The sequence below is a fragment of the Dermacentor andersoni genome, chromosome 1 (assembly GCF_023375885.2).
Source record: "Dermacentor andersoni chromosome 1, qqDerAnde1_hic_scaffold, whole genome shotgun sequence".
In the NCBI taxonomy this organism is placed as follows: domain Eukaryota; kingdom Metazoa; phylum Arthropoda; class Arachnida; order Ixodida; family Ixodidae; genus Dermacentor; species Dermacentor andersoni.
Genome location: NC_092814.1, coordinates 337,170,912 through 337,315,090, shown reverse-complemented (window position 1 = coordinate 337,315,090; position 144,179 = coordinate 337,170,912). Strand labels below are relative to the sequence as shown.

The window sequence follows — 144,179 nt, the reverse complement described above, 5'->3', positions numbered from 1 at the left end:
GTGTTGTGTTTAGTGGCGCAAGGGCCAGGTTTGGCCAAAGAGCGCCATGACAAGTGTTAATGTTGATTTATTATGGAAGATGTGACTTGGCTGTAAAGTGGCCTAAAAATAGTCGCTGTAAACTGCGTAAAATCTACGTGCTATAAAATTATGGCGATGATTTATGAAGAAAACTATGACCATTAAAATCCATCGTAGGAGAATGATGCAAAATGGAAAATGTATAAGATAGTAAAATTACTTGGAGCACTGCTGCCTCGCCAGAGCCCTTGAAACACAAGGGCCTAGAGGCGCGTGCTACACGAAAGAGCTATCACAGCGGTATCCTCTGAAGAGAGGACCCGCTACGAACATGTGGGGCTAAGAACATGCAAGACAACATCTTTCAGGAAGCCCAGGACTGCACTGGAGTCAAACAGCGGTTCTGGGCCGAGTAACATTACTGGATGAAGGGGGATGTGCTGGCGGTATGCTAATGGAAAATGTTTCTTTCTTTCAGATTCGGCTGCCCGACACTCCAGAAGGACGTGGAGGACGGTCAGCCTCTCCCCGCATCTACCACAGGTTGGAGGCTCGTTTCCGGTGAGTAAAAAGTTATGTGTGCCAAATGTGTGTCCTATTCTTAGACGACAGAATAGGACATCTGTCCGGCGTGATTTTGTTACGGAAGGCCAGAGTCCTAACTGTGGCTTTATTAGGTGGAGCTTATTATCTTTTTTCGCGTCCCACATGCGTTGCCAGTGGGCACGCAGCCGCCTTCGCAAGAAAGGCCTCAGATCTGTGACAGGCACCTCAGCGGTAGGGTTAACGGCTTGCGATGCTATAGACGTAGCCATCTCGTCCGCCAGAACGTTGCCCTCGATGCTCCTATGGCCAGGCACCCAGCATATAATGATATGCTGGTTAGATATGTACGCTCTACACAAGACGGAATATAGTTTATTAAGTACTGGATTTTTGTGTCTATAGGGTGACATCAAGGCCTTCACGACGCTTAGGGAGTCCGTATATATAATTGATTTCTGGAGTTGTGATTTATTTATATGCTTTACGGCCGACAGCAGTGCGTAGGCCTCAGCCGTAAAGATACTAGTTTCCGGGTGCAGTGCATCGGATTCCGAGAAGGATGGACCGACGGCTGCATAGGATACCCCGTCGTGTGACTTTGATGCGTCTGTGTAGAACTCCGTGCAGGAGTATTTGTGCTGGAGTTCCCGGAAATGCATCTTTATTTCAATCTCTGGGGCATGCTTTGTGACTTCCACGAACGATATATCACATTGTATGAGCTGCCACTCCCAAGGAGGTATCAGCTTGGCTGGATGCATTAGGCGAGGCTCGAGGAGTGGAACGTGCATTTCTTCGCTAAGCTCCCTCACACGCAGCGAGAAAGGCTGTCTTACGGACGGACGATTGCGAAAGAGTGTAGCACATGTCATGTCATTAATGGTACTAAAACAGGGATGTTGGGGGTTTGAGTGGACTTTCAGAAAATATGTATGGCTAATGTATGTTCTCTGCAGATGAAGTGACCACTCATTTGATTCTACATATAAACTTTGTATGGGACTCGTTCTGAAAGCGCCAGTGGCCAGTCGGATTCCTAGATGGTGGACTGGGTCTAGCATCCTTAGTGCGCTCGGGGCGGCAGAGTGGTAAATCACGGCGCCATAGTCTAGTCGTGATCGAATGAGGCTTTTATAGAGATTCATTAAGCATTTCCTGTCACTACCCCACGTAGTCTGGGATAGAATTTTGATTATGTTCATTGTTTTTAGACACTTTTCTTTAAGATGTTTAATGTGGGGGACGAAAGTGAGTTTGTAGTCAAGTATGACACCTAGAAATTTGTGCTCTTTGTTTACTGGTATCTCTTGTCCACACATTTGTAAGCAAGGATCCGGAACTAGGCCTCTCTTCCTTGTGAACAGCACACAAGAACTCTTTTGAGGATTGATTTTAAATCCGTTTTTCTCTGCCCACTGTGACACCTTGTTCAAACCATGCTGTACCTGTCTCTCGCAGACAGTGAGATTGCAGGATTTGAATCCTATCTGTATATCGTCTACGTAGACGGAGTAGAAAATAGCTGGTGGTAGAGATGCACGAAGCGTGTTCATTTTGACGACAAAGAGCGTGCAGCTGAGTACGCCACCCTGGGGTACCCCAGTTTCCTGTATGAATGTACGCGACAGTGCAGGACCTATTTTCACTCGAAATGTACGGTTCTCTAGGTAGCTCTCTATAATATTTAACATATTGCCGCGGATACCTAGCGCGGAAAGATCGCGCAGGATTCCGTACCGCCAGGTTGTGTCGTACGCTTTTTCCATATCCAGAAATACAGATAAGAAAGATTGCTTGTGCACGAATGCATCGCGAATGCTCGCTTCGATGCGCACAAGATGATCGGTTGTAGATCGCCCTTCCCGAAAACCACACTGAAATGGGTCAAGCATTTTCCTGGACTCTAGGAGATGCACGAGACGGCGATTGATCATTTTTTCAAATACCTTACAAAGGCAGCTTGTCAGGGCTATCGGGCGGTAACTTGCCACTGAGGAAGGATCTTTGCCTTGTTTCAAAACCGGGATCACTATAGCTTCTTTCCATGCAGTCGGGAGGTATCCCGCAGCCCAAATGGTGTTGAAAAGTGTGACTAGTGTAACTTGGGTGTCTTTATGTAAGTTTTTGATCATTTCATACATGATCCTGTCAGATCCCGGTGCAGAGCTCTTGCATGCACTCAAGGCAGCTCTCAACTCGGCAATGCTAAAAGGATAGTTGTATGGTTCATTTTGTTGACATTTTCTCATGAGTGGCTTACATTCTTCTATTTGTTTATATATGAGAAAGGATTGCGAGTAATGGTTGGCACTTGACACGCTCTCAAAGTGCTCCCCAAGTGAGTCCGCCTGATCTTGTAGGGTATCGCCTTCTGTGTTTACCAAAGGGAGTGCATGTGCTTGTCGCCCTCTTATCCTATTGACCCTGTTCCAGGCTTTCGCCTCATCTCTGAAAGAGTTAATACTCGATAGAAACTTCTGCCAACTTTCTCGTCTGGCCTGTCGGCGGGTTCGCCTGCCTTCGGATTTTACTTTTTTAAAGTTGACTAGATTCTCTGCAGTGGGAGAAGCGCGTAGCAACCCCCACGCCCTGTTCTGTTTTTTACGAGCGATCCTACAATCGTCGTTCCACCATGGGACACGTCGTTTGCAGGCCAAGCCTTTTACTTCTGATATGCATTTAAATGCGACATCTATTATGAATGCTGTAAAAAACTCAACTGCAGCGTCAATTCCTAACGAAGACAGGTCGGCCCATGAGATACTAGTTAGAGATCGAAATTTCTCCCAATCAGCTGTCTCAATCTTCCACCTAGGAGCGTATGGTGGATATTGGTTTTCTTTATATGATCTTAGCAGTATAGGGAAGTGGTCGCTACCGTAAGGGTTGTCGGTAACTTCCCATTCAAGTTCAGGCAGTACCGACGGGGAGACTATACTAAGATCTATTGACGAAAAGGATCGGTTTGCAAGAGAGTAATATGTAGGTTCTTTCTTATTGATAAGGCACGCTCCAGAAGAAAAAAAGGAACTGTTCAACAAGGCGACCTCGCGCATCTATACGAGAGTCGCCCCACAGGGAGCTGTGCGCATTGAAATCGCCAAGAAGAGCATAAGGTTCTGGCAATTGATCGATCAAGGAGTGAAATTCATGTTTGTTCAGTTGGTAGTGCGGGGGTATGTAAAGGGAGCAAATGGTGATGAGTTTGTTTAGTAGGACAACTCGAACCGCCACTGCTTCAAGGGGCGTTTGTAGCTGTAGAGGTTGACACGCAATACTTCTATGAGAAAGAATCGCAACACCACCCGATGATGCGACGGCATCATCGCGATCTTTGCGAAACGTAACATACGTACGGAGAAAGTTTGTGTGTTTAGATTTTAAGTGTGTTTCCTGTAAACACAGCACTTTTGGATTATGTTTGTGGATGAGTTCTTGCAAATCATCAAGGTTTCTAAGGAGACCTCTGACGTTCCATTGTATGATTTGTGTATCCATATTTAATGTAAATTAGTGCTGTGTGTACGGAAACGGAAAGATGCCTTAGATTACAGAGCCCTTTCGAGGCCCTGTAATTGGTGTTTTGTTCTTTTTGAAGCGTTCGAGTGATTCTCGACGCTCCTTAGGCGCCTGGTGCGCCTTGAGGATAGGTGTGGTGTCCATTGCCTCTTGTGAGGCGCCGGACACGTGCTCTTGCGAGCGGGAAGTTTTCAGAGGGAGTCCCGCCTTGGAGGGCAAGACCCCTGCGCCCACCAGCCCGGAGGTCGATGGGACTCCCTGAGGGATTTGGCTGCGCTGGCCGTTGCCAGCGCTGGAAGGGGCCTCGGAGGTTGGGGCAGCCTCGGCTGCACCCACCTTCGGGGTGGATGGTCCCTTCTCCTCGGTTGACGGAGCAGCGCTAGCTGCAACCGCCGCGGGGGCAGATGGCGTGACTGCCGACTCACTGCTTGTGGGTCGGACAGCCGCCGGAGGCCGTTGTGACGCTGCCCCCTGACGCGCCACTTCGGCAAAGCTGGCCTTAGGAAGGTATGCAACCCGCCTGCGTGCCTCTTTGAATGATATGTTTTCTTTTACTTTTATGGTCACAATCTCTTTTTCTCTTTTCCAGGACGGGCAGGCGCGCGAGTATGCGGCGTGCTCGCCATCACAGTTGACACAATGTGGAGTCTTCTGACATGTTTCGGAGGAATGTTCAGTGTCACTACACTTGGCGCATGTCAGCCGGCCTCGACAGTTCTGTGAACTGTGGCCGAACCTTTGGCACTTAAAGCATCTCAGAGGATTGGGAACGTATGGCCTAACACGAAGTTTGATATAACCGGCCTCGATGGACTCGGGAAGGACACTTGAGCCGAAGGTGAGTATCAGGTGTTTCGTTTTGATCTCTTTTCCATCTCGCCTCATCTTAATTCGCTTAACATTGATAACATTCTGGTCACTGAAGCCCTCCAAGAGTTCAGCCTCAGTGAGCTCCATCATGTCATCGTCAGAGACAACACCACGGGTGGTGTTCATCGTGCGGTGCGGGGTTATAATTATTTGGGTTTCCCCAAATGAAACAAGTGTTGACAATTTTTCATACTGTTTTTGATTGCGGAGCTCCAAGAGGAGATCTCCGCTTGCCATCCTCGACGCCTTATATCCAGGACCAAAGACTTCAGTCAATGACTTGGAAACAAGGAAGGGTGAGATTGTTCGTACTGGTTTATCTGGTTTTGCAGAATGTATCACGTGGAAACGTGGGAAGGATTCTTTTTGCCGTCCAAAAAACTGGAATACTTCATCGGTGCGCCCTCTTTTCTGAGGGCGATCAGGAAGTGCAGGGAAGGAACTAGCCATAGAATAATGTAATTTTCGGCAATAACGCCAACCACCCACCATGGAGCCCTACAAGGGGACGCTACAGGGACTGTAAAAAACAGGTCCTGTAAGCGCCAGCTGTACGTTATCACTATAACCAAATATGAGATAACCTAGGTTGGCTATTCACACAAGGTTAACCCTTGCTGCCTGGAAAAATTGGAAGTGAGCGGAAGTTAGGAGAAGACAGGAAAGATGGAAAGTGAGGGAAAGACGAAGGTTGGAGGGAGAGCGAGAGACAGGAAAAGGCAACTACCGATTTCCCCCGGGTGGGTCAGTCCGGGGGTGCCGTCTACGTGAAGCAGAGGCCAAAGAGGTGTGTTGCCTCCGCCGGGGGGCCTTAAAGGTCCGAACACCCGGCATCGGCTCAACCTCCAGGATCCCCCTTTCCTCGGACACGGCTAAGCCGCGCACGGCTACACGCGGGAGGGTCCAACCCTCATGTGCTCGGGTACGTGGTGGCGCAACACACCAAACGCCTGCTTACGCAGACGCCCCTGCGGGGATAGATAGATAGATAGATAGATAGATAGATAGAGATAGATAGATAGATAGATAGATAGATAGATAGATAGATAGATAGATAGATAGATAGATAGATAGATAGATAGATAGATAGATAGATAGATAGATAGATAGATAGATAGATAGAATTACTACCAGTAAATGAAATTATTTGTTCTAGCACACTTTGCTAAATATGCGTCATTGGCGGGAATTCCATCGTTTCCTTATGTCGTTCCTTTCTTCTATATAAACGGGGAACTCAAGCAAAAGGACATGGTACGAGCACATTATCCACTCTGGGGGCGTCACGCATCGCGTTTCGTATGTACTCTGATGCATCAGTGCAAGACGGACACAGTGACGCATAGCTGCATATTAGGACACACTTGGAGGGTGCAATAGCTGCAAAGTTCCCAGTGGACGAACCGGCCACAATAATCCACATGGCCTAAAGCAACTACTTTAGAATAAATTATCCTATTTTGTGAGTGCACCCCTTAAAAAATCAACATATATCGCTGAGTCATGTTGCTTACAAATGAAGTCATAGATTTCCACATTGTCTGGGTACCCATGCACAATAGTATTCCGGGAAATGAACAAGCACGACGGCCTGGTCAGAACGCCACAAAGTAGAGAAGAAACACGGAATAGGCGTGCTACCGACCACAGAGTGAGTGGAACTGACGGTTCAAACAGAACAAAACGAAATTGAGGCACAGGTACATTTGTGTAATGCCTGTCAAGCCTGCAGGCATCGATTACACGGCGAGCCACCGTCTCACTCACAATAAATGGAGCAGCAAGAACCCCACGTCTAACTCATCAATGGACACCAGTGCAGGGCGGTCCTGCAGCTGATCTTTACCGCCAACCAACACCCTAACAACGGCCCAATTGTTCTTCTATACGTTGCCTTCAAGCCGCACCCACATGTAAAGGATATTTTGTTTAATTTTATTTAATTCCAGGGGTTCACCTGCCAAAACTGCGATTTCATTAAGAGGCACGTCTCAGTGGGGAACCCGAGATTAAGTTTCACTCACATGAGATCTTTAATGTGCCCCCAATGCACTGGAAACGCGCGTTTTTGCACTCCACGCCCATCGAAAAGCTGCCGCCGCAGGCGGGATTTCATCCTGCGACCTCCTGTTTAGCAGCGGAAAACCATAGTCGGTAAGCCACCACGGTAGCTCAGGACATTTTGTCATAATGCCAAGTATTGAACGGCTTCTATTATCTCTCTCCGTGACCCAGAGGACGATGCCTGTAAAGAATGCTGCGCGTTGAAAAGCATGCCCGTCGACTCGAACCTGCTTGGTTTTACAAAGGGCGACTTTATTTGTATATAGACATTAACCGGCTACGGGTGTGAGGCAATCCACAAATTTATTTTCTCAATCTTCCCCTCTGCTGTTGCGTTTATAGTTTTTAGTTCGGATGTCTAGTTAGTATACCTTCAGAAAATATTGCTGGCTGACTGGCCACCTTAAACGTTTGCAGCCTACAATATTCCCTGAAGTTAGATATGAGACGTCCTAACTGTAAACTAAACAGGAGACATAGGTATAAGCTACTAAGTCGCAGGTTATACCTGGCAGGCAAAGAGAAATTGATTTGACTGGTGCGGCGATTTCAACTAATTGGTACATTAATTTCATGTACGTAGTGGACGATAAACAAGGACGAAAAAAGAGAGCGAAGCGGGGACAACGATCACAGTGCTTCATGTGTCCCCCCTTCCCCTTTTATTGGCTTTGTTCATTGTAAGCTAGGTATATGGGAAGTCAAGATGTGTCATCTCATGCCCGTTATAACAAGGAGGTATGCGTAAATTCCGAAAATGCAAAAAGGATGTCCCTCTAAAAATGAAATATTCAGGGAAACTACGAATATCGCACACGTGACAATATATTTTTTTAAAAACACAAAAAATGTAACACCTCGCTGATCTTAGAGTGAAGCGGCATACAAGTTCCGGCAGGACTCTACGAAAAAAGAAACAACGCAGAAATGTTTCCGTCTACTGTGAGCCGCGTCATCCGCGGAATTCTCGAGATACGCCATTTCGGGAAAGCTTCGCGCGCGCAGTCAGGCTTCCGGATCGAGGATTGCAGAGCCGATTTTATGGAAGCCTATAACGTCCGAAGGAAGAGCCAGGACGTTCTTGTACTGCTTGAAAAATGCGAGAATCTTTGTGAAAATTACTCCGCCAAAGTCACAAGAGCGGCGCAGTGCTCAGCCTCGTGGAACTGGAACTCCCCGCACGTGTGCTGAAGTTCTCGTGGTGCTCGCCGTGGGACAGGGCAGGGCGTCGAAGGCGACGACGGCGGGCTCCTCGACTCCACGCGCGGAGCCGTCCACGCAGAAACTGTTGGTGCACTCGCAGAGAGACACGCCGCCCTTGCGCCAAGCACCGCCACTGGAACTGTGGCCAGTACTGCGCAGTGCTTCTGCTATGTTCAGGCGGTGGGCGGAGTTTTTCAGAACGCGGGGCTGGCGGCTCCTGGGTTGACACACTGTACCAGCTGCGAACTCGTTCCGCCTCCTGTGAACCATCGTCTTGGTTGGTGAAGCTGGAGCGAGAAGCCACGCCGAGGTTGCACCAGCAGATCCGCGACCACAATGTCTTTGGCTGACTCCTTGGTGGGGCTTTCCGCTACAATATAAAAATTTCGCAGAAAATCAGACTCTTTGCATCACGGTTGATAAAAGTTACTTGATAGTTTATTTGTTCTCCTGTATCATATTTTTCGTTCACATAATGAATTTCAATGCTAAACACTTCAACAGCACGTAAGTAATAAAATATCAAATTATTTACATTTCTTTATTATTATTTTATTAAGAGCCTAATCGTACAGCCATGCATTAGGCTTCTGGGCGCTTATGCAAGAAATCGTCATTCCTCTAGAAGTGTTGTCAAAAGCAGATGGCACCTAACCATGCCTTTCTACGTTTTATTACCGAAAACAATCTGCCAGGGGCAAACACCCATTTACAAGCAAAGTACTTCTCCTTCCTCAGCTTTTGGTTACTTGAAATCCTCACAGGCAATCCAATAAGGCTTACACTAAAACAACACACCCTCACGAAGCAAACGCAGTGTAGCGTGTGTTATCTTTGTGTTCGGCTTTCTCTGGTGCATGAAACATATTTAGGCAAGCTTCAACATGCCCGCTGAACAGGTTGAATGCGCCTGCGCACTCAATGTACAAAGAAATGCCTCTAAGTTATAAGAAGTATCCGAAATAACCCTAAAATTGCTTCGCGCGATCATTAACACGGACCTTGTGTGTACAGTGCCACCAAGATGAGGGTGACCTCTCGCCAGAGCACTGCATGGAGGCAAGTTTTAAACTATCTCTCTCAGAAATGATATGGTCAGGCTAATAGAACATGTAAAAATATTCACCTGTCGACTGTTCCGTTGACCAAGACGCTCCGGCAAACATCTCCAGACCAATGGATTGCCGACACGTGGCAGCCGCCAGAAGGAAAGACCCCGAGATCCCTGCCGCGTTTCGTCCACCCTCGAGAACGTTGAGATCGAGGGTCGCCTTGTGCGGACACAGTTGCTGACCCCTGAACGCGGCCGCAGCCGTCGTCTTGTTGAGCAGCATGGCGAAATCCGTGGCCAGTCGTCTTTGTATCCTTGTGCGAAGTCGTGGCATCGGATTGACGCCGTTGCATCATGATTGACACGAGGCGTCGCAAGAGTTGTGCTCGGCGGAAAAGAAGGAGTTCCCGCTGGTCGCGTCCTGGAAAGCTCGCCGGATTGTTTATATGAAGCACTGCGGGACGAAAGCGCCTAGTTGCTCCCACAGAATGGAGGCGGCTGCGCGATGCACGAGACAGCTCCCTGCTGTGCTCTTCATTTTCTTCTACTCACGCGCCTAGAACACTTTCGAGGAAATATAGCTCGTACATACATATCGCGTGTTTCTTTTGGGCGATGCGCGCGGGCGCCCCGACGAAGAAGAGGAAGTGCTCCTGATTCTCGACCTGTCGGCTGAACTGACCAGTGCTGCAATTGTTTTTGTACATAAACTTTGTAAATAGTCTTTAGTGTTCAATCCATCGTTCACCTAACATCTTTGACTAAGGTTGGCGATTCCCAACGCCAACGGAGACAAGCTCGTGCCATCGCCTACGCTAGCCACCTCCTCAGGAGCGCAAGCAACTATTCGATTACAGAGCGCCAATGCCTGGCTCTCATCTGGGCGGTTTCTAAATTCCGGCCGTATTAGTCTGGGACGCACTTCTCGTTAATCACGGACCATCACACACTCTGCTCGCTTTCGTCACTCAAGGGTCCTACCGGTCGCCTTGGTCACTGAGCACTGCGGTTACAAGAATATTCATACACAGTAATGTACGAATCGGACCCTTTACTTCAAGACGCAGACACTTTATCACGTTATTCAGTGGACGAATCACCCGTCATTACTGACACCGATACCACGCTTGCGTTTTATCCGTTTCTCAACTGCTCCACGTCACCAACGAGCAACGCCATGATGCCACCTTGTGCGCCAACCTTGATCGCTTGGACCCTTCGCCTTCCGAATCTTCCTTTCACTAGTTTGTCCTGCGGCATGGTGTATTATACCACCACAACGTTCGCCCCGATGGTCTTGCCCTACTCCTCGTCGTTCCTAAGCACATACTGTCAGCGCTTCTTCATGAACTTCACGACTTACCAACAGCCGGTAACATTAGCGTCTCCCGCACTTACGACAGGATTTGCCGGCGCTTCTTTCCGCCACGCCTTTCCCGCTCCGTCCGGAAATATGTTGCGACGTGTGAGAAAGGCCAGCGCCGGAAAACACCGTGGACGCTCCCTGCCGGGTGCCTTCAACCGCTCGACGTCCTGTCGGAGCCGTTCCTTCGCGTGGGCTTGGACTTACTTAGCCTTGCCCCTCTATCAACATCTGGCAACAAGTGGGTCGCTTTGGCGACAGATTACGCCACGTGCTACGCAATCACCAGAGCGCTGCCAACAAGCTGCGCGATAGGTGTCACCGATTTCCTTTTACTATCCGTGATTTTGCAACATGGAGCTCGGCGCCAATCGCTCACTGTCATCGCTGACATCCTGCAGTCCTGCTCAACCAGGCACAAGCTGACTATATCTTACCATCCGCAAACTAATGGTCTCACGGAATGTCTGAATAGAACCCCGATATACATGCTTGAAAGCATGTCCCCTGCGACCATAGTCATTGGGACCTTGCTTTACCGTACGTCACATTCGCATATAATTCTTCACCCCACGACACTGCCGGTTATTCCCCGTTTTATCTGCTGTTCGGCCGAGAACCAACATTGCCACTGGGCACATTCCCCCCATCAGCTAATATGCACTTGATGCCATCACAAGGGCAGCGCAAGCACGCGATATTGCCCACGTTCACCTCCTGGCTTCCCAACAGAACCAACGGCGCATGTACGGTCTACAACCCAGAGATCGACAACCCATGATCGACTTTTCACCGTACCAGAAGTCTACCTCTAGTACGGTTGCAGTCCTCAACCCATCACGTTGGGCTGCCACAGAAACTCCTGTCTCGGTACACAGGCCCATACTGAGTGCTGCGTGCCGTGACTCCAGTTACATATGAAATTGCCCTAGTCAATGCAAGTACCTCATGCGCCCCGTATCCCACTGACGTTGTACATGTCGCACGCCTCAAGCTTTATTGCGCCCCTGTTGACGCCGATATTTAGACGCACCGGGACGGTGCTTCTGCCGCAGGGGATAATGCTTCATGCATATTGCGAGTTTCTTTTGGGCGAAATGCGCGCACGTCAAGACGATGACAGCGAACTGCTCCCAAGTCTCGAGCTGTCAGCTTAAGTGGCCAGTACGGCAGTTGTTTTTGTAAATATCCATAGTAAGTTGTCTTTAGTGTTCAATTCATCGTTCGCGAGACAACATCTTCGCAAGTTACCTCTTCATGAAGGATTACTATTGTCATCATCATTATTATTATTGTTACTATTATTGTTAGATTATGTTAACATTATTATTCCATTTCAAAACACATATACAATGCACAGCGATGGAAATATTGGCAGGAGCAGGCGGACCACAGCCACCGAGAGGCGCACAACACCTGCCTATTATTTAGGAACAAGGGAATACAAGAAGAATTTTAAGATGGGAAGAGAAGTTGAGGTGGAAATTATGGTTGTTTCAGGGATATTCCTTAAGTTCTTCACACATTATGTTTTATTCATTTCTCGCGAAAAGTTTTTGTATCTTTAGGAGTAACTGCAATTTCCGAATACCATCCCAACATCGCGGCCATGCACAAATGATCCAAAGTGGAGAGAGACAAGGTTGAAAAGCTCCTGCGTAAGGTCGCCAAGAGAGCCATGAGTCTACCCATGCACACGAGCACGGAGGCACTAGAAGCATTAGGCTTGTACAACACGCTGAGCGAGATTGCGGAGGCACGGGAACGGGCACAGGATCCCGCACACCTGCGGGCACATGGATCCTACGCGAAACTGGCGTTGCGCCTCGGGAAATCGAGTGTAACAGCCACGGGCTAACACCCGACCAGATGAAAAAGATCAGGGCAGCCTCCCCTGCCCAGTAATATGAACCCCGAGCACAACATCGACAGAAGACTCGCTCGAGCCAAAGCACTTCTTCGACAGGCAGCGGCCTCCGGGAAAGCATGCTGCTTTACGGACGCAGCCAAATATCCTGGCAGACGAGCCTATGTAGCAGCGGTGGACAACAAAGATGGCACGGTCATCAATGCGTGCATGGTCCGCCCTGATAGTCCTGAGGTGGCCGAGCAGGCGGCCATCAACCTTGCACTCCTAGAAGACAATAAAAGCTTGGTATACTTCGACTCCAAGAGGGCAGTTCTGTCCTTCGGAACAGGGAGCATATCCCCGACCGTCGGCAGAATACTTGGTACTCGGCACTTCACCCCACACTACATCATTTGGTTCCCGGCACAAATGGGACCATTGGAGGAGCCGCTCCCTAACCTCAACGAGACGGCACACGAGGCCGCACGAGACCTAACTCACCGTGCGAGTCCGGACTCCCTCTAGGCGGGATGGGTGAGCGAGCGTGACCCCCTCGTCACTAACAGCGATCTCACCCAGCACTAAAGTTGGTCAAGACAACCTCGCCGCTACCGCGCAAAGCACTCATTAAAGCACAAGAAGTCCCGGACAGGCGGCTTCAGATGGGCACCTACCCAAGCCCGGCCTTCCTCCACAACATCTTTCCGGACGCGCACCCTGGTTGCGCCCTGGCGCCGGGGGCCAGGATCACCAAGGAAGAGTGGGACCGAACTCTACGCAGCTCGGATGGTATGATGGTATGATGACGTTATGCGCCATCATAGAAGCAAAATGAACTGAAACGAAAAAAATAGAGAGATGACAAACCTCGTGGACTAAAGTAAAAGGACGACACAGTATAGAGTGACCAACTACGAACAGTACAGTCACGCAGAAACAGAGAAAGAAAAAAGAAACGCAGGTCGCACGGATTACAGTATGTGAAACATCCAAAACAAAACGAGCACGACTTCGTACCTCACTAAATAATATGTTCTACAAACGAGAAGGGATGCCAATTACTCATAGGAAAGTAAGGAGTCGTCATGGAGTCCTGTCGCGTCGAGAAGCACAACCACTCTGGAAGGTCGTACTTGGCCCACAATGTACCACTCTGGAGAGGATAAGACGTAGGCAAAAAGTCACCGGTATCAGCGTGCATTGAACGTTGTTCTATATTACAACTGAATTGCGTTCGCTTTGTTTAAAAAATACTTTAAAATTCTAGCAATCATGTTCGGAGCTAAAGTTCAGTGATCCTCACCTTTTTTCTGAAGGTACCCTGCAGTTTAGATGAAGAATGGATAAAACCAGTTTTTGAGCCGCTGCTTCTGGGCCAATAAAAGAAAAATATTCGTAGAAAAGCAACTAGTATGTTGCGTTTGCGGGGTATTGCCAACATCCCTACAACATATTGACACGTGTACTTATCTTTATCGGGCGACCACGTTTCGCCACCTAACAAATGTAATCGGACAGCGCGGGACGCGCCTGCATGTATCTGAAGTTTCTGGAAAGTTATCGGTGCTTCTACCCGGCTGTCTGTTGTCGCCGAACGTTGTGTTATCTGATTTCATCGCGTGACGCGAATGGTGTAGAACTTTGTGGAAGGTACGCGGGTCCGAACAATTAGTCTGGAACATTCGACGACTGCTGTATAAAAGCCGACGCGCTTGACTCGCTGATCAGATTTCCGACGATCGCCGACCGTGTTCGCCGCTATCGTTGTGCTATAAGTGTAGCCTGTTTTTGTGGGCACAGGTTCGCCCAATAAAAGCTAGTTTTGTATTCCACCGTATTCCTGCTTTCTTCACCGTCACTACCACGTGACATCTGGTGGAGGTGCTTGTGCGTTCATGTACCGAACGCCCCCGCAAAGCCGCGATCCAAGCCCGAAGCCCGAGGACAAAACCAACGTCGCCCAAGACCAGCGTGCTAGCCGCCGACTGCAAGGACTGCCCCCAGAGCATGGACTTCTACCTGAGACGAGCAGGGAGATTGCCACCAAGTCCACCCCAACTATCTCACCCGCTCTGCTGAAACTAAAGCTCTACCAAAAGGCAGCGCAGCCGAAGTGGCGAAATTTTTCGTCTAGAACATCCTGCTGCGACATGGTGCTCCAGAAGTCCTCATCACCGACAGAGCAACGGCTTTTACAGCAGAGCTCACCGAGGCCATTCTGCAGTACAGCCAGACAAGCCACAGGAGGACAACTGCCTACCATCCGCACACGAATGGTCTCACGGAGCGCCTGAACAAGACCCTCGCCGACATGCTAGCAATGTACGTCGACATCGAGCACAAGACGTGGGACGCGGTCCTGCCGTATGTAACCTTCGCTTACAACGCGGCGGTGCAAGAAACAACACAGATCACGCCGTTTAAGCTGGTTTACGGCAGGAACCAGACGACGACGCTCGACGCCATGCTGCCCCACGTCACTGACGAAGAGAATGTTGACGTTACACGTGACAATATAATGACTCGATCCCACCCACCAAAGGGGATTGGTCTAGAATGAGGCACATAATGCAAGAAGAGAACAGAAATGATGTCACAATAAGAACTTTCTAGCACTTTTCTTAGGGAGCTGCCTTTGCTACGACGTTTACTTTTCCGTTATACGTCTTCAGAATAATGAACGGAACGCCACCTTTTAATATTACTTATTTTTTTTGCCAAACCATGCGAATTATGTTTGTTCATTGTATACGATTTTTATTTTGATAGTAATTATAAAGACACTCCAGGCGCATTTCCTCCGTTGGCGTAAGCGTTGCCGTGATATTCCGTATAAAGTACGAGTGCTAAACAACGTGACCACGGGCCATATGCTCAAGGTGCGGGTGAAAGCTTGCGAGGGTGAACCGAGCATGGTGGCTTGGCCTCGCCCACGCGTGGGAGGAAGGCGGGAAGGAAGTGCGCGCAAGGAAGCAAGCGGCGGAGGCGTTCGTCTCCGACGGCGGCTGTGTATGGCGCAGCTGAGTGCAACCGCGCGGGCCCTACCTTGAAAGCGACCTGCGATGAGTAGGGAGTCGGCCGCGCGGAGGGCTGATAGCTTCGTGTTCACGGCTTTCTCGCCCCTTATTTCGCGTTGAAGTGAGAGGCAGCACGAAGGACAATTCGCTCGATGCTGCCGCCGCTCTTCCTCACGCCGGTGTTTACAGCGAGTGCCCGCGCTCATGGGGTGACAAGTGTTCATGTTTGCTTGTGCGCGCGTGACACCATGGTTGTTAATATATTTAGTAAGGGAATGTTCATGAATTATACGGCTTATAAGAATACAATCCTTACTTCGTAGCGTAATCAGCAGCAGCTTATTTTATCGTCACTGCAGGGCGAAGACCCCTACCTGCGATCTCCAATTACCCCTGTCCTGCGCCAACCGATTCCTACTAGCGCCTGCGAATTTCCTAATTTCATCGCCTCACCTAGTGTTCGGCCATCCTCGACAGCGCTTCCCTTCTCTTGCCACCTATTCTGCAACCCTAATGGTCCTCCGGTTATCTAGCCTACGCATTACATGACCTGCCCAGCTACGCCTTTTTCTCTTAATGTCAATTAGAATATCGGCTATCCCCGTTTGCTCTCTGATCCACATCGCTCTCTTCCTGTCTCTTAACGTTACGCGAATCATTCTTCCTTCCATCGCTATATGTGCGGTCCTTAACTTGTTTTCGAACTTCTTGTCACTCTCCAAGTTTCTGTCCCATATGTTAGCACCGGTAGAATGCACTGATTGTACACCTTTATTTTCAATATAATGGTACGCTTCCAGTCAGGATCTGACAATGCACGCCGTATTTTTATTTTTATTCTTCTGGAAGTTTCCTTCTCATGACCAGGGTTCCCTGTGAGTGATTGGGCTAGGTAAACGCACTCCTTCACAGACTCTAGAGGCTGACTGGCGATCCTGAACTCTTGTTCCCTTGCCTGGCTATTGATCATTACCTTTATCTTCTGCATATTAATCTTCAACCCCACTCTTATACTCTCTCTGTTAAAGTCATCAATCAGTGGCTGTAACTCGTGCCCGGTGTTGCTGTCATCTGCAAATCGAGGCTTGCTGAGATATTCGCCGTTGACCGTTGCTCCTCAGCCTTCCCAGTTTAATAGCTTGAATACTTCTTCCAAGCACACAGTAAATAGCATTGGAGAGATTGTCTCCTTGTCTGACCTCTTTCTTTAAAAGCATCTTTCTACTTTTCTTGTGGAGAATTAAGTTAGCTGTGGAATCTCTCTAGATATTTTCCAAGATATTTACGTGAGCCTCTTGTGCTCCTTGCTTACGTAATGCCTCTATGACTGCTGACATCTCTACTAAATCAAATGAATCAAATGCCTTTTCGTAATATATGACAGCCATATAGCGCGGCCGATTGTACTCTGCGGATTTCTCGATTACTTGATTGATGACATGGATGTGATCTATCGTAGAGTATCCGTTCCTGAAGTCAGCCTCTTTCCTTGGTTGTCTAAAGCCTAGTGTTGTCCTTGTTCTATTGTAAACGATCTTGGTGAATATTTATATGATACTGGAAGTAAGCTAATGGACCTGTTATTGCTTGTTAATTTAGTTAGTAAGCGAATATTTACGAATTATAGGTCATACAAGACTACTATAGCTTAAAAGATTTCGCATAGATGTCTACTAATTTGCTATTGCCATCGAAGCTTCGCCTGTCGGGCGAAGCAGCGACTTTTTTAAAATTGACTTTTGGCAGCTTTTATTGCTATATTTTACAATCTCGCATTCTAGCTCATCCCCCAGTAGAGTAAAGCACAACGACAGGAATTTCAAGCGCGTGATTGCCGCGATCGAAGCTTGACAGCTTACACCTTCTTTTCTCAATTGAGCTGCTGGGAAGCGGTACGGATACGACCACGCCTGGCGAAGTTGACACTCCGTGAAAACGGAGGCGACCAGCTCGGGCACCCGTACAAAAGATGCAGGCTGTCAGGGGTCGCGTTGCAGACCAACATAACCTGCCACGCTCAAAGCCCCGACTGGCGCCACGGAGCAGTATACCTTAATCAAGGGCCCGCTGTGCTCAAGGACATTGTCAACTTGCCACCGCCTGTCGTCTATGCTCACATGCCGGGCGCGATTGTCACCGCAAAACCAGAGAATACCGTCTGCTAAGACACAGTGTCCCAGTATACCGAAACTGGCTGCCGCGGTTTTCGTCTCTCTGGCCAGCAGGCCTCTCTGTGCACGTGCGCAGACGAGCATCGCGTAGGCAAGCATTGCCGAGAAGCCCTCGTTCAGTGAAAGGAACGAGGAAGGGAAGCACGAAGGAAGGCTTCTGGGCTGCCTTACGGTAAGGGAGAGTCAAGGGTGTCACAGCAAGGAAGTTTTCCGAACTGATGTAAGGCGGCCTTACCGCAATAAAAGCTTCCTTGCTGGTAAGGAATGTTTCATAATTTGTGCCCGAGGCTGGCGAAGCTAGCTACATTTAGGGAAGACAAAAGGCCCAAAACGTCTTCTAGTGTAAGTGCTTGATGTACCATATTCTAAACAGTTGGGTTATAGTAACAACAACACGCAGAAAGAAGGCATGCGATAAAGGCTGCCGATAAACCAAAGTCCAAACTCAATTGAAGACACTAATATTTAGTAAAACCACAACATTTTATTTGGTAGGGGTGAAGAATTCGCGACGATACCGACAGAGATTTTCGCCATGCACTCCACTAAGCTGATGTGGATAAGTCAGCGTGAATCCTTTCACCTACGGTGTCCCTCGTAAGTCCTAACCCGCTGTGCAGTTTGTGGAGATTAAACTAATGTATTTAGTCTTTTAAACATATGGCAAAGCTGTATTAAGCGTGGTTATGGTACACTGTAAAAGGAAGATACATGTACGCATGTTTAGTTGAGGCTGAGATTACTTGTCAGGAGACGACAGCGCAGGCGCTGAAGGCAGCGCACACCGACAGTGTATTCACATATATCGAAGGAAGTCGCCTTGACTGAGTGCGCAACTTCTCCCCATGCACGGATTCCATTAAAGTGGGCGACACGCAGTGCTAGACCTCTTACTGCCGGTGCTTCGATATGGGGAGACACTATGTTATAAAATAGTCAAAAGATTTACTCATTCGTGTTGGGAACACTTAGCTCATTTTTACGGCAGGACTACATATATGTGGCGCCACATCTCCCATTTTGTTTCACTGCGAACCCGCGAACGAATTCGAAAGTAAAGCCGTCACTCGCAGCGAAACTCATCTCCCAGGCCTGACTCATACCGGCTGCCTGGATTTGGGTCTTCGCGTCACGATGCTCCATTCCGAGAGTGAAATTTTTACAGAAATAAAAACCAAATGAGTACCCCCCCATACCAACCTAACATAATGTAAGTTGAGATCACTGGACGTCCTCTTTTGTGCTGTCATGTGGCATGTCTAGGCTTAGACAGCCTCTGATCTGGACCTTAAGAAAGAATCCCCGGCGCGTAAATGACGTGGTCGCGTGCTGAGTAGAATATTACGCCAATGAACTCCGCGAAAACAGCGTTTCAAATATCAAACTAAACGCCTGTTCGAGCTTCTTCGCATTGTAGCCGATCTCCGCGTCAATCCGCTGACGTCGATTATTTATTCTGCTCGCCAGTGAGCAGACGGTGTCACATTGGTTGATAGACACATTGCAAAAGCCCCAAGTGAATGTAAACCTCGCTGCAAGAGGAACGCTTCTTCCTGGATGGTCAAGAAAAATCCCAAGTCCGACACTGTGACTTCGTCTACAGCGCGAGGCTGTAGTAGTGGCCCTTTGGTGCTCTCGCGTATCCCTGCGCAATGGATTGCCAGCTGCAGCGCGTTAATCTCTTCGTACATTGGTCCAAGACCGCTCACAAGTCTGTGCCCTTATGCGGCTGGAATCTGCGCATTTTCAATGTACACGTTCGCCTAAAGATGTGAAGCTTTTGTGCGTGGATGATGTGGCTATAGATTACCTTGAACAAGGTTTCGCGAGTTTGAATAACGACGTTCTTAGCTCTGCCATGATCTGAAAGGCATGTGCATTTATTTTATTGACAATTTTGTGCCCCCAAGCATCGAGCCAGAACCTTGAGTGAATATGGAGACAATATATTAATCGAAAACGGAAAGCGAAGCGTCTGATGAAAGAAAGGGCCACCATCCCTGAACTTCAATGAAGTTTTTACCGCGCTTTCAGTGTCAGTTCTTCGTGCGATATGTTACTATTTGGCCACATCGTTACTAACGATATCGCAGATCATCTTCCGAGATTTTAGAGAACGCAAAGAAACCTTAAATTAAATATTGCGTCATGGTAGGTCGATGGTTTGTCCCAGAGCATTTCCATAGCTGTATAATAATCACCTATTCAAAGTGTTTTCTCACCATATAAAAAGTTCCAGGAAAATAAAAGTTGGGTCATTACTTTTTAATATTCACATTATATTTCATCAGGACGTGCTGCATAGTTTCGGTTGAAATTGAAGTCGTTGCGGAGACCCGGTAGTTTCTCGTGAAGAATTTCGGAATTACAGAGAGCGACAATGGCCCCAGGCCTTCAGTAGCGCACATCAAAATACAATTAGACCTCGATATTGGTAAAATCGCTAGTTTGCTTCGTTATAACAAAATTTCCTTGTATTGAAACTAGACCTTTTTTGCAATTAAGGATAGTCGCTGACGGTTTTTTTTTTTTTTTTCGCGCAACGGGCAGAAATATTTTCAAGAAAATTGCGCAATCAAAAAAAGCAACTTTCAAGTAGAAAAAGTTCAATTTTCTTAATTTGAGAGCGGGTGACGAAATATACGGTTTCATGCCGCGTCGACTATGCAAAGCAAAGCGAGGCGCACTTTCGCATCCACTCTGCCCACCCGGCTGATAGTGTCGTCCACAGTGGGTAGATGCTATCACGAAAAGCAGCGGGAGCGGTGAGCGAATGCTTCGTCTCGTCTGCCTCTGGCTGCAACGCGTCTCCCGAGATTCGAGATTACGCAATCTCTACTGCTAAACGCGCGGCAAGACAGCACACACGATACCACGCCATCTCGGCAAGCCCAACTTTTGCGCACGCGGCAGATTACCTCTCAAACATGGCACGCTGGTTACGTATGCTCTCAGCTGCAGTGACAGCCATGCACAGCTACGGTCGCGCTCGAAAAGGAGACCGATGCTTACACTAACAGGATTCTGGCAGACGTTATCTCAGCTTTCTATTTTGTCGCTCTTGATGCTCATATTAGCAGAGCAGTACTTTCCAATACACCAGCATTAAAGACTTTTATGAATACCCATTCTACTGCCTAGCTGTCACGCTTGTCTCGTGATTGAGAAAATCACAACAATCTAAAGACTGGTACTGCGTTGCGCACCGACTGCGCAAACTAAATGAAGCTAAGAATTAAAATAACAACACAACGGAGAGCTTTACGCACAAGGCACTCGCTGTGTGACGATGGGACTGGTCATGCTAGTCATGATTATTCTTTTTTTTTTATTTCCACATGAGGAATTATCTTTTTAGGCTTATTTAGCTAACTTTTGATTGCTTACCTAGAATACAAAGGGTCAACGCAAAAGTTGTCGATTCTTTCATGAAATTACCAATAGGAGCATTTAAAACAACGTAGGTCCTTTGTGGTCCTTTTTTTTTTCCGACAAGAAGAAGAAACCCCGCAAAACTAAAGAAGGTTCCAAGACACAATAGATGCGCAAGCCGGGAATCGCAGCGCTCTCAAACATAAGCCTTCTCTAATAATTGCATAGCTTATCGCAGACATGGCTAATGAACGCAACTTCTGCGATGCAAGACGCAGGATGCTATCCGATGCAATATTTTTTTTTATTAAACGAAGCATTTTAATGATGGGAAAATTATTTTTTCCTTATGTATGACAAGTAGCTAGACTATCAAATCACATTACAGGGTAGTTTTGCCTGTCCGTACATTTATTACTTAGCAGGAGCGGTGTCGTACTGAAGTTATCGGTATGCATTACTACTGCGGCCATGAAATTATGAATCGCAATTTTATGCATCCGGCCATCTCCTTTTTCTGGTCACTTGTGGCCAACTTGCGTATTATCGAGAGCTTCGCTGGGCTCGGGCCGCGCGAAAGTTGGAAGAAAAGGTCACGCAAGTTTCAGCACTGAATATGTGTGCAGGTGCCAACATCGGAAGAGCTGCAACGCGTATCCTATGCGCGGTGGTGGACAGAGTGTCCTGCTTTTCACGCGAAATTCCTTGATTCCCAGTCCAACTCCATGCATTTCCTCGGCGACCTATCTGCGGATATGTTTGTCCCCACGTAGTAAGGTGCAATAATATAGCGGAAAGTACGACGCACTCGGGTTGTTTAAATCGAATAGCTTTCTTTGGTTCTTTAGTTCGCTGTCGTGGTGTTCACACTTTCACCGCTGATGCGAAAGCGTCGAAGCAGGGGGCGTGTGCCCTCGCGCCACCGAGTTGCGGTGAACGTCCGTAGCCGAACGTCAACTATTACAACTGTCAGAGACAGTTGTAGGCTCAGATGCTGTGGTGGAGCGCGCGGGGAACGAGAGCCATCTCCTTCTCCCTCTCCCCCGGCATGGCGGCGCAAGCGGAAGAGATTGGCAGTCGAATTTTACGCCGACTTTCGCACCGCCTAGAGACTACACGCATATCAAGAATAGATTCTGGGGCTCCGTGAGCCAAAAGCGCGATATGAGCCATGATCACGAGTGCCGTGAAAAATGTTCCGTGTTGCAAATGGGTCGCAAGCCCCAAGGGTAGCGTTGGCCTGGCGGCCTGGGGCACAACTGGAAGCATCCGAAGGTCCTGGCAAAGCATGAGTCGACTGCTAACAGAACAACTTGTTTATTCTAGCATCGCAAAAGAGCGGCCGGTCATGTCGACCGAAGTGGAGAGACGGGAGAGCACGTTACTCGACGGAAGAAATCGGAGCCTCTCTCGGCGTCCGGGAGCAGCTGCTTTTATACACTCGGAGTTGAGGGCAAGGAGGAACGGCTCTAGATGGGGTGCACGTGACGCGGGGCACGGACACGCTGAGAGGCACGTTGAGACGAGTAGGTGACGCATCCGCCGGGCCGGCGCCGGTCAGACCTCCTCTCTTCACAGTTGGGGGAGCTCCTCTCCCCGGCTGCCGCGCTTTGACAAGCGTGGGCACAAACATGCACACACACACACACGCACACACGAAGACACGTGGCATTGAAACATGCCTGGACGCGCATGGCAGCAGGCGTTACGGCAGCGCTGGACGGGCCAAAATGTCCGCCGCTTTGAATGAAGCCCCGGCGTCCGTTGCATCCGCGCCGGCTATACCGCGCGTCGTAGGCGAAACGTAACATCCGCAACAGCCGAGAGCTAGTGGCGGAAAAGACGTAGAATTGGAAATAAGATTTTTTTTTTTTTCGTTCAGCCAGTCCTGCAAAATCAGTGTGCAAGCGTCCTATGATATGGCGAGTTTTCTCACTTTTCTGGACTTTCCCTGACAAACACGCAAAAAAAGAGATTTTATCAATCATCAATGGCTAATGGCAGAAATGGAATAGCTTTTACCTTTTAGCGCCTTATAGCTTCGCAGAAGGGCAAAGCAATTTACTTGCATTGACAATCATTGTCGCCGGTTATTGCGCAATGCTTCTGTTATGAATACCTTTTATTAGTTTGCTCCCACTTCAAACAAACACGCTTCCATAAGGGCCTTCATCGCAATGACCGTTTTCTAGAGTATGGACATCCCATCATAAGCTTCAACGTTTTAAATAAAGGGCAAGCCACAGGCACCTCTAAATCTTTTTTTACTTTAAAGTAGTTGCGCCTGCGTAAACAACGTAAACCAATGTTGGGGCAAAAAAAAAAATAGAAAACGCAGTCTCAGGAATTTGTAGAGTGTCTATAGAAAGGAAAAATTACGAAAGAAAGCATGGAGATGGCACAAACACCGCCAAAGCGCTTTAATCAAAATGCACTAACATTTTTGGCCAATAGTGCACGCTGTAATAAGAGAGTGCGCATAGATAAAGAATTTCCAACGCGAATGCGCATCGGGCTGTTTTTCTCGTTCTTGTACTTTTTTTCTTAAAGAAAATAAAGAAAACACAAACCTCGAGGCTCTGCGATCATCATGCAGTATGTAGACACAAGACACTAAACAATGCAAACCACATCGATACATAAAATTTGTCTTAAGACGAAGCTTTAGTTCGGGCCCCACTTTTACGCGGCCTATTCAAATACATGTAAAATGCAAAATCGTTTTTCTCAGATAACCCCTAGAGCGATTGCAACGAAATTTGTTGCATTTGATAGAGAAAGTTAAATTCTAGTGACTGCTGGAAGCGGAGTTGCGATTTAGGGCCTGAATAGTATTAAAGGGATTTTTTAACATTCTAAAGCTTGAAAAAATAGAAGCACGAATTTTATAATTAATAGCTCTGCATGAAGAAAAGATATCGCAGTTCTCTAAACGGCATCCACAAGATCATTGAAAGCGGACAAATTTTATATGTCATTTTATATCTTACCTGAATTTACTACGTTGTTTACAAGGGTCCCGCAAAAGCTATATTTGCATATTACTCAATTTCTGAGGTTCATGTGTATCATGTCAATTTTGTCCACTTTAGATGTACCATTAGACGACATTCACATAATTGTGATATCATTTTTCATTGCTGAGATACAGCGTTGTAAACTTCATAGTTTCGTTTTCTGAATTTTTTTTTATTCTTGCCACTTTGCTATAAAAAATTGCCGACCTAAATCAAAAATTCGATATCAACAGCCACTAGATTCTAACTTTTCTTTTAAATGCAACAAACCTCGCCAAATTTGGTGCATTGGTTACCGCGAAAAACGAATTTGTATTTAGATAGGAGCACCCGAGCTAAAGCTTGCTCTTAAGTGTAGTGAGAAATTGTTCTTGTGCATTCTATTTCTGTCACTTTCTTTTTATAGAAACAAATTAACTAACATTCCCACTATTACGAACATCATTTGGTCGCCATAATGGTGGAAAAATTATCGATGACGCACACTGGGCCGCCAATCGGATAGCTCGCCCACATATTGTCAATTGGGGGATTTACGTCATATGGGTAGGGGCGGCTGAAAATTCCGCGGAGCAGTGTGCTGCGATCGGCAGCGATGTACATTTTTAAAACCTGATAATAAATTACACGCCTTACGCATACTAATATCTCAGCCGTAGAACCTATTTGCTTCCTCATCCGCGGCTCAATAGAGCTCAAGCATTAACGCTCCGTCTACTACAAACGAATACCTATCCCAATCCGTCGCTCTTACATAAAATCTAGCCGGATACTCACACCAATGCTACCTGCCGCGATTGTGGAGAAATAGCCACGTTAGACCACATGCTCTGGCGGTGTGCCCGGTCACGCTCTATCATCGATAACAGCTCGGCCAGATGGGGGGGGGGGGGGGTTCTCCGCAGCCCTCTTCTGGCTGACTAACTCTGGGTTGTCCAGCAAGCCCACGATGCGGCCGAGAGGCTCGGCCTTCCGGCTTCCACGTGGGAGTGGCCCGCTTCGTGAAGACTCACGATCAGCAGGACTTCATTAAAGTTTTACCATACCATACCATACGCGGAGCACTTAGATGCGTCAATTAATGATCAGAAGGACCTACTCTAACGACTCAGTACGTTTGTACAAAATCGTCAAAATTGTTTCAGGGTCACTTTAAGAGTCGCGGTGCCCGCAACGTGCGCTGCCGCACGTTCTTATATGCGCTCAATAGTCGTTGCACGTACTCTCGGCAATTTTCAATCGTTCGCGCTGCAAACCATTGAGTGTGACTCAATGTTCCTTGTGCCATAGCTATACATATCGACGCATGTAAATATTCATTCCTGCCTCGAACTATCAGAGACTGGAACGCCCTGCCATCATCGGTTATGCATTGTACCTTGGCTGAAACCTTGGAAAAATTCACAATGACGTCATTACAAACCGGAATATTTATGTTTACTTCCATTCTCTTACGTATATATATATATATATATATATATATATATATATATATATATATATATATATATATATATTAGTTTATTATCAACTAGTACATATACCATGTATCGTCTGTTTTATGAATTCGAATGTTTTTCATGACTTAGAAGAGTCATTGCCGAATTGTTATATTGCTGTCAAATTAGTTTATCTGTTTTCTATCAATATCACGTTATTGATGTAATTTGAAAATTAATGGCCGGAGTGTTATACTACGGTACAAATTCTGTCGGTTCTTTTTTTATGACTGACACTTTTATCGTGTAATTTACCGTGGTAACACACAGTTTGTATGTTCGACAACGTATTATTGCTGTAACACCCAGTTTTGTATTTGTGATATGCCTTAAATCTCACTCTGTAACGGCCCTTATGGCCAACAGTACCGTAAACAAATAAAGGAAGATAAATAAAAATGACCAACAATATGCGCCAGGAAGTAAATGCAAGCGCAGGAAGAGCAACTTTACATTGCGCTCGCTAAATAGGCGCCTCGCGGCTGTAGTGCTTGCTAATACATCGGCCTTATTACTGACCATAGCGCAAGTGCATGCACCGGGTGTCCACGTCTTCAGATTGAATGGAAACCTTTTAAAATTTTTCAGTATTTGTGCATGCCAGCAGGGGAGTTTTCGTGGGCCATACCCTGGGTCAGGATAACGAGAGTCTTTAAGCGCACCGAGTACCTGAAACTTCATAGCTGTTCTTTCCACAAATTCCAAAAGAGGAACGGAACTGTGGGGATTCTATAGAACCATTTAGATTTGTGTAAAAATAAAAGTGATATGATAAAATTGTGAGTAAAGAATGCTCCGAGAGGATCCAAAAGAACGTGCAAAACAGTATCGAGCAAGATGTTGTACACATAACCGAAACGGTTCTCAACGAATTTTCGCTCCCATTGCCATCCTGCATGGACAGCCTGAATACCCTTAACGAGCTCGTATTCATTAGTCGAGCTAACAAATACCCTGCTGCGTTGGCGTCAATCCATGCGACGTACGCCTGAGGTTTCGAGTCTAGTCTTCAGTTTAGAGTGATTATAAGTTCCATTTGCTGCCTCTTTCTTTTTTTTTATGTGCATGTAATAATGAAACGCATGCGCTAACGAAGTTGCTCCAATGAAATAACTTAACTATAGAAAACAAAATAAATTAAAGCCTCTGAAGCCTAGGAATGGTTCAGAAAGTCCTCAGGTAATTTTCATCTTTTTTTAATCATCATTACGTATGCACGAATAGCGCGAGCGTCACGAAGACAGCGAGCGTGCCCTCGCGTCATTGACAAGTGCACTGCTGCCTGTGTTCCACGTTCGTCGGTGCCTGCAACGCAACGCCTTTCGGTGAGAAACAAGATCTTCCATTCGGAATTCTTTGGCGTTGGACCGATACATTTTATGCCAGCAGCCTCAGCTGAATTGTCGCGTGCCGGACTCCCTTTCTACAAGTACCGCTGCTGAGAAAGCTTAAGACTATAGTGAGCTATTAAACTCTTTATAAGGGAACGCAATGGGATTACGGCTGGGTATCGACTAAAAAACATTTGCGCAACATACAATCTTTCATCCATTAAATTATCGATTAATTGTATTGCAGGAGTTATGTTCGCGAGCAAATCAAATAAGCCAAACTGGAAATTTATGTCCATAAACATGACAGGAAAAGTAAACCATGCTATTTGACTATTTTCCTGTCAGCCGGACTTTGCGTGTTTGGACATGTATGGCCAAAAGTGGGCTTGTCCAGTATTATCAACAGCAACCTTCCAGTACATTTTGCAAGCGATCGTCCCTGCTGTGCTACGTCAGGCTATAAGGTGGCTGGCTATGTGGCAATAGATGCCCATTCATCGAAGACAATTTTTGGCGTATATATAAAAAATTATTCGTATTGTAAACCAAACTTAAAATACTTCCAAATTACCGTTGCCATGACTGCTCCGTTGTCAGGCAAGTTCTTCAGGAGTTTGCAGTGATCGCCTGAAACCGAGCGTATTCGCGCCTGTCTCGTCCGCCTGCAAGCCCGAGGTCATAAACGCAACGAACGGTGGAAGGCCCAAGGCGCCTCCTGGCCTTGCACTGAAGCCGCGGCCGAAATCCCGCGAGTGCCAGTACGTGCGGGGCCGTCCGGAAGGAACCCCAGCGAGTGCTGTCCAGCGAGGCGTCGAGCGTCCTCCTCACGACTGTCGCGTCTGGAGTCGCCGCGGACTCCAGCTGTACAAGGGCTCGCAGGAGCACAATCCACTCAAGTGTGCTTTACATACATCAAGCACTGCCGACACCGCAACCCAGGTACGCCATATATAGCTCGTAGTTCTTGCCCTTCCACGTGAGTCAAAATGATGCCTCATCCACGCCGCTATAGTAAGAATTGTACGGCTATAGATGTTATGGGGCTTTAACGACTTTTCATTGGAGGCATTACAGGATGCGGTGGAGAAATTTCACTCACCATGCAGGCTCGGTTGCCTTAAGCGCGCGACCGCAGGGAACGGAGATGCAGCAAAAGCAATAAGAGCGAAATTAAAAGCCATTCGCGCGGCAAACCTAGGCACCAATCTCGAAAAACCTCAAGAGAAAGATAAAGAAGGCGAATGAGACAAACGAGCTTCAACTTCAAACAGAGGAAAATTATGTCGACTTACTGTTACAGACAGCTTCCGAACAAGTGACCAAATATATCGAAAGTAACAGCGCATTGTCCAGTCCTTTCAAAGCCTACTGCGAATACAGAACCCTAGCCACGAAGTAATGGGAAGCTAGCGGTGCAGGTGGTTGCACGAGGGTCAGGCGTGCACAACAAAGGTGTTGCTGAGGTGCATGCGTCAAGTCAAGCGTGTCGCAGGCGAGAGATAATTCAGGGGTCGCCAGGCGAAGGATAACTGGACACTGTAAGGCATCAAATCGGCTGCGCCGAAAAGACAAGAATGTAGAAATCAAAATGTTTAGAAATTGACGATTGACCGTTTGGAAGCTTTGTGGATTTCATTAGAAACCCGTAGGGCTTCTAGAATTCCTTAATTAAGGAACAAGCGGCACTCTCTAACGAAAACGATCTCTAAAGACACAGGTTACCACTTGGTGAGCGACTGCAATGAACGATGGGAATACTTTGCGTTTACTTTGAAATGAGTAGCAGCTTTTACATAAATATATGCTAATCACGTTTTTTGGATAGATGCTCCTGGTAAAGCACGTGATAAGTAATGAGAAAGCATTTAGGAATATTTGCTACAGAATAAGAAAAAATATTAGAATTTCGAGCACTGATTGGTCCAAGTGTGCCATTTACACAGTCCTTGAAATATTTCTGATCCTCAATCCTCTATAAGACGCAACATTCCTCATAATGAAAATCATCATGGAAGCTTCGAATGGGGGGATATTTCATCCTTTTCCACCACCACGTGTCTTGAAAGTGTATATGACGCATTATTTGCCGTCACGTCTGACTAGAGTGCATTTTTACTATCAAAAGGAATTATGCGATCTCTTCAATGACTCAGATGTCGGGACAGCTTCCATGACTTACTGTCTTACCGAAAGGTAGGCTGATACTTTTCTTTAAAAATAAATGCAGGAAATTAAGGGGCTGTCTTAGATTCGAAGATGCGGTTTGGCCGCAACCGCCAGACAGGTCGCACCTCAGAAAGACCAATACCACAAGGAGAAAGAGCATGTACCTGATTTCATAAGCACACAAAGAGAAGCGGGAACTTCCATAACGCCGTCATTATACAGGTGAAGGTGAAGGAGATCGCAAACTTTCGAAGCGTCTCTCAGAACAAGTTGAAACGTTCGAATCTTTGTTAACTTTTAGCATGCCTACACCGCTTAGTGAGGTAGTGAACTGGGTCACGATGGCATGGCAGCAAGTTCAGGCTGATGTGGTCATACGAGCACTGCAGAGATGCAACTGCTCGAACATGTAGAATTTTTTTCCCTTCGGTGTAGAATTAAGAATTTTTGCTTAGTTCCTAAGCTTTCGAATGTCGAAGTTCGACCTAGAATATACTCTAGTCTAGAGTCAAATAAATAAGGTAATTATTCAACAGCAAAACTTCTACACCTTACTCTTTCTGCGGGCGTCTTTATATGTGGCCGTCACTGCACGAGAAAAATACTTTCCTTTTCTATGGCAAGGTGGCATTTCGGTCAGCGCTCGAGGTGTTATCTCGCTTATTTGTTGCAAAATGCTTGCTTGAACGATCTGTCCTTTTTGTTTTTATGCAGAGGTCAACATTACCTTTCCTTCTGTTACATTTCCGTGGGAAGCTCCCTGTCCATTAATGATTCTAGCATCGTGTGGGACTACAAGAGGTAGTAACCATCAATGCTTTTATGGCGTCTTCTGTATTAAGAAAAAACATGTCACTTCTCCTCTACAGTTTTTCAGTAATACGGTCTCGATAGATGACCGCCTCAGTTTATGATGCCGAAAAATTGTTCAGAGGTGTATAAACATAGATAAGTACCACTGAATTTTCTAGTGGTCACATGTGGAGACTATGCATGTTTTTTCTAAACTGAGCAACAACTATCAAGCTATACTTTTTAATTATTTTCCGGCACGGCTACTTCTGATCTTCTCAGTCGGTATGTTTTATTATTAAAGCACGTAGAACCCTTTAAAATTTTTTTTTTCAATTCCTGTCTCTAAAATATTAACATGCGATCATACCCGGACCCGAAGCGACAGCCTAGCCTGATCGAACGGGCACGGGAAATGGCCATGGCCCGCGGCTACCTGGAATAAGGAGGACAACCACCTAGGGCGCAAACTGCGCTTGCTCATTATAAAAGTTTATTTTCTCTTTCTCTCTCTTCCTCTGCGATGAAATCGCTTCGATGTTCAATCTCCCTTGAAATATTTGGCTTGTTCTTCCGTCATTTCGATTTTTTTGAATCCTGCTCTTTACTTCCTTCTGAAATGATTGTTTATATTGAAGTTTACATATTTGAACATGCCGTCTAATTTCATCAATCGCTCTATGACCGTCAAGAAATTGCATACTTCAAGCAAAAAATCAACCCCCAAAATGAACAGCAGGCTGAAAATAATGACTGCAATCATTTCCTGAATATGACTTTTTATCGCACCACTCGGTTCAGCGATGATCACTATACAATAACATACGCTGCATTTCGCAGCAGCTCGCAGGCGTTGGAGCAATACGGTACCACTCTTTCGAGCCGGTGCCGAGGACCGCCCATGGGTTCAGCTCAGATACTGCGAGAAAGAGGGTCTGGCCAAGGTTTGGAGCGCGTGTTTCGAGGTTCTACTCCGCTCCCAGCATCCAATGGCTGGCACAAGGACGGCGAGGGTTTCCCGATCCATGGACCTCGCCCTCGACGCCCGCCTCAGCGCAGCCCCCGACGATGCTTCAGGTACCGACAGCTTATTGATAAAGCAACTTGGGATGAGTGCTATTGCTATAAGCAGGCAATGTGGCTTGATTAGACATGAGCAGAAACATGACACGTGGAAACATACCGTTGGTGTATTGCTTACCACATTGTAAAGAACAGTAAGAGGTATATTCTTTTTATTTCACGATCATAGGTTTCGTAGATATACGTATACGGAGCCTTACATCGTAGTATATATAATGACAGCCCAATTTACTGATGGGCCACAAAGACATGAATGAACTAGATGTTACAATAACGCCAGTACTCCCTCCGTGCGAACAGTACCAGCAACAGCTCATAAAATATACTTCCTGGTGACTAGTCAGTTCATTTTTTTTTTTTAAATTTCAACTAGGCGCAAACAAGATACACGTGCATAATAATGATGAAGGCGAATGCCCGGTCCCGTCCATCTACCTTATGCATGGCTGCGATATCAACTAGCAAACAGATAAATACCACAATAGCAAGTGGGACATATTAAGCAGAAAGGTAACCACACTTTCCATCAGCATATTCTTGCATCATGGATGCAAGCAGAACAGCAGAACAAAAGCAAGTGATGGCACAGCTAAGAACCTGTTCGAGACAACAGCTGCTGTATAGGTTTTGATCATGCTGTGGCAGAGACAGACGTTCGCCTTGCAGAAGCCACGCCCACTTCTGTATACCGATATCTGTAGGAACGGCAGGAGGGTTTAATAACCAGAAAGGCTACAACAAAGACATTCAGGCAAAAACCGAGGCGCGCATACGCCAACGGCCCCGTTACCTCTGCAAAGACGCTGAATTGTGGGATGCCATGACAACGCAAGGCAAAAGTTTAGTTGCTCTGCGAAGCTACTAGAACCTTACTGCGCATAACAAATCGTCAATTGCCGCCATTACGTCCTCGCTGATTGGATGAAACTGCAATTGGGGAAAAAACGAGAAACTAAAATAGTCGCTTGCTTCCTAACGGTAGTGAAACGTCACCGTATTTTAGTATCTAATAGTACGTGCGTCAAGCTTTTTCGTTTTAACCGACACACAGCTATTACAATGTCGCCGTTTTTCCCGAAAGGCGGGGCATATCTATTGCGATAGCAAATTAGTGGACAGCTATACGAAGTAAGGATAGTAGTTTATAGGCCGTATAAACTTGTCAACACCGGCATGCTAATTACATTAAAAAGCACGGTGTCACGCGCGCACAAGCGAACATGAACACATCTCGCTCGATGACAGCGGAAACTAGCTGTCAAAACGCTGGAGTAAGGAAGCGCGGCAGCAGCAGTGAGCTAATTCAACTTCGAGCTGCCTCTCGCATCAACGCGAACTAAGCCGCGGAAATAAAGCGCGCGGTAGACTCGTTCCCCGTCGCAGCAGGCTTCCAAGATTCAGTGGCCCGGGTGGGCGCGCGCGCCCGCCCGGGTGCGTATTTACTGGTAGCTACAGCGGGACGTGGCACTTGCGCAGACGCCGGGCGTTTGCGCGCATGCTCGGGTGAGACTGGGTGCGAGAGAGGAAATGTGGGGACTTTTGCTCCTTCAATATATGACTCTGCCTAGGCCACGCCTAGGCACTACGGAGGAGTTTCTTAGCGGGTGTTCTATGCGTTTTTCCCTAGGCGTGCCGGCAGAAGTCGCGGGGCACCGTAGTGCTTAACTTAGCGTCGCAAGTTAACGGCTGGGCGTGATTATATTTATTCAGTCGTGTTTTCTCACTAATTGAAACAATGTGTCATTATTTCGCATTATTGGCGGCGCCTCCAGGACACCATAGCCGCCACGGGGACACCAAAGCTAGAACCCGGACTGGTCCATGGGTTGGGGCTCGCAGAAGCTTGCGCGTGCCAGGGGTGTATAAGATCGGCGGTCCGCTATCAGAGGTTGCCCTGATTTTTTATGCGAACACACCCTGGCACACTTCGGCCTCCCCAGCCCCGACCCACGGGGCGCCCTGCTTGCAGCTTTGTTTCTTCCGCTGCACTTTTGGTGCCCCGGAGATCCTGCGCCGCCTGGTTTATTATAACCTCAGGTGCTCTCCTGAGGCCTCCGTTTGCCGGCTACATGTGCCCTCCTGGAGCAGTGCTTGTAAAAAATCCAATCTATCGTCGCGACGAGAGAAGTGACCCGCTACATATACAACACCAGTCAGAACCTTGCCCCTTCAGACAAACGCATATAACACGCACTAAGGAACTTCCTCCGTAGTACCTAGGCAGAGTCACATATTCACGGAGCAAAGGCCCGCAGATTTTCTCTCTCGTACCCGCTCATACTCGGGCATGCGCAGAAACGTAGAGCGCCGTGAGAAACGCCCCGCCCCGCTGTACCTACTAGCAATTGTAAATATTCCGCCCGGGTCTCGCCCGGAGTAAAGGGGCTTTAGCCCTGACTAGAACGCGCCCCCCTCCCTCTCCTCTCTCCGGAGCTTTGCGCGCGACATAAAACGGCGCGCTTCGTCCCCGCTTCCCTCCCGTGCGTGAGTGAGGTTAAGCTAGTTGTTAGGCGGCGATCGCCGGATCACCGTCTCAAGATTTCGCTCGCACATACTGCATACGGCGCGCGGCGACGATTTTATCGCCCTTGGACTTTATACGAAAGCTAACGGCGATGCCGACGGTGACGGCAGAAATGCGCCTATAGTGTCCATATACTTCCTATCGCATTACAAAAAGGTGATATTGGTGAGAACTGAAAGCCGCATATTTTTTCGTACGCGGCCAACGAGCAAACAACCTGCAACTAAATGCGACATGCGTCCGGAAATAAAGATGTCACACCACAATCTCTAGAACAAACTCATTTAACCATTTTTTTCGCTGTATTAGCACTTGCGATGCGTTAGCAAAACTCACATACCTCACCTACTTATCATCCCAAGATATTTGGTGAAATTGGAAGAGAAGGCCCACTTGTCACCACAGTGGAAGGGAGCTCACTTTCGGTCAAACAATAAAAAAACTAATTAGGTAACACAATGAGAGTCGAACTAGATCAAATGCTAAAGAAAGAACAGAAATGCTCGCCACAATCCGTACCAGCCAGCAACACAAGCTTCTTCTCAAAAACAACTTCGTGATGCACGCAATGTTGCCCTCATGCGATAAAGTATCCACTAATTTGGAGTGGCTATGAAGTGCGGGGGGGGGGGGGGGGGAGGGGGCGTGGCTAAAACGAGTACACAAGAAGAAACGAAACGCCGACACAAGTGTTTGTCTTTCATGTCTTCATGCGGTCCTTGTTCTTGCTGCGCTACACTCCATGCCATTGCATGCTGATCAACCAACAATCTCAACAACCATCCTCATTGAGTGTTTGTAGTTGTTATATAGATGCACTGAATCAACCATTTGCAAAGTTCGTGAGCGTGGTGTAAAACCGCCTATAAATTACTAAGCACCGTGTTGCAAACGATGGCGCAGTGGTTTGAGCAAGCAGCACCCAGTGGCACATTGCCGTTAGGATCACGAGTTGAAATGCCGATGGCTGTGCGCTGGTGGACAAAATTCGTCTTCCCTCGTACGACGGTGAAGCATACTTGAAGGATTTGGCCATCATTGTCGGTGTAAGGGTGCGTCGACCCTAACGGAAAAAGTGCGCGCCGCGAAAACAGGCTAGCGGCAGCATTGTCCTGCCGCAGAGCGAATGGGTGTCAGCAACTTGTTGCGGGATTCCGCTCACCACCGATCGGGGAGACCGATGATGACCAGCCGATTGATTCGTATGGCCAAACGCAGCGAGGAACTACATCCCCCTGTATCGGCATCGCTGATCTCGGCCGCAGTGATTGCAGTTGATAGCGAATCGCTTCCTTACCACGGCCGCAAATGCGCCCGCAAGTATGGCCATGCCAGCGCTGGCGCGTGCTGCCGCCTGCGGCATGTCGCACGCGTTTTCCCCGCAAGTGAGGACATACTACGTTCCTCCTGTTGAGCGCAAACGCCTAAGCGCGTCGCTTTCAGCATAGAGTTTCATAGAATATTTACCTGATGTAACTCTGGCGCTTGTGACTATGAGGGCTGCTGGGGCGCTTCAGTGAGCATGGGGAATTATGGGAAGTACATCAATTTGCCTAAAGCTTTGTCGTCCTGCCTTCAAAAGGCTTCGGGGGTTTTGTAAACTCATAATTTTCAACAAAGTCCTGTAATAAGTAATTAAAGAAACATTATTAAAATTGCCCGACGGCAGGATTCGGACACCGGACCTCTAGCACAGAAGACCAATATTGAAACATTTACGTCACTGACACATGCGCCGACAAGAGCCGTATACCGCCTTTACAAATTTCTCGCGGGCAAGTCAGCGCGTTGAGACCCTTGGTGTGTTTCCATTTGGCCACCTCGACAGGCTCAACAGCTGCAATTATTAGTGACTGCGTGTGTTTGCGGAGTCTTGTGCGCTTAGAAAAGTACTGATTGCTGTGAAATTTACAATGAAGGCCGATAAAGCGTAATAAGCGAAGTCGCAAAGACGTCCCAAGTCACAAGCACGAAGATCAGACAAATCTATGCACGTCCCATCTTTCCCATGGCACCTGAACGATCGCAGCGCCACTTTTGCGCATGCTGAATGCACCGACTGAGCATGCGCAAAGCTTTTCGTCGCCACCGTTAGAGTGCGCTGATAGTACCGAATACTAAAAATTAAAATTATATTATGGGGTTTTACGTGCCAAAACCACTTTCTGATTATGAGGCACGCCGTAGTGGAGGACTCCAGAAATTTCGACCACCTGAGGTTCTTCACCGTGCACCTAAATGTAAGTACACGGGTGTTTTCGCATTTCGCCCCCATCGAAATGCGGCCGCCGTGGCCGGGATTCGATCCCGCGACCTCGTGCTCAGCAGCCCAAAACCATAGCCACTGAGCAACCACGGCGGGTAACCGAATACTACGGGCTCCCGTGTTGGCGCTCAATAAAGTCCGAGGACACCTAAGCTCTTTAATGATCGAGTAGTGAATGCGAAAGCATTAATGTCCGATTGAACGCCGCTGAACAGCTTTTCGAGTTATTACCTCTTCGGCAAGCGAGCGCGTTGAGACGCTTGGCCTAGATAGCACAAGGCCGGTACACTTCGATCCGTCACGGCATGCCACCTTGCCCGACTGCCATAAAATCTTAATGAGTAAGACGCGGAGATTTTGACGTCACTGCTTTCGTCATGCTGGGCTTGGAAATTTCGATCCAAGTAGAAACGATGTCAAAAAGCAGAGTGTACAGGCCTGCTATCTAAGCCGTAGGTTCGAAACTTCCTATCGCCAATATTTTTTTTCTTTCTAATGCATTCTGATTTGTAATACTATAATCGCTTTATAGCGATTACCGAGGCGAAGTGAGAACACAGGCGAGAGTTTGCAGGTACAAAGAACGCGCGGATAATACGGGTGCGGATAATCCAGGGTGACGTGGCGTCGCTGCGATTCCCTCTCCTCTCACGCGACACCTGGTGCGCCAGCGCCACAGGACGTGTACCCTTTCTCCCCCTTTGCTCTGTCGAGGCGCACACATGACGTGGCGTCGCAGCCAATGGGAATTTAGGTGCAGTTTAGCGAACACCTGATTTTTCACTCAATGAGCCATTGCATGCTTTGTCATCAAAATGTCAAGATAAAACCTGAATGTATCCGCTGGGCAGACACGACAAAATCAATTTTCAGCTATCAACTACTGTCGAGTGCAGTGAAACGTTGGTCGTTGCATCAGGCGTACGGTACGTCCACACAAGAGAGAAAAATGCACGCACATTGCCGAAGGCGGCGGCAGAGCGCGGCAGCATTGACGTGGACACACTTGCGGGCGTCTTTGCCGCCGCGGCAAGGAAGTGATTGGCTATCGTATCGAATCAGTGCTGCTGTGATCAGCGATGCTGTGAAGGGGGAGCATATTTCCTTGCAGCGTTCATTCACGTGGATGATAGGGCATCTCCTCATTGGTCTCCCCCAAACTGCAGCGAGCGGCATGTCGCGAAAAAATAGCTCCGTCTCCCATTTGCTCCGCGCTAGGGAAATGTTGCTGCTCGCTTAAGATAAAGCGCCGCCTCTACCACTAATTATTATGGGGCCTGTTTCAGGGCGACAGATATACAAACCGAACAAATGTACAAACTGAAAACCGAATGCTTTTTAACAAACCTCAATTTGTACGGACTAAAAGCAACAGACGGCTTGCTATTGCGTTTGATTCCCTTCGCTTTCAATATACAGGGTGTTTCGCGTAACAGTAACCAAGGCTTTAATGGAACTAATAGAAAACCTTTCATCCGTTAAATTACCGATTCATTGTATTGCATGACTTATGCTCGCGAGCGCTGGAAATTTATGTATGTAAACATGACAGGAAAAGTAAACAATGCCATTTGAATATTTGCTGTCAGCGGCATTGCGAGATTGCATGTCAAGCAGATCTAGCTCATTGCGATGAATTCGAAGGTCCAGCTGCGGAAGCGTCAGGAGTTTGTTAGCTTTATGTAGCAGTTCGATTTACCAGTTCCTTTCCTCACTAACAGTATAGTATAGTATAGTATAGTATAGTATAGTATAGTATAGTATATTATAGTATAGTGTATGGTATCTATAGTGTATAGTCGGCTGTGCTAAACATGTACTCGCATTGATCCGCTCGCAAATGCAGTAATGTCACGGTTTTGGAGAGTTAGTAGACTGCCTTTCGGCAGCACAGCATATTGGAGAAGCAAGCTCAGACGGACGACGTTGATTCGTAAATTTCAAATACATCCTGGGGTTGTACGAGCCAAAGCCACGATAAGATTACGAGGCACGAAATGCTATTGATTTACATCACCTGTGCTTCTCTAACATGCATGTAGTGCACGATACACTAGTGTTCTTGCATTAGGCTCTCATTAGGCTCTTAGCAGCGCAACGCCATAGTCACTACGCCACCAGAGCGGGTGAAAATTGATCCTTCTCCCTTATTCCTGTTTTGACATACAAGGTGTCCAAACTAGCCTTAGCCGAGCTGTTAAACAAAGAACTGTCCCAATATGCATACGTTTGAGACATAACGGTTTCATATAGGCAAATATGAAAAGAGCCACGTGGTCAAGTGCCCGCAAGCCACCGACACCAGATTCGAAGGAACTAACTCCGCTCCCTGTTTCACTCGGCAACCACTTGGTCAACGCGTAGACAGCTCGCGATCAGCGGAAACAAACACCGACAGCTCGACGCCTACAGACACGGTTGCCGTATTGAACCATGAGTGGAGATTTTCCTGCGGCGAGCGTCGGCGTAGGCGGTGGCGTAACCGAGCGAACGAGCACAACGAAAGATGAAAGAGCGACCGCGGAGCGGGATATGAAAGAAGCGAGCCATGAACGGCGGACACCAATAAGAGCGGCCCCTTCAGTGTCGTGCGCGCGGGATACTGCTGTAATACGGAACAGCCCAACCGATCGATGCGTGCTCGTAACTGGTCTCAGCCGCATCGCTCGTTTCGTACTATCCTCTGTTCGCGTCAGCTCTCGTTCACGCTCGTTTGGTTAGCTTGGTTTCGTCTCGTTCGCGCTTGTTTCGATTGTCATGGTTTGCGATTGTTTTCTGATATGATTGTATGGGCGACGCTCATTTTCAGCGGAAGCGTCTTAGGTGTCTTAGCTTTCTCCTCAAGTTCTCAGGATTTCTTTGAGTCGCAGTGGAGTTTTCTTGGACTATACCATGGTTTTTTTTTTCAACATGGTGAGCGAGTCTAAACGTATCGAGCAGTTCCATGTTACATCAAGAACACAGAATTTCCATTCCTCTTTCTAAGACAGATACTGCAAAGCAGCTTCGTCACCTGGCACGCACGCTTTCTTTAGCAGAGTGGAACACCCCAAATATAAGACGCCCCAGGTCACATGAACTGAACACTTCCCTCCAACTCGGACTTCCACCCGGGCTTAGTCGACGTGAGGCGTCGCTTCTGTGCCAGCTGTGGTTCGCAGTGGCCTTCACGAATGCTTACACGGTGCATTTTCAATGGCCGACGTATGGTGCCTCGATGCCAGTGCATTGACGCACCCTAGACCAACCGTGCTGTGTGCGACGTCGCTGGCAGCGAACAGAATATCCGAGCATTTATTTTGCCACTGTCCTTGATTTCACTCGCAAAGACAAAGCTCCAACGCATTGCGACAATTAAGGTACGTCCACACTAGCGACAAAAATGCGCGCGGGCAAGTCCACAGTCGCGGTTTGCGGAACGCGGCAACGGTGATGGAGTCCCGCGTTGTCTCGTTCCATTCGATACTTCTCGTGACAACGCGCTCTCCGTTCTGCCTATTTCGTGTTCCATCGGAAGTGTCTGTGTTTCCTTGCGCCGCTGCCGGCCACCCTCAGGCATGTCGGATACGGACGAGGAGCTACTGGTGACTGTGAACACTATAATACTTATTTGTTCTTTACTTGTGCGACGTCGACGTGCCAGAAAGCGAACGAGAAAGTTTTGGGTGCGCCCTATATGGCGGTACAGGGACACTGAGGGCCAGGCGCACACTCTACTTCCCCGCCTTCACCATTTACTCACCTGTCATGCCAAACTGCTTCCCAACGATGCGCCAGCAGATGGCGCGCAGCTCCTTGTCCTTAAAATCGACGTTCGATTTGTCATGGAGGCACGCATATCCGCGAACGGTTTTCAAAAACGCCTCCATTGCGAGGCGACTTCTTCGTCGACGTCTCGGTGGCGGTGTAGAAGGCTTAACAAAAACAGCCCCCTTGACTGGAAATGGCCTCTGAGATTTTACGACGTGCGCGTCACTGCTAAATCTCGGAGCCCATAGATTATGGTTCTTTGCTTACGCGACAGGTGGCGCCACAACAGCGCGGCTCACTTCTTATTGGTGCTCGCTTTGCGGCTGCCGCGAAAAAATGGGTCTCGCACCCATTCGCTCGTTTGCCGCGCGTTGCTGCCGCTTTTCGTGAATCTTGCCGCGGACGACAGCACCGCTCGCCGCGCGCGGCGTGTCGCGCGCGTTTTTGAGGCTAGTGTGGACGTACCTTTAGACCGTGGGCTGCCGTCCGTGTAGGCCTTACATCAACACCCTCCCCATGTCTCGTTGGCCCGCAAGGCTGGGAAGGCGCTTTTGTGGTTGTTGAGGGCGACTGGCCTGTGTGAACGCCTTTGGCTTAGTGGTGCCCCTCGCGCGCGCGCACACATTCACCGCGTCTTTCCTTCCTCCCTGTCTCATCTTTCTATTCGCCCCCTTTTTCCGTGACCAGTGTAAGGGAGCTAACCATACGCTTCCCTAATTAACGCCCCTGCCTTCTCTCCTTTTATTTCCTCCTCCTCCTCATCCAACGTTAATACCTGCTGTTTTCGGAAAACTGTTAAGGAATCAAATCGTCACTGGATCCTCAAGGTTGTTTAGCATCATATGACCTTCTGAGAAATGAATGCGACATTACAAAAATTCAAGCAAGGTTATTATTCTGCGAGAGGTTCAGAACTAAACACAAAACAATGTCGGTCGCATATTTTACACACGTAATTTTAGCAGTCGTAAATACGTGTGCAATTATATGGCCCACCCGCTGTGGCACGGTGTCTGACAATGGTTGACGAGCTGGTCTTGATCTCTGTCTGTCAAATACCACGCGCACTCGAACGGAAGCGGGCGCACAACCGAGAGTGGTGGTCATGTGAGCAATTCTCAAAGTTTGCATTTGCCGCCTGATTTGCTTAATGTGCGTATGTTTGCTGCCATCCCTACAGAGACGAACACGCGAATAAACCTCAAAGATCCAATATTTATTGTTCTAACCAATCACGAAAACACCTTTTGGGAGGACTGGTAAAGCCATCACAAGGCAAAGAACCCTTGAAGCAATGTGATGATGATAATGATCCGCATTTATTGCGAGTTCGCACTAAGGAGGTCGGCCACAAAGCGTACGGCGGGAGGCAGCCTAAATGAAATGTGCGCTAAGAATAGAAACAAAACAAAAAAAGGTCATTTCATCGTTTTGTACTTTCCCCAGTCTGACGCCATTCGCATTCAGTACTCGTGCTCGATATTATTCCTGCGCAAGCTTCTTCACGCAAGTGGCCGCAGAACTTTCCTTGGCACAACTGAACGGTTAATTCGAAGTAGATATATATTTTATTTCCCGACACTCAGCACTCGCTGTCCTGACGCGGCGACAAGTGCCGGCTGCAGAGAGGCGGCATTCCGGTCCCGATGCGAACGTTCTGTCTGCCGCTCGCTTCACAATTTCAACAGAATCGCACCTACAAAATCTCAGATCACGTGACCACCATTTGTTCGAATTTTCACGAAACTTGCAGGGCTGTGCATGGGTGCCCTTGTGCTAATGGCACGTGCACTGTAAAGACTACGACATTCAAATCACGTGACTAACTTTTTTTTTATTATTCCCAATGTTCCTGGCACGTACAGGTCGGTGCGCGGGCGCCCTCGATCAATTGAGGCGTGCATCGCTGCCGGCCCTTCGTGTTCGTCGGTGACTGCGAGACGACGCAGTTTGGTAAGAGGCCCTTTGCGTTGAACATTATTTGCCTTTAGTCGGAGATATTGTTTGTCAACCAGGGTCGGCTCGGGTGTCATGCGCCGGAAGCTATCATTTACGTCTGACCATTGCGAAAGTATACATCAGCTTAGCAGCCTCAAGACCAGGAAGAGCTATAAAACCTTTAGCTATGGCCGCATGGGGTACTAGAACTAAGTGAGCCGACCCGCCGTGGTGGCGTAGTGGCTTTGGCGTCGTCGTGCACTGAATGCGCGGTATAAGCAAGTTCAGGTGGTCAAAATTAATCCGCAATCCCCCACTACGGCGTGCCTCATAATCAGATCGTGTTTTTGGTACGCTAAACGCCATTATTTAAGTAAATGAGCATGGTAAGCTTTTTTTACCACTTTCTTTTTCTTTCGGAGACAGTAGAACTACTTGTGCGAAAGAGTGGGGGGAAATGTGTCTCGCATCTTTCTTGAGCCGTCACTCCAATTAACGGACTACCGAGTTGTTTCGCTGCTGCCGAGATGCCCGGATGTTTTCTCTTGCGTGCTACCTGGCTGGAGCGCGCGCTGAGGATGCGGAGGCTCGCACATCGTCGTCGTCGTCGATCTGATATTGACGGCTCGCTGTAAACGCGTCACTCCACATTTATGAGGTTGACGTCGAGGTTTGTTGCAATGACAATTGTAAGCAATTGCATCTTCTGAGAAAAATGCATCCCTGTAGCCTAGTGCAGAACTTACCGCCGAACTTTGGCAGCGCAGGAAACGTACAATAACCCGATCAATTTTGCAAAATGCTTGAACACAATTGTCTGAAGGAAGCACACATGCCACTTTTCCTTCACCCAAACCACAGTGGCATGGCGGCTGTGGTGCTGCGCTGCTAAGCACGAGGTCGCTGGTTTCATACTTCAGGATCAGGCGGCCACATTTCAATGTGGATTAAAAGCAAAGATATTCCCGCGTACAGTGCATTGGGTGCATGTTAAGGAACCACGGGTGGTGGTAATTGTTCTACAGTACCTTGTATTTGTCATCCCGTTAAGTTATTATGTACGCTACATCTTTTAGTCAATTTCACAGCCCTTTTTATACCGCTGTCCCCTACTACGGCGTGCCTCATAATCATATCGCGGCTTTTGTCATGTAAAACTGCAAAATTTAATTTAAATTAATTTTCTTCTTATCCGTCGTAGTGACAAGCAAATTTTACGTTTCTAGAATGCACTTTTCTTAACCGTGTCGCAGCCGCCACCGCGTCAAGAACACTTGCACAATTCGCATCTGTCTGCTTTTCGGAGCATGCGAATTAAAATATCATTTTTGTGGCCAGGGTGTATGGAATTTAGAACAGCACACCATGCCGTGTTCTTATACCTTGGCCACTTCGCCAAATTCAGGTAAGTATTAGTGGCCTAAGGACAATAGTTACTCCAAAGGCCTGCTCGGATTCAAACAATTTATCCACATGCCTTATAGCATACATAAGAAGCGGTGCCATACTGTAAGCTTTGATTGAACAATTGGCAACCCGGAAAACTAAAGCTTTTATTCTGTATTTGCTACCATTCATAATTTCTACAACAGACACGCATAGCCACTTTATCGATCACGTTAAAATTTATGGCATGCTTATAACGAATTGTCTGTAGTGGCTTATCTCAAGACTGACTCTTTTGGATAGCAGAGGGGGAAAGTATCGCGTTTGCTTGTTCCCAGAACTGCTGCTCTGCTCAGTCAGTCACTTATACAGCATGTCTGAACTCTAGTCGCTAGGTCCACGCGACCATCTAGACGAAATGAGTACCTCCTGCATGAGTTTCAGAAGCAGTCACGATAAAATATGACTTCTAATTTACCGTACTATGATTACCGTACTATCAGTGCAGCGGTGGCGTAGAAGTAGAACACCCGCCTCGCGTGCAAGAGGTCCGTGGTTCGAATCCCGGTGCCGCGCAATTTTCCACCGGATTAAAAAAAATCCGCGTGTTGATAAAATTGCATAAAACAGGCCTGGAGTGTGGCCAGATCCCGGTGACCAGAACCGGTAAAGCACTCCCTCACCAGAGCAGGATTGGCCACCCTGGTGCAGTACTCGGCCACAACCTCCTATATGAACACAACAATCAAACCCCGGCCCCTCAGTCCCCAGCCGCTGCAGAGGGTGCTAAGAATCCCTGGCTCCGGACAGGCCACCATTGGAATACGAAACTGGCAACGTTTAACGCTAGAACGTTATCTAGTGAGGCGAGTCTAGCAGTGCTATTGGAGGAATGAGAGGGCAGTAAATGGGATATAATAGGGCTCAGTGAAGTTAGGAGGCCAAAAGAAGCATATACAGTGCTAAAAAGCGGGCACGTCCTGTGCTACCAGGGCTTAGCGGAGAGACGAGAACTAGGAGTCGGATCATACAAGATGTGGACGTGCTCAGCAAGGTGCGCTGCAGTGACCATAGGATGGTAAGAACTCGAATTAGCCTAGACTTGAGGAGGGAACGGAAGTAACTGGTGCATAAGAAGTCGATCAATGAGTTAGCGGTATAAGGGAAAATAGAGGAATTCCAGATCAAGCTACAGAACAGGTATTCGGCTTTAACTCAGGAAGAGGACCTTAGTGTTGAAGCAATGAACGACAATCTTGTGGGCATCATTAAGGAGTGTGCAATAGAAGTCCGTGGTAACTCCGTTAGACAGGCTACCAGTAAGCTATCGCAGGAGACGAAAGATCTGATCAAGAAACACCAATGTATGAAAGCCTCTAACCCTACAGCTAGAATAGAACTGGCAGAACTTTCGAAGTTATTCAACAAGCGTAAGACAGCTGACATAAGGAAGTATAATATGGATAGAATTGAACATGCTCTCAGGAATGGAGGAAGCCTAAAAGCAGCGAAGAAGAAACTAGGACTTGGCAAGAATCAGATGTATGCGTTAAGAGACAAAGCCGGCGATAACATTACTACTATGAATGAGATAGTTCAAGTGGCTGAGGAGTTCTATAGCGACTTATACAGTACAAGTGGCACCCACGACGATCATGGAAGAGAGAATAGTCTAAGGAATTCGAAATCCCACAGGCCACACCGGAAGGAGTAAAGAAAGCCTTGGGAGCTATGCAAAGGGGGAAGGCAGCTTGGGAGGATCAGGTAACAGCAGATTTGTTGAAGGATGGTGGTCAGATTGTTCTAGGAAAACTGGCCACCCTGTATACACAATGCCTCATGACCTCGAGCGTACCGGAATCTTGGAAAAACCCTAACATGATCCTAATCCATAAGAAAGGGGACGCCAAAGACATGAAAAATTATAGACCGATCAGTTTACTGTCCGTTGCCTACAAAGTATTTACTAAGGTAATTGCAAATAGAATCAGGAACACCTTAGACTTCCGTCAACCAAAGGACCAGGCAGGATTCCGTAAAGGCTACTCAACAATAGACCATATTCACACTATTAATCAGGTGATAGAAAAATGTGCGGAATATAACCAACCTTTATATATAGCTTTCGTTGATTACGAGAAAGCGTTTGATTTTGTCGAAACCTCAGCAGCCATGGAGGCATTGCGGAATCAGGGTGTAGACGAGCCGTATGTAAAAATACTGAAAGATATATATAGCGGCTCCACAGCCACCGCAGTTCTCCATAAAGAAACCCACAAAATCCCAATAAAGAAAGGCGTCAGGCAGGGAGATACGATCTCTCCGATGCTATTCACAGCGTGTTTACAGGAGGTATTCAGAGACCTAGGTTGGGAATAATTGGGGATAAGAGTTAATGGAGAATACCTTAGTAACTTGCTATTCGCTGATGAAATTGCCTTGCTTAGTAACTCAGGGGACCAACTGCAATGCATGCTCACTGACCTGGAGAGGCAAAGCCGAAGGGTGGCTCTAAAAATTAATCTGCAGAAAACTAAAGTAATGTTTAACAGTATCGGAAGGGAACAACAGTTTACGATAGGTAGTCAGGCACTGGAAGTGGTAAGGGAATACATCTACTTAGGACAGGTAGTGACTGCGGATCCTGATCATGAGACTGAAATAATCAGAACAATAAGAATGAGCCGGGGTGCGTTTGACAGGCATTCTCAGATCATGAACAGCAGCTTGCCATTATCCCTCAAGAGAAAAGTTTATAGCAGCTGTGTCTTACCAGTACTCACGTACGGGGCAGAAACCTGGAGGCTAACGAAAAGGGTTCTACTTAAATTGAGGACGACGCCACGAGCTATGGAAAGAAAAATGATAGGTGTAACGTTAAGGAATAAGAAAAGAGCAGATTGGGTGAGGGAACAAACGCGAGTTAATGATATCTTAGTTGAAATCAAGAAAAAGAAATATGCATGGGCAGGACACGTAATGAGGAGGAAAGATAACCGATGGTCATTAAGGGTTACGGACTGGATTCCAAGGGAAGGAAAGCGTAGTAGGGGGCGGCAGAAAGTTAGGTGGGCGGATGACATTAAGACGTTTGCAGGGACAACATGGCCACAATTAGTACATGACCGGGGTAGTTGGAGAAGTATGGGAGAGGCTTTTGCCGTGCAGTGGGCATAACCAGGCTGATGATGATTGCTCCATTCTCTCACAGTTTCTTCCAGTGTGTCTGCTATATTCAACTGTAGCGCAGTGATCACGTGCCCGCCCGGTCCACCGTCAACACAGAGATGACGAACGGAGCCACAGGCAGACGGCCAGACGTAGGGCGCGGCCGCAGACTGAAGCTCACGTGGACACCCCTCAAGCGCAAGTATGTCCGCGTCCATCTGGAAGGAACCGCATCGAGTGCTCTCAATCGAGGTGCTGAACTTCGTCCTTCCCATCGTTGCATCTCGAGTCGCCGCACCTACGAGATGAGCTGGCACTCAAGTCCTCCTGCTGGCCGCCAAGCACTACCGACTCTGCTACGCAGGTACGCTAATAGAGAGTTTCAGCAGTACCGTGTTACCGTACGGTAAGCACGATATACTGTACGGTATTGCAGTTCCGTACTAACCTACGATGACCGAACACATTTTAGCTGCGTGTTTGGCTCGATGCCAACGATAACGTGATAATGATGATAGTGGCTAATATTCAAGCCTTTCGGAATACAAGACTTATGTGAGGAGTGTGAAATATTCATTTTGGTAAACTTGTTCATGCACGTATTAATCTTTACGGAAGTGCCGGGTTACGGCAAACGTAGACGCCAGTCACAAAGCCGATAGCGACATCATGTGACACTTGGTCCAACAACAACGTATTACCGAACTTACCATTCGGTAACTTGGCGCCGTTAAAACTCTTTAACACCGTGCCGGCCGCTCAAGGCACATGCGCGCCTTTTTGCGGTACGGAAAGACTTTTCGAACGGCATACTAGACGGTGAGGAGTGTATACCACATGTATACGGTAACGTGCGCACTTTGTATTGCGAGCCGAGGCGGACCAAGCCAAACATAGCGAGAAACTGGCGTCGGCCACAAAGTCCACGCCGTGCATGCGCGTCTCGCGTGCGTTTTTCACCGTGGTAGGAGCAAGGAACGCGCTAACCTTAATTCAACTTCTGCGACGCGATGAAATGGCAGCAAGTATGACAGCCCTTATAACCAGAAGCGTAAATTTGAGCTGCACTGAACTAATTGTCGTACCCTTCGTAAAAGGCGAGTAATTTACTGAGGCCGAATGAGGAAAGACGATTTAAAGCAAAACGAAAATCAACTAAGAGAATAATAAATAAAACTTGGCCAAAAATAAAGATAGGTGTACAGGAGTGCGAAAGTGTTATTGTCGCTTTGGTGAAATGTTTTTCCATTGATCTTTTCGACATGCATTAAAGTTATTTCTGTTTCACAGCTGCCGTTGACGTAGACGCTTCAGAGTCCGTCGCAGTAGAGACAGCACCGATGAAATCCGAAGAGCAAGTGACGCGCGGGAAGCAGCGCGCTCATTTTATACACTCATGACGTGGCGCCACATTCCCTCTATTGGCTGCGCCGTCACGTGCCCAATGACGCACGCACTAGGCCACACCTTTAGTAAGCCAGGTAGCTGCGACGTGACGTGTGCAAGGATGCTTGCACTAGGCACACCTTTAGCCAGTCGCAACCGTGGAGTCGCCGTGGCGTTGGGGAATCGTTCTCGTTTTGCAACCTGGAGGCACGGTTTCGATTTCCACTCAGACTGTAATGCACCAAATTTTAATTTTCAATGCCAATAATTTCCTTTGTTTACAGGAACCTACCTGACAAAGTTGACGTCAGTCCGAGCATTTTTTGACATGTTTTTATTCTTTACACCGTCGGTCATTTTTGGTATCATCGCTTGGTCACACCGCCAACGGATTTTCGCGTAATAGGGCAATTAATGTTTTCGCGTTAAAGCACTGCGGGTTGGTGGCGCCATCTAGTGACACAATTTACCTAGAGGTGACGGAGTGATTTTATTGCAGTAACTATGTTATTACCTGCTGGCGTAAAGTATCGGCAGCGGTGCAATTTTATATATATCCCTTTTTATACATTGTTTCGCGAAAAACATCTGTGTAACAACAAAAAAGTTTGCACTGTTGGACAGAATGTCACAAGATTTGGCTACCGGCTTATCTGGACTAACTGAGCCCCCTTGAGGTTTGCGCCGTGTCGGTTTCGACCGGTGGCGGCATGGTGGTCGTTTCTATTCGGCGGCGTCATCGGCACGGCGCCGGTTTATTAATCACAGGCGGCGCACGGCCATTTTGCGTTGACGGTGGCGGCGTCCGCGGCGTGGAAATCGAAACCACAAGTTTAAAAAAGTCGTTTCGCTATATCCTTCTTTGGTAAACTGGTTGAAATTCTGGCCTAAGGGCTGACAGGACCCAATACGTAGGTGCTGAAAGTGAGAGAAATACAAAACATTTTGGGCCCTGATGTCACTCTTTGTGATACTAAAGTGACGCCGGAAGTCGGTGTTACTCCGACATCGTGTCGGGCCCGATTTCCCTCTCTTGTTTACATTACTCGCCTTCGGCGCGCTACCATAGGCGCAACCACTACGGGCTGCATGCCGTAGCGATCTGACGAACGGTCTAATCGCGTTGGATTCCATCGCGATACCACCTAGGGCAAGCTCATCTGCAGTTTATGATAACAAACACGCATGCTGGTCGTGGCTTCATCGGAATCATTTTGCTTTGTTGGACACGTTTCGGACGGCCACTCACAGTGGAAGTGTGACGAGCCACATCCCACCGGCGAACAGACCGGCAGAGGAGAACGTCGTTACGCGTTTAAATATACCGACCGCGGCGTGAGGTATATTGTTCTCGCGGTAAGTGAAACTTCAGCGAAACAAAGTTCTGCAATGCCCAACAGTAAGCGCGTATGCGTGCGGCTAGCGCGTTCACCGTGCCTACGTACGTACAAGCGTGCGTTCTTCTGTCGAGCCTTGTTCACTATTGCGCCACATCCGCCAACCTTCACTACCCTGCGCCCCTCGAGCACACACATAAGATTGCTGCAGTAAAGGAGGTTGATCGCTCTTTTACTCATAGCAGCCGCTTCTTTCCCATCCTTTCACATGGCTGTTTTACGTGCCACAAATGCAACATCCGCTGTCAAAAGCAGGAACACTGCACAGCTGTCACTAACGTGCAACGTGTTTATCGTACATAAACTGAAGTACAGCGGTTTCGGTCTGTGATGACAGTTAGCATGACAGCACGTACCGAAGACGAGAAAAATATCCTCACGTCGTCCTTCGTCCGTGGCGTGGGGTATGGCATTGCATGCGCGTTCGTCTTACGCTTTTTACTTCTTCCATTCCTATCTGGCCACAACAACAGCTGGGAGAGCACAATCTAGATAACACAGCAGAACAAAACACGCAGACTAAAGCAATCCTGCACACACGACGCCTTTCCCACGGTCTTCAACCCACGGTGTAACAAGTGTGAGCGAATTATAAAGCAAAATATAAGCAAAAATATAGCAAAAAAGATAAAATTCCACGCTTTCCCACACTTTTCTCCTAGCGCGCGGATGGGGTAGGTCTTCTCCTCATTTTCTCTTTCCTCCATGACTCCTCATCATTCCCATGGGGGGGGGGGTCAACTAAGGGTCAATGACTGCGGCGCCAGAGATATAGTATACTGTAGGAAGCTTTATGGCTGCCGCGTCGCGTTCTCCTTTGTGACAAATGCAGCATGCGATTCTTGCTCGTTTCTGGAGCTGTGCCAGAAAGGATTATGTTTGTCTATTTCAACGCGTCCGATGTAGAGACGCACGAAATATCTTGAAGACCATGTACAACCGGGAATGATCGCTCGATAATATTGCCCTTAAGTACAACTTACGTTTAAACGGTACCTTTGGTTTTCGTGCTCCATAGTCAACCCGAGAAAGCGTTTGCCAGCAGAGCTTCATGAGTAAGCGACTGTGTTGAAATGCACCTGGTGCAGCTTCGTCAACTCTACTTACATGCAGAAGCTTGATGTGGGCGAGTTGGTTTTGCATACTTGATGAAAAGAGCGCTATGAAGACGCGGACTAAAAGAACAACATGTACGACGGACAAGGCGACGGACAAGCGCCTTGTCCGTCGTACATGTTTTTCTTTTAGTCCGCGTCTTCGTAGCGCTCTTTTCATCAAGTCTACTTACATGCTTCGTGCGCGTTGGCTAGTCCGCGTGGCACTTGCCTGCTGCGCCGCGGTCCACGCTTTCGCTCTGAAAGCTGGGACAGGAAAGATGTGCTTGGCTTTCCGAGCACATCCAACACGGCTCAGCCATTGCTCGTGTTAAAGTACGTATTCGAGCACCCGACGGCCACAATGCATCGTTATTCTTGCAACAGCTCAAACATGAGTGAAACAGGGAGAACGTACTCCGAGAGAGACGCCTGTCAACACGCAAATTATGAGCGAGCAATGCGCCTGGCTGCCTAGGCGCAACTAAGGGATCAATACTTGCGTACGGTTCATCAATATTCGCCATATCCGGATCGCTACCGCTTTGCCGCCAGGTGCACGCGTCGTCTGCATAGGCGCTATTTAACAGCTATTAATAACAAAATTAGGCAATTACCGGCCCTGCGGCTTTGCCAAGATTACTCTGAGAGTATACGCTCAGCATTTAGTCAGTTTAGCCCAAGTTAAATTTCGTTGCAGTTGGCCTTTATAGGGACCCTGAAACGATTTTTACAATTTTGTACAAACGTACTTTCTCATTAGATCCTTCTGATCGTTCGTTAATGCATCAAAGTGCTCCGCGTAAAGCGTGTAATTTATTATAAAGTTTTAAAAACGTACATCGCTGCAGATTGCAGCACACTGATCGGCGGAAGTTTCAGCCGCCCCTACCCATATGACGTCAGTAGGGCGAGCTATCCGACTGGCTGCGCAGGGCGCGTCATAATTTTTCCACCTTTATGGTGAACAAATGATGTTAGTAATAGTTGGAATGTTAGTTCATTTGTTTCTATGAAAAGAAGGTAACTGAAAGAGAATGCACAAGAATTTCTCACTACACTTAAGAACTTCCGGCACACAGCAAGCGTCGTCTGCATGTGGTACAATGTGCTCCATTTTCACAAGAGCTCCGCGGTCAGAGTCGGTCTCAGTCTTTTCGCGAGCACTATGATTCGACTTTGTTGCGTTGTGGACTGCAAACGTACCGACTGGCAATATGTCAAGCTGCGACATCGTGTCCCTCTGCAAGGCAGCAGACGAGTGGACTGGCTACAGCGCATCGGATTGCCGCTATCCGATCGGCGCCAGGATTTGCGCGTTTGCGGCCGTCACTTTACACCGGAAGATTATTAACGCAATAGCGTTTCGCGAATCCAGTATCAGGGTATACGCAAGCGCAAGGGGACAGGGCCTGGCCGTTTGATCGTGTCGTTTCGCGGGATGAGCAGAAGCGCAAATGTGAATGGTCTGCATGGCGCAGCCACCTGGTGGCACAGAGCTCAACCACACACAGTAGCAGTAACGAAATGTATTCTTCTTTGCTGCTGGTCTAAACTTTTCGCAGGAGTGTAATCGTTAACTCGTTGGTTTTGTAAATGTTTAAAACGTTTTACACTTGGATAGAGCAATACTAGCTTGTTTGGCTGATTAAGCTCTGCGCCAACGGGCGGCTGGACCATGGAGACCGATCAGGCAGCTCATGTACGTCTACGCTAAAGTTCCTTCCTCAGTTTGAGTTTATGCCTCCACCGTTCCGTCGAAATTCCCAGCTCGCCTGTGGTTACTGGAATACCAGACACGTTCGGCGCTGCGACAGAATGCTTGCAACGCACGCTGCTTCAATAGCTCTCGCTTGGGGTCGACTGCCAAGCAGCTGGAAGAGAGTCTGGAGAGGCTTCGCGCGCTCACTCCTAGAGAACCGGAAGTCGACGACACGACGTGCCATCACGACGCAGAGCCAGTGAAGGCGAAGCTTAGCCCCGATCACTCGGTGAACGAGTTGAAGAAAAAATGCATGACCATGGAGGAGGGTACCTTGTAATCGTCCGTAGCTCTCTTAATATGAGACGTTTCACACAAAATGTGGTGCAAATGATTAACTTTAGCTGTATCCTACGCGACTACAAAATTTGTCCGAACCGTTTCAGGGACCCTTTAAAGAAATGTAGCGACACACTGTATTGCTGAAGACACATTTATCTACAATCTGTTGAGATAATTCTCAGATTTACATAGCTTCGCGTTGTGGGGTCTCACCCGTGATCTTGGGGACAAAGGAACAACACACTAGTGCAAAAATCACAAGCACATTTATTGCGCCTTTCATACACTAATGCCTGCTAGCCGAATTGCTATCCACATAACATGCCGATGGGCGCGCGACAAATCTAGGAAGTTCAACTCCACCGCGACTGGATATCGAGCGAATATGTTCGCCTATGCTGGACACCAATGCCTGGTCGTCTGCGCGTAGAGTCAGGCGAAAGGTGGCGCGCACGTTCGAACGATCGTGTTTGTCCAGTCTGGTGTCCTCCTCCTAGGCCTCGCGAGACGGTCTCGCAGAAGCATAAATCGGCGCACGCGCAGAATGACCGCGCCGCTCCACCGAGACCGAGCCAAAGGGGAGCCTACCAGCTTACTGCCTGGCGCGTCCGACTAACTCCGCCGTTAGGCAGCGTTAGCAGCACAGCACTAACGCCATCTCTCGTAATATGTTGCAACCACACCGACTGCCGCCAGCGCTTAGCTACGGGGAGAAGCCGGATTACAGGAGGTGCGAGAACCATGCGGGAGAAACGACATCAGGGGACGCGCGAGTCGAGTTTCCCCACAGCGGTAGTCACCAAATGCACGAGAGTTCTGTGGATGGTTAAGTATACGCATTTAAGTGCTTTGATGTCAGTAAGCCCTAACAAACGCATGATCGATGACCCCTTATGTTTCCACCTTGAGTAGGAAGTCTTTGAAGGCCCTTTTAACACCAAATGCTTCTCCCAATTTTTGGGAAACCAGGCATGTGCGGATCTACATACATTGACATTAAAGTCCCCGGTTATAATCTTTAGCATCTTCTTATCGGCAACCCGCCGTGGTTGCTCAATGGCTATGGTGTTGGGCTGCTGAGCACGAGGTCGCGGGATCGAATCCCGGCCACGGCGGCCGCATTTCGATGGGGGTGAAATGCGAAAGTACCCGTGTACTTAGATTTAGGTGCACGTTAAAGAACCCCAGGTGGTCGAAATTTCCGGAGTCTTCCACTACGGCTTGCCTCATAATCAGAAAGTGGTTTTGGTACGTAAAACCCCATAACTTAACTTTATTATCGGTAGTGTTATCATATGAGGGCAAGAGAGATAAAAGTGTACCAAGTTAAACTTCAGGAAATGAGTTCCTGATTTGGTGCTTGAGAGGCACGTGGGGTGATGTACAAGACTGCCAGTACATTTTCTTGCCCATTGAACGTAATTTCTGCTAGTCATATATCACCAATCTGATCTGTAAAGGCACTGGGTTTCTCTACATTGGGGGGTATTTTAGCCTGATTGCTCTCACAGCAAAGGGGTTCATTTTGAGGTTCATGTAAGGGGCATTAGCACACCTCTGAATGGGCATCATAGTGGGGGAAGTGAGCAGCTGTGGTTTCGCATTGGGTGACCCTGCACATGTGGTGTTGTTTCGCCAGCAAGAGCGACATTTCAAGGGCCCAATAGCAGACAGCAGCAGCACATCAAAGAGGGGAACATAAGATTAAGAGTGCTATTTGCATTAGAAGAAACAGAGTATACACAGTATGAATCCTACAATTTAACATGAATATGCTTCATGGTTGGCTACAACAAAAATCTGGCGCCTACATGCATCACGAAGATTGTTCAGCGACACAAAAGAATACATCGTGGCAGCTGGCGATCAAACCAAAGATCCCTGTATTTGCAAGGCTGAAATTGTGACGCAACACCATGTCTGCGGCATGACAGCTGTAGTGGGTTCTTGCTTCAAGTTGAGACATGGACAAAGGCTCCTGAACAAGAATGAGACGTAATTCGGCTATGTTACCGTTTCAAGCATAGAGCTTCTGTGATGACTGAGTACCTGGTCCGGAGCATGCCTATACACATTTTACCGCTATGTCACCAGCAGCATCACAGGTGTAATGATGATCATTGTGGCATTTCCCTTTTTATTGCATGATCTGCAGGAGGATCTAGTCTGCCTCCCACACCCATGGTGAATGCTCTACTAAAAGGCTGGATGGTTGGAGAAGGGTTGCCAGATGACCCGCCAAATAATCTGTAAAAGACCATTTTTTAATTGAGAACCACTACAAGCAGCCAAGCAAAACGCCAGGGACACTTCTACCCATGAGAAAAGCCAGTGTGTTTTCGGTGGTTCCAGTATTCGAAGGGATTAGAAAAGAAGATTGGGTGAGGGAACAAACGCGAGTGAATGACATCTTAGTTGAAATCAAGAAAAAGAAGTGGGTATGGGCAGGACATGTAATGAGGCGGGAAAGTAACCGATGGTCATTAAGGGTTACGGACTGAATTCCAAGGGAAGGGAAGGGAAGCGTAGCAGGGGGCGGCAGAAAGTGGGTGGGCGGATGAGATTAAGAAGTTTGCAGGGACGACATGGCCACAATTGGTACATGACCGGGGTAGTTGGAGAAGTATGGGAGAGGCCTTTGCCCTGCAGTGGGCGCAACCAGGCTGATGATGATGATGAGTATTCGAACCCAGTGCCTACCCGGCAAGAGGCCGATGCTCTGCCATAAGGCCACAACTTCACGCACGGCCAAGTTGTGATACACCGCCCTAGCAAGCTATGATAGCTAAGAAACTTTAAAGAAGCTAATGATAGCACTATGGGCGACGGAACAGAATGTGATTAACATGAATATACGAAACGATGGCAGCATGGTTGAGAGAGCAAACATGGGTGAAAAATGTTGTAGTTGGAATTCAGAGGAAGTGGATCATTGATATGAAGTTGGAATGCACAGTTCTAACAGGACACGCATGAAAAAACGAAATCTCTCACACGCAATGGTTACGTTTCCTTCGTGTTCTGTTAGATCAAGGCAGTCCAATTAACTTCACATTTATGATCCTTAACCAACTACCCCACATGCAACTGTTTATTGAAGGAGGGTTAGGCAGGTCATGTGCATGGAACAGGTCACCAGCATCTATTACAGTAGCAGAATGGGTGCCAATGGTTGGAGAACACAGTTGAGCGTAATAAATGGTTAGACGATGTGATGCAATATTCGAAAATTTCGAGGCACAGTGTGGAGTCAGATGGCAGAGGACTGGGTCATGATGATTCCATTTCTGAATAAGTGAAGAGCAGGTCATAATGGGGATATGAAAAATGCATTGCTTCACAAGGGTTGAGTTTTCATGCAGCAGCTACCACAAGGATTCCCAGCTGTGCTGGATAGTACGTTGACAAAGCAAGTGTCTGTCAACATATTGAACCCTCCGCTGTTCCTTTAGTCAGTGGATCATGTGCATCACCTCATTCCATAAGGCAACCTCTCACGAGCTGTGCTTTCTGTTCATTCCTTTTTCTTTTGCTCCACTACAACATGTATTGTTCTTAATTTGACCCTTGGAAGCAGCTTTTTTCCCGGGCACATGACAAGCAGTGTTTCAGTGGGCTTCAGTGGAATTTAGTGGTCATTTGCTCTGAGCTAGATGCTGCATTATGGACTGTCATTCGCTGAAGTAAGACCAGTATACACAAATTTATAGATGCACGTTTATGAATAACTTGACATTAATGGGTCATATAAATGCCCATAAGCTATTACAGGAGCAAATAATTTGTAACAAACTACTCTGGACAAAAGTATAATAAAAAACTATTTCCACTGCACATTTTCTACAAATAATTTTTATTTAAAAAAAAGTACAACTTGTCAAGCAACACGCATATTTAGCTAAGAGAGAGAGAGAGAGAGAAAAGGGGAGGAAAGACAGGGAGGTTAGCCAGGGTAAGTACCGGCTGGCTACCCTGTACTGTGGAAATGGGTAACGGGAATAAAAGGTGAAAGAAGAAAAAAAATAATTTGAGAAAAATTCAGACAATAACGCAAAAGCTACATTTTACAACATTTAGAATGGTCACACAATTCACAAGCTGTTATAAACTTGAGCAGAGCCCTGAAGGCTTTGAATGCCGATACCTGTCTGGGCCAGTGTCGAACTTCTGTGAAGGGGCGATTGTCCAGTTTTTCTATAGCAGTGTCGAGCACTTTTCTTAACCTGATATTTAGCGAAAATGTTCAAAATGACTCTGCAGGTCAACTCGAAAGGTGTTGTATGAACCCATAAAAACACTGAAATGCAGCTTCTTTCACTAGACAATGTTTTGTTTACTCTAGATGTGGCAGTGAATGGGCAGGGGATTTAAATGAAAATAATTACCTGTACAGTTTCTCAAAGAGGCATTTTACATGAGTGCCTTTACATTTGTGCAGAAAGGCCTGCAACATTTTCTATTTCAAGCACATAATCTGTAAAAGATGTATAAAGAGGTATCACACTAACTGCTGCAATCTATAATCATGTAATTACGGGATGATGCCCGGCTACACAACCGTTTGGCTACTTCATTCTTTAGGAATGAAGAATGATTCATCGCTCAATATCATGAAACATGAATCCATAAAAGCTTACAATTTGTTAGCTCTGCATGGGTAGTATGTTGTGGCAAAACAATGATAATAGATGCGATGCACAATAGGCAGCAAATTACATGAAAAATGGAAGATATCAAGGTAATACTGGGCTATAGATAACACGAGCATCTCAGAAACTAGGCGTTCATTTGGAGCAGCATAAACACAGGTGGTCCCGAACGCCGCCTCATCTCGCATCACAATCGCGATGTATACGTAAACAATTGACACCTGCACGACTAACAAGAGATGTCGCTAAGCTGCAAAACTTAAGATTAGAGTCTCTAGCACGTCGTCTGTAAACCGGTCGCATCGGTAGATGACAGATGACGTTCTTTTTTATCGCTTTCCGCGCAGTCGCGTCGTCTGACGAGGTACTTTAACTCTTCGGGGGTTTCTTTTTGTACTTGCGAGGTGCAGGCGCCTTGGCCTCCGGCAGTCTCAACTTTGGATACTCCATAGGGGCTTCGCGTTTGATTTTCCTCGGGTCGCAAGCGGCAGAGTAGGCCGGTATCGCGTTTCCCAGGCGCTTCATCAGTTTTTCCATGACGTAGTCGACGTAGGCGCGCAGAATCAAGTCGGCCGACTTGTCGATCTTCGTGGGCTGCACGTTGCAGATAACGACCTTGCCTCCAGTCTTCTTGGCCAGAAGGGGCAGCGCGCCGCACGGCATGATCTGGAGCGTCGAGCATAGGCACAGGATAAGGTCGGCGGCTCTGCAGTGCAGGTCGGCTGCTTCGATCCCGTCCTCGGGCAGCTCGTGCTCCCTGTCCAGGATAGAATCGTGCAGGTGACTGCGACACATCCGACCGTTCTTCTTGGGCACGGCACACGACGCACCGGTGGGCTTCTGGCCGACTGACTTGGTCGCCGTAGTCCTCACGAACTTCCAACCGCACTGGTTGCATCGGTCTAGAAACATGTTTCCGTGCAGGTCCGTGAGGATGTCCGGCGGGAAGCCCGACTTCAGGTGCAGGCCGTCGACGTTCTGGCTGACGAGGAACTTGAGCTGCCAGCTGCGCGCCAGCTCAACCAGGGCCATGTGCGTGGAAGTCGGTAGCGCGTCGTCGAACGAAATGTTGACCTGCGGCTTCTCACCCTGCTGCTCCAGAGTCCAGACTCCACGGGGACCGCGGAAGTTGGGGATCCCGGCCGAAGTGCTAATGCCGGCGCCTGTGATCACTACGATGTGCTTGGAGGCCTGCATCCAGTCAGCGAATCGCGCGATCTTGTTTTCGAGCAGTGACGGCTCATCGAAATGCTCGGGCTGGCCGCAGATGCCTTTATTGTCGTATTCGGACAGCCCGCTTGCATAATCGCAAGACATGGCGAACTTTCTGCGGCCACTTGTGGTTTTCGCTCACACTTCCATCGGCGCCGCCGCTGCTTGCTTTAGATACGATGAAGCGGCTTGCAGAAGCAGGCCGAGCTATTATGAAAGCCTCAAGATGTTAAAAAACAAAATAAACGTGCATAGCTTTAAATTACAACAGAGCGTGAGGTAAGGAAACAGCAGTCACAGAGAGCACTAGGATGCAACAAAAACAATCTAGCAACGTCTTAAGTTTTGGTCCTGATTTCGTGGCAGCTGCAAGGAAATCGTATAGCCGCAGTTATTAGATGATGCACTAACTCGGCAGCACATTTTAGGGAAATCATGAAATTTGTTTTTGCCCTCGGATACTTTAAGGGAAAAAAGCATAAAAAATTGCATCATCGTCTTTCGTTCGTGAGGCGCCTGTACTCCTTTCTCTTCGTTTAATTTCCTGCGTACGTTGTTTAAGCATCAGGGTACTTTTAAAAGATTGTAAACATGTCTTTGCATCTTTTCTCATGCGACTTGCGTTTCGAACGTACGCGCCAACGCGCGCTCTCTTCAGGAGTGGCCCATCTACTATTCCCACGTAGAACGGCGAGCAACGCACACTTTCACTGATAGTGCACACGCGGGCTCCAAATGACGGTTACCTTCCACATAAAAAGCACCTCAGAATGTTTCCTGCCCTTTTATGTCCCTTCCTGCCCCTTTATGACCTTTGTTTATTTCATATCTGCTGCTATCCTTAGGTACATAGTGCACATAACTTTGCACGAGGCCAGCAAGTTCAGCTATGTCATGGATTGCTTGAAGCTTTCCATTAAAGAATTTTATTTTGCTAACTATTTCGAGAGTGGGACTCATGTCCAACTGGGCAGGTTATTGACAAAACATGATACTCTTGAAAACTGACCGGGGAATAAATTTGTGAAGTTTTGTAACAAATCGCTTCATTGTGGAGGGAATAAAGCAAAATACACAACATGAATGGTGTAGAAAAAGCGTTGTGTACGAATCTAGAAATGTGCTTCTCTAAAGTAGCAAAGTGAGAGCAAAGTAAAAAAAGCAAATCGTCCAAAAAGCCTGAGCGAAATTCTCGTTGATTTTGACAAGAGTTTTGTTCAATAAATAATTCTATCACAGCTTTTTCATCTACCAGATGACCGTCGATCCAATGGGTCGTAAAAGACAGTTCAACATCAGTGTACCTCCCTCCGTCTTTTGATGCGAAAGCATCAACTGGCCCATTGAGTGAAAAAGCTGGCGTCTGTCGTGTGGACAAGCGAAGAATGGCACCCAAGTTCCCATTGGCTGCAATGCCATGTCACGAGCGCGCCTCGACGAAGCAGAGCGAGCGAATGGGAACACCTGCTGCTGCACTAGCGTGCCAGGTGCTGTGTAAGGGGAGAGGGCATGGCCCTCAAGTCTCGGAAGCCTGTTATCCACGCAAGCTCTCGCCTGCGTTCTAACTGCGCCTTGGTACTCTTTATAAAGAAAATGCATTTCTAAACAGAATTTGAAAGGAAAAACGGCGGTAGTGAGCTTCGAGCCTACTACACCTCTCAGAGGCCGAGTGTCTTACCCAGAGGGCTAAACAAGCATGTCCTAGATAGCAGGCCTGGGCACTCTGCTTTATGATGTCCTGCTACTTGGACCAATATTTCAATTCCCAAGCCCCGTGTGAAGAAAGCGGTGACATCAAAATCGCCGCAGCTTACCAAAGCCTCTTAGATCTATCTAGGAGGCCTTGGGATCACTCAGGAGCGTCCCCATTGATTTATGTGGTAGTCAGGCAAGGTAGCATGATGTCACAGATCGAAGTGCACCGACCTTGTGCTCTCTAGCAGATTTTGGCCAACTGCCTCAACACACTCGTTCATTGGCGTTCACTTGGACGTTAATGCTTTCGCATTCATAACTCATAAGAAGTGCTTATGTGTTGCTGGATTTTTTTTTCCTTTCTTCTTTGCCTTGCTGCCTGTATGGCTCAACCACTCAAAATGGCTAGGACTACTGTTACGTCTTCCGAATCCAGCAGTACTTGTGAAAAGCTGTAACCTTCTTTCTGAGCAATGGGTGTATTTGCTAAACAGTGACATAAATATGCTCAAAAGTTACCCACACTTTTGAGGAGCGTTGGATAATGCAGCTGTTCTGATCAAAATTCAACAAGCAGACCCTTTTCCTCTGAATAAGGCATCAGGGTTAGTGCACTTGCTATTTTTGCACAAGGTTCTAGCAAACCAAACATAGGCAAGTTTCATAAAAAGGTAATTATTTAATTTCCAATTTCCAATGTACAGTTATAACGAGCACTGAACACTGCTTCCAACACATGAAGAGCAGCACAATGTTTTTTATTTCGTGGGCATTTTTTAACTTCTGTCTGATGAAATACAAGCAACAGCATAAAGATGGTAAAAGACACAAAACAGCGACATAAGACGATGATAGCAAAAAATAGCAGTCCAGTACGAATTACGTTTCTTTTTAGATTGAGACGAGCGTTGCAAGCTTAGACGTCATATCGGGGGATCTAACATACTGCCAAGCGTTGCATGGGCTCATAGCTGGCACAAAGCATAAAAGAGAAGGTGGGGTTGCTTCTGCATGTCCTGCAAGTCTGGCGTCTCGAGCAGCTCATCCAGAGAACGCAGGAACTCGGCCACGTTTGCTGTGCGACATTTGTCCCACAGCAAAGGAACGTAGCATGATGTTAGGACACAAAGTGGTGCAAGTGAGAACAGCATAGGTGCACACATAGATAACTACTTATCATTAACAATCTGAAAGGTCATTCTCATCATACCATTTAAAGTAATACAGGGCAAAGCCTTGGAAAACACGTGGAAGGCAGGAGATGGAAATTCAAATGATCAGCAAAACGAGAACAAGGTAAAAGCTGGAACCAACTTTTCAACAAGTGGAATTGTCTTTTTCAAGGTGACACATGCTCTCTTCTGCACAGTATTGACACAGTATTTCCTAGGCACAGTGTCACGACGAAGCTTCGTTACAGGGATCTGCAATTACCCCTGTCCTCCCTCAACAGAAGTAAAGATGTGCCAACAGACTTCACAATCTCATCATTCCTCCACACCCTTGACTAGTATTCAACTCTTCTTGTGACTTACTGCCCATCAAGATATAAAAGTGCGAAAGAGGCTTGCCCTTAGAAAAGTGAAGTTCTGCAACTCTGAAGAAAAGCAGATCTAGCATTATGCCAACGTGATCGTCAGTGTTGAAGTCTTCCCAACTATAAATGCGAGATGTGCAAGTAAATATCAGAGGTAAAAGAGGGCACTGGTGTGCTTAATGTTTAGTACACAAGAACATCTGAGCATGATCGCTTACATAAAGCGCTCACTGCTACTTTTGTGCGACATATGCCTGCCACATGAGTTCGAAACGTTAGTACAAATAAAAGCTGGTAAAATGCAAATACTAGGCAAGACCAAAGTACCCTTCACAGAAAGAGATGGGAAGTCTCTATGAAGCCAACTGTGAAAGTGCTTGACAGTGTTCAAATGATTTGGGAGCACAAGGTGTCATCACAATTTTATGACTTGTAATTTAATTTTAAACAATTCTAATTGGCTTTGCCTAACATTTGCCACTTATCTCTTAAGTCCGCGCACTTGTAGTCTACAGCAACGTGAAGTTAACAAACACGAATAAATTTAGGTCGTAGCTTTCTTGTTTTGCTTATTACAAGCAAACCAAACTGGTCAGCCTGCTCCGGGACTTTCCATTGAATCAGAAGGCGCAGAAAAAATGTTTAGCGACTTGGCTCATAGCATGGCAACACTGTTTTGAATATAGCAGTAAACATGAAGTTAGCATCAACATTTTTCAATCTAACTGCTGTCCAACCAGTCAAATGTGCAAGCTCTTCTCGGAAAAAAAACATTACTTGTACACACAAAAATACAACGGCTCTAAATGAGTAACCACAAGAGCTGGACAAGAAAACAACAGGCTTGTGGAATGACTTCAAAGCAGAATGTTGCACACAGTACTAACTGGAAGTCTAACACAGAATGTGAACTCCTATCTTGATTATGGCATACCCAGAGACCAGCAAGATGAACAGTTGTGCTAGTTGGTGCATATTCAGTGTTACTGATAAACATTACAACACTAGAACAAGTATGCAGAGAACAGCAAGGACAAGACACATGCTTCTCCCATCACGCTTGTTCGAAGCGTTGTGATGTGTTCCAATAATCATAAATTGGGAGACTAGCAGAGAAGTCTGCAGCTCAATGCTCAGTGTAGCTGATGGTACATGTAAGGACAGCAGCAGCTCCAATGTATGTGTGCACATTCTTAGTGCCTATATCTATGTTAATAAGAGGGGCACTAAGTGCCATGGCAGTGCACCTGTCCTCCAGTTACCTTATCCGTTCACTTTTATACCCATAGTGTCTATATGTGAGGTTGCCAGGCATCACCTACAGATAATTTTTCTTTAAAATACTCACCAGAACTTAGTAGCAGGGGACTTGCACTCACCACTGAGCACTTCACTGATACATCCAGCATCGTTCAAGATTACTTCTCCATCAACGCCACTTGTGCACTTTAAGGGGAGATTCAACACGAGCTAAATTTCAATCTTGCTTCCCAACAAGCAGGCTGGGTGAGGCTATTCCCTCGCATGTGAAGTAGCCATCATTTTTTTTTTTTGCATGTTGGATAGCTTCACTCTATGCTCGGTGCTAGTAGTACTCATGCAGCGGTGCAAGGGGTGCCTGGACTGTGCTCTGCTTCCTGGTTCCCGAGGATGGCTGCACACCAGATGTGCATGCGCAGCATTTGGGCTCTCTTCTGGTGCGTGACGAAACTCAGCAGCTCTAGGGCCTTGGCAAAGTCATACTCGTCGGCGTTCACATTGTCTCAGCTGATTTACGTCTGCACGCATGAAAAGTGAGCTCACACCACGCACAGTAGAAATTGCAGGCGTGGTTCGTAAAATGCTCCTACCTTGGAACGACAGATAGAACGTTATAGATGCACAGCAGATGAAAGTCAACATTTATTGTGGAGTGAGGTAGCTCTCATTCTCGTCCACGGTTGATCCTCCAATACAACAGCTGTGCCAAAGGCACTGCATGAAAGACAACCAAATGATAACGCAGGCGCCGGTCAATAAGTGACTAAGCTGAACTCGCTGGCATATACTGCAATGTCGCACATGTCATCCGCTTTTTTGTATAACTCATGACCGATGAACCAGCCTTAGGAAAGAAACACACAAATAACTGCATAAAACAATGTTATACTTTCGTAAGAGTGACCTGGGGCGCAATCGGAGATCTTTGTTCGATACGTGTTCTGTTCGGTTGCTGCAACGTCACAAAGTGGCAGTATGCAAAATATCTGAGAATGGGGCGGAGAGAGCAGCCAATCGGCAAGCGGTGAACTCCCTGGAAGTTTACTTCCCTCGTTTGTCGTCTGCTTGCAGACAGTATATTACGAAACGAAATGTTTCGCGTCTTTCAACTGGATGAAATCTTTAACTAAAAATAGATTTTTTTTTTACTTCTCAAGCCCAAACACGTTTTCAAATAGCAGTACGTGTGACTACTGCAATTTACAACCATTAGTTTCTCTGTGTTGTCGCTATAGGTGGTGTGGCGCACAGCGAGAAGAAAAAAGAAAAAAAGAAACGACGGGAACAGTGGCGCACTTTTCAAGAGGCAGCAACAACATTCCAGTGGCTCGCTGGCACCGATGATGGGTTCGATTTCGCTGTACAACAAACGCACTATCTGTTTCGAGAAACGAAAGCGACGCCGGAATTCGCTTTCTTCCATTTCTTCAAACGCGATTCGCCCCCCCCCCCCCCCCCCCCCGCTTTCCTTCCTCCTCGAGCAATGCCAGCGAACAAGTTCCCCACGCAAACGCAATTTAACGCAATTTTCTCGAATTAAACTATGGATTGGATCCGAACGTGCCATTGCGCAGCCGCCAGTTAGATCCAATCGAATCCACCATACGCGCCATGCAAAGCCGGTCTCGTAACGAGCGTGTGATCACTCCAAACTTCCCAACACCCGTCGGGTTTGGCGCCTGGCAGACGACGAACTCGGTTGTACGATGATTGACAGGAGCGTATCGTCATTTTGATGTCACCAAAAACGTGGCTGTGCCCCGCGGAGTAGGCCAATCGTGCGCGCCGGTAACCGACTGAACGCACCGAACCACGATCTCTGATCCCAACCTTGGCACAGCTGTTGATACAAAGCAAGGCTGCAGAAAAAATTTTTTTTCCTCTTTCTGATCTGTTAGCATGACTTTATACAGCTGCTTGCTTTTGAAGTGCTGTGGGACTTCACGGCAAACTGGAGTGCATCCATAGGTGAACTTTGAGATGAGATGCAGCTTCATGGTAATGTGGTACAGGTAGTGTCACATTATGACCTTTTTAAGTCATTCACACATACCAACTTATACAAACTTGTCATTTTGCTGGTACTTCATAAACTAAGAGCGAGCTTCTAAACACAGAAATAATAAAAAACTTCAGAAGCTACTCACTCCCTTTCTTGATGCTGACTTCTGGTAACAGTGTACCACGTGGTAAAAACCTAGGTTGCAAATGGCCCACACATGATTCAGCATGCACTGAACAACAACAAAAAATGTCCCCGAAACCCACCTCTATCAGCTTTTCTGGTCCTAGCGCACTCACATTCTTCGGGTCTAAGCAGTATGCCTGCAAGTATTAGGACTGCATTTACGGCGATAGCAAAAGAAAGCCGAATGAACACACGAAGCTCCAAAGGTATTCAATTGCACACATCTTCATTCCACCTGGACTCCAATCCTTAAACCTTTGTATTATTATAATGCCTCAATGTTGCGTTCTTTATTAACCATCTTTGCAGGCATCTGCAACTTCCTTTTGGATCGTCCTCCTCATGAAAGACAGCATTTAAATTTACTATTTCCATTAGTACTATTACTGTTAACTTTGGGCTTGTGACCTGTATTCACTGTTTTTACTTGGCACTTGAAATATTTAATTTACTTATTGGGCTTCAGTTCATCTGTGGTAGATTACATCAAAGGTGATAAGCTATCAGTGTATGCTAACTATGGGTGTGCAAATATTCGAAGCTTTCGAATAACGAATCAAATAGCGTCCTATTTGACTCTGTGTTTTAATCAAACAAATCAATATTCGTAAATGCAAATAGTTTTCTAATACTCTTCGAATATTTCGAAAGATCAACTGCACCCAATTAAACATACAATTTCGAGCAAAAATGCGGTAAATTTCTGCCCCAACGAGCATAGTATATGCATAAAACATGAGAACTTGCATAGTGGAGCAGGCTACATCACTTAGGTAGCCATACTTCACAGGCTATACAGTGATGATTCGCCCTCTCTAAAGAGCTTGTGCATGCGAATAAGCTACTGGATTGCTCCTAATGCTCATTTGTGCTTTTAATAAACCACACTTCATAACACACTATGTAGTGACAGAAATTTGCTAACCTTAAGAATATTAGGTGGTGAACATCCGTATACAATAGTGATAATGGCTGTTCATTATTCGAAAACTATTCGTTATTCAATTTGTTCCCAAAAGTCACTATTCCCACACCCCTAATGATAAGAATGAGAGCAAGCAAACAAACAAATCAATCATTGAAACGAAATGTCAGACTTTGGCTCCTGGTTATTGTAAAAGTGCAGACAAGAACAAGAAATGCAAGATAGGAAAATAGCTTTTTCAAGGACCCAAACAGGCGCTAGCATATAAACAGTAAAGTATGTGCAGATAATGACTTTACGCACTTAAATATAACGCCTAATGTGCATGTGCTGTTTGAAGGGGCCCAAGAAGTGGAATTTAGCAACTGCATAAACCCGCGAGGGTTTATGCACAGATGAACATTCATGAAAGAGAACAAACATTAATGAAATGGAAAATTTTGTCGTCCAGCATCGTGTTACACTCAAGTGAATGACAATTCTTCCCCTTCCATGAACCTTCTTTCACCTTGCAAGATTCAGCAGAACTGATTGGCCATAAGTTGATCAGCAATTACTATGGCCTACTGCTGATGTAGAATAATCTGCTAAGAGTGTTTTCACACACACACACACACACACACACACACACACACACACACACACACACACGCACACAAAAAGCCTGCTAGGCTCAGCAATACTGGCAGAAAACAGCTGGAACACAGTTCAAGCTAAGCTGCGTTACAAGCAAGGATGTATATGGATGGAAATGTAGTAACGTGTCATGCATATTGCAATAGTAGCTTAATAAATTCAACAGCTGGATTCGAGCATCTCTGCTGGTTGAGATGTATCGTAATTAGGGCTCAAGTGCTTAATTTTACTGGTACGCAGTCTGTACAAGAGACTTTCATAACATTTTAGAACACATGCAATCTTTTACAATTTTTTAAAACAGAGCTGTTTCACATGCTCTCAAATGTAAGAGCTGCGAGTGAACTTCACATTGTTGCTTCAACTTCATCTGCTTGATACTTTCATTTCTTTTAATTAAGAAGTTTTTCCTACAATTTCAAGGGATTAGCATAGGCTCAAATGCCACCCAACTCTAAGTCCTTCTGACCTTTGACTGGCATAATGCTACAAGGTGCGCTAGTTAGTAGACCTCTTGGAAGCAAACAGCGCTAAAAACGAATGTGTTGTGTCTTCTTGTTCTGTCCCATTTTTAGTGCTGGTTGCTTCCCCCTCCCCCAAAAAAGAACTTTGACTGCACTGCACGGTTTCAATGCAATAGAGAACAGAATATAAGCATTGCCTTCTTAAAGAAAGAATTATGGGGTTTTACGTGCCAAAACCACTTTCTGATTATGAGGCACGCCGTAGTGGGGGACCCCGGAAATTTCGACCACCTGGGGTTCTTTAACTTGCACCTAAATCTAAGCACACGGGTATTTTCGCATTTCGCCCCCATCAAAATGCGGCCGCCGCGGCCGGGATACGATCCCGCGACCTCGTGCTCAGCAGCCCAAGACCATAGCACTGAGCAACCACGGCGGGTCGTTGCCTTCTTGAGAAGCAACTTTACGAAATACATGCGACGACCCAGCAAGCTCACATTCTTTCAATTTAATTCATTTTTATTTCACCATACACATGGTCGGAGCTTTTGGGCAAAAAGCTGTGTGCAACACTTTGACTGGGCCCAAGAGACCACGTCAAGGTAGAGCAGCGTGACGATGTAACCATCAGTAAAAAACTTAATTAAGCAACAAAATTGAGGTCTGCAAAAAATAATAAGGACATGTACCTAATACAGAGCACATAGGTAAATACGGTATCAGTAGCCAACATGTTATTAGGTGTTCAGAGCCAAGTATTTGTCCTCACGCAGACCCAGATTGTGCAGCGTGTTTGCAGCCTGGCCCAGCTTTCCAAGCTGGATGGCATGCAGCCAGCTGAGGGAGTTGTGGCCCCTCCAGGAAATGCTCAATGTTGCGGTGCTGTGACGCGGACTGAACCAGGTGGGCAGGTATTCTGTAGGAGTCCACCTAGTGGACTGTCCATTTCGGCCGCTGCTGATTGGATATAGCTCTACGAGCGAGGAGCAGACGAGCGGTCCCAGCCAATCAGCAGTGGCCGAAATGGACAGTCCACTTGGTGGACTCCTACAGAATACCTCCCCAGCTCTCCACGTCGTCCTGTACAAGTCATCAAGAGTGAGAGAAAACATACTCACCAAAGCACGAGCCACTGAGGTCACTTGGCATTCAAGAACAGTAACACTAATCGATGGGGTTCGACATCGCAAACCAATGCCTAGGTCATGACAGACGCCACAAATTATTCCTGCAGATTAATTCCGACCACATCAGATTTTATAAAATGAATTTAAGTAGTACACAAGTATTCTTGCATTCTATCCCCATTCAAATGTGACTGCCCCGGTGAGCAGTCAAACCCTCAACCTTGCACCCAGCAGGAGAGCAGCACATTTCTGAGTCACTATGGCAGGTCGTACTGTACAACAGTGCAGATGCTAGTGGTAGGACATCCCATTTCCTTTAGGACACATTTAGGACATCCCATTTCCTTAAGCCTGTGCAACCTTAACCTATGTTTTACACATGGCTGTCCAAGACATATGCTCAAACTATAGCATGTGAATTCCAGCTACTAGCACTCTTTCACCCCTATTTAAAGAACAAATGGGGCAGAGAAAGAGAGAGAGCTTATCCAAACAAGGGTGCTGCAATGGAGAAAGATGGCTAATATTTTATTACTCATCTGAGTCATGTTGCCACTTGAACACAAACTTTGAAAATCCCTACAAAGGAAATAAGGCGGAAATGGGACACTGATCACAATACAGCAGTAAATGACAACTCAACCAAATTCTTCCAATAGTGCACCTTATTCAGTGCCTTAGTGAAAGCAGCATGAAAAGGTAATTCAGTATACAGCTTGTGAAGCCAGTGAAAACCACTGCCCATTCATGCTCCGGACACTAGTGTCCATGTAAGAAATGCCAGAACAAGGCTAAGAAATACGCACTGTGAAAATATCCACACTATGTGTGGACAACAAACTCCGTCAACTTGCTATTGGTCTTTGCAAAACCGGCCAGGCTCCACTCTTATGTAATGTTCCACACAATATAGCACCGGCTGTTACGTGTTTTGCTTGTTCAAGCTCTGCTTTTGTGACCATCCATGTGACGGAGCAAACACAACAGATGACAAGGTGCAAAGTGTAACATCATGAAGCGGCACTCCTTCGTGACCTTGTGCAGGGAAGAAAATAATAGGAAAGCTCTACTGTTGTGAATTTTCTCGGGCATGATTAATGGATGCAGCCAAATTTTCCAAAGCTACTAAGCATGCACTGTTGCTCAAAGCGGAAAACAGAGCAGGAGAGATGTGTCAGCTCTTTTCGCTGGCACTACACTTGCTAGTTTACAAACATGCAGTTGTCCATAATATTCTTGTATGTAGTACTATGGCAGTGACAACACTGTGCTCCTGTGAGGTGCTAACAGGACAATTTCATCAGCATACTTAATTTCATAGATAGCAAGAAATGCTGCAATTGCTAAACCTTTCTCACTGGTTGCATTCGTGACCAAAAACTAACGTGCCACATATGGAAGAAAGATATGGGTATGCATCATGTAATTCAATGTAACACTGTCTTATACTATCATGTCGCAAAATATGACGTACTACAGTTGACTTCCATTGAGCCAACCCTGATGGGATCAAGAAAATTGATCGAATTAGTCGGCCTGTAGAATTAAGCACAATGCAGTACAAACGCCGCTACACACTGCCGAGTCATTGTTAGTTAGTCAAATCGGGTTTAGTGGCGCAAAAGCGGCTAAGGCTATGCTGCGCCCAACGCGAGGTGTTTTAAAATCCAGTTTATGAAGTAAAAGGCTGTGTTAATAATCTATACTTTATGTAAACATCCAGTGTCGTCTAGAAATTTACGGACGTCACATAATGGGACTAGCGGACCATCACCTAAAATTAGAGCAGGGTGTAAAGGTATGTGTAGTTGATATAATTTGTGCAAAAGTGTTCGTCGGTGTGTTTGAATCTGCATGCATGTGAGTGATATGTGCATAATTGTTAGTGGCTATTGACATTTCTCGCATGCTGGTGTGTCTTCTTTCATAAGTAATTGTGTGTGAGGTGCACGTGCCCAATGCGTAGTCGACAGAAAACTACTTCGAAGAACCGTTCCTGATGGTAACATGTCTTCCACTCGCCAACTATGGGTTTCGTGAGATGTAGCTTGTTGTCGGCCCAATGGTCCCATTCGTCTTGCCATTTTAACGCTAAGGCTTTTCTAATCTTTATATGAAAGTGTTGTGTTTGTTATGTCTTTGTACGCTGCCATCGATGCACATCAATCAGCTGCTTCGTTGCCCGGTATCCCAACATGGCTTGGAACCCAGCAGAAACGAATTGACATCCTGTATTTGTTAAGCGCTACCATGTTTAAAATGTCTCCTATCAGGGGTTCACACTCAGATTTCAGATGTAGAGCCTTCAGTGTGCTTAAAGAATCTGTGTATATGACTGCATTTTTGTGTTTATCAGCAATAATCTCTTTAACAGCCCATATAGCAAAAACTTCGGCCATGAAAACAGAGGCGTCTTGTGGCAATCGAATTCTTTTTTCCTAATTTTCCGTTACGGCCCCCACACCCACGTGTTCTTTCGTTTTAGAGCCATCAGTGTAGAATTCCACGTGATATTGATATTTGTTCTGAAGAGCACGGAATTCTTGTATAATGTGTTCGCGTGGGGTGTCTTTCTTCTTTAAATGTGTCAATGTCCAGTCACATAACGGTTCAAAATCGTGCCACGGGGGCAAACGCTGTGGCTTTCTGACAACCTGGAGGACTTCGCGAGTAGTTTCATAATACCGAACATATTCCTCATATCGCAGGACAAGCGGCTTAATCATGTTCGGTTTACTTGTACAGTGTAGGTAGGCGTGAGCTGCGTTGTGTGAGGATGTTGTACCAAATGTGTTGCGGTGAGACTGAATTCTCAGTACCTAAGAGAAAGTGAGTAATGCTTTGCGTTGCTGTAATGAGGGTTCATTACACTCAACGTATAAACTTTGAATAGGTGACGTTCTGTAGGCACCACTGGGCAGTCGCAGTCCAAGGTTATTGTTGTGGATAGGGGGCGCTGTCAATTATATCAGTTGTATATAAGCGATTGCCATCAGAATAAAGTTCAGTTCCGTGGTTTCCCGTCAATGCATAGTCTTGTCTTATCATTCGGTGCTTCGCGTCACTACTATCTGGTGCAGTCGGCGAAGCTAGCGAGCTAGAGACGAACTGCTTTCCCTTGCTGTTCCCTTGCTGTTCCAAGCGGCGTCACCTACGAGATGGCAGCGTACGGACTACCGCCATTACCGCCTTTCCTGGAGACTCCTGGAGATGCGAAAATTCCATGGGAGCAGTGGCGCGATGATTTCACAAGTTTCCTTGAAGCGACGGGGATGGAGGCGCAACCGCCACTACGGAAAAAGGCCATTCTGCTGCAATGTCTTGGGGTCGAGGGACGCCGTCTTTTTCGCACATTGGGCCCAGAGCCGGCACGAACGTCAGACACGACAAAAGCCGGGCCGGAGGCAAGCACACCAGCAGGAACAGAAAAGACGGAGGCAAGTGCAGGGGATAGTTACACGGAGGCGTTGGGCCTATGGGAGCGGCAGTTCTCAAGCACCGTCAACGTACTCGTCGAGCGACGCCGATTCAAGTTACGTCGGCAACTGCCGAATGTGCCGATACGAGAGTACGTCAGTGCTCCCCGACAGTTAACAAAGACGTGCGAATGCGGGCAATTCTTAGAAGCGGCTCTACGAGACAGGGTTGTTGACGGAGTACGGAGCACTGAGTTGCCAGAGAAATTGCTCGTGAAGGGGTCACAACTTACGCTCGCAGAGGCAGTGGAAATGCTGCAGACGTACGAGCAGGCAGCGGAGGGTGCTGCGGTCTATGGCCAAGGGTCGCCACAAACGGACATAGTGCAGCACGTATCTCAAGGCAGAAACCCAGACAGCGCCGCGGCAATGACGCCGGTGCGCAAGGGTTACCGGTGTGGCTCTACAAGGCACCTAGCTAATTCACAGGAATGCAAAGTACGGGGGAAACGTTGCTCCCAGTGCCACAGGATGGCACATTTTCGTGCGGTCTGTGGCAGGTCGGCGGAGCGGGACGTGCGGACGGTCCGAAACGATGGCGCTAGCGAGCAGGACGTGCTCACTGTGCTGGGGGTCAGACAAGTGGTACGAAGAACTTTGGTCGTTGGCGTCGTTATTGAGAACGAGCCACTTCAGTTGCTGGTAGATACTGGGTCGTCGGTGTCTATTTTGCCAGACCACGTTTATCGAGCCAAGTTCGCCAACACCTTTCCTTTGACTGCGGCTTCAGCGACGCTGCGGGATTTTTCACAGAAGAAAATTCCAGTCTTGGGATGGTTCACAGGCAGAGTTGTACGCGGGAACAACTCGGCTTGCCTTCGATATTACGTTGTTCCCCAAGGCATGTCATTACTAGGACTGGATGGGGTCCACCAGCTACAGTTGCACATCATCGGTTCTACTCTGGAGTGTCTGCAAGTCACAGTCAGCCCTCAGTCGCTTCCTCCTAAATTATGTGAGTTTTCTTTTCTTGTCGCTGATAAGTTGGGATTAGCGAAAAACTGTACATTCTGTGAAGCGGTGCGCAGATGTAAAACCAGTAGCAGCGAAGGTTCGACGTTTGCCCCTGACGCTGCGAGAGAAAGTAGCGGCTGAGCTGGGAAGATTACTGGATGCAGGCATTAAGAAAAGGTCCGTGCTGTGGAATGGGTGTCTCCTATAGTGCTTGTGCAGAAGAAGGATGGAACTATTCGTCTATGCGTTGATTTGCGTGAGCCGAACAAAGCAGTAGTCATTGATGGATTCCCTTTGCCGCACACGGAGGAACTGTTGCGTGCGCTGAGCGGAGCAGCATGGTTCTCGAAACTGGATCTTGTTGCAGCCTACCATCAAGTGGAATTAGCCGAAGAGAGTCACGAATTAACGACGTTTATTACGCACAAAGGCTTATTTAGGTTCCGCAGAGTGTGTTTCGGTCTCGCATCGGCACCAGCCGCGTTTCAGCGAATGATGCAAGAAATCTTGAAAGGCTGCAAGGGCGTGTTGTTCTATATCGACGACATCATAGTCTTTGGAAAGACTAAGAACGAGCACAACCGTAACCTTCGCGAGGTATTGCATCGGATCTCTGAGGCGGGGCTGCAGCTAAATAAAAAATGCTTGTTCGCTGTCAAGGAACTCTCCTTTTTGGGTCATCGTGTGAGTCCAAGTGGTCTTCCCCACTCAAGTCAAAGGCGGATGCTGTGATTAAAGCACAAACGCCTGCCGATGTAGTCTCGCTGCGGTCTTTCCTTGGGCTCGTAGGCTATTACTCCCATTTTCTTCCCAATTATGCAGAGGTGGTGGAGCCGCTGCGACGCTTCTTCGTAATGGACAGAAGTTCGTGTGGGATCAGAGCACCGAGGAGTGTTTTTGCAGGATCAAGGAGATGCTGTCATTATGCGGGGTGGTGGCTATGTTCAATGAGTATTTGCCTGTACAAGTGACCACTGACACCTCGGCATATGAACTGGCAGCTGTGCTACAGCAGGTAGTTGACGGAGAAGTACGTACAGTGGCATTCGCTTCGAGGACACTAACTCCAACAGAACGCAAGTACTCTACCGGGGAACGAGAGGCGCTGGCATGTTTATGGGCGTGCGAACATTGGCACGTTTATCTGTGGGGCCGCAAGTTTGTCTTACGAACTGGTCATCAGGCTTTGGTGACACTGCTGCCCACAAATGGGGTTGGAAGACGCCCACTGCGGATTGAACGCTGGTGTGCTAGACTTTTGAGATACAACTTCACTGTGTCGTACACAAAGGGGAACACCAATGTCGTTGCGGATGCGCTTTCTAGGTTACCTTTGACCTCTGCATAGGACGAACCGGTGGAGGAAGTAGTTGCTGTGGTTTCCAGCATGATCACTAAGAGTGAGTTGCAAGCAGCAACAGCTGAGGATTCATTACTAAATGAGGTGGCGCAGCATGTTATGCCCAGATGGCCGGAAAAGGGCTGTTTAGCTGGAAAATTAAGGTTGTTTTTTCGTATAAAAGAAGAGGTGTCGGTGATAGTCGGGCTACTGTTTCGCGCTGAACGGGTCGTTCCCCCATCGACACTCACTTCCAGGCTGGTCATGATGGCACATGAATCGCATCCAGGCATTGTAAGGACCAAACAACCGTTGAGGGAACATTACTGGTGGCCCGGAATGGACAGTGATGTTGAATCGCTGGTTAGGAATTGTGCTATCTGCAAAGCATCAGATAAATCTGCAAAAACCGTAATGGCCCCATTGGAGCCAGTAAAGTGGCTCGAGAAGCCGTGGGAAAAGCTTGGAATCGACATCGTTGGGCCGATGGAGCGAGCCCCTCCGGAGTGCAGGTTTGCAATCACTATTATTGATTACCACAGCAAGTGGCCCGAGGTGGCATTTGCGTCCACAATCACTGCACAGGCAGTAGTGAAAGTGCTTTTGGAACTTTTTGCGAGAGAAGGGTACCCGAAAAGCATTGTGACTGACAATGGGCGTCAGTTTATGTCGACATGTTTTGAGCAGTTTTTACGAGATCGGGGAATCCAGCATTGCGTTACAACATTGTATTACCCGCAATGCAATGGTCAGATTGAGAGGTTCAACCGCGTTCTTAAGGAATATATTCATGTGGCGGTATTGGAACGAAGACCTCTGAAGGAGACAATCTGGGACTACCTGTGTGTTTACAGGGCCACCCCACATGCAATTACAGGAGCGTCGCCGGCTTACCTACTGCATGGAAGAAGACCCAGAACAAGATTGGATGTTGTTGGCCTCCCAGAAAGGGAACTTTTTGAGGAGCCGCGTGTCGCCATGGAAAAGTTGAAACAGGGCGTTAAGGAGCAGCAACAACGAACAAAAAAGTACACCAATGAAAAACGAGGTGCCAGAGCGTCTACCAGATTTCGTAAAAATAAAGCAAGGTGGACCAAAGACGAAACACAAGTTTTCTTTGACGATCCAGGTGAAGAGACGAGTGGGCACGAATTCGTTTTTGCTGGCAAACGGTACGAAATCGAACGCATCAAAATTAACAGTAATTGGTAAAGTAGGGACAGGACAGGCACAAGCACTAACTGATGCGGTTACAGCGTAACGCAGTGCAGCCTCAGGGTTTTCCTGCGACCTGGATCTTCACATAGGGAAGATGGCGGAGCAAAATACCCCTACTGCCGTCGAGAATCAATCTGAAATGGTGCCATCAGAAGACATCCAGGGAAGCGCCAACCATTCTGACCGGGCACAGCCCACAGTAACGGAGTCTATACTAGAGATTCCCGATCAGCAGGACAATTCTCGGTCGCAGTTGGCCACAACCACAGCACCACCTCGCACCAGGCCGGAACGAACAAGAAGAGTACCAGCGCGATATCAAGACTACGAGCTTACCTGACTGTAAGAACGTCGTTCGTGTCATGTGATGTGAAGTGAGTGCGCGAAAGTGGATTGATTTTATTTCGTTTCTTTTTTTTTTATGAGGGGGGAATGTGTTGTGTATAGGGGGCGCTTTCAATTATATCAGTTGTATATAAGTGATTGCCATCAGAATAAAGTTCAGTTCCATGGTTCCCCGTCATTGCATAGTCTTGTCTTATCATTCGGCGCTTCGCGTCACTACAGTTATGTACTGGATCGTGTCGTTGGATGTAGGACTGTCTGGCTGAGCCGTAAACAATGGAGCCGTAGTCTGAAAGGCTACGAACAAGAGAGCGGTCAATACGTAAAAGGCACGTTCGGTTGGAACCCCAGTGCTTATGAGATAAAAGTTTGAGGATATTCAATGCCTTATTTGCCTTAATCTTTAGTGTTTTGATGTGGGCTAGGAAGTTTAGTTTTTTTCAGATTACTCCCAAGAATTTATATTCTTGTTTTGCCGGCTGCGCGACATCATCCAATATTAAATCCGGGTGTAAGTACAATCTTCGTTTTTGCGAGAATAGCACTGTAACAGTTTTCTGAGTAGAGAAGCGAAAGCCATTTTTCTCAGCCCACTCTATTAGTTTACTTATTGTTATCTGGAGCTGGCCTTTCACATGTTGGTAAGTTTGAGGCGCGGCACGCTATTTGCAGATCATCGACGTATATGCAGTGCATAAGAGAGGTGGGAATGACTTTGTTAATAGAGTACATTTTTACTATAAAGAGTGTTGTGCTAAGTACGCAACCTTGTGGCACGCCGTTTTTCTGAATAAATATGCGCGAGAGCACAGTGCCTGGACGGATTTGGAAAGTTCTGTTGGACATAAAATCAGCGAGACAGTTTAGCATTTTGCCACGGATTACTAACGCGGCGAGGTCACGTAAGATTCCAAATCTCCACGTCTTGTCATACGCTTTTTCTAGATCGAAGAACACTGCCAGTCAGTGCTGTTTGTGTAAGAATGCTTCACGTATTTCGTGTTCCAGTCAGACGAGATGGTCTGTCGTGGAACACCCTTTTTTATAGCCGCACTGATGAAAATCAATGGAGTTCCGTATATCTATCTAGCATTTACGACACTTTCATATGATTTCGCCAAACAGCTTGTCAGGGCAATGGGTCGAAAGCTGCTTAGGGATGTGGGGGATTTACCTATTTTTAAAAAAGGCACGACTATTGCCTTTTTCCAACCTTTTGGCATGATTCGTGATTGAAATACTTTGTTAAAAATTTAAGGAGAGCATCTACAGATGCTGGGGACAGATGTGCAAGCATGGAATAATGGATCCGGTCAGGATCGACTGTAGTTTTTTTGCCAGCACAGAGAACCATGTTAAGCTCTTGTAACGTAAATGGACAGTTGTATTCGTCCCTTGACATACAAGAAGTTGGTAGTTTCTCCTTTTCTGCCGACAGTTTGTATTTTAAGAAGGTGTTTGAATAATTAGCCGAGCTAGAGACGTTATAGAAATGTTCCCCAAGTATATTTGCTTGTTCTGGTAGTGTTTTCTGAGTGCCTGAAGGTGTAAGTATGGGTATCGTGTATGATGTGTAGTCCCCCTTAAACTTCCTAACCTGTTCCCACATCCTTTCGGATGTGACAGTGCTATAATTTGTAGATATATATTTCTGCCAAGACAGTTTTTCCGCCTGTCTCCGAATATAGCGAGCTTTCGCTTTGGCTCGTTTGGAATTCAGAAAGTTGTTATATGTTGGGTATCTGCGTAAGATTCCGCAGGCCTTATTTTGATGCTTTTTTGCTACGGTGCATTCATTTGTCCAACAAGGATTCAGCTTTTTCCGAACAACGCCAGAAGATTGCGGAATAGCCTTTTCAGCTGCAGAAATAACGCAGTTAGTAAACTTTTCATTAATTTCCTGAATGCTTAGGTCTATTAAAATAAGGTCGTCCAGCCTGGCACTTTCTGTAAAAACAACCCAGCCTGCAATTTGTAACGTCCAGTGGCGTGGTTTGTTGGATATAATGGGCAGTGTTGATAGTGGATTAAAGCAGGTAGATGATCACTGCCATATGGAGTCTCCAGTACGTCCCATTTAAAATCGGTAAGAATATCCGGAGAGCAAAATGCTAAATCAAGGCAGCTAAAATTACGTGAACTCAGTGAAAAATGTGTTGGCGCACCTGAATTCAAAAGACAGATGTTGTTTGTCAAAATAATATCTTCGATAAGTTGTCCTCTTTGGTCATTCTTATCACTGCCCCAAAGAGTGCAATGAGCATTAAGATCCTGAAGTAAAACACAAGGCTCCGGCAGCTGGCAAATTAAATTTTCCATGTCTCGAGTTGTGAAATGGGTATGGGGAGGGATGTACAACGAACAGATGGTGACAGTGTTAAAAGATAAAACGGGTGACAGCTACTGCCTCGAACGCAGTATTTAACGAAACGTTCCGTGTGGGGATGCCACCTTGGACGATAATAGAGACAACTCCTGATAGACGACTGGAGTGCTCGCGGTCCTTTCTTATGACAGTAAAACCTTTGAGAAAATGTGTATGTTTGGGTCCTCGGTTCGTTTCTTGAAGGCAGAATGCTACTGGTGATAACTTATTTATGTCTTTGATGTCACCTAGATTATGCATTAGGCAGTCAGATTATAAATTTGTGGGCAGTCAGCATGCTGGCATGGGTGAGCGCTCCAAGCTGTATGCCAGGTCATTTTTGGTTGTTGTTTTTGCGCTCGCGCGGTCCATTTAGTATGACGTGGCGTCTTGTGTGTGGGAAACGCTGCTTCGACACGTACTGAAGTGGTTTAAGCCGGCGTGGCCACAGTCTCAACTGGCGTTGAGGCGAACGCTGCACCTGGCGCGATGTCTGCGCGCGTGTTTGCGCCTACAGTCAGCCTCGGAGATAAGTTGGGTATTTCTGAAAATTTGTTTCATGAATGTGACCGTACTGCAGCATTGTCACTGCCATTCTATGCTGTGGTACAGCAGCAGTGAGTAGTTATGAAACAAGACCATCCTAACAGCGTGGGTACCCTTCTGCTACAGAATAAGTTGAGCTCTTGGAGTAAAATTGTTATCTGCATATACGCAACACGATTACCGCATTTGTTGCACGAGGTCTCCGCCCACGTATAACGAGAGGTTTGGTTGCTAACAACAGCATACCGTACACTGCGAATTATCGAGTTGTCGAGTGACCAGCTGCGGTCTGCGCGAGCCTCCGAAGCAGTGGCACATGCTTGGTTATAAATACTTTTGTGCATGTTAACCCATCGTCCAAGCATGCGGCATGACCATGCGAGGTCTCACTGCGGGGTTCGCCAGTGTAGTTTTTTTTCTTTATTGCTTTACAAAAGAAGAGGATGAAAACCTATCTTTTCTTAGTCTTGTTCATCTCGTTCTCTACGACGCACTCACCTGCTTTACAGTATTTGTGTCCTGACGAATGGCCGTCGGATTCTTTCTATGTGCTCCATTTCGCGTATTACTGCTTTACGGATCAAAAAGACGATGCCCAAGCACAAAACTTGTATGTGTCTCTCTGGTGCACCAACGGCAGTGATCACTGTGTTGGGCAACGCCATCGGCGTCATACACGACGCTAATGTACATATATGTTTTCGTGATTTAAGGTCTACGATATCTGAAGTGAGTCAGAACGATGCCGGTGGTCGACGCAAGTATTTCATGCCGATTGGCGCTTAGATCTTTCACGGTTGCATTAGGTTGGCCGTACACGAGCACTTTTATGTTTTAGTTATTATGCCCAGCGTCCACATAGCGAAAATATTTTCTATTTCAGGCAAGCAATTGAGAAATGTAGCGCCTCGTTGGATAAAAGCCAATTGCCAAAATAGCTCACAACATGCCCACACTCGGTAGCTGATGATGCGCATTGCCTGCTTGCGCAGCCAAGATAAACAATTTTTTTTTATTTATTTACGCTCAAAAAGCGGGAAAAGCTTTGTAGCTCGGAGTGGAGTAACAAAATAAAAGAAAATAAAAAATAATAAGAAATAAAAATATAAAGAACACCTGCAGGCACATATGAGGATGCAATCTGGGAATGCACGTATGACTATGCCAAGCCCGGCCTATTTTTAAAAAGTTTTTATAGGACTATTTATTAATATTACTGATAATTACACACCATCGTTTAATGCTGCTCACCCCGTTTTTTTTATTAGTTTCAGTCAAGCATCAGTTCTGTTCGAACATAATAGTTACACATTTGAGGCACCAAGGTTGGCAAACCGCCAGTCGTTGTATAATAGCTGTCACCAGAGTAACATTTAGGCGGCAAAATACTCCACCATAAAAATAGTCCTTCCACTGTATAGTTAAACATGATGCATTAATAATGGCTACTTCTGGAACTGAGACCACATCCTTGTGTTAAGGCATCGAGAATACGCAGTATGAGCTTTGTATATATAACGCAATGTAAGTATTGTGGGCCATTTCACAAACGTATATTTAAATACGTGATATTTAGGAGTCACTGGGGTAATTAATAGGAGCTGGTTACTGTTTTTAAGATATAATAAATAAAGATACAACAAGAATAAATGAATAGGTGCCGCTAGACAAAAAAAAAAGAAGTCGCAAGATCGCTGTAAGTCAGCCCGAGTTGTGCCGATATTCAAGAAAGGCCCCCGTCAATTGCTACAAAATTATCGCCCGATCTCCTTAATATCTTCGTGTAGGAAAATCATCGAACACGTAGTAGCTCAGAAATTAAATGAATTCTTAGAAGAACACCCACTTTTAACAGATTATCAACATGTATTTCGAAAAGGATTTTCTCCTACAACACCATTGGTTACTAAAGTTCGCACCTACGCAGCTTGTCTAGATACTAACAGTCAAATTGATGTAATATTTCTACATTACAGAAAAACATTCCATGCAGTTAACCGCGATAAACTAATTGCAAAACTTCGGTTGATTGGCATACACCAGAATTAATTTTTTTCTGGATTTCAGCCTATCTAAACAGTCGCAACCAATAGGTTCAGGTGCAAAAACAACACTCTGGCTGCCTTCCGGTAAAGTCTGGCGTCCCGCGAGGTGCTTAGCTCCCTACTTTTTTTCTTTTTGGCTATATACTGTCACGTGGTAGTGACGGTCGAGGACACAGCAACAAAACTGTCAATGGCGAAACCAACTTTGTTGGGCCAACCTGGGCCCACAAGAGCAGGCTACACTCAAAGCTCAACGAAAGCGACGAACACCGTCGGCGATTGTCGAAAATTTGATTAGCGGGTCAAGCACATCGGCTTTTATACATCAGTCGTCGAATGTTCCAGAGTAATCGATGGGATCCGCGTGTCCCACAAAGTTTCACACCATTCGTGTCGCGCATACATGCAATCAGGTTACACAAGGTTCGGTGACAGACAGCGGATGGAACCATCGATGACATTCCAGAAACTTCCGATACATGCAGGCCCGTCCTGCGCTGGGCGATAACATTTGTTAGGTGGTGACAAGCTGTCACACGGAAGGATAAAGAAGTACACGTTCCAATACCCCCCTCTTAAAAAGCATCGACCTGATGCTGCTAAGAAACAAAGGTAATAAACAAAAACACGCGCAGCAAAGAAACAACAAAATAAGGAAGTTGGTCAGCGTGTGTAAAGGGCTTAAGACGCACCGCGTGGACCACTTCAGATCGTGCCCGGCGCCGCTGTGAATGCGAAATGCCGTCTGGCTGGACCTCACACTCTAGTTCGCCAATACGTCGGATGATTTTGTAGTGTCCGAAATAGCGTCGCAATGGTCTCTCACTCAGTCCTCGTCGGCGTATCGGGGTCTAAACCCAAACACGGTCGCCGGGCTGTTACTGTGTCGGCTGTCGGTACGCTATTGGTTCTTTATCCGTAGGCTGAAGATAGGCGGCGACGTCAAGATTCTCTTCGTCAGTGCCGTGCGGCTGCATGGCGTCGAGAGTCGTCGTCGGGTGTAAAGGCTCATATTTTGTCTTCTCTCCGAACTCACGCTAACCAAACGATACAAACGCTCTGTTGCACACGATGCAGTGCTACTATTGTTCCAAAAGAACAACCGTGTTCACGAATGTCTCGGTCACCAGAAGGCGGCAGGCTTGCAGATTTGCACACCTACTTTTGGAAATCCGACATCTGAAATGCTTTCTTGTAATAGAATTCTCTCTCTCTCTCGCTTTCTTAAAAGCGTGCTAAGCGGCCTTGGTTTGCGCTAATAGCGGATGCTCAATTCTTCTTCGCCTTATGGAAGCTACCACTTCTCTGACACAGACGTTCTTTTCCATTAAACGAACAAATTTCTAATAATATACACGTGACTGAAATACACATATTTTTCCGATTAAACAGAGGACCAATACAGTTAAGGCTCAATATGTGCAGGTGTGCTTGCGCGTGCGTGCGTGACGTCAAAGTTTTCCACTGTTGTCTGTTACAATTAGTTTGCCAAAATGGATAACGAGTGAAGGATGCCGGTAGTAGGTGAACCATATTTTGGCGGACAAATTCGAACAGCGCTTCTATAGTTCGACAGCGAATCGCCACATCAGAAGTTGATGCCAGAGAATCGCCCATGGATGACTGCGTTATCGGGAGAGCCTATAGTCAAAGGAACCATGAAGAGCTGCGCTTCATAGAGAACCCCGACTCGAGCAGCGCCTCATTGAATGACCGCAATCATGCAAGCAAGCTGTTTTCACGCTAAAATACAGCCTTTCTCTCCCACGACCACTTCGAGCGAGTTTTCAGTGTGGTTGCAGGTGTCTTCTCAAATAAACGATGGAAAGTTAGCGAATAAATTTTTCAGAAAAAATTATTAGGGACGATTTAACGTGTCAAATACAGCAGTAAATAAATTATAGCGTTGTACGTGCCAAAACCACTTTCTAATTATCAAGCACGCCGTAGTGGAGGACCCTGGAAATTTCGATCACCTGGGGTTCTTCAACGTGCACTTAAATCTAAGTACACCGGTGTTTTCGCATTTCGCCCCCATTGAAATGCGGCCGCCGTGGCCGGGATTCGATCCCGCGACCTCCTGCTCAACAGCCCAACACCCTAGCCACTGAGTAACAACGGCGGGTGGCGAGGGTGCAGAACTGAGAATAAAGCAGTACTGTGCACAAAGTCAGTCTTATTTACTGTATTTGCGCAATGTTAATAAAAGTCGGGTGAAAGTAATGTTAAAGCAATCGAGTACTTATTAGTGATGCTAATGTAAAGTGAAGTGTAAAGTAATTGGTAATTGGAATAAATTATATATTTTTAAGAAGTTGTAATTGTAACTTTATTTTTTTTATGTAACGTGTTCAAGTCTTTTCACAATAAATGGGAAAGAGTAATTCGGCCGGGACATAATCAATCCTTCGTTATAGAGGTCATTTCACTGTAGGGGAGTTCGTTGAAGAGGAGTTTGACTGTTTAATTAGTTAGTCCTGCTTGTGGTAAACATAAATTTGAAACCATAAAGAAAAACAAGGACGCGCCACGAGCGGGATCTCAAGGCGCTAAAGCAATATTTTTCCATACTTAAAAAAAAGTTGATATTCTTCGGGGCGTCGTTATGATTCGGCCTGTTTCCCTTTATGTATGTCGCTTGTCCCAAGGAAATGTTGTCGAGAACTAAAAAAATCGTTCTAATCAATGCATGTTGATTGGCGTTCTTCGCGCTAAAGTGAGGAGTATGTTTTCTTAGCTTTTTAGGAGCAGATATTTTATGAGTTTTAATGATTTAATGAAATTTAATGATCGAGTCGAGCGCATAGTGCACGTCTATATTATTTTAAACACGAGTGGCGGTTTGGGCTCTGTGTCGCAGTACAACAGCTCCTTTAGGCTACAGCAAACGCGTCTGCTATCGGTCCGACGTGGTTTGTACACTTCCCCCGGCGAAGAAGCAAAATCGGTTGGAGCGCATACGGCAGACATTACCAGGTGCTGACTGGAGCTTACCATTATCCCTAAAACAAAGGCGTACAATCAGTGCATTCTACCGGAGTTAACATATGGAGCAGACACTTGGATATTGACAAAGAAGCTTGGGACCAAGTTAAAGACCGCGCAAAGAGCGATGAAACGAAGAATGCTAGTCCTAACGTTAAGAGACAGAAAGAGAGCGATTTGGGTCAGAGAGTAAACGGGTATGGCCGATATTCTAATTGACATTAACAGAAAAAAATAGAGCAGGGCAGGTCATGTAATGGGCAGGTTATATAACCGTTGGACCATTAGTGGTACAGAACGGGTACCAAGAGAAGGGAGAAGCAGTGGAGGACGGCAGGAGCCTATGACGAGCGATGAAATTAGGAAATTCGCGGGCGCTAGTTGAAATCGGTTGGCGCAGGACAGATATAATTCGAGATCGTAGGCAGAGGCCTTCGTCCTGCAGTGTACATAAAATAGGCTGATGATCACCATGATGATGATGACTAAATGAGTTTTAATTTTTGAAAATTGAATTGTTTAACCTAATAGATAAGGCTCAATGCAAAAATTGTGGACCATGTCGACAAAAAAAAAAAAAAAAGCCCGACTAACTTAAAGGAGCCCTGCGACGATTTTATACCAGTAAAGGTCTGGATCGCAACGCGTGTTTTCTAGATGTGAACGATCAATGAAGTTGCCCACTGCTCCTTGGAAAACAAGTTTCACTTTCGTGCTATTACAAATTTGTTTAAACAAGGATCAATCATTTTTTTTTACTTGTTGATGACTTGTGCCAACGAGAGATTTGCTGTGGAGGAGAAAGAGAAAGTTCACGTGTTGTTCTTCCGCGGCCTGTTCTGCCCACGAGCAGCGCCACCAGGTCGAGAATGCCGAGGGATCAGAAGACAGCCCCGGTGCCTTCGGCCGCCTCGGTACCCAGCAATGGCCCATCGGGTCCTCGTGATACCGGAGCCACCGGTGTCATGACTCGTGGACGCTTGGCCAGGCTAAGGAAGGCCGGCATACTTCCGGAGCACTTGGCGTTCCTTCCAAAGCCAGCGATACCGAGGAAACGATGCGGTGTGGCCACGGCGAGGACGACGGAGAAGAAGAAAACTGAGGGCCCACCGACGGCTGCAGAAAGTGAGCCTCAGCACACGCCTCCGAGGCGATATCCAATTTTTGTGCCTCGCGTTCCAAGAACGCCCAGGCTTCGTACTGTGGACACCTTGGGGACCTGCCGGTCCAGGCGGAAGGACGGCCAGGAATTCAAGAGCGACCGCGACAGAATGAGGCGTCGCTTATTCCTGTCGGACTAAGCGTAACGCTGCAGCACCGAGCTAACGCACCAGTAAAATTTTGTCGAGTGCTTTCTGTGTTCTTTTTTTCTTTAGTTAACGTCACCCGGACATTTTAACTCGTGTTTCTGCGAGATTGTGCAGTCACGAGCTGCATGCGTCAACGCCTGCTCCATGGTGCTAGGGGCGCAGCGGACGTCATGTACTGAAAAATAAAACAAATCTAGTTCAGGCACCACACGCGATGGAGCCGCCTTCATGATGGATCTCTCAATTATGAAAGGGCCTTTCTCACAGTGCTATTGAGCAATGGCGAGCTGCTCATTCCCGCCTGCAAGAAGGCTAGCTAATCTGTGCTTGGACAGCGGACGGTCGCGTAATAAGCACATGGCTCAGTAATACTGTATGAACGCAGAGTTTCGCTACAGAAGACCATTTCTAACGCTGGTCGGCTTGGCGACATTCCCGATTGAAACCAAGCAAGGCATGTACGAAGAGTGTATCGTGGTGGCTACGTTAGGGTTTAATGACTTCAACATAAAATTCCGTATTACACTAATCTTAGCTTTAAAAATAATAAGCACCACCAATAGCATTTCAGTCGTATATAAAAGCGGTCATGGATACATAAGGCATTTTGCAATAAAGCAATACAAGGCGTGTACTTGCGAATTGTGTCCATGAAGAATTGTTGCCCCATCGGTAATATTGTAAAATTCGTACCCCATCGAGTGACGCGACTCTTCGACATCCTTCACCGACAGATGGCGCTGGCACTTTATGCCTAAATATGTTGCCCCCATGCCATATTTGCATTGTACAGGGTGGAGACAACCCCGCTGGTGCAGCCATATTCACTCACACGAGCTAAGTGACTCAGCTGCGCTGGTGTTCGCAAACACTGCTACTCACGACGCTCTTGTAAGTGTTTTGACTTGAGTATTTTTTCAGCGCAGCTCATTGGCGCCCGTTCCTGCGGAGAGCGTCGGCGTTGTCCCTCGTAACCGAGCTAACGGACACCGCGAAGGATGAAAGCGAAGGCGGAGCGCATCGGGAGTCTAAATACTGCGAGAGCGGAGAGAGAGCGAGGAGGAAAGTGGAGGAGGAAGGTATGGCGAATGCGCGAGAATAAAAGTGCAGTGCCCCGCAAAACTGGCTCTGCGACGAGATGGCGCAAGAGTAGGGCGCGTCGTCTGTATCGGAGGCAAGCGTTGCATGAGCGGAGGTCTGCCTGCGGGGCTGCTATGGATCGCGCCCACGCTGGAGTGACCTCTACCACGTGTCACCCACGCGCCGCCTCTCGCGATTTCCAGATTATAGGCAGTCTCGCCACACATAGCTCAGTTTGCAACGTGCCTCACGAAAGAGATTGCCCGCGCCGGCTAGTATACATATGGCGAATAGAAAACACGTATGTAGCGGCGCTCAAATTTTGTGTTAGGGAGGATCGTAATCTTGGGTAAATTCTTTTTTTATTGCTATCGTGTCTGGACATCTCTTTACACAATAGCCGTTAACTCTTCGATGGTCGAAGACGTGACTGGACGGAGCCGCGAGCAAGTCCTGAGTGGCCTATGTCAAACAATTAACTATCTCGTCTCCATGTGTTGAAAACATCACCATTTTTTAGCGCTTTTTTGCTAGGCAAATGCTGCCACCACATGTATATGGAATTATTTTTTTTGCCACTGTCTTTTGTTTAATACTTCACGCCTTCTTTGTTGCATTCAGCCGCTCGCGCAGTCCGGTAGTTTCAGTTCGCGTGCTCTTTCCGTTTGTTGCGCTCGGAAACAGCGACTTCTATAGGTGGTGCACAGTCTATGAGAGGGTAACTAGAAGACGCTGGGCTGCTTATTTATCACAGGGTTGCAAATAAATGTTTTTGGAGGTCGGCGCTGGTATATAAAAACGATGGCGCCGCATACCAACGAAGCCACAGTCCCTGCGTTTCCTTTTCTATCCCCGTGAAAATTGATTACCCCCTCCTTGGCGATATGACATAGAGTTAGTGCAAGTTTCTCACTCGTTTGATTTTTTCTGACGGGCACACAACCACCGTTTTTTTTTTTTTTTGCGTGCGCTCACACGCACACTTCACTTCCGCTACGGACGTGGGCGCCAGTTGCTCTGCTACAAAATAGTCGAGCAGCGATTCCTCCGTCTGCGAACAATATTCATTCCTGTTTATTTACTGTTTATGGTTATAGTTCTTTTACCCATCGCATTCATAAATAAACCATGCATGTATACCTACAAAAAACTTATTTTTTTGAAATTTAATTTCGTGTAAACAATTATAGTAATCTCTTTTACTGCGATAGCGATTATATGGACACTGCAGGCGCATTTCCGCCGTTGGCATCGTCGTTATGTCCCGTATGAAGTGCAAGTGCCATAACATCGTTACCCCGGGCCGTGTGCTGTGGGTGCGAGTGATAGCATGGAAGAGTGAGTCGAGCATGTTGGCTCGATCTCGCGCGAGAGAGAGATAGAGGCGGGCAGGAAGCGCACCGGTCTTCTATTGCGCGCCAAGTGCACCGGGAGCGTAGAGGGTGCGTCATACTGCGGCGCTTGCTGCTCCTGCCGCTCTTCCTCCCGCCAGTGTTTTGACAGCGAGTGTGCGCGGTCATCGACTGAAATGTGCTTGTTTGTATCTGCGCATGCTTGCCAATGTAGTTAATAAGCGAACCTTTACATTTTTGTACGGCTGATAAAACTACTATGGTTACTTCGTATAGCTGTGTAACATTTGATATCGCAGTCAACGGTTCGCCTTTCGGACGAAACTGCGGCTTTTTTTTTTTTTTACATGTACCACACTGAATGTTTTTAAATCTGCAATAGCAAAGTTGACTGGGGGTCGCGCTTTCATTAAATAAGGCTAAATCGTTGAAAATACTGAAATTTTTTTAGGATATCTATGTGCACGTTTCTTAGCTTAACTACAAAATTGTGTTGTGCCAGGGTTTGGCTGATGGCAAAATAACTGCGATGTGAAAATGGCGCTTTATTACTGCTGCAAACAAATGTGTAACGTAATTTGCCTCTGTAAACACAGTTTCGTACAGTCAACAAACCTAATGAAGTATAAAACAGATTTATTTCTTATTGTGTAGTGAATTCGATAACGAAAAAGAAGATATGCATAACGCAAAATAAGTAATCATGACAGAAGGGTATGCTTAGCCACGTTTCTTTAGCACAATATCCCTAAGCTGACGCACTTTACAGCAGTGGACGTTGTCACCCCAGCCTGGCGTGGCTTCCACAAAATTCGTTGCCAATGCCTAAGCTCTCAGTGACTTGACAGCGAGTTTCAGCGTTGATATGGCGCCTTCGTATTTAATTTTATTTGGCAAACTCAGAGCAACAACAGGTGTCACGCTGTCCTGATTGTGTACCACTTCAGAAATTCAGTTCGAAATATCAGGCTGCTGTTCCAGGCTCGGTCGGCAGCTTCTCCTTAATGTACCTGATAGATGCAGGTGCTTCACGGAACAACTGAACAGCCACCCATAGTTTCATCTTTGTTGAGGAACCATTCGAACGTGGAGGGTGCTTAGATTAGGAACCACGTAAAGCTTTAAATTTAGCAATGTTTCAACGTACTCAATCGGAACATCACTGCTTGCTATTTCTTCACTGAAGAGCATCGAATCTTTCCGCACGAGCTGCCCTTAGACATTTTTTTTTTTATCGGAACGTGTGGAGGATCGGGAATAAAAAACAGTGACATAGCATTGTCACATGGGTTGTGAATTGCGCAGGTATTGACAGAGTAGCGGGAAGTTGCCAAGCTATAGCTTCACAACATCCACACAAGTATCCGCGGAAACCTTGATTGCATGAAAAACAAAGTGTCTCAACTTCTATCCCTTCACAAAAGCATCCGTGCAGTGATAATCAATAACCTGCTTCCAGCGCGTGTTTACGCCACCAACCATGACGACCAGTACTTAGTTTGTGGTTTGGTCAGTTTTTGGGAGTGTTGTCTTGCCAAGGAGCCGTCACCGCTTCCGTCTTGCTGGGCACTCTTACAAATTTGAATTTTTGTTCCGTCCAGGAATATGACGCAATCTTTGCCAATTACAGGCATCGCAGCCACTTTTCCATTCATTATGCTTATGACCTCACTCAAGACACCGGTCTTAAATGACCGGTGCTGTAATCGTCTGTAAAGCGTTCTTCGTGGCGGAAGAAGGTTATCTTGTTTTGGATAGCAAGTCATATGCAGCAGAGCCACAGGCAAATTTGATTAGCAACACTTTCTTCATACGGTTTCTACACGCCATTCATTACATTTTTGCCTCTGTCTTTTCAAGGCAGCCTTGTGGTGCCGATTGAAAAAGTGTAGATTTTTCATCAGCGCAGAAATATTTTTTTCTCAGCCCCTGTGTTTTTCTGGTAGGGATCTTCAACTTCTTTTTTACTAACGTGTAGCTTTGATGCAATTCAGTGTTTTCTCTTTTTATACTTTGCAGAGCCTTTCGTATTTCACATGCAGAGATTGAGGTGTTTTCATTGCACTCACGCTAGATTGTAGTTTCTTCCAAACAGGACATGCGATGTCGGATGACGTCTGCATGTTATGGTGAACTTCAGCAGCGATACTTGAGGAGGAGTTGGGGCTTTTCATGCCCGCGAGTCCACAGACGACAGGCCGTTTCATAGGGCTTTTTCTTCGCTTAGGCTGAGCTGAAATAAAGAAAGGAAAAGAAAAACACACGTGGTTAATTGGCCCCCACTGGAGATTACATAAATAACACGCCACAGTACAGACATTACTCACACCAAAACTCAAGCAGCTTGGGCAGGGCTGTGGCGGCGTCCATCTTAGTTGTCTCGTAGTGGTCCTCTTCGATGTGCCGCTAAGCATAGGTAAAACAGCAAACGTGATTATTGGCCTTTAGATTGATACAATCAAATTCTTGTAAATAAATACAGCCTTTTAGTCCCAATGCCTAAAGGTAAGCTTTCGTAAAACTAATGCTAGGTCGCCTAGCCTTACACGTTTCCAAGCAATGCACGGGCAACAACGGACGCCATGACAGAAAGGACATGAAACAATTTGGCCCTTTAATGCTCCGGAACTCTACATATATCTAGAAACACCGTGCTTTGTCCTTCAGCGACCGTCACAGTAGCCACCACAACATGTGTATGTATATATATATATATATATATATATATATATATATATATATATATATATATATATATATATATATATATATATATATATATATATATATATATATATATATATATAAACGAGATGAAAGGGGGTTAGCAGGGGGCCCAATATTAATTAGTCATATCTTAAGAAACCAACAAACACTGACACCAAGGACAACATAGGGGAAATTACTTGTGCTTAATAAATGAAATAAAGAAACGATGAATTATTTGAAATAAAAGTGGATGAAAAAACAACTTCCCGCAGATGGGAACCGAACCCACACTTTTTTTTCCTCCACTTTATTTTCCATTAATTTATCGTTTCTTTATTTCACTTATTAAGCACAAGTAATTTCCCCTATGTTGTCCTTGGTGGCAGTGTTTGTGGGCTTCTTATGATATGACAGCAAAGTGACGAGATAACAGTAGCCGATGTAAGCGGACGATGTAACCTGTGTAAGCCGATGTAACCTGTGTAAGCGGACCTATCCACCGGTGTATTTTTTTAAAGACAGCGCGGTTCCTTGCGAATTACCACCGCTTTTCCGTATTGGGTATGTTTCTACCATCTTATCATGGACCGATCCCGGAGATTGTGCATCACCAAAATGTGGGGTGGTATGCGCTACTACTTATTTGGTTCTCAAAATATGACGCGTACCCACTACGGGAGATTGACAAGGCAGCCGGTGCTTAAACGGGCAGTAGGAGAGAAAACTTGAAATAACAAGTATAGGTCGGAGTAAAGTTAAAATTGTAAAATAATTACTACAAACTAGCGTTGCAGACATTTTCTTGCTTGGAGGAAATCGTGTGCTTTATAGAAAAATACTTCTAACGAAGCTGTTTTGCATCGCTATTTATTTCTCTTCGCGACTTTACCTAGCAGAATTTTTTTCTTTGCAAAGTCGGCAGGCATTTTTGATAACAGGAAGACATTCGTCACTTTAGCCAAGAAACTTATGTAAATTCGAGTTTCGAGTCACTTACCGGAATTCTTTCCAGTGGCCAACTTAGACAAATCCACATCAGCGGATGTACGTGACACTCTGACTGAGGAGAGACGACGACGTTTCCTCCGCGTGCCTCGCGTTCATCGCGTCAGCAGTTCATCTACCGGACGCTGACACGAGTCACTCCGAAAGGACACGTTGCTTTCGAACTAGAGCGCACTCAAGGACCCACGGGAGTCAGCGTGCCCTTCACGTAGCTGCTGTCCCGAAGACGAGGTGCGAAGATCCGTCCCGCCTCTGCCGGGCCATTGATCGGTTGCCCACGCATCAGGAGTGCCAAGCAATGCCACATCAACGAATATGCGAGCGTCGCCGCCGACGTGTCCCTGTTAAAGCTGTTTCCTGTCGCCTTGCCACTCTTCCACCGTCGACTGGGCGTCTACGGAGGCAACCCGTCCCACAGCAATGTGCCGGAGCCGTGGTAGTTTTCCAACTTCGCTGCAGATGCTGGGGCACCTTCCGTTCTACTGATCATCGCCACCGTCGCTACGCCCTGAGGCGTCGCCGACATGACACGTTTTCCAAGAGACAAGCACTTGGCGACCACGCCGCAGCGGAATACCTTGTTCACTGGCTTCACTGCGGTCATAGGGGACGCGACGCTTCACCTCTAGAATTGGCAGGCAACGCCGTGGCAAAGGCGAAGCTCAGATCCTGCTGCGACTCTGCCATTAGCACGGCTACGAAGTCCTTGCCTCCGGAGTTGGCACAGACCACGACGAGAAGGCGCTACGTGCGATGCTTCATGTCTGGCCCAGTTCGGTACTGTTGGAAGGTTGTCAGCGAAAACGGACGGCATCGCTTTCAGGACAGCATGGGAACATTCCAACGACAAAGCACGCGCAGCACATATCACGGCTGTCTAGTTTGGAGCTGCGAACGTGATTTACCACCGCACTTACGCCAGTTTGATAAGGCGATAAGGCGTGCCCATCACGCAGGTGGGCAAGCGAATTCAAGGCGTGGAGTACGGTACGCATTGCTGTTGAAGTTTCGTCCCGTTGGCAACAGTCGGGCTGCTCATGACGCCCACCTCCCGCAGTCAAGTGCACGAGGGTGCTTTTCGGGACACCCAGTGGGAAAGGCGACGATTCTACTTTGCGGTAAGCCGCCTGGTGCTGGAAAGGAAGGCGAAGACTCCGGCTGGAAGGCTACTCCACAAGGCGTCAACTACAAGCGCCAGATGAACGCGAGTGCTGCTTCGAGTCTGATGAACTCGCCATCCAACGCCACTCGCAACGCAGCAGACGGCACTGGTCCTCGCCCAATTCGAAGCGTTTACGAGATCTCATCTACTGTGATGCCCGTCGTCGGGGAGAAGCAGGCTCGGCGTGCCGGGACTCGCGCGCTGCACGAGGCGGAAAAGCAAGAGCAGCACGAGCAGGCCAGCCAGGTCGAAAGTTTCCTTGGAATCCGAGAAGTTCAAACTTGAAGGAATATATAACAACGACGTATTTCTTCTTGGCTCCCTCTCCTCACTGCTGTGCGCTGTTTCGTGGCAGCAAACTTTTCAAGTCCTGCTTTGCAGCTCTTACTCCCCAGTTTGGCGTGGCACTGGCCATCCTCTCTATAGCGCCTGAACAGCGCAGCCTTTATTCACGGTGAGACGGCGTTGTCAAAACCGGCACAGGCGGCAAGCGCGCTACACAGAACTTAACGTCTTGTGCCATCACCAGAAAAGGAAGGAACATTTTTGTGAATTGTGAAGTAACTACGTAGGTGGGTGACTTCGCTATCGTCTAAGGGGTATTAAATGTCGGGGTCATCATGTACGCGTTAAACGCATTTTTTATATAATGCCATTCAATAAAATGTTTAGGATAATGATGAGTACAGCTTTACTAATAGAAGGTTTACACCTAAAACAATCGCTGAATGTAGCTTCGACTACTAGTAATGTTTGCGTACAGTCCGTAACCCTTAATGACCACCGGTTATCTTCCCTCCTCATTACATGTCCTGCCCATGCCAATTTGTTTTTCTTGATTTCAACTAAGATGTCATTAACTCGCGTTTGTTCCCTCACCCAATCTGCTCTTTCTTATCTCTTAACGTTACACCCATCATTCTTCTTTCCATAGCTCGTTGCGTCGTCCTCAATTTAAGTAGAACCTTTTTCATAAGCCTCCAGGTTTCTGCCCCGTAGGTGAGTACTGGTAAGACAGAGCTGTTATACACTTTTCGCTTAAGGGATAATGGCAACCTGCTGTTCATGATCTGAGAATGTCTGAATATTATTATATCGACAACCAAGAACTTCCCTCGTTTTGAGACTACCTATATAAATATCCAGGAGGGCTGCCACGTGGTGTTTTTATTGAGCGTCGTGAGCGAAACCTATGAGGAGCTCGCCGCGTGATCCCTCATACTGCGCAAGGCAGGCGCTTCCGACAGATCCTCCATAACTCCTCGCCCCCAATAGTGACATGCGCCTCGGCCCTGCGTTACCATGTTGAGCTTCTATAACCCGGTACTTGGGAGGCTAATTAGAGGTTTCTGCTACTCTGCGAAGAAACACGGGAGAAAAAGACGATGCAACAAAATGGCTTTTAGCAGCGTAGCTGTCTGAGTTGAGCCTTCGCCGTCTGGTGTCACGCAGCGGGGCAGGTTCCGGAGCTCACGGCCAGAGGGCGCGCCGAGGGTAGGAGCGAAACGCATCAATAAAGCAAGATATAGGAAGGAAGAAGCAGCATGTGCTTGCTGCCGTATAGCTAGGGAAACTATGGAGCATGTTTTATTAGAATGTGAAGACGTCTACCCAGCGGTCGATTTAGGCACCACTGGCCTCCGTGAAGCCCTTGGGTTCAGCGAGAGCAGTGGAAAAGGAAGCATGCCCGCAGTAGGGATTAGTAAGAGGCGATTGGAAGATTGGTGGAAGAAAAGTAGGGAAACGACAAAAAACAGAGACGTACAAAAACACAGTTCGCAATAGGGGATCAGAAAATTTAGTTGTGGGAGTTTATAAGCTTTTTTTTCTTTTTTATTGTTTAACCTAGGTAGGACATTAGGCAATATAATAGCAAGAGCTTGGTGGCGCAACCGACCGCCCTGTTCCAAAGGGGACGCTCATAACATCTATCCATCCGACATAGAGTTAATATAAACAACTCTAGACGAAAAGCTGGCCCGAAAAAGTGGGAACCGCTAGGGCGCCGCCCTGTTTCTACTGGTTAATGTGGCCAGCGCAGTTACTACTGAAAGAGCTGAAAACAAGTACAAGTCACCTTATGTTTTGTCATTTAAGAACGCATACCTGATGTCTTTATGAAGGTTAATAAAGGGAAAATCAGACATCCGCCCGTTCGTAGCAATTGCTACAAAGAAAACCCATACGGGTTCCTAGAAAGAAAAGCCTCGCAGTTGAAGAAAAATTCGTCCTGGTCCGGGACTCGAACCGCCTTTCCGGCGCAGCCGCTCTACCATCTGAGCTAACCGGGCGGCTAGCAGAAGGCAGGGCGCAGTCGAATTTGTCGACAACTCGAAGCAATGGCAAGAGTTTGAGGGGATCTGACCACAGCTTGGAGCTCCTAACTCGTAACCTCGTCGAGTGGCACTGCTGCAACAGGCGTGACCGCTGAAAGCCGCTTACCGCCGGAAACTTCAACAGGATCATCCTTCGGCTGCATAACTGCCGCCTGCACGGCCAACATGGACCACACCCACACCATCCCGCAACTTATAAAGCCCAAACCACACGGCTGCACGCGCACCACATCGCACTAAAAGCGAGACGCCATGCTGCTACGCGGCTACGGTTGCCAGATTAAAACTCACTACTGTCCCCAAGTCTAGCAAGCGTCTCAGGAACTGGCAACCTCGGCGTCTAGCAACATGGCGGCGCTCTTGCGGTTCCCGATTTCAATGCATGGGCCCTATGGGTAGCTTGTCGTGTAGAGTCAGTATAGTAACTATATGAGGAGCGATAAAACCCCTAAATGATCTAAAAGTAACGACATCTTCTCTCCCCTCCTCCTACGCCGGCGCTTCTTCTCTCGGCTCCTACCGCGCCCCGACGGTGCCGGCACCTCGGCCGGGTGCAGCTAGCAGACGCTCCCTACGTTCACTCCTTTGGCGCGCAGTCCACTGCGCGCCTGAATGGTTTGGTTGTTGCATTTATGACAGGAGAGGTTCATAAATGAGTTACTCCAATAACTGCTGGGATCCATGTTGCACTGCTTTATCGAAGCTCCTTCCACTGCGATCACTTCGGTTGTAGTGTCAACGGTGGAGGTAGTGTACGAAAGCGAGCTAACGGAATGTTTTTTTTTCTCGAACGGCACTTATCTTCTTCATTTGAACTTCAACGCCGCCAGAGGAATCGGAGCAACATACGCTTTGTATGTGGATATTTACCTTTTACTTTTTTAAGAGACAGACGTGTGGTCTAGGCTTTATGTGAACAGACGGTGGTGTACTACTTCCATAATATGTTCTGTCAAAGGCGCGTTTGCTCGTACTACAAAAAAGCTTGGTAATGCATCTGGCCTTAATTTCTTGATGCCGTACTTACCAGAGATTCGGCTTTAAAATTAATCTTCGGTGAAGTGGTCCTAAGGTGAATAGGCTAAGATTTAGCACAACTTTTTGAGAAATGATACAAGGCACGTAAGAAAAATATACGCCGTAACATTTCACAAGTAATTTCGAAAATAAGAACTTTTGATATGTCAGCCCGCCGTATGCGTGGCCACAACAATATTATCAACGTCGAACGTTGAAAATGGTCTGGGTCATTGCGCGCCTCTTCGTTAGAGGTTTCTTTTACCCGACCTATCCGCGTTAAATATGTTTCAACCAGCTTAGATTTGCATGACATCTTTGAACCCAATATATTTTCGATTGTATTTAGCGGAAGTCTGCATGCTGATTTATTATGTGCGCAGATATGGCGTACTCAAGATATAGCTGCCACTTAGACACAGTAACTGCCGACTTTGGTAGCAACTCCGCAAATACAAATACGTGCAGCAATGCGCGCTACAGAAAAGCTAGTCCTGCACAGCGAATAGCATGAACAGTGGGGTCTCAAACAACGAGAACCGCCGTTTTAGTCTCAAGTGCGGCAGCGCAGTGTCCAAGTCAGAAAAAAAAAATACGTCTAGCAATACGCGACACTTCAGTACTCAATACGCGTCACTCAACGGCGGGGCCAAACTGACATAATGAAGCGCAACTTCCGTGTCTGAGCCCAGCAACGGTTTCAGCTACAACGAAACGAATGCACCAAGCAATGTGCGCATCATAATGTAGCCTGCGGAACCAGAAGCGTGACGGGCGAGACTCAGACAACATGAAGCACGGCTTTCGCAGTAGCGAGAGAACGGCTCCAACTACAACCATGCCGAACGTTATTTAGTGCGAAGAAAGACTGCAGACGCTCGCGCTTCTCACCAAATCGTCCGAAAAATTACGAGTGCCTTCCGATGAACGGCCACTTTCCTTACAAAGGCGCGGGTTCCGCACATTCTCAAAGTTTGCCCGGCCGATCCTGCGCAGCCAAATCTTTCGGCGAGCCGCTTTTCTTTTTCCGCATGGAATAACAAAAGTCTTTGCCCCTAGCCGCATCGGTTGTTGCACTCATAAGGACAACGAAGGCTAGGCAATGCCGCAATACGTAAACGGCGCCAGCGCTAGCGAAACGCTTCCCGCGAACACTCCGCCGCCAGAAACCAGCTAAGTGCGATTCCCATACCCGGGAATGGCGCCGGCGTTTGCTACGGACCAAAAAAGCGCGTGACCACGGCGCTTCGACCAACAGGAGGGTCGACTCTCCGGAGGCGCGGCAGGTGAGAAAGAAAGAGGCAAAGTTCAGAGGAAGTCGGTACTTTTTTATTGAGTGGTTCTAAAGAGCGACGAAGAACCTCGATAGTTTGAAAGTACCGCCACTCTTTGAACTCTGCCGCCGCCGCGCTACATCCTCGCCCCTTGCCCGCCTGCTCCGCGCGAACCCGTTTTGCGCCCGTTTTCATGCACGGCTATTGGTGTCCCTGCCGTTGCCCTTGACAACGCGCGGATCTTGAGCTTTACTTATGTTTTTCTTTTTCGGTGCATAGTACCATTTTTCTCCAGCGGTATTGTGTGGCGCTGTGACGGCTTGCGCATGACGGCTTGCGCGAGAAGCAGTGGCTGACTAACAATGGCCGAAATAATTTTCTTCTGACAAAGAACAGCCTTCTTTGCGAGGTACGGCGCCTTTGTTATTGTTCGCACCAAAGCATCGCCTAAGGTTGCATTATTTTAAAACTCTTCCGCCTTATTCATCATCGTTTTTGCTTGATAATTTGTGTGTTGCATAAAAATGGGGTTGTCCCCAGTATGCTGAATATTCTGCTTGGACTCCATCACCTCGGACGTAAACAGTTATGCAGTTGGAAATGCAGCAGCATTGGTTCTGCTTTCCCCTGTGATCGATTATGCGCCAAGGCACAGCCTCTCTATCGCACTTTTCGTGATTGTTAGGATCCTTTGCCTGTTTGACTGAAAATCGAAAAAGCGGCTTGTAAAGGAGCTTTCTTTCAAGCTTACTTCAATGTGTGCTTCAGTCACTTAGTTACAATGAATGCAAGCCCTGAAAAAAATTATGGCAAGAATACCCATGGTATTGTGGATGATGGGCGCCAGCTAGTCCACATTCCGTTTTTTTAGTTGTTGAATTTGCTTTGAATTGGGTTGTCATGCATGAATGAGTGGGACACGATTATTATTTGGGTTTCTGGCGGATACAGGCAATCTGCAGGGGGTGTTCCCATGATCATGCAAGCTTGCTCGCACTAAAATTACGCAATTAAACCGTATTATTCAGTTTAGAGACCGCAGCGCAAAAGCTACTTGCACACTCAGGAGACTATCACATGGAAGGACGATGCACTCGTGACTAATTCCTTTTAAGGCATGCTGAAATAATACCTGTGGTGCACATGCGCGCACATCTAAGAAAAGAATTCAAGGGGCGTTTAGTTATCCCTACGTGGATGAACGCGAAAGCATTACACGACCATCGAGCGAACCTTATGAGCTTCCAGTTGTCTTCAGTTGATTGCGCCTTAACACGAAAGGTTATGGGCTCGAGTGTCTTAATTAACTATACTTTATTTAGATGTGCCTTAACTAACACGGTCTTCATTACCACCAAAAGTCTAGGATTCGACTCCCAACAAAGGTCGTGTATTTTAATGCTTTAAGTCTGGCTTAACTAATTTTGCCATAATTAACAACAAACTGGTTAGGTTAGACTCCCACCAATGGTCGTGGGTTCGAGTGCATAATTACCTATATCTTAATTAGACCTGATTTAATTAGCATCACCTTAATTTACTCTACCATGATTAATATTACCTTAATTTACTTTGCCCTAATAGACGTCATCAACTGCCTCGATTGGCTCACTTGACTTTTTGGACCATCGCGGTCACGCCAGCGGCGACAACAGCGGATTTTCCGCCTCATGAGCAAAATAATGCTTTCGCATTAAAGCCAAACACAGAGTGATGTGCCACAGTCAATACAAGATCAGATCCACAAGGTAATGCTTCTTAGCACGTGGCACAAAAATGTCTTCAGTGTAGAACTAGCCTCAGAGCTCATTTCACGTCAGTATGCCCCACCTATACGGATTTAAGAAGAAACAAGCCTCCTCGTAAACATCACCTTCGGCATTTTAATGGCTGTTATCACCATTCTTCCAAATTTTCTACACCATTGAGGCGCGCAACTGGCCCAAAATCATTCGCCTGCATGGAATGCTGCGGCCCGTCCGCGGGCGCCAAGGAGAAAAAGCGTGGCGTGCGCAAAGCGCGCAGCCGGCGCGCGATGAGATCGAGGACGAAAGCGCCGTGGGCAGGCGAGTATAGCTACTTTCAAATTATTAAGGGGATTTAAGGAGTGGAGCCCCTCTAGGATGAGAGCGGACCAATCAGAGGGCGCGCCGTGGGAGGGGGAGGATAGGGGTATAGAAGCAGGTGTTTCGCCGGCGCGCACCCTTTTGGCCCATGAATTGCGCTCGGCACGAGCGGCAGTGGAAGCTCGTATACGATAATGGCAGCGCCGATGTCGTGCAAATCCCGAGCTTCAAGAGCGAGAAGCGCAATCCAAGCGCCGGTGGAGGCAAGCCAACCCCCACTTTCAAGAGAATGCAACTCAAGCCAAGCACCAGCAGAGGCAAGCTAACCCCCATCTTTCGGAGTAGGGAACCGAGCAGAGACGTCGACGCAGAGAGATTACTCCCTCGGAGGGTGCCGATGGACGGATAAAGAGGGAATTCCTCGACCGTGAGTGTGGCCACAGCTGCTGGGTGTGCGAGAGAATGTGCTTTGATCACAACCTCACGCCACTGAAGAGTGTGCGCAATCCGGAACCGAAGCTCGAATCTAGCAAAACGACGACAACGAGACAAAGGACTTCCATGAAAATCGCTCTCAACAAGAGTTCGAACTTGAGAAAACGACCACCAGCTTCGCTGTTTTGACAGCTTTCACTGCGTGGAACTGGAAAAACTTTTTTTCAAGTTCTTCAGGTATTACCATATTGATGCTGTGTCTTACAATAGCCCCAGACAAAAATTCCTGCAGAACCCATCTCACGATTACTGTCGACAGCGGGGACTCTTCTGCGCGCTCGCAGGCTACACTTGCCGTTACGCGCGTTTTGCCACTTGAATCAACAACCGTAACCGCAAATCGCGAGCGTTCTGCGTATTCCCCCACGTCAACGAACCATGTTCCCGTTTCGTCTCCGTGGGTGTGTAGGAGAGCTCTGGCCCTAGCCACTCTTCTTCCCTGGTTGTGTTCCGTGTGGACGTCCGTGGAATTTGGTCGACTGTTAGCGTTTGTCTGATCGCGTCCGGAACGCCGACTTTCTGGCCTTGTTGTGCGTGGTAACGGATGCCAAGACTTTCCATGATCTGACGTCCCGCTCTCGTGCCCGCTTATCTTTCTAGTTGTGAAGTGCGCTGCGCCTCGGCGATTTCGCTAAGCGTGTTGTGAAGCCCGAGCTGGAGCAAGGGGTGCGTGCTGGACGACTCGGGTAGACCCAGTGCTATCTTGTACACCCTGCAGATGAGAACATTGATCTTGGTTTCTTCTCTCTTGCACCAATTGTGGAATGCCGCGACGTACGCAATATGGCGCATGACGAAAGAGTGTATGAGTTGTGTGAGGCTCGCCTCCCTCATTCTGTTTCTTCTGCTGGTGACCCCCTCGATTATCATGCCGAGGACCCTAATTCTCTGCACTATTGGGATGATTGCTCCGTTTCTCGGGCGTAGTTTGATCTCTTCGTATTCTCGCCTGGTCGTCGCCGCATTCCGACCACACCCAGGTGGTCTGCCCCTCTGCGTGGGGCGGCCGAGTAGGAGCTCCGACTTTTTCGGGATAATGAGTCATTGCATTTTTTGCTTGTTTGCGGGGTATGAGCCATTGTTCACGTGGGTATGAGCCTTTTATGATGACATTTTTCGACATGCTGTTCTTTATGTTGTATGCGTGATTAGAAAGAATTTAAGCACTGTTCGCTTCATTTTGCTGATATTTGTAGCTTCTGCCTTATGGGGCTAAGAGCCGTTGTATTTTTTGCTTGCTTACGGGGATATGAGCCGTTGATGATGATAGTTTTTGCTCACGGAGAACAAAATTGCACGGAACACTAGCCATATATAGCTTCGACGTAAAAAGTAAGTGCAACAACGTTTCACTTTTAGAGCAAGTGTTACAGCGCATATCGTGAAATTGGGGACATCCTCAGATTGTGTTTCTCTCCTGATTCGTTCTTATTTTCTTTAATGACACTGTCTATGGGGAACCAACGGGCAAGGTATTTTTGAAGGCAAGGTCTTCTTCGTCGACCTCACAAGGATTTGACATATTTGGGATCAGGGGATCTTGTAACTGCTTCTAGAAAGAAAGGGCTGGTCAGGTGACTTGTATAGGCCGTATGAACATGACAATGGTATTAAACGATATGTCGCCATGCGGAGATTGTGTAGCAACTACCACCAACTGAGTATATAATTTAAAAAAGGCCGCAGTTTCATCGAAAAGGCGAAGAATCGATTGTGATAGGAAATTATTAGACAGCCATACGCAGTAAGGATAGTCGATATATCGAAAGTATAAATATATAAACATACGCTGACTAACTAAATGCACAAGCCTTGTGTCAAGCGCGCACCAGCAAAAAAGAAGACATCTGATTCTATGACCGCCGATGCTCGACGTCAAAATGCTGGTGTGAGAAAGAGCAGCAGCAGCAGCGAATGCCTCTCACTGTAGCCTCTCGCTGCCTCTCGCTTCAACGCGAACACAGCGCACACCAGGCCATCAGCCCTCGGCGTGCCTAGAGTTTTCACCCATCCCAGATGTCTTGCAAGGTAGGGCCCACGCCGCAGTTCTCAGCCGCGCCATAAGTAGCTGAGCATTCTTCCATTAAATTTGTCCGGAAGCAATCGCACGGCGATTATTTTCTTCATAAGATATGCTGACGATGCATTTCTTTGATTGTTTCGTCCATTTTTTTTTTCACAACGGTGGCCGCATCTCGATAGAGGCGAAGTGCCAAAACACCTGTGCACTTAGATTTAGGTCAAGTTAAAGAACCCTAGGTGGTCCAAATTATTCTGGAGCCCCTGACTACGGCGTGCCTCATAATCAGATTGCAGTTTTTGGCACGTAAAACAGCATACTTTAATTAATTAACTTGCTGGGTTGATTTGTTTGTGTGCCTTCGTTCTCCCTTCCTTTCGTGCGATGACGTATACATATGTTCTCGTGCAATGAACAGTGAGTTGTTAGCGCTGTGTAGCGTCTGCTTCTTTCGCGGTCCGTGTGATTTTTGCGCTACTGTGTGCATAATGCCATACCAATTAGCCCACCAGTCTGTCCTTTTGTTCTCGAGGGGTCCTCGTGATGTTTGTGGCGGACGGATGTGTTTTTCCAGGGCTCCGTGGCGGCGACGAATATAATTTATTTTGCTTGCTTTGAGCTAGCTTCTGTCTTTAATTTTGCTGTTCTTTTAGCCTATCAATTGTAGGTTGGAAGCGACAACTCTATCCGCTACTAGGTTTGCTTTCCTTTTTTTCGTGTATCCGTGTGTTTTCCAGGTATATATCGTTTTGTGGGATAATCATAGCGTCCTTTCGTGCCCCGTGTTTCAATACGTGCCACCATGACGTTAAGACGCTAAGTTGTTTGAGGCTTTAAGCAGTAAATTGGTAGTTGCAAGGCCATAAGATATTAGTGGTTTTAGCGTGTGCGTATTTGTATCAGGGATCCGGAATATTGATTTTGTAAGAGAGTTAGAGCGTTGCCACGTGTTTGAACACGTGCGACCATGTGTCATACTTATAGTCGGTTCAGTATTTGTTGCTTTTAATACATTGCAGATAAATAATGTGTGACATATTAAAGATTAAGGTTCTATGCGTATTTGCCTTTGCATATAGCACGTGCTTTAATAGCTTCGGTGTTTGCATTAGAGAAAGTGCAGCACATGGCAGGAGAGGCGGGAACGTGTGCAGCGTCGGGGCGGGGGTCCCTCAATGTAGACGTGGGGAAGGATGAGATACGAGAGGAAATCGAGTCGATCGGCAGGCACTGTGACGTCGATGCGAGACCAAAGAAAAGGAAGGAAGTCCAGGGTGAGCTTATGAAACAGGTCAAAGAGTTAAAAAAGAAGCTCATCATGAAGCGAGAGGCACGGATGGCGGATGCAGTAGAAGAGAGACTTTGAGCAGCTGAAGAAAAACCTAACAGTGCCGCCGTCATAAGCGAAAATGGTAGTGACGCTGAAATTCCATGTCCCGGCGTGAGAGGATCGGGCATGCCAATAAAACGCGTGGAATGCGTGGAACGTGCAGTTTGGGCAGCTGGAAAGAGGGTCACCGACCTTGAAGCGGCCGCAAAAGAAAAGCAGCAACACAGGGGTCAATGCCCTTTGGTCAAGTTCCAATCGCGTGGAAAATGATGACAAAGGGAAGCATGGAGAGGCCTTGGCCGCAGGAGAGAGTGAAAAGGTGATAGTCGCCTTTGACTTAAATCTGACTAGATGCTCAGATGCGATTGTGGAGAGGGTAAAGGTGACAAAAGAGTGGCGGTAGGAACGTTTCCAGGGCAGACATTGGGTTTTGTCATTGAGTAAGCTAGAGTGATAGTGAACTCGGATAGCGAACAGGGAAGCAACTTTCTGGTAGTAGCTGGTGGGCTAAATGACGTGCTAAATAGAAGAGGGACAGGTCTAGCTTAGTGTTCGGCGAAAGGACTAGACGATAGACGTGAGATGTCCGCTCGGGTCCAGATTGTTGTCTGCAGGGTGCCGGAGGTGCCCTTACGTGACAGTAGCGTACAAAGCGCTGCTGCGGCCGATAATGAAGATATATGGAGAGTGAGCCGAGAGAAAGGTTTCGATATTGTGGGAGGAAACAGTGAAGTCAGAAGGTATGATGGTTTTCAACGAGACGGTTTGACTTCAATAACAGGATTCGACAAGAAGAGGGACGGGGACTTGCTGGTCGCGCAGTTGCTTTATTTTTTGAGGGCCCATGGGCGCTCAGGAGGCCAGGGTAGGTAGCAATGACAAAGGAGGTGCCCTAGGGGAACCTCAGACTATTATCACTAGCACCACTGTCAATAATAAATATAGGAGCAAAAAGAACAAAGAGAGCTTGCCGTGCAATACGCGATATCAACACCTGCAGAGCGGCAGAAGAAAGAAAAGCGTAGTTAGAGATCGAGGAGCAATTAAAGAGAAGACAAATATGTTTGTATACAGTTACAGAAACGCACCGTAGAAACTTAGAAGAGCCAACAGTGATTGAGAATTATGTTTGGGAAGGGTGCAGCAGAACTAAATCGGAAAGAAAGGGAGGTACAGTCGGAATGCTCATACATAAGGTAGCCAAATGGGAAAAAGTAAATTCAAAGTGTCAAGAGCATCTTTGTTTATCAGGCACAGTGAGTAGAAAGAAAACCTGGCTTGGCGTAACGCATTTGTGAACGGGAAAAATGCAAAAAAAAATCAAGAGTTAGTAGAAACCCTACGCGCTGATATTAAGGGTTTAAAATTATCCGATCAGTGGGCATGAATGCCCACATACAGTATCCAAATGGTTATACCGACAACAACAGGGCATTAATGCTACATGTCTATGAGCTACATAATCTCGTTGTAGCCAATACGGGTCCTAAGTGTAATGGCCAGATCACGTGGAAAGTTGGAAATAGGCAATCGACCATTGATTATTTATCTGATGACAGAAGGAATTCATGATAAGTTGAGAGACTCATTAGAAAAAGGACAGAGCGCAAAATAAAAAAAAAGACAGGGATGAGAGAGAGCGACACGCACACAACACTGACTTACAACAGTTTCTTCATGAAGCCATGAAAGAATAAATATATAGGGTGCTCCCATGCGCAATATTTGAATGATCGGCAAAAAACCCGGAATTAACACCATTTGCAATGATGATACTGATAGCCACGTACCTACAGAGCACACGGAATGCCCTCAGAAGGTCATGTTCGCATTCTATGCAAAAAAGTTTCGATGCTCAGGCTGACCGCGTGTTGTCTTCCGGATACACGAAGGCTCTAGTATCAGCTGTCGCGGAAAAGCTTTTCAAGCAAATCAAGCATGGCGAAGCTGATTGAGCACCACGTCCGCCAGTGGAACAGAAAAGCTTGCAATACTTCAGCATATACATGATGTGTCCCACAAACTGGAGAGGGTAGGGCAACGCACTGATGTTGCGGTGGTTTTTTTCGCTCCTGAAAAACTATCAAAGCTTTGCAAGTTTGCTTCACAAGCCAGGCGCAGCCATTGTACTGTGAAACGCAGAAAGGGTTTGGTGCCCTGCATGACTAGAGAAGTGGTTCTTGTGGAGAAGGAGAAAAGGCTAGCGCTATTTTCTGCAACACATGCGGGAGCACGGCTCAGCGCCAGCAGGGTGGAGGGCATGGGGTTAAAAGAGAGAGAGGGTAGGAGGGAGAAAGGTAGAGGGTCGTAGAGATGGAAGCAAAGTAGTGGCCAATCAGGAAGCCCGAGGTGGTGGGATGGCCGTCAGGCCATCTGCATCATTGGCCTGGTGTATATGATTTCTCCCTCTTGTGGAAAAAAGTACGTGGGACAGAGAGGAAGGTGCTTAAATGATCGTCTCATGGAGCACCATAACAATGTGTACACACGGTACAGGGCCATCTGGGTATTCATTGCCGCGAACACGGGTCGCGGCAATGAATGCAATGAATGCCTGCCCTACTTTGAAAATAAAGTGAAGTGCTGGCTAAACATGAAATCCTTAATGCAGATTTCATTAGGAAGTTTGATAGCTCGTGCGTATGAATGCGTCTGAATGGTAAGCGTTCCGTGTGTTCTTTAGGTACGTGGCTGAGCTTTGCAGATTATGTTCCAGAATTTTTTGCCTATCATTCACATACTGCGCATAGTAGCGCCCTATATATTTATTCCTTCATGGCTTCATGAATAAATTGCTGTAAGTCAGCGCTGTGTACCTGCCACTCTCTCGTGTCCTTGTCCTTCTTGCACTGTGTCCTTTTTCCAATGAATCACCAACAAGACCAAGCTTCCAAGCAGAGTTTAGAGAATTGGTCATTGACGAGAAAAGGTATAGCAGCTGAGGGAGTGACCATAAACGCATCATTTTTAAAATTGCATATGTGGCTGGCAAAGAGAGCAAGGAGCGAAGAATCGACAGCGCCATTCTTCCAAGTAAGGAAGAATTGTACTAAGGAAGTAAGGAAGAATGCCAAATAAGGATGCTCTGTTGAAAGCAGTATGAAAAACCTTAAACGATAGACAAATACCAGACAGTTGGGTGCAAGATCTAATGAATTTAATTTATGAGGGAAAGGGAGACAAATATAGAATTCAATCACATAGACCGCTGACCATTACATCGCTAATATGAATTTAGAAATGCAGGTGATTAAAGCTGAAAACATGTGCAGATAATAATGTCATATTTGAAGCATTTCAGAATGGCTTCATAATCGACAGGCGTCTGGATAACAACTTATTTGTTCTTACTCACTGTGTTGACATACCGAGAGACGAAAGGAGACTGCGATATGGGGCTTTTTAGAAATTACCGGAGTGTATGACAACGCAGACCGCAACAAGATTTAGGCAACGACTTTATACAGATTTTACTGTGTACAGCTTTTTACTGTAACGCAAAATACCGTTTGCGATGAATTGGAAGAGCTGAGGAGCGAGGAGAAACTTGATATCAGCAAGGCACTGAGGCAGGGGTGCCCTTTATCCCCACTGATGTTTATGATGCACATGGTGATAATGGAAAGGGCGCTATAGGAAAGTAATATCGGGTTTAATCTGTCTTACAAACAGGCCGGCACAATAGCGGAGCAGCAGCCTCCAGGTTTGTTTTATATAGAAAACGTTGTGTTGTTCCCTAACAACAATGTGATATTCAACATCTCGCTAATATCTGTGGAGAGGAAAGTGAGAGTATAGAATTAAAATAAAACGTGAAAAATCAGATTTTATGACATTTAGCGAGAAGAATGACCAGACAGTATCTGGCATAACAGTTCTGCGGAAACGTACAATGTGGAGAGAAGTAATTAATTAAGGGAAAATTAGACATCCACTCAATCGTAGCACTTGCTACAAAGGAAACTTATACGGGTTTGTCGAAAGAAAAGCATCGCAGATGAAGAAACATTTGTCTTGGTCCTGGTCCGGGACAGTGTCTATACAGAGCCAGGAAGTACCTCAGGTAAAATAATAATACAATAGTATATGGATAAAGGAATGCAATATGTATATGAAAACACAGGATAGGCAATAATAGGAAGGCGGACGAGAAATGCGGCCATAATGAAGCACAGAGCTCTATAGGGGTACAATACGCACGAGGTACTCCGGGGTATGTGGAAAGTTGTAATCGTTGCAGGAGTTACATTTGGAAATGTGGTTGTTTGCTTGAAGGCAGTGGTACAATCAGGACGCGATGGCAACCAAAGGTCACTGGGACGCCTCGCATTGAGCGCTCGCGGGAAGACTACAAATGAAGCTGTGCAGGTTGATATGGGCTGGACAAGCCTCGAAGTGAGGGAAGCTCAGAGTAAAATGGATTTTGAAGAAGGACTGAGGATTGCAGAAGAAAGTAAATTGGTCGCGAAGAGGAGAAACACCTGCTGACAGCGGAGGTAAAGAACTAGGAAGCTTACCAGCAAGTATGCGAACGGTATTGTAAGCAACATGGCAACTGTGAACGTAAAGCCCATAGTCAGAGAAGCTGAGACAATGTCATGGGTGGCGCTAACGGAAAAGTAACCTGCTATGAGTAATTACGTGAGAGGAATAAACGAAACCAGGAATGAAACAATTTATGATAACTCAAAGGCAAGCTCTTTACTTTTCAATGTGAGATCAGGGTGGCTTAAAACGCATACTTATAAAGCGAGGTACACCAAGGAAGAACAACCATTTGCTTGCTGCGGTAAAGCTTAGAAAAAAATGGAATATGTCTTATTAGAATGTAAAGATCTCTGCCCAGCTGTCGGTCTAGGTTACTCTGGCCTCCTTGAAGCCATTGGGTTCAGCAATAGCAGGGTGAAAATAAACATGTCCACAATAGAGACTAGTAAGAGGCGATTGTGTTTGTTTCCAGAAAAGTAGGCAGACCACAAACAATGGAAGCATACAAAAAATTTGAGGCTGGGAATTTTTCTCTTTTAAATAAATAATGGGGTTTTACGTGCCAAAACCACTTTCTGATTATGAGGCACACCGTAGTGGAAGACTCCGGAAATTTCGACCACTTGGGGTTCTTTAACGTGCACCTAAATCTATGTACACAGGTATTTTCGCATTTCGTCCCCATTGAAATGCGGCCGCCGTGGCCGGGATTCAATCCCGCGATCTCGTGCTCAACAGCCCAACACCACAGCCACTGAGCAACCACGACGGGTAATTATTTTCTTTTTCTTCTTAAGATAGGTAAGACATGAGGCAAAATAATAACAACAGATTAGTGCCGGAACCAACCACCCCGTTTCAAAGAGGACGTTCATGGCATGCATCCATTCGTGCATCCGATAGGGTGACTCACTGTAAGGTAGTATGTTAACTGTCGTAGTTATCAATTATTCCTTAACAAAATTGTTGATCATAAAAAAATCAAAATTCTATAACTTGCAATATGCTATCCTTCACTAGATTATACGTTTTCCTGAGTAACCAGTCTTTCTAAATTATTGTCTTGGAATTAGTCTGATATGTTATCATTTGAGCGATTTCCACTTTCCCTTGCCTCACTTTGTTTTTGAGACATTCGCTCGCCTCCTGATTTTAACCGTCTTCGTATTGAAAAATAGCCCATAGTGAACAAGTGCAATGGTTTGTGAAGCAATAAAGCAAACTATACCACTCGTCTGACTATGTACTCACTGCTTCTTCTGAGTATCGACAACATCTCTTATGTCTTGTGCGTAGAGAAATGTACCTGGCGAAATTAAATTGCCAGGCATTTTTGTCTTCAGATGTCTCGTCTGGTGCACTTTGTTTTTTCTGTAATGAGGACGAAACAATTTATCAATTCTTGTCGCCTCACCACCTCACAGCTGTGGTGAAGTGGTTTCGCGTTAAAGATAATTTCCTAAACGAGCTGACTGAAGAAAATTCGCCTGCATCCAACAACGTCATTTTACCCCTTTACATCAATGCGAAAATGAATGCTTACATTAAAGCGCGGTCATGCGGATTCGGCATTTTTTGGTTACTTGATAACAGATATTATGGACAGCTCAACCATCGATATAAAAGAAAGGCACAAAGTCTTTTTGAGAACTGCAGATGTTAGCCTAGCCAAATGCCTGACATGCTGCTACCCCCGATGATCAGGGTGATAGCTGAGCTATTAAGGCTAGAGAAGAATAAACGCAGAAAGTAAAGAAAAATCAGCAGTAAAAACGAAATCCAGAACTGGAAAATGCTCATTAACGGCAAAAAAATGAAGACGAAGTATAAAAATTACATATTCAGCAATTTAACCGTTACGCGAACAGACAAAATCCGGCAGGACGTGGTTAGCATTGCGTAAAAAAAGTAAATCCTACACTTTTCCCGCGCGAAACTCATAAGAGGCGCTTCCACATGGGGCAAGAAAATATCGCATATCGCATTATCGCAGATGCCATGAAAAGCGTGTAGCTCGACGAAGACGTGAACGAAGAGCGGCTGTCGCGGCGTCGCACGTGCAATGCCCCCTACTTGACTTGTGCCAGGCCAAACAGCAACGAAGTCATTCGAACACTTCTCTTGTTTTTTTGTCCATATCTGACGAGCAGCACGTGAAAGCGTTCCACGCTGGGCCCCTTCCTGTTCAACTGTCTGTGAGTGTGGCTCTTCTCCTATCTTCGTCCATTCGTTTCAAGCCGAACGTTTCGTGAGGATCCGATGATCATTCCGAGTTGCCGTCTTTCTGCTGTGACAAACCATCTGCAAGAGCCTTCACCTGTGCATCGGCAACTGAAGCAGAACAGCGGGGTTAGAAGTCAGCTTTCTACAGGCAGTAGCAGAAAGACCAGATAAGGACTGGATCCCGGCGAGATGCGAGTCATGTGTAACTGCTGGAATATCCTACGGCATTGGCGGCCCACGAACCAGCTCGGCAACGGATGCAACACTGAGAATTCCAGTTGCCTTGTACAAGAACCGCGGACACTCGCGTTTGCCATGTGACGCGGCACCTTTTGGCATGCAACTACCTCTACTGGAAGTTTGGTCTCCAGCTCGAGGTGGACGAAGATGACGATGAAGGAAATGTGCAGCTAGTGAGTGTTTCAGGAAAGCTCTTCGGAGCTAAAGAAAACGGACTGAGCGAAGTGGAAAGGGGCTCCACCATGTGTTTCTTGAATAGTGAACACGTAGCATAGATGCATTGTTATCGTCTATATAGGCTACATCGCTGCCGTTTGCACTCCATCGTGCACTTATTAATATAGCTGCACAGAATTAAGAGGGCAAGCGTCAGAAGGTAGTCAACTGCTGAGAATTTACAGATGATCTTGAATACGTGTCACACGGTTTACGTGGAATTGCGGTCAGTCGTGACTCTATCAATACAAGGTACAACTCTCACCAGTCGAGAAATTGGACACTTGGAGGCGAGTAAGAGTTACTCATTGATGCTGAAACATAGGCGCGCCTCGATATTTCTTGCATCTTCACTTGCGGTTCCATTGCATTAGAAGAAGCATCCGCAAAATACATGGCAAAGAACTCTGCTCCACGGAGTCCGACCCTCACAGAGTTTCACCGTGTTGACAGGAACGCTTTAACGTGGTGGCAACCATCTCGGCCGCAGACATCCCTTCAAGACTTGGTCGTTGAATGGCACCTCGACATAGCGGGGTACAATTGTGAACGTGACGTAATCAGTTACTGAGATTGTGCTAAAAGAGCCATACATGTGGGCATACTTTTTGGTCTTTTTATATACAGCAGCAGATTTGTGGTCGCTTGCCTTGTAATCACTAAGTTTATTTGTTTCTTATAGTTTCAACCAAACCCTGAACTTTCGTATCTTCATTAGCGCACTAATAAAGATGCTGTAGTGGAATATTTTATTAAATGTGTAATGTAATGATGATAATATGTCTAAACCTTTGGTACCTGAATCACATATGCACTATTACATCACATGTACAGGGCGTCCCAACTGTCATGCACCAAGGTTTAAAATTTTGCATATGCCTCGTAGTTGGATAGAACAAATGTAATGTTGTCTTCCGTTGGCTTGGAGATGCACAGATTATATTTTGCGCTCTGACTAATTACATAATTAGTCTTAATGAGTCAACTTCTCAAATATTGTAATTAGATGAATTCATTCCAATTGGATCCGCCTTGCGAGCTCCCCTGCTATAATGTGTTAATGGTAATTTGGGCCATAAAGTAATTAGAGAAAAAAATTGTGATTATGCATTTCAACGTGTTGTGCAAGTAATGTCTGCCTCTTTGAGTAGACCAGCTCATGAACCATAATTGTGTTAGCTGCGACAGGCAATATTTAAAAAAATTGAAAGTATTTGCTGAAACACCCGGTATCTGGGCTCTTCGTGGCGTTCAATAAAACAACCAAATCCACAGGCTTTCTTAGCAGTTATTAGGTATGTTCTCCAGTTCCATATATATACGGCTTACTTGACCTGCCCCCTGCGCGCGTTAAAGCACATTCATTCATCGCGTGGTAGCTAGGTAGAACACTGGGGTCCAAATTCACAAAACTGTTCGTAAATGTATTTTGCCATTGACCGATGACCTTCGCTTAAAATATGTCAAGAATGACAATTGGCTAGCATTTGCTCTTACGAACAGTATCAGCATATGAACTTTTTGTGAATACGTCCCTTGAACTTTCTCGTTTTGTGTAAGCGGTAAACAGAAGGAAGTTACATCACGTAATGTATAGAATGGGGTATGATTAAGCCATGCTTTCCTCGTAGGTTGTACCTATTACCTGTTTCTGCAGCAAACGAGGTTCACTTGCTAACATAGTTAGGGCTTTGGGTGGCCGGCTTTCGATTTCTATCATTGCCTCAGGCTATAATTTATTACAGCTTGTGTTACCAAGAACAGAGGATTCGTGCTCAACAGAGCTTTCCTGCAGCATTCGCAAGATTAATACTAATCGTCTGTTGCATGTTGGACGAGCACATCGGTGCCCCTGTGTACACGAGGTCACCGATGCCGTAGCGGTTCATTCTCGTGATTTTGGTCATGCGGCGCTTTGTTGAGAAAATGTTTAAAATAATTAGGCGCCGACGTTCTTTCTTCACTCACGTGGATGTATACTGTACTGTATGGTCATCTTGCAGTCCTCTGTGAGGGGTAGGAATTATGCACTCAGACAACACAAAACATCCTAAGGAGGTTGTCAGATGATCAAAACGTCGTTGTCGGGGAGGGGACGTATACAGAATAATTATTATAACAGAATAGAAAAGAATTACTAATTAGAAGTTCTTTCTTCACTCACGTGCAGGTAGACTGCTGGGCCCGCTTCCACACCCCCGTGAGCGGCGACGAATAAGTCATCCAGACAACACAAAGCATCCTTGTCAGATGATCAAACCGTCCTGGCCTGGTAGGGGTCGTATTAAAGAAGTCCCGACACGCCAATTATCGCGAATGGCTAATTCTACGCACTTGAGTTGTAAACAGGCAGCATCCAGTATCGCCTTGCTTTGGACCTCTTCAAGAAACAAATGTTTGGACGACGGTGGGATCGAAGAACTTGCAGTGGAGACCAATGTTCTAGTTATTCGCCCATCGTCACATTTTTTCTGTATTGTATTGTCTTCTTTCGCATAAATAAAATAAACAGTAGGCAAATACAAATCTTTAGCCGTTCATAGACTATTAGCAAAGGACTGACTTCATTAAAAATATATTTTTCAAGAAAAAGGACCCCTTCGGATGGTACAAGAACTGAACGGTCGTTTTCGCGCATAAGACCATGTTTTCTTCAACGTTCGCATGAACTTAGCGCACGTTTATATATCCCCGCCGTATCTGCAGCCCTATTTTTCATGAAATATGCAGGCGAAAAAACACTATTAGACCGTATGACATTCCACCTGTGTTCGCATTAAGCATGCAACAATGTGCATGGGTAAATGGGTAACACTTCTTTGATTGTCCGCTGTAGGAGGTCCCAGTGCAATATAAAGTCGCAGCAATCGACAAGTACGTGTTCCAGCGGTACAGGATTTCTGCAGAACATGTCATTTCTCGCCCGTGGTACCAACAATCCTCGTTGTTGAAGCCATTTTTAGTGAGATTAGAGTGAGTGTACACTTTTTAGAAACATGCTTTGACAATTGGTTTGAGACCAAGTTTTTTACAAACTTGAGAGAGAGAGAGAGAGAAACAACAATATTTAAAATGCTGCAGAATCGGTTAGGCTCCCTCCACGCAGGGAGGACAAGCTTTTACCGCGACGCGGCCACTACGTCAGTCTCGTGCGTTGTGCTCCTCGAGGTTTTGGTTCCTCGCTACTTCCAAACTTTAAGAAGCTTTGCCCTGGGCCTCTACACTATATTGTACGGTAGCGTGCACACATTTTTTTGTGCCAAAGCCAACAACCTCTTTGGGAAGTTTGGAGTGTACGTCACGTTCAGTACTATGTAATAATCGACAGTCAGCGTTTCGTACACTAACGTCGGACGGCCGGAATAAAGTTATTTCCTTTGCCGTCATATCACCATCGTCACTGTCATCGTGGTCTCACTCCTGTCGCCGTAAGCCCGCTAGCACCAGACTCGTAACTGGTGGTGCTACACAAAGAAGTTGGTCCTCCTGATAATGTTTTTTGCATACAACATAAAAAGAAGGCCCGTCCAACGTATCAGGCTTTGCGTTTTCTTCTGCTGGCGACGTCGGTACATGATACATTCCGCAACAACATACGCACGTATTCTCAAAGAACGCGTTTATCAAGTTTCTAATTGCCATCGCGCATCTGAAATGCTGTGTGATGGGGCAGCTGAGTGCAACATCGTCGCGTTCAACAGTTCAAAGTTCACTGTGTTCTGGGACAAAGCTAAAGGCTCGTTGCCGTTCCCAGTCACGTACTTGTAGTTTTAAAGCGAATAGCTGTCTTTGGCTCTTTCGGCTGTTTTCGTGGTTGGTGGCCGGTGGTCGGACTGAGTAAGGAAAGTGTTCCTTTGTTTCCTCTCTCACTCGCTCCTTCCCTCGCTCCTTCCCTCGCTCTTTCGTTCGTTCGTTCGTTCGTTCGTTCGTTCGTTCGTTCGTTCGTTCGTTCGTTCGCTCGCTCGCTCGCTCGCTCGCTCGCTCGCTCGTTCGCTCGCTCGTTCGTTCGTTCTTTCGTTCGTTCGTTCGTTCGTTCGTTCGTTCGTTCGTTCGTTCGTTCGTTCGTTCGTTCGTTCGTTCGTTCGTTCATACTACTAGCTTGCATTGGCAATCATCGTGGATGGTTTTCTGGGCTACTTTTTATTCATTTGTAAATGCTTTGTCCTATTGGACGGTCGCCTTCGCTAATATGTCGAACGTCACTATTAACTGGCATCTGCTCTGACAAACGCTTCTAGCATAAGATGATTCTTGTAAATGCGGACCTTCATGAAGTTCAATCACTCTGATCGCCAACTTTGAATGCAAGGTAAGTCGACCTTCGACAATTTGCTTTTAACAGTATAGCATGGAGCGGGAGAATGGTGTTGTTATTGTTGGTATACCACTACTGCGTTATTTTCGCCGGTTCTTAAAAAATCTGTAGAAATCGAGTGCCGTGGCGCTTTCACGTGACCAGCTGATCCAATTTGTGACCGAAGTTAATGTAGGAGCAGACACAAGATGAGGCTCTACCGCGAAGTGAAGCGCCTCCAAGAGATTGGACGCGGGTATGCGATTAAAGCGAAGGTTCTTGTGCGTGTGGGCGCGGGCCGTTGTGTGCGTCTAATAGGCATCGTGATTTTCTCTTTCTTTGGAAACAAAGCGAACTGTCGTCAAATGATCGTGGCAGCATTTCGCCGTGAAAACGTAGCTTTGTTTCTCTTCTACGCGAGAAGCTACCACGATCGTTTTCGTACAACTAGGCGTGGGTCTCTAGCCTATGCGATCTTCGATTTCAATTTTGCGACAACGAAAACAAGGTGTGGGTGGCGGAATAGAACAAAATAGGGTTAGTTGACAAGCAAATAGACAAGCCAAGACAGAACCAATCTATCTATTCTATCTACAGAGCCTAACTGCACCAAGAACGCCTGTATATTTGGCTTTCCTGTTTTTTTTTATCCTGCTAACTCAGCCTTCAGTATAGTCCTGGCATCAAAATGCAGCGCTGGGGTACGATGACAGATTTCTGGACATTTACTGCGACCACATGGGGTGTGTCACATGACACAATGGAAAATTTAAATGTACCATTATGACCGAAATAAACCTTCAAGGGTTAAGTGGTGGAGTTTTAGATAAAACCAGGTACATTATCAGGTGCGTCCATGACAAACGAGGTGTTTGTAGAAATAAATAAGAAAATTACTATATGGTTTTACGTGCCAAAACCACTTTTTGATTAAGAGGCCCGCCGTAGTGGGGGACTCCGGTAATTTCGAGCACCAGGGGTTCTTTAGCGTGCACCTAAATCTATGTACACGGGTGCTTTTGCATTTCGCCCCCATCGAAATGCGACCGCCATGGCCAGGATTTGATCCCGCGCCCTCGTGCGTAGCAGCCCAACACCATAGCCATTAAGCAACCACGGCGGGTAAAAAAAAAAGAAAGAAAAAAAGAAGGAAATATTACAGAATGTAATAATTAAAAGAAGAAAAAAAAAGATCACGTTGTTGTTGGCAATGAAACTCCAGGTGGCTTGCTATGTCTCCTTCACATGTGCAGTGAAAGTTAACGACATTTTTATGCCTAAGGAGAGGCTTCCGAAGGGAAAAAAGGCTAACCGCATCGTGATGCCAATTTTCTAACAGAGAGATTAGTGCCATTTTACGTAGCCACATAAATGGCGGCTACTTGCACCAATCCTTGCACCAATGAAACGAAAAGAAAAATAGCAACAAGATAACGGAGCGTTTGCCAACCGAGAGTATTGAGTTAATATTTTGGGTCTTTGCAGCGTGTTGCCAAAAATATTACAGGGATTTTGGTCCGACCCATTCAAAGATCACAGAGATTGGACAACCAGATATGGATACCCGTGATAAGGTGCTCTCTACATATCTTGGCGAGGCACGCCACGGGAAGTCAAGCATGGCTCGCATGTGCGAGCATGCGGTGTCACCAGACAATAGTGCAGTGGATGCTTTTTATGTGTTTGCATCAGTTGCATCGAGACAACAGCAGCGTGCAAACTGCAGTGTTCGGAGGTTCGAAAATGACATATTGGAAGCTTCACGCGTCTCTTAGGGAACCCATAACACCTGCAGAATTTCTTAAAAGGCCCTGCTCCTGGCTCCATTGCAAATTTTGGTTACACATTGAAAGTTGAGAAATTGCGTCTGAGTAGCATATTACCGTAATAATTTTTTTTTCAAATCGGCTCGATATTGGTGGAGATAGAAGAAATGAACTTTGCTTCTACCATGAGGAGCGTCACTGTCAACGGAGACACTCTTTCCCTGTGCCTCGGCTGTCATCCGCAAGCGGTGTTCCTTCCCTGCCTTCTACCATACTGGAGCCGAGGACCCAGAGGATGTTTCTTCGGCGAGCCCGGTTCTATCTTTAGTCCCTAGATCGGCTTCTTTTGGAAAAGCTCATAAAGGCACTTTAGTTCCATCGTTTTTCTTTTCTTTTTCCTTCGGTGCGGTGTATTATAGCGGTGGCGTTACCACTTCCGCGCGGACTGGATGATTAACTTAGGTCACGCGTCATGGCGAGTGGCGTTTTGCGTAACGGCATTTGTGCGTGTGACCTTGGCTGTGGTTGATAGGCCACATTTCTCGAGAGAGAGAGAGAGAACGAGGGCGGGGCATGGCATTTGGTTGGAAATTTCAGTGGTTTTCTGGCGGGGGCGCAGAACTGCTATACCTTGCAGGCACGACCGTCAGCGCGGGATGTATACGTTGCACTTGTCTGCTTAAAATTTTCAAACCTGTTAAGATGGCCTTGAAGAAACCACCGAAATTTTAATATGCGCTATTGAAGAAATCTAGCTACTACACTTACGAAACCTTTATTTAGATTCGCCAGTGACTATGTTTAATTCCTTTGATCAGAAGTTGCTCAGATTACTTCTCAAATATTTGCAAAACAATTAACGCAATGTTTTTTCGTCGCGTGAGTTTAGTTGGGGGGACGCGTATTTTTTTATTTTTATTTTTTTCATACTCACCAAGTGAGCATGCGCTATTACTTCCGCTGTGTGCTTGCTTGTTTCACGTAGGGAGCCGGTCTCTCAGAAGCGGGCATGCATGCGTTCTGTATGGAGCACAGCGGGCGTTGATAACCGTATGCTAGCTGGAGCCTACTTTCTACGTAAACCCAGCGAGGATGAAGAATACAGAATACGCACAAGATATGAAGTGGAAAGGAAATCTGTGAGCGAACACCCCCTCATTTTATTCTTTGATGTAAGGCTTTGAGTTTACAGACTCTCATACTTAGTCATTACCAGACATTTATTCATCGTGTATGCCTATGATTAAGCGCCTGAAGAACAATATACGTGCGCTTTCCAAGGATTCATTAAAATCGGCACTTGTCGACCTATGGAATCTCGTTTGCCGTCTCCAGACTTTATAGTTTTTACTATCTTCATTGTTCCTTGTTTGTCGTACTGTAAAAAAAAAGTGTCGCAATGATTTATTTTTGCTTTTAACGTGGAATTCGCTATTTTCATTCCTCAGGTGACTGCTGTGCCACCCTTCCCGTACATCGGGGCATACATTGCCACGGGGTCATCATCGATACATCCCTGCCAAGCAAATGTTTCTCATAACGTCGTGGAAAATGCTGGTGAGTTGCACGTTTGTGCTTAATGCGAAAAAAAAAACTGGTGGATGTTGCCCGCTTACTAAAGCTCTACCCCAATTTCCTTCGTGCGCATACCACCATTTGCCTCCTTTTAAAGCGCAGCTCTGAGGCGCCCGTTCCTGCGTTGGGCGTCGTCGTGCCTCGGCGTCCCTCGTCCTACCTCGTCGTAACGGAGAGAACGAGCAAAGCGAAGGATGATGGAACGAACGCGGAGCTCAGCGGGGAATGAAAGACTGCGAGGAAGCCACCTTGACGTATCACCAGATGGCGCTCACTACCGCGCATCCGCGGCTGCGGCGGCGCCGTCCAATTAAAGAACCAGAAAACTCGCCTTCGCATATGGCGTTCGCGACAAGCGTTTCCCGCGATAGATTACGGCTGCATACTCTGCGGTTGCCGGGAAGTTGCAACTGTGTGGCCGGTCTATATATAGCTCCGCGCGTCGCGGATCTGCCAGTCGGTGTGGTGATCGGTGCGATACCTCAATATATCGCGACATCGAAACACGTATAGAGCTGCGAACAAGTTTCGCATTGGGCAGTATCGTAATCGTCGGTGAAATTTTTTGCTTGAATCAACACAGACGACAATATCTGGCATCAATCTTTACTTTGCTAAACGTACTGTGCATATTCAGTCAATGTGATATGCACGCTGCAGTACGCGGCACATTTGAACTTGTAGTAGAGCAGTTTGAGTGGTCTCTTGAAAGGGGCAGAAGATAATGGTGGCACCGTAAATACGCCACTAAATAATCATAAAGAAAAACCCCATATTCCAGAACCTCTTATTTCTTCTCAATGCGCAAATAACGCTCCTCTGATTGGCATATACCACTATATTTCCGACAAACCGAACCAGCTACTCACATGGAGCTTGGATTGCCCTTTTTTCAGCCAATACGACTGTATCGTTGTTAAAACATAAATGAAATTCCTGGCATGAAAACACATTTTGGACATGTGAAAGATACTTGAAGTAATAATGCCGCGTGATATACTTTTTACGTCATATATCACCGTTCTCAAGGATTATCTGAGCAAATTTATGCGGGCCTATCGTATATTTTTTCATGCCGTTATCGCAATTTCTTGGTGCGTCTTCAATTTCACGCTTTCAGTTTCTTGATGAACATCCCTTGTCGTATACGCTGGTTATGCTTAAGTTTGTGCGTCAAGTGCAATTAGCGGCCAGCCCAGAGTGACTACAGTTCTCATTCGATAAGCGCCGACAGTGTAGTCCTCTTGTCGAGGAAGCACTGTTTCAGCTTCAGCGCGCAAATTCGCCCTGTAATTCGTTAGTTATATTGTTTATTCACTATTTTTGGCAGTGCTTGTGCCTATTCCCCCTCGCTAAATTGTGACAATCTCCGAGCACTAAACTTATTGCTGCAGTCGATACCCAGAGTTTCTCACGTCATAGAACGTGTGTCAAAATTTTGCCTCGATGACACTGCCAACTGCATGATGTAAACTGATACGTCCCTGTCTTTAGGGACAATGCTATCCTCACTACCAATGCACTTGTCGCATCGAGCCCTGTAATGAGGCGGCACTTTCCAGGAAGATGCCATCGCACGCTTGAATGGCGCAGACTCAGGCCAGCCAGCAATGCCGGTCATTGTTGAGGTCAGGGTGCCAGCGCGACGCACATGGTATCTTGACGCGCTTAAACGCTGAGCCCCGAAAGCACGACTATACGGTCTAACATTCGGTGGCCAAGTGGCTATCGGCCATCGCCAACGCGTCACCAAAGAGAGTGTTCTGACAGTAATCGTAGGCAGCCATTCAGCTCATCAATCTTGTTTCGCCTATTTTGCTTACTATCGAGTGTGATTTTCTTGAATTCATCTTGTATACGACGGTTCTTTCACAATGTACTTGATATCTTTAATTGCAGACCTTCCCAACCACACAAAGGTCCTGTGGTATTGTTCTCTACTTTGTCGCTCCACAAACACATGCATACATCATATTTGAGTGGCGCCTGGACATCCCCAGTTGAAAGAAAGAAAACACTGCGACCTGGCCTAGATCCATAGAGGTGGTGGAAATCCATGGTCGTGTGATTATTCATGATGACCTCTTAATTCATCTCAAACGCCGTCATAAATTTTTTATGGTAACTTCAGAGAAAATTTAAACAAGGAATCGACGCCGGTCAGGGCTGACAATGTGCACTAACTATGAATGGAAGGCTGACACTCGTTTCTAAGTGCACTTTTCCAAGTTGCGGACGGAATACATTCCTATTTGACGTGATCTGGACTCAATGATGTTATTATTGATTGTTGCGCAGCATCTGATCGCTACAACTACGCTCTATGCACTTCGTCGAACTGTGCTTTTCTTTGCTTCGTCAACGATAGTCGAGGCATTGGCGAGGGCCTCGACCAGCGCAAATTTAATGCCAGGAAGTAAAGTGTAGGATGGAGTATTTGTATATAGCTTCCTTCTTCCCAAGTTCGCGTGCCATGTGGCGCCTGTGGTTTAACGGATGTTCCAACACCACACGTACCAGCCTTCGGCAACACGCCACAGTAATCCAGGACTGTTTTTTATAGAATACCTCGATGTTTTTAATATTTATCTTGAACATTGCAGAGAGAAGCTCGCACTAATTTTTGATCGACTTACCAACGTAAGGCAATGTTGCGACAAAAAAAGCGGACTCTCAGGAGTTTTAGAGTGCCTATAGAGAAGAAGAAATACCAAAGAAACTTTACACACCCCACAAACACTGCCAAAGAGCTTTAATCGAAGTGTGATCTTACATATTGACCAATAGTGAGCGCTGTAATTAGAAACTGCACATAGATATAAAATTTTCAAGGCGCAAGCGCATCAGGGTATTTTTTTTTTCGGTTTTCTTCAAAAAATGATGAAAACATAAACCTCGAGGTTTCGCGATCACCAGCAATATGTAGACACCAGACACTAAACACAGCAAAACTACATTTATACATAATATTAGTCGTAAGCAACGTAAACAGAAGGAAGATAGTCGCAAGTGCAAAGCACAGCACGAAAGTTTGAAACTGCTCGAGGCAATTTGACGAGTTGCAACGGTTGCAAAACTAGCACCATCCCTGAGGCAGAGGTCATGATAACTTCGCGCATGCAGCCCTGTACGCCGTGTAGTCGGCTTCGTAAGCCCTGGTGGAAGCATCTGCAGGTGTCTTGTATAAGCGCGGTCTACTCTGGTGGCCAGTCTAAAAGCTTGCCCTTCCACCTCAACCGGTAGAGATTTGAGTCGCCTTGTAGTATGGACCCGGTGCGTTCTGACTGTTTCTGATTTCAGTCGACGATAATGGATAAGCTGAATGAATTTTTGACAGTTCAACGCAAGAGCCTGCTGCTGAATAAGCTCGACAAAACTGCTGAGAACTCCAGCTTTGTTGAGTGTGAGATAGGGCTCAGTGTTTAGTATGCGCACTCCGATTAGTTTGCTAGTAACTCCTCCAATGAGCTAATCATGAACCAGAACATCTTGAGCGTCACTGCAATTGCTGGGCTCGCTCCTAGGTGTAACGCATTACAAAAATAATTTTCCCATTAAGGGTAGTCCCCTGGTACCACATGACACGGCCGACACATTGCTAAATAACTTAACGGTCATGTCAAGCGTGCCTTTCTTTGCCTTGTACCGTTTGATATACTCGTGCTCACCTGCTCTCCACACCAACGCACCATAAATCTCCCGCTATATGCTGTGCAGGCCTACGTTGTGTCCACTTGCGCCTAGCTTATTATATGGTCTCACCATGAAGCGGCGCGAAGGTTCTCGCACCATCTACTCAAGGATGCATAAATCACTGACCGAGGTGAATCAGTTGACAAGATAATCATCAAAGAAAGGAAGCAGGGGTGTGAAGACATTTGAATGAAGTGTTCTAGGTTCAACAGGGGGACCAACCGACTGATCAAGCGGAAGGAGGTCCTTTTTTACTTTTTGGTTATTGCCCTGTACAAGCCATAAGAAGGCAAGTTTGAGGAGACGTGTAGGCGAGCCGTTAGGAACTTTATTTTCTATGTGCTGGCAGTGTGGAACATTATTCAATGTGGAGACATGTGGCCACATAACGTAAAACTATTTCATTTAGATTTTATTTCTTATTACTGACGTCAAATTTAGGTAACCGCCGACTGATACATTACCTGGAGACCCGCAACGTTCTTTGAACCACCCAATCAAATGATTTCCTCATTTATAAGAGGTTACTATTGTTTGCTTTCGAAACAAATAGCTTTTGAAGCCTATCTTAACAGGTTTTCCTTGTCCAATTGGCTGACAAAAGGCGAGAAGTGTGCAGAAGTGGAGAGGGTGTCGGTGGGACCGAGCTAGTGAAGTGAAAGTAGATAACTGGGTGAAAAGAAGGGTTGCAGCGTCTCTGATTCGTCCGCTTACCCATCGCTTAGTTTGCGTTCTTTCGTCGAAAAACATGGTGGTATGCGACAAGGAGTTAAGAGTGTCATTAGGAGAGATCGCCAGTGAAGTAGAGTTCGCAGAGCGATGTCTTACACGTGACGTCAAGGCTCGGCCGCGTTATACTGCGAGGAATAAGTATTTATTATAAAAAACATACGTTCTCGCCAGCAGCTCCGAGTAACCAGCTCCTGGGCGACCGGCGGGGAGCCATTTTCTATTCCTTTCGCAATGGCGCGGTCTGCAGTTATTAAAAAAAATTAACTGATGATTGCGATACTCCCTAGTGCTAATTTTGAGCGCAGCTGCTTAAGTGTTTTGAATTCGGGATATATTGTGGCAATGAATTTGATTCTGAACGACAGGGTCCTCTCGGCCGCGGCGCTGAGCCTCTGCACGGGCAGCTCGTGTAGCAGTAGCGGCAGACGAAGCATTTCGACCGGTTGCGTCGTTCATTGTTCAGAAGGAAAGCATGAAAACGGGAACACGCGCCTCGCTCGCAGCGTATTCTACAGCGCGGCAGTGCAGGTGACGTAGCGCATGCGCAGTTCGCCCGTGGCCCGCGCATGCGCTTTGCTTCCATATAAGGTATCGGTGGACGCGCTCGCCGCATGTCTGGTCGCCACCGTAGAACAAGTCTCGTTCGACACTCCGCTTTCCTCCTCACCGTTTCGCCATACTCTCCTCCTCCGCTTTCGTTTGGGTACTTCCTCTGCACCCTACTCCTAAGTAAGCCTCCTCTGGCTCTCTTGGCTATCGCAGTCTTTCATCGCCCACTGTGCTCCGCGTTCGCTCTATCATCCTTCCTGGTGCTCGTTCACTCGGTTACGCCTAGGGAGGCCGACGCTCTGCGCAGGAAAGGGCGCATAAGAGTTGTGCCTTGAAAAAAATTCGTTTTGTTTGGCCGATAATGTACCTTTTGTGCGTACACGTCACCTTGACGTGGTGAGTTGTTGCTGTTTTGGGACGTCGCGTGACAGACAAGCTCAGTGGACACAACCGGGAACTATTTTTCCGAATAGCGGAGGAGTATTGGCGACAAACCTGTCGAATTTTTTTTTCATTTTATTCAGCCTAATTATGCCCAATCAGTCAGTACAGGTAATTTTGAGAGAGGGATATATTGCGGTTTCGTGACGTCGCTTGATCAGACAAGTGAAATTTGACCAGTTGCGCAGGACTAACGGCGGAAATGAAATAGAGACAGATTGGGATAGCTTTACGTTACAGCGCCCATGTTGTCCGACCGGTGTTTTCTTTCCTTCTTTCTTTCTTTCTGTCTTTATTTCTTTCTTTCAGTCGTTCTTTGTTTTCTTGCCACGTACGTGTAGTTGGCAGTTACTAAATGGGTCCGTCTGGTTTGGTGGTTCGTGAAACTCACGATCAAGCACGACATTCCAAAACGAAAAAAAAAAAGTTCTTCCCTGTGATGTACCCAACAATCTTGCGGCTGCCAGTTTCAAGCTATTTGGCGACGATGAACGGTGACGATTGTCCATAGGGATTATCGTTAAAATTAAATTATGGGGTTTTACGTGCCAAAACCACTTTCTGATTATGAGGCACGCCGTAGTGGAGGTCTCCGGAAATTTCGACCACCTGCGGTTCTTTAACGTGCACCTAAATCTAAGTACACGGGTGTTTTCGCATTTCGCCCCCATCGAAATGCGGCCGCCGTGACCCCGCGACCTCGTGCTCAGCAGCCCAACACCATAGCCATTGAGCAACCACGGCGGGTCGGGATTATCGTATGTACCATATACATATATCTGCATTATTAGAAGTCGTGGGGCCCGTAACGTGCGTTGCGGCACGCTCTTATAAGCGTCAACAGGCGTTCGCATAGCGGTGCACGTGCTCTTGGCATCTTTTGATGGTTCATGTTGCAAATGAGCAATAAAAATGCGCCAGGAAGTAAATGCAAGATCAGCAAAAGCCTCCTTGCATTGCGCTCGCTAAAGAGGCATCTCGCGGCCGTAGTGCTTCCAAGTATGTCGGCCTTGCTACTTCGCATAGCGCGAGTGCAAACAAGGTGTGGGATATCCTTTAACCTTCTCCAGTGTTTCTGTATGGTAGCAGGGGAGTTCTCGTGGACCACACCATGAGTCAGCATTACGACAGTCTATGAACACGCCGTGGACTTGACAGTTCGTAACACCCGCTCTTGTGTCTTAGCGGTGTTACGCTGCTAAGCACAAGGTCGCGGCATCAAATCCGGGCCGCGGAGGCCGCATTTAGATGAGGGCCAAGTGCAAAGTGGCTGAAGAGTTCTATAGCGATTTATACAGTACCAGTAGCACCCACGACGAAAATGGAAGAGAGAATAGCCTAGAGGAATTTGAAGTCCCACCAGTAACGCCGGAAGAAGTAAAGAAAGCCTTGGGAGCTATGCAAAAGGGGAAGGCAGCTGGGGAGGATCAGGTAACAGCAGATTTGTCGAAGGATGGCGGGCAGATTATTCTAGAAAACTGGCCACCCTGTATACGCAATGCCTCATGACCTCGAGCGTAACGGAATCTTGGAAGAATGCTAACATAATCCTAATCCATAAGAAAGGGGACGCTAAAGACTTGAAAAATTACAGACCGATCAGCTTACTGTCCGTTGCCGACAAAGTATTTACTAAGGTAATCGCAAACAGAATCAGGTACACCTTAGACTTCTGTCAACCAAAGGACCAGGCAGGATTCCGTAAAGGCTACTCAACAATAGACCATATTCATACTATCAATCAGGTCATAGAGAAATGTGCGGAATATAACCAACCCTTATATATAGCTTTCATTGATTATGAGAAAGCGTTTGATTCAGTCGAAACCTCAGCAGTCATGGAGGCATTACGGAATCAGGGTGTAGACGAGCCGTATCTAAAAATACCGAAAGATATCTATAGCGGCTCCAAAGCCACCGTAGTCGTCCATAAAGAAATTAAAAAAAAATCCCAGTAAAGAAAGGCGTCAGGCAGGGAGATACGATCTCTCCAATGCTATTCACAGCGTGTTTACCGGAAGTGTTCAGAGACCTGGATTGGGAAGAACTGGGGACAAGAGTTAATGGAGAATACCTTAGTACCTTGCGATTCGCTGATGCTATTGCCTTGCTTAGTAACTCAGGGGACCAATTGCAATGCATGCTCACTGACCTGAAGAGGCAATGCAGAAGGATGGGTTTAAAAATCAATCTGCAGAAAGATAAAGTAATTTTTAACAGTCTCGGAAGAGAACAGCAGTTTACGATAGGTAACGAGGCACTGGATGTGGTAAGGGAATAGATCTACTTAAGGCAGGCAGTGACCGCAGATCCGGATCATGAGACTGAAATAATCAGAAGGATAAGAATGGGCTGGGGTGCGTTTGGCCGACATTCTCAGATCATGAACAGCAGGTTGCCACTATCCCTCAAGAGAAAAGTGTATAACAGCTGTGTCTTACCAGTACTCACGTACGGTGCAGAAACCTGGAGGCTTATGAAAAGGGTTCTACTTAAATTGAGGACGACGTAAAGAGCTATCGAAAGAAGAATGATGGGTGTAACGTTAAGGGATAAGAAAAGAGCAGATTGGGTGCGGGAACAAACGCGAGTTAATGACAGCTTAGTTGCAATCAAGAAAAAGAAATCTGCATGGCCAGGACATGTAATGAGGAGGGAAGATAACCAATGATGATTAAAGGTTACGGACTGGATTCCAAGGGAAGCGTAGCGGGGGGCAGCAGAAAGTTAGGTGGGCGGATGAGATTAAGAAGTTTGCAGGGACAACATGACCACAATTAGTACAGAACTGGAGGAGGAGGAGTAGATTTTAATGAAGAGAAAGGAGGAGAGGTCGGCTTGGAGAGCGTGTCTCTAGCCTGCTGCTCCTCACCGGGGAAAGGGGAAGTGGGAAATACAGGGAAACGTAGGTGGCGGGTGATTATGCTATGGTACAATGCACTGTATACAAGTTGTCCAGTATGCGGATGCGCACTGCAGACGCAATACACGCAAGAGTAATCTTGTCAACGCAAAAAGTAATCTTAATTGTCGCAAAAAGTTATTGCGCAAAGGTAGTTGGAGGAGCATGGGAGAGGCCTTTGCCCTGCAGTGGGCGTAACCAGGCTGCTGCTGCTGCTGCTGCTGCTGATGATGATGATGATGAAGTGCAAATACGCCTGTAGTCCGCGCACTGGGGGATAGATAAAGGTCCCCTGGTGGTATAAAACAATGCGGAGCGCCCCCCCCCCCCCCCCCCCCCCCCCCCATTACGGCATGCTTCATAATCAAATCGCGATTTTGGCACGTGAAACCCCGGGATTAGTACACAATTCATAACTGTTGTTTCCAGAAATGCAGGTTACAGGAACGATACCTTGGGAATTTTAGAGTACCATGCGCATGTGTGTGAAAATGAAAGCGATATATGATAAAGTTCTCAGTAAGGAATACTCCGAGGGGATCCAAAACAACATGGAAAGCACTATCGGTCAAGATTTAGGCATAACCGAAACGGTTGTCAATGAATTTTCACTCCTATTGCCATCCTGAATGGATAACCTTTGACGTGAATTTCCGTGCTCATATTTCATAAGTGTTGCTAACAAATACCCTGCAGCGTTGGCGTCCAATCCATGCGACGCCCGCCAGAGGTTTCGGGCTTATAGTTTAGAGTGATTCTAAGTTCCATATGTTGCCTCTTTCGTTCTAAAAGTGGATGCGATAAAAATAACATACACAGGCAAAGCTGCTGCAGTTAAGTAACTTAACTTTAGAAAACTCAAAGAAATAAAAGCCTCAGAAGCCTAGGAATCGTTCAGCAAAACCTGAGCTAATCGTCATCTTTCTCTAATCATCATTACGCATGCGAGAACAGCGCCAGCGTGCCCTCGCGCCATTGGCCCGTGCAACGCTGCCCGTGTTCCACGTTCGTCGGTGCCTGCAAAGCAACGCCTTTCGGTAAGAAACAACATTTTCCATTCGGAATGCTTTGGCGGTGGACCGACAGACTGTATGCCAGCAACCTGAGCTGGATTATCGCGCGCCGGACTGACTTTTACAAGTATACCGCTGCGGAGAAGGCCTAATACTAATGTGCGCTATTAAACCCTTTATAAGTGGACGCAATGGGATGACGGGTGGGTATCGACTTACAAAGACTAACGCAACTAACACAAAACCTTTCATTCGTTAAATTGTCGATTATTTGGCTTTCATGGAGTTATGTTCGCGAGCAAAGTAAATAAGCAGCACTGGGAATTTATGTACGTAAACCTGGCAGGAAAAGTAAGCCATGTTATTTGAATATTTCCCTGTCAGCCGGATTTTGCTTGATTGGACGTGTCAAGCGGATCTAGCTCTTTGCGATGCATTTGAAGTTTCGGCTGCGGAAACGTCAGAAGTTTGTTAGCCTAATGTAGCAGTAAATTTACCAGTTCCTTTCCCTATTAACAGTATAGTGTAATAAAGCTGTACTAAACATGTGCTCGCATGGATCCGCTCGTAAGTGCAGTAATGTCACGGTTTTGGAGAGTTGGTAGACTGCCTTTCGCCAGTATAGCATATTATAGAAGCAAGCGCAGACAGACGAAGAACCTGATTGCTAATGTTGAAATACATCCTAGGGCTTTACGAGCCAAAGCCACGATAAGAGTATGAAGCACGCTATGGTATTGATTTCCCCAACCTGTGCTTCTTTAACCTACATGTAATGCACGGCACATGGGTGTTCTAGCATTTCGCCCTCATCAAAATGCCGCAGTTGTGGCCGGGATTTGTTGCTGCGTCTTCGGGCTTAGCAGCGCAACGCCATAGTCACTACGCCACCACAGCGGGTGTGAATTGGTAGTTCTCCATTTTCCCTGTTCTGATATACAAGCTGTCCAACCTTCCCTTAGCCTAGCGGTTACATAAAGCAGTGCCCCAATATGCATACGTTTGAGACATAACGGTGTTGTCAGCGCTTCACATGTAGGGAAGTATGAAAAGAACCGCGAGGTCAAGTGCCCGCAAGCCACCGACATTAGATTGGAAGGAAGTACGCTCTCTGCTTCACTCGGAAACCACGTGGTCAACGCGTAGGCAGCGATCGTCCCGCGGAATACGGAGCGCAGCTCGCGATCAGCGGAAGCAAACGCAGACAGCTCGCCCCTCAAAGGCACCCTTGCCGTGTCGGACAATGAAGGGAGCTTTTCTTTTTTTTTTTAAGATCCTTTCCCCCTACCGGAAATTATGCCCTTATTGCTAAGATAAACTTTCAGTAATTACACTTGAATATTTAGCCAGGCAATAACTAAGCTAAAATTATCCTGCTGCTGTAGGAGGAGGATGAAAAGGAAGGAAGGAAGGAAGGGATCTCAACCAGACGAATACCCGGTTAGCTACCCTACACAGGGGAAGGAGTTCAAAGGAAGAAAGGAGAGGCAGGGAAGAAGGTACTATCGGTGTGAGTACATGCGGATGGCCATAACTTCACGCCTACAATCGGTAACTGACGCCAGTTGCTTTCGTGAAACGTAGCTCTGCCTGCGTCACTTTGTAAGCCTGTGACGCATGGGGCCATGGCTGTAAGAGGACAGGAGAAGGTATACGCCGCTGGTCGTGTAATCGTATATGGCACATTTTGTTTTTTACAGGCTTGGCTGAGGCTGGGTTGGAGACTCTGTACTTTGAAGTCGGAATCCAACGTACGGGGGCGACTCCTATCCTCAGAGACGCACAAGCGCTACGTTAAGTGGGCACATTGACGCTCAATATGTCGTTCCTTCCCTTGGTTGCTAGTAGGTGAAGGTGGGGGGTAGTCGACTCACGAGCATCCCTGATTTTCTACACGAAACCGCAACCGAATAGTCCTGATATTAAAAGTGATCATGGTGAAAACGTCATTCTTTTAATCAGATTGTCAGCAGATCGATCGCCAAGCCGTAATCAACACCAGGAAAGCAATTAGCAGGCAGGTGAGAAAACTCGTACCTCAGCTTGCAGGCACTATAGATACCACTGCGTACTAAGCATGATAACTATCACAACTTCCACTCTTCGAATAACTGCCGCCCTGCCGTACAGCGTCAAGTTTACCGTAGGTACTGCACTTGCAAATGAATCTCACTAAGTAAAGCAATGAAAGGGGCTGCATGGGCGCGTTCGTGATCAGGGGCACGTTCATGATTATGCAGCGCTGAGTTTCACATTGGCAAAAATTAGAAAACAAAAACAAAAAGAAACAACAGGGACGGATACGGATGAAGCGCAACGGACGATTATCCTCCGTACATCTGCGTCCTTGTTCGTTTTTTGTGAAATGAAAGATATCTCATTATACCGTGGCTAATGATGAAGCTGCTTGATTTCGATTATCTTTGCGGTGACTCTCCGTACGTACTTTTCATTCCTTTACTAAAAACGTTTTGTTGACTATATTGTAGCGCTAGTAAAATCAAAAGTCATTACAATATGCTTCTGTTTCTTTCCTTGAAAATGACCATACCTACATTCTGGCCCAGAATGGACTTCATCAGTCTTATCAGCAGCAACCTTCGAATATATATATATATATATATTGTTTTTTACAGGCGACCTTCCCTGCTGTGCTATAAGGTGCCTGGGTATGTGGTAGAGGTACCAGGCGGCAATAGACCCCCATTCATCGACGACGATTTTTATCGCACATATAACACATTATTCATTATGTAAAGCATACTTCAATTACTTCCTAATTAAGGTTACCATGACTGCTTGGTTTTCCAGGAAGTCCATCAGGAGTTTGCAGTGTTCACCTGAAACGGAGAGTCCTCGCGCCTGTCTCGTCCGCCTGCAAGTCCTGGGTCGGAAACTCGCCGAGAGTTGGAAGGCCCAAAGTGCCTCCTGACCTCACACTGAAGCCGCGGCCGAAGTCACGTGAGCGCCCGTATGGGGGCCGTCTGGAAGAAACCAGAGCGAGTGATGTCCAGCGAGGCGCCGAGTATGCTGCTCACGACTGTCGCTTCTGGAGTGGCCGCGGACTCCAGCTGTACGAGCGCTTGCAGGAGCACGATACGCTCAAGTGTCCTTGACATCGACCAAGCAGTGCCACACCGCAACCCAGGTACGCCATACATAGCTCGTATTCCTTGCCCTTCCACGTAGCATCAAAATGACGCCTCATCACCGTCGCTTTAATCAGCATTTTATAGCAATAGATGTTAGGGGGCTCTAACGAGATTTCATTGGATACATTGGCGGATGAGGTGGAGAAACTTCATTCGGCTTGCTCCGTTGCCTTGTGCGCGCCACTGCAAAGAATTGAGATGAGGCAAAAGCAATAACAGCGAAATCAAAAGCCATTTGAGCAGCAAACCTAAGTATGAATCTGGAAAAGCCTCAAGAGAAAGATAAAGAAGGCGAATGAGACAAACGATCTTGAACTTCAAACAGAGGATACTTATGTCGACTTAACGTTAGGAAGCTTTCGAACAATTGATCAAATATATAAACGTAATTGCACATTGTCCAGTCCTTTCAAAGCCTACAGCGAATACAGAACCCTAGCTGCGAAGTAATGGGAAGCTAACTATACAGGTGGTTACACGAGGGCATGGCACGCACAACAGTGGTGTTGCCAGGGTCCATGCGTCAAGCCAAGCGTGTCGCAGGCATGAGATGATTCCGGGTTTGCCAGGCGAAGGGGCACTGGACACTGTAAAGCATCGGATCGACTTCGCCGAAAAGACAAGAATGTAGAAATCACTGTTTATAAATTAAAGAATGACGTTTCAGAACCTTTGCGGTTTTCATTAGAAAATCGTAGCTCCTCTAGAATTCCTTAACTCAGGAACTGATACTCCATAAAGAAAATGTACTCCGAAGGAACACCTTACGAATTGGCGAGTGACTGCAATGAACGCTGAGAAAACATTGGGTTTAGTTTAAAATGAGTAGCAGCTTTTACATAAATATATGATAATCCCGCTGTTCGGATAAATGCTGGTAATAAAGTACGTGGCACGTAAGGAGAAGCAATTTATGCATACTTAGCGCAGGAAAAGTAACCTCGATCACTGATTGATCCAAGTGTGCAATTTACACAATCTTTGAAATATTGGTGATTCTCAGTTCTTTATGAGGCAACAATCTTTATAATTAAAATCGTCCCATGGAAGCTTCGAAGGGGGGGGGGGGGGGTTCTTTCACCCTCTTCCGCCACCATGCGTCTTGAAAGCGTGACGCATATCTTGCCGCCACGTCTGACTAGACTGCATTTTTACTCTCGAACGCAGTTATGCGATGCCATCAATGACTCAGATGTCGGGATCGCTTCCATGACTTACTGTCTTACTTGAATGTAGGCTGATACTTTTCTTTAAAAACCAATGCAGGAAATCAAGGGACTGGTTTTGATTCGAGCGTGCGGTTTGGCCGCAACCGCCAGACACTGTGGACCTCAGAAAGACCGATACCACTAGGTGAAAGAACATGCTTTTGATTTCATCAGCACACACAGAATAGCGCAACTTCCGTAGGGCTGTTATTATACAGGCGAAGGCGAAGGAGATCGCAAGCTTATACGTAGCGTCGCTCAGAACAAGTCGAGACGTTCTGTCAACTTGAGACATGCCTGTCAACTTTGACATGCTCACTTCGCTTAGTCAGGTAGTGAACTGGGTCATGGTGGCATAGCATGACGTTCTGGCTAATGAGATCATGTGAAAAACGCAGAAATGTGAGATCCTGAAGATTTTGAATTTTTTCCTTCGGTGTAGAATTAAGAATGTTTGTTTAGTTTCTGGGATTTCGAATTTAGCAGTTCGACCTAGAATTTACGTTAGTCTAGAGCCGAATAAATACGGTAATTTTTCATTGGGAAAACTACACCTCACTTTTTCTGACGGCGTCTTTAAATGTGGCCTTCACTGCAATGCGAAAATGCTTTGCATTTCAATGTCAAGGTTGCGTTTCAGTCAGCGTTAGAGGTGTCATACCGATTATTTGTTCTTAAATACATTTGTGAACGACATGTTTTTTTGTTGTATTTGTTTTCATGCAGAGGCTGACATTACTTTTCCTACTGTAACATGTTTAATGTCTTTCAGAGGGAAGCGCCTTGTCTTTTGATGATTATAACATCATGCGGGGCTACATGAGGTAGGAACCATCAGGACTATTATGGCGTCTTCTATATACAAGAAATAGAGGTCACTTCGCCTGCAGTTTTCTAGTAATGCGCTTTCGATAGATTGACTGTCTCAATTTATGATGCTGACAAATTATTCTGAGGTCTACGACCATCGATCACTACCACTGAATTCTGATGATGTACATCTGACGACGTACCATGATGATGTACCACTGAGTCTGATGTGCAGGCTACGCATATTTCTGTTAAAGTCAACAACTTTCAAGCAATAATTTTGAATTATTTTCTGGCAACGGCTACTTCTTTTCTTCTTAGTCGGTTTGTGTTAATATTAGAACGGGTAGCACCCCTTAAAATTTCAAAAATATATTGTCTCCGAAAGCTTAACGTGTGATCATACCCGGACCCGAAGAGACAGCGTAGCCTGATCGAACAAGCACGGGAGATTGCTATGGCCCGCGGCTACCTCCAATAAGGAGGACACCCACCTAGGGCGCAAACTGCGCTTGCTCATTATGAAAGTTTATGATAATTTCTCTCTCTGTCTCTCTCTCTCTCTGTCATGAATGCGGTTAGATGTTCAATCTCCCTCGAACGCTGTGGCTTGTTCCTCGGGTGTTTTCTATGTTTTGGAATCCTGCTCTTTACTGCCTTCTAAAATGATGGTTTACATTGCAGGTTCTGTATTTGAAGACATCGACTAACTTTATTAATTCATCTACGACCGCAATGAAACTGCTTACTCCCCCCAAACGAACAGCAGGCTTAAAGCGATCACTGCAGTTGTGTCCTGAATATTTTTTTATCGAGCCAGTTTGTTCAGCCATGATAAGTATACAAGAACATACGCTGCATTTCGCAGCAGCTCGCAGGGGTTGGAGCAATACGGTACCCCTCTTCCGAACCGGTGTCGAGGACCGCCCATGGGTTCAGCTCAGGTATTGCGTGGAAGAGGGTCTGGCCAAGGTTCGCAGCGCGTGTTTTGAGGTTCTACGCCGCGCCCAGCGCCAAGTGGCTCCCACAAGGACGGCGAGGATTTCTGGATCCATGGACCTTGCACTCGACACCCGCCTCAGCACACCTCGACGATGCTTCAGGTACCGACAGCTTATTGGTAAAGCAACTTGGCACGCGTGCTATTGCTGCAAGCAGGCACTGTGGCTGGATTAGATATGAGCAGTAATATGACACGTGGAATTGATGCATTGCGTACCACATTGTAAAGCAAAGTGAGATATTCATTCTTTTTATTTCACGCTCATAGGTTTCGTACATATACGTATGGACGCTTTCATTGTACTATAATGACAACCCAATTTACTGACGGGCCACAAAGACATCCATGAACGAGAAGTTATAATGGCGACAGCTAATCTCCGAGGGCCGTTGAAGTGTGCGCTTGAATTCCTCTCATAGTCGAGAACCAACACAAATTTAGATGAATTCATCTTTCCTCAATATGAAATGAAATCCGAAGTGCAATTGACATGGTTGCAAACAGTGACAGCAACAGTTCATAAAATGTACTTCCAGGTGAGCTAGTCAGCTTATTTTTTTTTAGATTCCAGCTAAGCGCAAACAAGTATCGGGCAAATAATAAAGATGAAGATAAATGAACCTGTCTTACCCACCTACGTTGTGCATGACAGCGTTATCAACATTCACATCTGCAGATACCACAAGAGCAACTTGAACATATCAAGCGGTAAGGTCACCGCCCTTTGCTCTAGTATATTCTCGCATCATGGCTGCAAGCAGAAAAGCCAAACAAAAGAAAGCGATGGCACAGCTAAGAACCTGGTCGAGACAAGCGCTTATGTATCGCTTTTGATCAAGTTCTGACAGGGTCAAAAGTTCGCCTTGCAGAAACCACACCTACTCGAGCATACCGACATTCATAGGAAGTAAAAAAGGCTCTAGGCACGAGAAAGGCTACAACAAAGACATGCAGGCAGAGACCAAGGAGCGCATACGCCAACCGCCCCGTTACCTCTCCAAGGACGCTGAATTGCGGAATGCCATGACAATACACACAAAAGTTTTGCTGCTCTGCGAAGCTATTATAATCCTACTACGCATAACAAATCGTCAGTTGCCGCCATTATTAGACAGTTTTAGCAGAGCGTTTGCTTGCGCTCCGCTCCGCACACGTTTCACGCGCACCGGTGGCTGCACAGAATGCATTGATTTCGCTTATCTAACAAGAGCGCCTTCCAGAGATGCCACTGACGTGCTCTCAGCTTGGCGGTAAAACGATTACGAAAGCAACTACACGCTCCCTGACGCACCGCTAAATCAGGTTCCTAGCGGAACGTGGTCAGCGTCCCACGTTCCGCTGCCGCTATGTGTGCTGTGCGCACGCGCGTCAGCGTTCCCAGTAGCGTTTTGCTGAGCGGCGGCGTGCCAATTGTTGTGATAGGCCGGTCTGAGCGGAGCGGACCGTAAACGCTCTGCTAAAACTCTCTACTTTCTCGCAGATTGCGCAAAACTGCAATTGCACAAAAAATGGGGCAATATAATATAGTCACTTTCTTCTTAATTGTACTGAAACAGGAGTGTACTTTAGCATTTTATAGTACATACGCAAAACTTTTCGTTTTAACTAACATCTAGCCATTAAAGGAATGTCTGATATTGGCGAGAACTGAAAACTGGGTATTTTTTGTGTGCTGTCAAGAAGCAAAGAACCTGCAGTGGATGAGTGCTGATAATTGCGACATGCGTCGTGGAATAGATGCCACACCACTCACAGTATCAGCAATAAACTCGTTTTATTCATTTTTTTCACTGCGTTAGCAAAGTTCATGCACCTCAGAAACGCATCATGCCAAGACGGCCCACTTGTGACCAATATAGCAGCCAGCTCCCTTTCGGGCAAACAATTAAAAAATAGCTCATTAGGTAACACAATGACAGTTAAGATAAAATGCTATAGAAAGTAATAAAGAAGCTCGCCACGATCGGCAGAACCAGCAACAGAACCTTCTTTTCAAAAACAACTTTGTGATGCACGCAATGTCGTCCTCATCCGATATAGGATCGACTGACTTGGAACGACATGATGTGTTGCGGGGTAAGGACACAAGAAGAAACAAAATGCCTACAGAAGTGTTTGTGTCTGTGTATGGTGTCCTCATGTGGTCCTTTTTCTTGCTGCTCTACACTTCATGCCATTGCATGATCTACGAACAAGCCCACGTGACCATCCTCATTCAACGTTGTGTAGTTTTTATATAGATGCGCTGACCCAACCACTTGCAAAGTATGTGTCTGCGGTGTCAAATCCCATATAAACTGCCAAGCACAAAAGTTGCAAGATGGCGCAGTGGTTAGAGCGAGCAGCGTCCAGTGGCACATTGCCGTTAGAGGCACGAGTTGACATGCCCGTGGCTGTGCGCTGGTGGACAAAATTCGTCTTCGCACTTACGAGGTTGAAGCAGACTGCAAGGGTGCGGCCGTCATCGTGGGTGTAAAGGTACGCGATGGCGTGATGTCATGCGCGCGATGTAATAATTCCTTTACGCTGAATTGACTGAGCATGCGCAGACATTTTGCAGCCACCGTTACACTGCGCTCATAGTACCGAATGCCACGGGCTTTCGTGTCCATGCTAAGGAAAATCTGACGACACCTAAGCTCTTACGAGTTGTGAATGCGAAAACATTAATGTCCAATTGAACGCCGCTGAGCACTCCTTCCAGTTACCAACTCCTCGCGGGCAAGCGAACGCGTTGAGACGCTTGGCCAACGCCTCCTAGATAGCAAAAGACCGGTGTGGTATTATTCACATTACGCGCCATTCACATTCACATTACCAATTGAGCTTCGGTGGCGCCGTTTTCGCATCTACTTACTTGGGTATATATGTTTTACTACGAGAACCCTGGGAGTGCTAGCCAGCGCCACCACTCACAAACGTGGCGGAGGATGTGGAACATCCTTTCTGCCGCAGGCGTCACGAGTACGTGATTTTTTTTTGGGGGGGGGATGAGGGGGAGGGGTCAAACCGACTGGTCAATAAACGAACACATGCTACCAGAAGGCGTCAGTGTTGCCGGATTCGACACCCTCGTTATGTAATAAACGAGAAGAAAGGAGGTTAAGCCAGGGGCCTGAATTTTATTAATCATATGACAAGAAACGAATGACAATAACAATAATATAATATACCTAAGAATAACATTAATAACCAATAACAATAACATTATTAATCCTAACCAGCATGGTTTCAAGAAATGGTCTGTCTCTTGTTACTCAATTTGTTGAACTTTTTCAGGACCTCGCAAAGAGAATTAATGACCACAGCCAAAGAGATATAATTTTTCCCCACTACTCGAAGGCTTTAGATCATGTTTGACAGGCCATTAAATTGCTCTTTAAGCTAAACTGCATACTTGGGGATAGTTAGATGGCTACTTGTCTGAGCGCCGGCATTTCGTACAGTATAAGGACCACGCTTCTGACGCCGTCTCGGTTGTTTCTGGCGTTTCGCAAGGTTCAGGGCTGGCACCATTTTTAATCGTCTTATTTATATAAATGACATTGCACACCACGTCGACGGCACCATACGTTTGTTCGCAGACCGGACTGCGTAATCTTACAGGAAATAAACTCTCCAGCAGACCAGGCAAGGTTGAACAAGGCGCCCAACAACGTTGTGCAGTGGTGCAACATCTGGCGAATGGCTATAAATTCAGAAAAAAAGAACTGTGTCAATGTCAGCTACAAAAATGAAATCAAAGCGTAACTACTCTTATTGCTGCGGCAACAAATTCGTTCTTGAAACCCCTAAGGGAGCAGAAATACCTCGACATAACTATCTCACAAGACCTCGGTTCATGTACTCATGTGCAGTATATCATCAAAAAAGCAATGAGCAGGCTATTGCTTTCTAAGCGTGCCCTGCGCTATTGCACCCACGAGACCAACCTGCTTGCTTAAAAGGTTCTTATCCACCCAATCCTAGAATATGCGAACACTGTCGTCCAAAAAGATATGAACATGCTTGAGTCGGTGCAACGGAAAGCGGTTCGCCTTATCGACAACAGGTATCGGCGCACCGACTGTTTAAGATCGGGTTACTGTTCTCAACCTGCTGAACAAGGTATAGCAAATTATAATTATCAGAAGTAAAACAGCGACAAAGTTTTGAAGCAATACAGAAACAAGATGGGTAGTGCAAGCCTTGTTTTCTGTTTTGCGTTGGAAGTATGGCGATCGTTAACACACCTGGGGTTCGATCTTGTGCACATACATAGATACCCAAGAATGGATGGACGTGGAAACTTCCGTCGCTGTAGCACCATTGGGTAGTGCAAGATCTGATGTGAAATGCGCGAACACGACGACGGACAAAGAGAGAAACACAAACACACAGGGGCCGCTTCACATCAGAACTGCTCAAGCAACACGCCCAGCTATCCATGCTAACGTGGTAGTGCGACGCGCGCGTACAGCGGGGGTTGCGGGTTCAGCTCTCACCCTGAGTTGTTTTTCCCTCCATTTCTCTTTAGCTTCTAATTACACCTCAACCTCAATTAAAAACTGCAAATGATTTCCTCCATGCGTTTTTTTTTTATTTTCTTCATTATCTGTTTGTTTAATATGGTTCTGACTAACACATATGTGCGAACGTTCTTACAGAAACATCGCCCTTACAAAACTGGGCCCCTCGGTTCTCCTTCGTTTCGTCGCATGGATGACAACTTGGTGTTGTTGCTTCTATGCTACCAATTAGACTTTCTTGCATTCTAGTCACGTAGTAGTTTTATCTTTTACTTTACTACAAGTAATTTTTTTCCTTGTAACATGCCCTTTATTGTGTCTAGGGCAAAAAAAATTAACTTTTTCTTTCCCTTTTCCATAACTTCTGATATTTTTTCAACAAATATTTATTTAGCGTTTTTTGGAAAGCTGATCATACAGCATCCTGTCATTCTCAGAAAGCTTGTTTGCCACCAGTCTAACGGTGTCAAGCGGCTATATCCGTGCAGTTTTTATGACTGTTGTAGTGACCTTTTGTTTAAAATGGTCCTGATTGTCCGTAATAGTTGGCTCTCTATCCAGTACAAGTGGGTTCCTAAATATACCGAAATAACTATTCCTGCTGTAAGTAAGTGCGTACGCATTTATCTATTCAATTCGATATTTGATGCTCAGTATTCGTATTCGAAAAAGTCGATGTTCGATTGCCTACCTCTAATATTTACATAACGTGTTATGACAGCTTAAAATCTTCAATACCTTCAGATTGGAAGTTTACAAATACAGCAATATTCAAAAGAACACAACCAACGTAGATTTCCTACCATGAAAATGCACTTAAGTCTGCATATTATCCCTAAATGTTTTGTTCTTCTCCACGTTCATAGTAGCAGAGCTAGATTCTGCGGTACGCGCTTGGCCGCTTGTTGTTAACACGGCGATGACAATTACCCGAGCTTTGTACAGGTCAAATACAATATCTGCGCCACTGATCTACTTGAAAGCCGCCGAAAGCTGTGAGAAACGGAAGCGATTTGTTCAGTCGGGCGTGGACGAGCTCAGCCGTTCCGATATTTACGCCTTTTTTATGTAGTCGATATGCCTTATATTCATCCGCCGTATTCTGAATATGAACATAAAATTAATTTAATTTGGCTTAGGTAAATTAGCTCTCTGACACACTTGTGCACGTGTGGCAATCGAATGAATGTAGTGACACCGCTGAGCCCGCAGCGTTTAAACGCGTTCAAATAGGTTTTGTAAATAATAAACAAACTTCAATTTTGTGAGCACACTGTGAAGGCTATGTAGACCACTGTGCAGTGAAACACAATCACAATGTGAAGGCTACCAATGTGATGTAAATCATTGGTTCACCGTAGTCACGGAGCTTATGCGTCGTACAGCGAGTTTCTTCCACTTACTATATGTAGCTTGTGAACATTAGAGTGCGTTCTAGATGGTCATTTTCAAGAAACATGTCTCACCTACAAGTAATTAAAATATCGCCAATTGTTCCTTTAGGTCACTATAAAATAACGCTGACTGCTAAATAGAAAGCTTACGGTCCGCCCGCATCAAAATGCAGCGCCCTCAAAGAGGCTCCACCGACGTTAGTGTGCGCAGTCTTTCCACGACGTGTCAACCACCAGTTTCCGGCACTCTTAGCTGCACCACTAACTGCTATGGGGCTTGTTTGAGGGCGACAGGTGTAGAAACCGAGAAAAAAAAATGTACCCACCGAAAAATTAATGTTCTTCAAAAATATTGCTCCCCAATGCACGATGTGCAAGTGGTTGGACAGCGAAGCTGTAAGTCACAACAAGAACGATAATTTATTGCGACATGGCTTGAAATTATTCACACGGCGACAATCACATGCACCGTACCGAAATATTAGCCTAAGGCGTTTAACTGCTTGAGACTTGGCTTGCGCCGCTACTTCGTGCAGCCCTATAGAGTGGGCCAGAGAGAATAGGGATGCACTTAACCAGACATTCTGCGCGCCTCGTAAGTACGCTGTTCTTTGGGAGATTTCACCGTACGTGGTGTTCACTAGCCCTATCACAAAACAAATCAGTTCGTAGGCGGGCTTTTCTTTTACATGCGAAAGTGCACATGTATTTACGTCATTCCCTGCTCCGTATGCTGCAGTTGCCGCTTCCCGGTAACTCTATCTTATTCAACCGTAACCTTTACCGGGAAACGTTTGCGGCAAACGCTGTGCGCGAATGCGAACTTTCTGGTTCTTTTTTCTTGCGCCCGCATTAGCGCCCGAGGTTACTCAAGGTGCCCTACAACTTTGTAATTGATATGTTTCCGATTCAAGCAATAATCAAAAAGTGCACTAATTAAAAGTAATTAAGAAATACTTCTTGATTAAAAAAATGCTGGCCGTAAGTACATACGGCTGCGGCTACTATGCTGTCGGTGCGATTTCTCTAGAGCTCTTGGGGTTTTGAACATCTTGGTCCAAGTTAGCTGGGACATCGTGTGCGTGCGCGTGCGTGCGCGTGCGTGCGTGCGTGCGTGCGCGTGCGTGCGTGCGTGCGTGCGTGCGTGCGTGCGTGCGTGCGCGCGCGTGCGTGCGCGTGCGTGCGTGCGCGTGCGTGCGTGCGCGTGCGTGCGCGTGCGTGCGCGTGCGTGCGCGTGCGTGCGCGTGCGTGCGCGTGCGTGCGCGTGTGCGTGCGCGTGCGTGTGCGTGCGCGTGTGCGTGCGCGTGCGCGTGCGCGTGCGCGTGCGTGTGCGTGCGCGTGCGCGTGTGCGTGCGTGCGTGCGTGCGTGCGTGCGTGCGTGCGTGTGCGTGCGTGCGTGCGTGTGCGTGCGTGCGCGTGCGTGCGTGCGTGCGTGCGTGCGTGCGTGCGTGCGCGTGCGTGCGTGCGTGCGTGCGCGTGCGTGCGTGCGTGCGTGCGTGCGCGTGCGTGCGTGCGTGCGTGCGTGCGTGCGTGCGTGTGCGTGCGCGTGCGTGCGTGCGCGTGCGTGCGTGCGTGCGTGCGTGCGTGCGTGCGTGCGTGCGTGCGTGCGTGCGTGCGTGCGTGCGTGCGTGCGCGTGCGTGCGTGCGCGTGCGTGCGTGCGCGTGTGTGTGTGTGTCTTTCTCATGGCCTTTTGATGCAAAAGCATGAAAACACACATTGCGCAAAAAAAAAAGCCGGCGTCTGTACCAGCGAAACAGCAGCCGAATTTCCACTGGCTGGTGCGCCAGGTGTCGCGTGAGGGTACTGGGCATCGCCGCAAATTCACGTCACTGTCGCTCCCGCTTTCGGAAGCCTGTGTTATCCGCGCGTTCCTCGTCATCGAAAGCTCTCGCCTACCTCATAACTTCACCTCGTTTATAGCTACCCGTTGCGATACTACCCATTGCGGCTACCCATTGCGACTCAGGTTGAAATTATTCACATGCACTTTACGTAATTATTAGCCGAAGTCGTTTCAATGGCCTGCGACTTGGCTTGCATGGCTACTTCGTGCGCCCTACAAAAAGTTGACTAGAGAGAAGAGAAATGTACTTGCTCACACTTTCGCCGCAACTTTTAAGTACGCTGCTTTTCAGGACTCCCCACTGTACCTGGCCTACCCATACTAATGTCACAACACAAATTAGTTGGTAGGCGGGTTTTTCCTTTAGGTACAGAATTGTAGTTACGTCACCGCCCGCTTCGTATGCCGCTTCCCAGCGACTGCAGCTCATACAACCGTAAACTTTTCCGCGAAACGTTCGCAGAGAAAGCTATGCGCGAAAGCAAGCATTTCTGGTTCTTTTTCCTACTTATCCTCGCACGGGAGCCGCTGCCGCAGATGGATGCTTTGAGCATCGCCTTTGGAACGGGGCGGTGGGTTGCACCACCAAGCTCTTCTTATCATAATGCCTAATTTCCTACTTGTCCTAAAGAAAAAATGAAAGGCGCACTCGCTAAGGCTTCCCACCACCAAACATTCAGCCCCCTATTGTGAACTTTCTTTTTATAGGCCAGCGTTGATTTTCGTTTCCCTTCTTCCACCAATCTTACAACCACCTGTTACTAATCTCTGTTGCGCGCATGTTCTCTTTCCCCTTGCTCTAGCTGAAGCCAAAGGCTTCAAGGAGGTCAAAGTTACCTAAATCGACCGCTATGCAGGTATCTTCACATTCTAATAAAACATGGTTCATCGTTTATCCAAGCACATGCTTCTTCTTCCTTGTTGTATCTCGCTTTATAAATGCGTGTTCTAAGGCATCCCGATCTCGCTCGAAAAGTAAACAGCTTCCTTTTGAGTTACCATCAATTGTTTCTTTCCTGATTTAGTTTTTTTCCTCTTAAGTAGTCACTCATAGCAGATTTAATTTTCGTTGTGGCTACCCATGAGATTATATCAGCCCCTCTGACTTTCCGCTTGCCGTTCTTTGTTGCCATCTTGCTCACTCTACAGGCCGCATACTCGCTGGTAAGCTTCCTAGTTCTTTTTCTTCACTGTGAATCGATGCTTTTTCTGTACAAATATCTCAACACTCTCCCAGCCCATTTACCTTCCATATTCCTCAGCCGTTCTTCAAAATAAATTTGCTCTGAGCTTCCCTCACTTTAAAGCTTGTCTAGCCCATGTCGCCCTGCACAGCTTCATTTCTAGTCTTCCCGTGAGCGCCCAATGCGAGGCGTCCCACTGATCTTTGGTTGCCATCGAGTCCTTACTGTATCCGTGATATCAAGCAAACAACCGCATTTCCAAAAGTAAGTCGTGGAACCATTGCACCTTTCCACATACCCCGGAGCACCTCGTACCTATTGTATCCGCATAGCGCTCTGCGCTTCATTATGGCTGCATTTCTCTTCCCCCTTACTGTTATTGTTTCTTCCTGTGTTTCCATATATCTGTTGCCTTTGTTTATACATATAGCAACATATTTATATTCTTTTACGCGAGGTATTTTCTGGCCCTGTATTTACACGGTCTGTTCACTGTTTGCATTGTACACCATAAGACCCGATTTTTTTACCGCTAGATTTGAGGCTTAAATTCTCGCCTTCGTGTCCACAGACGTTGCATATCACTTTGCTTGTTGGCCAGCAACACAACTGCATCCGCATAATACAATCCTGGAGGCTGCTGCTCTATGGTACCCGTCTGTTTGTATGAAAGATTAAACCCGATATTGCTTCCTTCTTGCGCCCTTTCGATCCTTACCATGTACATCATAAACAACAGCGGGGATGGAAAGCATCCCTGTTTCAGTGCCTTGTTGATACCAGCTTGCTCCTCGCTCCTCATTCTGTATTTTCAAGGTAAGCATCTCATTGAACGCCTGCATACAGTCGTTGCCTATGCCTTCCACTTCCATAATATCCCACAATAGGTAACGGTGTACATTGTCGTACGCTCCAGTAAAGTCTAAAAGAGTCACATATGGCAGCCTCCTTTCTTCTCTGGACATTTTAATACACTGTGCAAAGACTACGCGGATGCACGGAGGCGAGCGCCATCTGCTGTTGGTGCTTAAGGAATCCAGCGGCGCACGCCTCCCGAGATTTGCCTAAGCACACGAGGGACCCATTGGAAGAGAGAGCTATACAGCTCTCGCGGTGAAAAACTGAAGAAATTTGAAAGAACAAGGGTTGTCGGTAGTGAGTTTCGAACCTGCGACCCTACGCTCAGAAGCCGAGCATCTTACCCACTGAGTTCAATCGGCGCCTCTTAGAATGCAGAGCTGTGCACTCGGCTTTATGCCAGCAGGCTAATTGGACTAATTGCTAATTTGCGTTTCCAAGCCTGGGGTGACGAAAGCAGTGACGCCAAAATCACCGTGCCTGACTCGGAAGCATCCCCGTTAGATTCTATGGCAGTTGGGTAAGGCAACATGGCGTCAGGCATCGGAGTGCACCGGCCTTGTGCTATCTAGGAGGCGTTGGTCAAGTGTCTCAACGCGCTCGCTTGCCCGCGAGCGCGTCTCGAAGGACCGCTCAGCGGCGTTCAAGTGAACATTATCGCTTTCCCATTCACAACTCATAAGAAGTGCTTGTATGTCCTCTGACTTATTTTAAGCGCTCTTTTGGTCAAGTATGAGCTATCAAATATTCCGCAGTCGATGTTTCGGGCGCCTTGATCTCGTCGCCGTGCGATCAATTTTGCAAGCGACAGCATTATTACTTCAAGGTACAAGTAGCCAGTCTAGGTATTGAAACCTGTTAAACGGTGGCAATAGACGCTGACCTCGGCGTACGCCCTGTCCATCTTTTGTGGAGTGTCAACTGCTGCTCGTTTCCTTACAAAGGATTGAAATTCTCGCCACTCGTGGTGCTACTGCCATCAACGTCCGACATCATACGCTGACTGCAAGTAATTACCGTCGCATAATAATGCCTATATATATATATATATATATATATATATATATATATATATATATATATATATATATATATATATATATATATATATATATAGCGCGTGCTTGAAGTACTATTTTATGCTCGCCCATGCTTGCAGTACGCATGCGTACGCTGACGCGTGTCTGAAATAACATGTTTTTTCATAACCATAGTTCTACATTTTGTTCTCCTTAAATTGTTTAGGAATTGCAATCTTGTCGTAGAAGTGACCGAAATTCACCACGTCGTAGCTGTTGATTTACGTAGCATGAGCGATATTCTGCGTGACTATTCAACTCTTTTAAATTCTAGTATTACAGTAGTTTCATCTTTGTGTTTCACTTGTCTTCAGAGATGCCCCTTAAACGTCATTGCCACTGCTCGCAGTTGCCTTCCACAACCATATCGCGGGAGGATGCGCCCGAAATCGACCTGCGCCCAGCGATCGTCAACGCCACAGCCTGCCATTAGACCACAGCTGCTGGAGGATGCTCTGCCTTGTATCCCGGGCTACCACTGCCACGCATGCGTACAAGTGCGTTCGTCGTGCGAGGCACGTGGTCCTTTTTGGTGTTGCTGCTCGTTGCGACAGGCTGGAGCATCCGCTACGTCGCTGATTGGCGCAACTGCTGGACAGGGAGGCACGGCCACACGGCCAGGTTGGGCAGTGCCGAGCCCGGTGCCAACTGGTCATCGATGGGAACTGGCAGAATTACGCTGGAAGTTAAACTGCCTGGGTGTCGTCAACGGCTCGCCACTGTGCTTTTGAGGGGCTGCTACCGACGATGTCGTGAAGAAAACTGCCCTGTAGTTGAAGAATTGAATGCGTGTGTTTTATGTAACATGCATCGCAGCTTAATGAGGCAGGTTCGAGTCGCGTGGCAAAGTGATGGTGGGACAGGGAATTCACTTATAATTTGCGTTCTTTGTTTTCATAAACATTAAAGTTTCATGTACTACTTATAGACAATAAAGTCGGTGATGATGTGTAGTGACATCAGATCTGTTACTAGACAGTAGGAGCTGTATTGTA

The 144,179-nt window shown here is 46.6% G+C and overlaps 1 protein-coding gene across 1 annotated transcript; it reads right to left on the bottom strand.

The window, feature by feature from the left end:
• Nucleotides 1–56,908: 56,908 nt before the first annotated feature.
• On the bottom strand, nt 56,909–58,943 carry LOC126516717 (NAD-dependent protein deacetylase Sirt6-like). The gene has a single exon (XM_050166816.3). The coding sequence runs from the start codon at nt 57,854–57,856 to the stop codon at nt 56,909–56,911; it is 948 nt and encodes a 315-aa protein (XP_050022773.1). The 5' UTR covers nt 57,857–58,943.
• Between the last annotated feature and the right edge of the window lie 85,236 nt (nt 58,944–144,179).

What these genes read in the sequence shown, in the direction of transcription:
- LOC126516717 (XM_050166816.3), bottom strand. Translation starts at nt 57,856, where the DNA reads ATGTCTTGCGATTATGCAAGCGGGCTGTCCGAATACGACAATAAAGGC.